This window comes from Arachis hypogaea, chromosome 8, assembly GCF_003086295.3.
Source record: "Arachis hypogaea cultivar Tifrunner chromosome 8, arahy.Tifrunner.gnm2.J5K5, whole genome shotgun sequence".
NCBI lineage: Eukaryota > Viridiplantae > Streptophyta > Magnoliopsida > Fabales > Fabaceae > Arachis > Arachis hypogaea.
The window spans coordinates 25,683,279-25,823,195 of NC_092043.1; the positions used below are offsets into that span (position 1 = coordinate 25,683,279).

General features: G+C 37.0%; 17 protein-coding genes across 23 annotated transcripts; 8 read left to right on the forward strand and 9 right to left on the reverse strand.

Annotated features, from left to right (window-relative positions):
• Window positions 1-10,119: 10,119 nt before the first annotated feature.
• Window positions 10,120-12,598, forward strand: LOC112706561 (alcohol dehydrogenase 1). The gene is made up of 10 exons (XM_025757931.3): window positions 10,120-10,379; window positions 10,458-10,594; window positions 10,661-10,710; window positions 10,819-11,144; window positions 11,303-11,385; window positions 11,479-11,554; window positions 11,657-11,718; window positions 11,813-11,908; window positions 11,986-12,147; window positions 12,256-12,598. The coding sequence occupies exons 1-10, from the start codon at window positions 10,340-10,342 to the stop codon at window positions 12,370-12,372; spliced, it is 1,149 nt and encodes a 382-aa protein (XP_025613716.1). The 5' UTR covers window positions 10,120-10,339; the 3' UTR covers window positions 12,373-12,598.
• A 1,915-nt stretch (window positions 12,599-14,513) lies between these two features.
• Window positions 14,514-16,380, forward strand: LOC112706565 (uncharacterized). Its single transcript, XM_025757935.3, has one exon. It carries the CDS (start codon window positions 15,119-15,121, stop codon window positions 16,139-16,141), a length of 1,023 nt encoding a protein of 340 aa, XP_025613720.1. The 5' UTR covers window positions 14,514-15,118; the 3' UTR covers window positions 16,142-16,380.
• A 1,003-nt stretch (window positions 16,381-17,383) lies between these two features.
• Window positions 17,384-20,771, reverse strand: LOC112706566 (PHD finger protein ALFIN-LIKE 3). The gene is made up of 5 exons (XM_025757936.3): window positions 20,495-20,771; window positions 20,300-20,332; window positions 19,067-19,295; window positions 18,614-18,749; window positions 17,384-18,048 (listed from the first exon to the last, which is right to left on the reverse strand). Exons 1-5 carry the CDS (start codon window positions 20,577-20,579, stop codon window positions 17,782-17,784), a joined length of 750 nt encoding a protein of 249 aa, XP_025613721.1. The 5' UTR covers window positions 20,580-20,771; the 3' UTR covers window positions 17,384-17,781.
• A 533-nt stretch (window positions 20,772-21,304) lies between these two features.
• On the reverse strand, window positions 21,305-24,122 carry LOC112706567 (nuclear transcription factor Y subunit A-8). Its single transcript, XM_025757938.3, has 6 exons — window positions 23,704-24,122; window positions 23,073-23,372; window positions 22,831-22,982; window positions 22,677-22,751; window positions 22,076-22,228; window positions 21,305-21,821 (listed from the first exon to the last, which is right to left on the reverse strand). The coding sequence occupies exons 2-6, from the start codon at window positions 23,317-23,319 to the stop codon at window positions 21,609-21,611; spliced, it is 840 nt and encodes a 279-aa protein (XP_025613723.1). The 5' UTR covers window positions 23,320-23,372; window positions 23,704-24,122; the 3' UTR covers window positions 21,305-21,608.
• A 1,927-nt stretch (window positions 24,123-26,049) lies between these two features.
• Window positions 26,050-32,879, reverse strand: LOC112706568 (polyadenylate-binding protein-interacting protein 3). Its single transcript, XM_025757942.3, has 15 exons — window positions 32,458-32,879; window positions 31,179-31,336; window positions 30,898-31,059; window positions 30,460-30,596; window positions 30,064-30,254; window positions 29,353-29,530; window positions 28,996-29,229; window positions 28,420-28,547; window positions 28,226-28,292; window positions 28,078-28,111; window positions 27,368-27,681; window positions 27,104-27,250; window positions 26,625-26,720; window positions 26,480-26,539; window positions 26,050-26,369 (listed from the first exon to the last, which is right to left on the reverse strand). Exons 2-15 carry the CDS (start codon window positions 31,312-31,314, stop codon window positions 26,340-26,342), a joined length of 1,914 nt encoding a protein of 637 aa, XP_025613727.1. The 5' UTR covers window positions 31,315-31,336; window positions 32,458-32,879; the 3' UTR covers window positions 26,050-26,339.
• Window positions 32,880-39,980: 7,101 nt separating this feature from the next.
• LOC112706569 (endochitinase PR4) lies at window positions 39,981-41,369 on the forward strand. Its single transcript, XM_025757943.3, has 2 exons — window positions 39,981-40,586; window positions 40,809-41,369. Exons 1-2 carry the CDS (start codon window positions 40,160-40,162, stop codon window positions 41,210-41,212), a joined length of 831 nt encoding a protein of 276 aa, XP_025613728.1. The 5' UTR covers window positions 39,981-40,159; the 3' UTR covers window positions 41,213-41,369.
• A 3,117-nt stretch (window positions 41,370-44,486) lies between these two features.
• Window positions 44,487-45,085, reverse strand: LOC112706572 (uncharacterized). The gene has a single exon (XM_025757949.3). It carries the CDS (start codon window positions 45,083-45,085, stop codon window positions 44,582-44,584), a length of 504 nt encoding a protein of 167 aa, XP_025613734.1. The 3' UTR covers window positions 44,487-44,581.
• LOC112706571 (pentatricopeptide repeat-containing protein At1g62350) lies at window positions 44,558-46,416 on the forward strand. The gene is made up of 3 exons (XM_025757948.3): window positions 44,558-45,596; window positions 45,688-46,080; window positions 46,164-46,416. The coding sequence occupies exons 1-3, from the start codon at window positions 45,243-45,245 to the stop codon at window positions 46,191-46,193; spliced, it is 777 nt and encodes a 258-aa protein (XP_025613733.1). The 5' UTR covers window positions 44,558-45,242; the 3' UTR covers window positions 46,194-46,416.
• On the reverse strand, window positions 46,417-50,600 carry LOC112706570 (uncharacterized). Of its 2 annotated transcripts, none has more exons than XM_025757944.3 (10): window positions 50,087-50,600; window positions 49,569-49,722; window positions 49,279-49,462; window positions 49,046-49,116; window positions 48,560-48,697; window positions 48,339-48,430; window positions 47,595-47,866; window positions 47,344-47,429; window positions 47,043-47,144; window positions 46,417-46,828 (listed from the first exon to the last, which is right to left on the reverse strand). In XM_025757944.3, the coding sequence occupies exons 1-10, from the start codon at window positions 50,182-50,184 to the stop codon at window positions 46,667-46,669; spliced, it is 1,359 nt and encodes a 452-aa protein (XP_025613729.1). In that variant the 5' UTR covers window positions 50,185-50,600; the 3' UTR covers window positions 46,417-46,666. The 2 variants fall into 2 exon arrangements, with proteins under 2 accessions (XP_025613729.1, XP_025613730.1); XM_025757945.3 differs by having other exon boundaries at window positions 47,344-47,451; window positions 50,087-50,594.
• A 1,765-nt stretch (window positions 50,601-52,365) lies between these two features.
• On the reverse strand, window positions 52,366-55,260 carry LOC112706573 (peroxisomal membrane protein 13). Its single transcript, XM_025757950.3, has 5 exons — window positions 54,856-55,260; window positions 54,126-54,359; window positions 53,690-54,018; window positions 53,338-53,430; window positions 52,366-52,867 (listed from the first exon to the last, which is right to left on the reverse strand). The coding sequence occupies exons 1-5, from the start codon at window positions 54,881-54,883 to the stop codon at window positions 52,652-52,654; spliced, it is 900 nt and encodes a 299-aa protein (XP_025613735.1). The 5' UTR covers window positions 54,884-55,260; the 3' UTR covers window positions 52,366-52,651.
• Window positions 55,261-55,781: 521 nt separating this feature from the next.
• On the reverse strand, window positions 55,782-61,939 carry LOC112706574 (protein NLP8). Of its 5 annotated transcripts, none has more exons than XM_025757952.3 (7): window positions 61,359-61,939; window positions 61,174-61,240; window positions 59,423-60,464; window positions 58,906-58,950; window positions 57,976-58,722; window positions 57,343-57,463; window positions 55,782-56,968 (listed from the first exon to the last, which is right to left on the reverse strand). In XM_025757952.3, the coding sequence occupies exons 3-7, from the start codon at window positions 60,365-60,367 to the stop codon at window positions 56,214-56,216; spliced, it is 2,613 nt and encodes an 870-aa protein (XP_025613737.1). In that variant the 5' UTR covers window positions 60,368-60,464; window positions 61,174-61,240; window positions 61,359-61,939; the 3' UTR covers window positions 55,782-56,213. The 5 variants fall into 5 exon arrangements, with proteins under 5 accessions (XP_025613737.1, XP_025613736.1, XP_025613738.1 ...); XM_025757951.3 differs by having other exon boundaries at window positions 61,127-61,240; window positions 61,359-61,732; XM_025757953.3 differs by having other exon boundaries at window positions 61,166-61,240; window positions 61,359-61,726.
• A 21,292-nt stretch (window positions 61,940-83,231) lies between these two features.
• On the reverse strand, window positions 83,232-84,956 carry LOC112705138 (uncharacterized). Its single transcript, XM_025755995.1, has one exon. The coding sequence runs from the start codon at window positions 84,954-84,956 to the stop codon at window positions 83,232-83,234; it is 1,725 nt and encodes a 574-aa protein (XP_025611780.1).
• Window positions 84,957-97,232: 12,276 nt separating this feature from the next.
• On the forward strand, window positions 97,233-102,790 carry LOC112706575 (rab GTPase-activating protein 22). Of its 2 annotated transcripts, none has more exons than XM_025757960.3 (11): window positions 97,233-97,996; window positions 98,328-98,426; window positions 98,556-98,659; window positions 98,810-99,597; window positions 99,725-99,847; window positions 99,958-100,046; window positions 100,132-100,332; window positions 100,606-101,043; window positions 101,236-101,319; window positions 101,674-101,925; window positions 102,389-102,790. In XM_025757960.3, exons 1-10 carry the CDS (start codon window positions 97,823-97,825, stop codon window positions 101,713-101,715), a joined length of 2,142 nt encoding a protein of 713 aa, XP_025613745.1. In that variant the 5' UTR covers window positions 97,233-97,822; the 3' UTR covers window positions 101,716-101,925; window positions 102,389-102,790. The 2 variants fall into 2 exon arrangements, with proteins under 2 accessions (XP_025613745.1, XP_025613746.1); XM_025757961.3 differs by having other exon boundaries at window positions 97,306-97,996; window positions 102,393-102,790.
• A 24-nt stretch (window positions 102,791-102,814) lies between these two features.
• Window positions 102,815-104,335, reverse strand: LOC112706576 (probable peroxidase 26). Its single transcript, XM_025757962.3, has 4 exons — window positions 103,972-104,335; window positions 103,710-103,892; window positions 103,450-103,609; window positions 102,815-103,355 (listed from the first exon to the last, which is right to left on the reverse strand). Exons 1-4 carry the CDS (start codon window positions 104,206-104,208, stop codon window positions 102,922-102,924), a joined length of 1,014 nt encoding a protein of 337 aa, XP_025613747.1. The 5' UTR covers window positions 104,209-104,335; the 3' UTR covers window positions 102,815-102,921.
• Window positions 104,336-109,967: 5,632 nt separating this feature from the next.
• Window positions 109,968-113,835, forward strand: LOC112706577 (uncharacterized). Its single transcript, XM_025757963.3, has 7 exons — window positions 109,968-110,660; window positions 110,988-111,087; window positions 111,658-111,723; window positions 112,450-112,564; window positions 112,735-112,817; window positions 113,113-113,174; window positions 113,286-113,835. Exons 1-7 carry the CDS (start codon window positions 110,485-110,487, stop codon window positions 113,395-113,397), a joined length of 714 nt encoding a protein of 237 aa, XP_025613748.1. The 5' UTR covers window positions 109,968-110,484; the 3' UTR covers window positions 113,398-113,835.
• Window positions 113,836-119,986: 6,151 nt separating this feature from the next.
• LOC112706579 (uncharacterized) lies at window positions 119,987-123,257 on the forward strand. The gene is made up of 10 exons (XM_025757964.3): window positions 119,987-120,278; window positions 120,472-120,596; window positions 120,744-120,856; window positions 120,938-121,140; window positions 121,243-121,527; window positions 121,604-121,662; window positions 121,830-121,866; window positions 121,957-122,028; window positions 122,110-122,260; window positions 122,357-123,257. The coding sequence occupies exons 2-10, from the start codon at window positions 120,488-120,490 to the stop codon at window positions 122,897-122,899; spliced, it is 1,572 nt and encodes a 523-aa protein (XP_025613749.1). The 5' UTR covers window positions 119,987-120,278; window positions 120,472-120,487; the 3' UTR covers window positions 122,900-123,257.
• Window positions 123,258-129,620: 6,363 nt separating this feature from the next.
• LOC112706580 (uncharacterized) lies at window positions 129,621-133,129 on the forward strand. The gene is made up of 11 exons (XM_025757965.2): window positions 129,621-129,951; window positions 130,044-130,243; window positions 130,354-130,414; window positions 130,588-130,636; window positions 130,921-130,975; window positions 131,054-131,141; window positions 131,363-131,481; window positions 131,825-131,950; window positions 132,098-132,191; window positions 132,372-132,526; window positions 132,796-133,129. Exons 1-11 carry the CDS (start codon window positions 129,807-129,809, stop codon window positions 132,853-132,855), a joined length of 1,152 nt encoding a protein of 383 aa, XP_025613750.1. The 5' UTR covers window positions 129,621-129,806; the 3' UTR covers window positions 132,856-133,129.
• The last annotated feature ends 6,788 nt before the right edge of the window (window positions 133,130-139,917 follow it).

Genomic DNA, 139,917 nt, shown 5'->3' on the forward strand with positions numbered 1-139,917 from the left:
TCTCAAGTGGGCTATTTTTAAATCTTTTTCATTTTAAATTCTTTTGCAAAGGGTTGAGAATGCATAAAAGCATCATTTTTATGAGCAAAAAAAAGTACCCAACCAAATCTAGAGTAATCATCCACCACTACTAAACCATAGTGTTTACCTCCTAAACTTTGAGTTCTTGTTGGACCAAAAAGATCAATATGTAACATCTCTAATGGCCTTTTGGTTGAAATTCCATCTTTTAGTTTAAAAGAGGATTTAACTTGTTTGCCTAATTGGCAAGCATCACAAGTAAGATCCTTATCAAATTTGATTTTGAAAATTCCTTTAACCAAATTTTTCTTTACTAACTTAGAAATTTGGTACATGCTAGCATGACCCAACTTTCTATGCCATAGCCATTTTTCAGATTCAAGAGAAGTAAAACATGCATGTTACATTTTGTTCTTTCAAGTCCTCAAGAGTTAATCCATACACATTGTTGCATCTTTTAGCTTCAAACAAAATATCCCCAGTTTTTTCACAAACAACTAAACACACAAATTTTCTAAAAATAACTTCAAATCCTAAATCACACAATTGGCTTACACTAAGTAAATTATGTTTCAAACCATTTACAAGAAGAACATTATTTATACAAGATGAAAAACTTTTACCAACTTTACTAACAGCCACTATCTTTCCTTTACCATCATCACCGAAAGTGACAAGTCCTCCATCATACTCATCAAGCTTTATGAAGAAGGTTGTCTTTCCGGTCATGTGCCTAGAGCATCTGTTGTCCATGTACCACATATTTTCCTTCCTCTTGGATGCTGGGCATACCTACAAAATGAGCTCAAGTGACCTTAGGTATCCAAATCTTCTTGGATCCTTTCACGTTAAACCATCTCCTATGTCCCAAACCGTTGTAATAAAAAACAACTTTGTAAACTTTATCACCAATCATTCTTTCACAAAAAAAAAATATTGAATGGAAAAATGACTGTTTCGGTTGCATAGCCTACAAAACCTTGGAGTTGCTGTTTTGTTAAAATAGGTGGGATCTTGAAACCTTGTGTCTTTAGAAGATGAAGCTCTATTTTCAAAAGAAGGTTTCTCATCAGATTTGTAAAACCCCGAACCAGCTTTGTCAAAGAGTGGTTTTTGACTAGCCAATATTTAATTTAAATTTTCAGAACTTTGAGTAAACTTGGCTAAATTATTTTCAAGATTTTTAATCTTTTTCAGTAACTCTTCATTCTCCTTAAAACAATTTACATATGCAACAACAGAATGGTCACTTTCACAACTTCTAAGTTGGACTTTTAACTGCTTATTTTCCTCAACAAGATCACAAGCAGTTTCGGCCTCCCTTAACTTTTCTTTAAGAAAACCATTTTCAACTTTAAGAATGATAATTTGTTGTTCAAGATCTTGATTATCAAGTAGAAAACATCTTATTTTTTCAGAAATATGATCTATCATAAGATGAAGGTCTTCAGTGTCAGGGTTGTGAAAGACTACCTGATCTATGTGATCTGCCATGAGATAAGGTTGTGACTTTGTTTTGGATTCTTCATCACTGTCTGAGTCATTTTCCAAGTCCTCCCATGATGCCATCAATCCCTTCTTCTTTCCTCCTTTTGGCTTCTCATCCTTCTTCAACTTGGGACAATCAGATTTGAAATGCCCGATTTTCTTGCAGTTGTAACAAGTTACTTTGCTTCGGCCTTTCTTCATTTTCCTTGAGCTGTTGCCTTTGCCTTTCCCTTTGAACTTCACAATTTTCCTGAATTTTTTGGCAAATAACACAAACTCATTTTCAGAGGAATTATCACTGGATTCATCATCCAGGGAATTAGTTACAGAAGAAAAAGCAATTCCTTTCTGTTTTGAATTTTTTTTCAAAAAAATATTTTCAAAAGCAAGAAGGTTTCCTCTCAAATCATCACATGTCATGGAATCTAGACTACTGCTCTCAGAAATAATTAAAGCTTTTGTTTTCCACTCTTTTGTGAGACATCTCAACACTCTCCTCACAAGCACAGAATCAGGATACATTATTCCCAGAGCATCTAAGCCAACAATGATGATATTGAATCTTTCAAACAGTTTATCAATGGACTCTCATTCCTTCATTGCAAACATTTCATACTCTCTGTTTAACATATATGTCCGAGTCTTCTTTACAATGGTGGTTCCTTCATGAGTGATTTGCAGTTTGTCCCAGATTTTCTTTGCCGTTGTGCATCGTGATACCTGTCGGTATTCTTCGAAGCTGATAGCACAGTTAAGTAGATTTACATCCTTGGCATTTAGCTCCACCTTCTTTCTATCTTCCTCGGTCCAGCTTGCTTATGATTTAAGAGTGACTACTCCTTCAACACTTGTGTTAGTTGGAAATTGAGGACCCTCTAGGATGATCTTTCAGAGTCTGTAGTCTACTGCTTGCACAAAGATCTTCATTCTCTCCTTCCAATAGGTATACTTTTTCCCATTAAAAAGAGGCGGTCTGTTGCTTGACTGTCCTTCTGTAAGGTTATAGGACACCAGATTTGAGCCATTGCTTTCTGCCATGTGGATCTTTTCTCCAAGTTGCAAAGCTTGATCTCAAAGATACCAATTGATGGTTTTCAGTGGCTAAGAGAAGGGAGGTTGAATCTTAGCCCCTTTTTGCTTAGTTACACTTGCTGGTCTTTGAGGAGACTTTTTTATTTTTGTCTCGTCCCTAGCCACGAGACTTTTATTTTTGTCTCGTCACTTGGCACGAGATATTTTTCGGTTTTAGCTCCTGTGCAGTAGAAACAGAAATTGAGTAGAAGAGAGAGAATATTACACCCAGATATATCCTGGTTCAGCTGCTAAGTGCAGTGCAGCCTACATCCAGTCTCCATCACAACAATGATGAAATTTCACTATAATATTCTTGATTACAGACTATAAAGTGCTAACCCAACTTACAAGGGGATTCCCACAGAATCATGAAACACAACACAGATGTACAAAGGAACTCTAAGGACATCTATGGCTTTTTCTTTTAATTTTGCACTCTCTGTCTTTTTCCGCTCTATGGCTTTTTCATACAAACCTCACTGTTTGTCTTTTTTTTCATGAGACTCAAGACATGACAAAATTAAACAGAAAAATACAAAATAGAATACATTGAAGGAGAAAAAAATCTGTAAGCTTAGGTAGCTCTGAGAATCCTGTGCCTTGCACTCTCACTGCTTACTTCTAACTCCTTGAATCAAATTGTGGCTGTTCACCCTTACTTATAGGGAGAAGCCTCCAAGGTTAAAACCAAACAAACCAAGCTTAACTTCTTTTCCTTCACACATAACCGGTTCGGCCAGAGAGAGAGAAGAGGTAACCCATGCAAAACCCAACATGCAAATACCTCTAGTTCTTCCTTGGTCATTAGTCTTCATCAATCCGAGTGCTCCATCCTTGGCTTGCTCCCCAAGATGAATTTCTGGCCCTTGATGCTTCATGATGATGATGGCTTCATCTGCTCCAATCTCTGCCTCTTCCATCACGTAGCCACCCTAGCTACTTCTTATGGTGGTTGAGCAGAATCAGAGACAAGCCATCCCTCCAAAGATCTTCACCTTGCTGGCCGAAATCTTCTTCAACCATTTTTGGTATGGAGAAGCTAAGATCTCATCACAAAATCTTACCATAAGTGATAAGAATCTCAGCCACTATATTTTTTATATTTTCTTGCCATCATATGAGATAGTCTTTTGGCGTGCATCTCCTTCTCTTTTTCTTCGGTGTGTAGCCATAGCCTCCATGCTTTCTCTGTGTTGATATGACCGAAGGAGAAGAAGAAAAAATGAGAGAGAAGAAAGAAAAGCACTTAAGTGATCTTGATAAATTAAAAAAGTGATTTGCTTTTACTTCCCTTTGCCTTAGGTAGCGTGCCTCATTAAGGCAAACCATCAAATTAATGACAATCTTTCTCATAGTTCCAATGCATTTATTAACTTCACTTTAATGAAATTTGAATTCCATTACTTGGTGAAGCTTAAGATCCGTAGGAAGCAATGAAGCAAAACAATTTGCTTTCTTTCTCAATAAGATTCGGACCAAGTATTGAATCACTTAGCAAAGATTATAATTGGGCTTGTAACCACAAGCATTAAGTCTAGCCCAACACAAGAATAACAATTCAGCCACATTTCATTGATTATTTTTTGAACCAATGCTAATAAAAAATTCACACTTGGACTTACAACATTTATATTTTATTTTCAGTCCAATAGCAAATCTGCACACACAAAATTATTAATTAAGCAAGTATGAATTAAGATCAAATTAATAATTTTATAATTAATTGTTTTTAATAAATTTGTTCATCATCAAATTAAATTTTTTCCAAACTCATCAAATTATTATTAAGATTTTTGATAGACATTTTTTCTGCTTTTGTCTATTTTATTAGGAATCATTCATTAAATATGTGATATATACGAAGAATGAAACTCCATCCATCAAAGTTGTTGAAACTTAATGTTGATTTAGAACATAATTTTGACTCATTCCATGTCAGTATAAGTGAGAAAGGTCGTGTGCAACATACTTTCTTTTTTCTCCAAATCTTTATAAGTCAATGATGTTTCTGTCACTGTGGGGATTACAATGTAATATTTTATTTTTAGAGAAAAAAATTGAATTATCAAAAATGTTTGATGGTTGAAATGAACAATTTATCACAGAAGTATTTGAAAAGAAATACTCATTAGCTAGATTTTCTATGCGATGTTACGAAAGGACATCAATTCTATCAGATTTTGTTATAGTTTTGAGTTTATTTTCTGTGTGCATCATTATTAAGTATATAAGTATTGTTAATAATTGACTTATTTCTGCTTATACCAAGGTAGATGTGAGCATTACAAAATTTGAGGTTGGATGTTTCAAAGAGACTGGTGAAACAAAAAAGTTTTTAATTAAATCAGAAATAAGTCTTTTTTTTGTCTCTTTCATCTTGCACTTTTAGCTTCAATTTTTTTTTAAAATGATTTTGGTGGCAAATGAAAACATTAAACCCAGAAGAGAATCTTTGCCTAATGGTTTTCTTGGATATTGCAGTTATTAAAGGCAAGTAAATTGAAAGTAGGTTTTAGTTATAACTTTTAAAAATCTAATGAGGAATTTCTATAAATTATTAGGATGAAAAGTATGTCTTAGATGGAAACACTCATATACAAATAAAAATGGTTCATAGATAAATTGCAAGCACAAAGATTCATCAAACAAAAATAACTTATTTAACGGCTTATATGTTATGTAAGGTACTTCCCACTTTATATATATGTCTTACTAATTCTTATGCTTTTTTTTGTCTTATATATTTTTATTAAAGTTCTAATTTGTTTGAATTTATAACAGTAATCGTATAACAATATTTATTTAAACACATTTACATAATAATCTTTTATATTTAAGTAGAACTCATTAATATAGACAAAAATATCATTATTTTGGTCTTTATAGAATGTAATAGTGTTATATCTTGTATAATAAATTTTTAATACAATAATTTTTTAAATTAAAAATAATAATTATTAATATTAATAGACAGCTACCAACAAAATTTTATAGTAGAACAATATTTAATCCGGACGTAATTTGGGTTTTACACTATAATTTTTTTGAATACTAAGTAAATTAATTCTTTCAATAAATATATATTAATCTCTTTATAAACGAATTATACATAAATATAATAAAATAAATTAATTATATGATTTATGCGTAACACGAATTATACATTAGGGGTTTAATAACATAAATAAATGTCACTTAATTAGTATTTTATTGTTTGTGTGATTAGAATATAAATTATTTTTATTAAAGTTTTATTTTTTTTAGATTGTATAATAGTATCATATTTAAACACAAACATAATAATTTTTATATTTAAGTAGAATCTATTAATATAGACTAAAGAAATAATAAGATTATTTTACTCTCTATAAATATAGAATAAAAGAGTCTTATACATTATACTATAAATTTTTATACAATGAATTTGGAAAACTCTAAATTAATATTTGTGATAACTAAACATTATTAATATAATTACAAAATTAATTTTAGATTAAATATTGATTAAATTAAATTTTGCAATGCAGGTGTTTACTATTAGGCCGATAAATAAAAATTGTTGCAGGCCCAAATCAAAATATATATATTCAGCCTTGTTGAATGTTTCCTATATTATGTGGCTGAAGCAATTTGTGATAAATTGGGCCAGAACTCAAACATTACCATAAGCCCAATTGTTTTGGCTGAATCAAAATATTGTTGGGCCAGATTAAATGTTGTTGCTACCAAGCCCAATTTTAATTTTGATGAATGTTTCTCATGCTTGATCCGAAACCAAGCAAAGACGAAAGCAAAAATTGCTTCCAACGGATCCAAAGCATTTTACCATGTGATGAATTTCAAATTCATTCAATTATCATTTATTGCATGGAAACAATGAGAAAGAAAAAAGGACATCTGATTTGATTGCAGCATCTAATGCTACACACTATTCAACAAGTGGAGAATAATTTCAATTAATTTCATTCTCTTTCCTAATTCAATGATATTCAAATTTCTTTCTTCTCTCTCATCACTTTCCTTCTCTTCTTCGGTCCTTACACAGCAAACCGTGGAAGCTACTTTGAACTACCGAAAAGAAGGAAAGGCAAAGACCATCAAGCTGATGGCAAGAAAACATAAAAAACATAAAGTATGTTGTGACTAAGATTCTTATCACTTGTGAAAATATTTTGTGATGAGATCTTGGCTTCTTCATACCAAAAATGGTAGAAGAAGATTTCGGCCAGCAAGGTGAAGATCCTTGGAGGCATGGCTTGTCTTTGATTCTGCTCAACCACCACAGAAGGTAGCTAGGGTGGCTACGTGATGGAAGAGGCAGAGATTGGAGCAGATGAAGCCGTCATCATCATGAAGTATCAAGGACCAGAATTTCATCTTGGAGAGCAAGCCAAGGATGGAGCGCTTGGATTGATGAAGAGTGATGACCAAGGAAGAACTAGAGGTATTTGCATGTTGGGTTTTGCATGAGTTACCTCTTCTCTCTCTTTGGCCGAACCGGTTATGTGTGAAGGAAAAGAAGTTAAGCTTGGTTTTTGTTTCAACTGTGAAGGCTTCTCCTCTCTATAAAAGGGGTGAACAATGACGGTTTGATTCAAAGAGTTAGAAGTAAGAAGTGAGAGTGCAAGGCACAGAAGTCTCATAGCTACCTAAGCTTATAGATTTTTTTTCTCCTTCAATATTTTCTGTTTTGTAATTTTCTGTTTAATTTTGTCATGTCTTGAGTCTCATGAAAAAAGGCAAACTGTGAGATTTGTATGAAAAAACCATAGAGTAGAAAAAGGCAGAGAGTACAAAATTAAAAGAAAAAGCCATAGATGTCCTTAGAGTTTCTTTGTTCATCTATGTTATGTTTTATGATTCTGTGAGAATCCCCTTGTAAGTTGGGTTAGCACTTTACAGTTTGTAATCAGGATGATTATAGTGAAATTCCATCATTATTGTGATGAAGACTGGATGTAGGCTGCACTGCACTTAGCAGCTGAACCAGGATATATTTGGGTGTAATTTTCTCTCTCTTCTACTCCATTTCTGTTTCTACTGCACAGGAGCTAAAAACAAAAATATCTCATGTCAAGTGACGAGACAAAAATAAAAATCTCGTGGTTTGGGACGAGACAAAAATCAAAAGTCTCCTCAAAGAAAAGGAAACTAAAATTCAACCCCCTTTTTCTTAACCACTGGAAACCATTATTTATATACAAAAAATTTTTAAATTAAAAATAATAGCTATTAGTATTAATAAATATATATTAATAAATTTTATAATGGAATAATATTTGGTCCGGGGCGTAGCGAGAGTTTTACCCTAGTATATATATAAATGCAATGCAAAGCTTCATTGTTATTGTAAACTATCATTAGTTGAAGTTCTTTTTATCAATTCTTTCATAAACAATGAAGCTGGGAATTAGTGCTCCCTTTGGTTTTTTCAACCTTATAAGATAAAGATTTTTCTAAGTTCTTGTTAGGAATCATACCTAGGGTTCTTCTTGCGCCTAGGCGCTGTATTCATCCACTGTTGCCGATCACTTGGCCACTGTGCCTATGGATTGGCGTGGTCGATGCATCTTATGGTTCGATTGGCTTCGTGAACGTCACACGTCAGGATGACTCAGGCCAACCCAGCTCCAACGCTAACGCCAACGCCAACGCGGCTGCGGCCGCGGCAAGGCCGGGTAGACTTGGATTCGTGCGTTCCAACTCCGTAATAATATGGAGACCGTGATATCTCCACTATTTTTTATGTAGTTGGATTTTTTGGTGTGCATTCTTTTCTTAAGTCTTTGCCGTCTTTCTTCTTTTTTTTAGACTTTTTTTTTTCTTGGGTGTGCTTTCATTCAGGTTTCAGTTGGCCATGATGTTTGCAGCAGGTTAGAATGACAAAAAGAATTGCTTTAGTTTTTTTACGAAAGTTACAAGAACAATCAAACAGAAAAACGAATAATAAAACCTCAAGGGACTAAAAAGGTGCGGGACAGTTCCGTTGAATATTTTTTTTTTCAAACTCACTTTTAGGACATTAAAATTTTTACATGCCGAAAATGATCTTATCACCATTTTTATCATAATATTCATCACTATGTTTGTATTTTTTAAGATCGAACGAAGATTTTGTTGTACGAGAATTTTATTTGATAAAATTTTTCGAAAAATTAAATACCTCATTTTATATTTAATAAATCAAAAAGATAATATACTTGTATTTACAATTTTTAAAAATTAAGGTGTTTTTGAATTCTTCTACTTGTATTTAATTTCTTTAGTATTTTTGGCTTCTAAAATAAAAGAAGTTCATACATAGTGTGTAATGTGTATAGAATTTGTGAAGATTAGGATGAAAAATAAAAAATATATAAAGACTCCAACAAATGAAAGGATGTGCAGAAAAATAAATAAAATTTAGTGTTAATAATTAATAAGAATAATTTTAGATATTTATTATATAAAATTATATTAATTTTTTTTAATTTTAATGAGTACAAATCTAACTTTAAAATATCAAAGCGACCACATTTTGCAATTGAAAATTTATTGATGATTTCTAGTCATTTTTTTCTTACAAGTGATGTTAATTAATTTATTTTATGCTCCCCTTGTAATATATTTGGTTCGTGTAATGTTATTGGTCTACTAGAATAGAGTAATGTTTTATTTTTATTAGTCTTGTTAAATGATAATAGTGCTTTATGAAACTTATTATTAAATAACATATAATAAGTATTTAGGCATATTTACATAAAAAATCATAATTTTCTTAGTTTTTAATCTTTTAATTTTTGTACGAGTGTATGGAATAATTTTTTTAATATTTATATTATATGAAATTCTAAAATTTAAAAAAAAATTAATTATTCTTTATTATAGATATGTCCCATATTTTTTATTTTTAAAAGATATTTTATCAAATATAATTGTAGTAAAAGTAATTTTTATTTTGTTTTTACCAAATATCTGAAGCGCAGGTGCCGTAACTTTTAAAAGACAGCTTTCAACAACTACTTTAAAAAAAATTTTTTATCAAACCAAATTTAAGTTCTATGGGTTTTTCTCTTTTAAAGGTTTTTCGATGATAAATATTCTGATATTTAATTGTTTAATTTTTTCCATTATATTTATTACTTTAAATATTTTTAGAATTATCTATTTAATTGTATAAATTATAAAAAAATTATTTTAATTGCCTATTTAATTGCACAAATATTGATAATTCAAACCTTGTTTTCTTTGTGTCCTCTATCTCTATCCTGTGCAAGAATTATAATTATAGATCATATAATTAAACAGATATGGTTTTATTTATCAAAGCTAGCTCGTTGTTTGAAAATGCATGAGATAGACAACTCTTCAATCTTAATCATAACATAAGATATCATATCATGCATTACTCTTACTAAGACAAGTGTCCCTTATTTGAAAATGCATGCTGGAAGAATTCAAGAGATACACGGCACAGGATTTGATAGCTCTGGTTGTCCACTCCTATCACTGTCACACTGTTGATACTATTTGCAGTTAAGTTTTGGAGGAACTAATATGATTAATCAGTAAATACACTAAATAATGTTATCTATCACGAGTCAATACAAGACAAAAGCAGAAGCCAACAAAACACACTCTGATCTTAAGCTTGTTGCTATTATTAGAGTTGATGTTGATAGCAGGAAGCACAGGAAGAAGATTGATGACCATAAAACACTAAAGCTAGTACTAAAGAAACACCAATCCATCATCATTCATCACAAAGAAGGAAGCCATGTCTAGCACTACAGCTGGTCAAGTCATCAAGTGCAGAGGTACTACTACTTAGCCATGTTATGTTTCCTTCTCTTTTTTTCTTCAATGCATTGATGAAATGATTATTGCATTCATAGCTGCGGTTGCATGGGAAGAAGGGAAGCCACTGGCCGTAGAAGAAGTAGAGGTAGCACCACCAGAGGCTGGTGAAGTTCGCTTGAAGATCCTCTACACTAGTCTTTGTCATTCTGATCTCTACTTCTGGAAGAGCAAGGTATGCTTTACTCTCTTCTTCACTTCATCATTAATATTCAAGATAACTTGTTTTATTCTTATTCAGGGGGGTAGGAATTTGTTGTTTCCTCGCATACTCGGTCATGAAGCTGCAGGGTTAGTCACTTAGCCTATTATTATCTTTCTTTCTTTCTTTCTTTCTTTGCAGAATCATATGTTCTTGCTTGTTTGATTGAATGAGGTTGTTTAATTTTGAATAATCAGGATTGTGGAGAGCATAGGGGAGGGTGTGACAAATCTGAAGCCAGGAGATCATGTGCTACCTGTGTTCACCGGAGAGTGTGGCGAATGCCGAAGCTGCAAGTCTGAAGAGAGCAACCTCTGTGAAGTCCTCAGGCTCAACACTGATACTGGTGTCATGCTAAGTGATGGAAAATCAAGATTCTCCAAAGATGGAAAACCCATTTACCACTTCCTTGGAACTTCCACATTCAGTGAATACACTGTCTCACATGCTAAGTGTGTTATAAAGATCAACCCTGCTGCCCCACTTGACAAAGTTTGTGTTCTCAGTTGTGGAATCTGCACAGGTACTACTAACCACAATTACTACTTAATTAGTAACCAACTTTGATCCTTGCACAAAGTCTTATCCCACTGGCTAGGATCGGCTATGTAAATATATAGAGTTAGTAAACAACCTAGATAATTGTACCTTTTTTAATGTTAGATTTGTTGATGTCTGTAGGACTTGGTGCAACCTTAAATGTGGCAAAACCAAAGCCCGGTTCTACTGTTGCTGTCTTTGGATTGGGAGCAGTTGGTCTTGCTGTATGTTTCTTTACTAATCCATTATACTTAGCATTGTATTTGAGTGATTTGATAGCTTTTTTCTTTTCCTTGTTGATTGATGTTCATGTTTAGGCTGCTGAAGGGGCAAGGCTTGCTAGTGCATCAAGAATCATTGGAGTTGATATACTTTCCAGCAGACAGGAACAGGGTAGGTTCCATAATTGCTCACAATTTTTAACATTCATTGTAACATATGCAGTTAAATTAAATTCCTCATTGAACTTTTGCCTTGTTAAAAATTTCTTGGCAGCCAAAAGTTTTGGAATCACTGACTTTGTGAACCCAAAAGATCATGACAAACCTGTGCAACAGGTTAGTTTTGCTCGAAAATATATCCACCGACAGTATATGAAAATTAAATTCTTCTGGTATTTTAAATAGACTATGAATTTTGATTGGTGAATAGGTAATTGTTGAAATGACCGATGGAGGAGTTGATCGCGCTCTAGAATGCACTGGACACGTAGAAGCCGCGATTGCAGCATTTGAATCTGTTCATGATGTATGTAATTGTTGATGGTAACTTATTAAGCAAGTAATAAGTAAGTAATGTTGCAACTTAATTGTTTCTTGATTCAGGGTTGGGGTGTTGCTGTGCTTGTTGGGCTGCCAAGCAGTGAAGATGAATTCAAAACAAAATCCATCAACTTATTGTATGAGAGGACTGTTAAGGGTACCTTCTATGGAAACTACAAACCACTCTCTGATATTCCCTCTGTTGTGGAGAAGTACATGAACAAAGTAAGGCTAACCTTACATCTAAAATATTCATATCTATGAACTTTAAATGTTTTATAAAGTCCACTTTTTCTAATATGTATTGCAAATTTGACACTGGTGATGCTACAGGAGCTAGAATTGGAGAAATTCATCACTCACTCAATCCCATTCTCTGAGATCAATAAATCATTTGATTTAATGCTGAAAGGAGAGTCAATTAGGTGCCTCATCTGCATGGAAGGCTGAAACAAATTATATAATTAAGTGATTCTGAGAGTGAGAGGGGTCCCTTAATATATTTAACCAGCAATAAAATTGTTAAAAAATAAGCAGTTGTGGCTTTTGTATCATATTTAAGCAGCATTATTTATGACCATGAGTGTTGACTGTTGAGCATATCTATTGTCCATGTCTTTGGTAGATTTTTTGCTCATTAGATTAATTATAAAACTATTCTCCTTTTATTAGTTTATTATTAATTGTTTATTTGGGGATATTCCTTTTTTTTTTGGGTCAAGTTGACAGTAATACAGTATCCAAACATACATTAAAATATAGTTCAATTTGGTTTCCAAATTCATGCACCTTTATATTTTATCTAACCAATCAATAAAACAGAAACAACTGATCCTAACTAATTACTACTGTACTGATATCTTAATAGTATAAGAAAATTTAGAGCGAGATGCCAAATGCTGAGAGCAGATGCAGTCCCCACTCCCCACATATTAAAAATGTTTGAATCACATGCACACACCCATGCTTTAATGCCTTTATCTTTTCTTTTCTATTCTCTATGGACCTAATAGATTGTCTTTTTCTTCATGGGGATCAAGCAACTGTTATTTGCCTTTTCATTTTACATGGACACTTCCATATAACTTTGCTTAATTTTTTCACACCAATAAGATTGCTTTTTTACTTTTGGAGTTTCATTTGAAATACATAAATCAATTGCTTGTGACATAAAATAAGGATATTTACTAGTTTGGTGATTTGTTGTTATCATGTGCATGTGGATTAGTATTTAGTATAATTCCAAATGCCTATATAAGTTCACAATTTTGCGTAAACAATCTGAATGAAGTATGAACATTAAACTAATTAATTAAGATAGCATGCAATGCAACCCCAAAAATATATATATAACTAACATGATTTAATTTTGATATGCAATACAATAGTCCAGTTACATCTTATTTTTTTTATGATTATTTATACGACCAACATAAAAAAAAAATTGTTTTATTGATTTAATGTTATATAATTAAATATAGATGTAATTTTCTTTTTTATACCTAAACATTAAATTCTTAAAAGTTTACAAGGAAATCTAACAAAAAGAAAGCAATTTGGTATATTATCATTCAAATTTTGTGCTGCACTTTTCCCTGGTCCACCAATTATATTTATATTCTTTCCAGAATCTTATCCTTTCCCTTATTTTAATATCATTTTACTCCGTTTCTATTAACATTTCATTTTGAGTTTTTGACAGTCACAATCTTTTTTATGAGTGGTGGAGTAATTACTAATTAGTAAGAGAGTAGGAGAGAGACTGAGAGAGTGTGATTTGATGGATAAGGATAAACACGTCACTGGCTTGTTCCTTCCGACAACTCTAACACATAAAAATCCATAACTGACACCTGTCTCTTCACCTAAATCCCCTTCTTTACCTATGGCCTTGTTTGGATCTTATATACTTACCATCACCACATTGAAATTTGTAATTTTCTTTTAAAAACTTTAATACTATTTGATAAAAAAAAAAAACAGTCAACCACATAATATATAGTACTAAAAATCTAAAATATTGTCACCAGTTACCATTTACCACATGATAAAAATAATTAATGCCAATATAAGTAACAACACATATTAATTAAACATTTTTATTATGTTTATTCAAGCATATTTAAGTCTAAATTAATATAGTATTATAAGCTTCACAAAAAAGGTAAAAAAATGTTAATGCATAAAAGAAATTATATTTTTAAAAGAAATAAAGCCTCACAGCTCACAAGTTACAAGCTATACATTTTGATTCCCTACAAAATCTATTATTGGGTGAAAGCGAAAACAAAAAATGTAAAAGACCTTGAATAGTTGGGTTAAAATTGTACTAATCTCATTTAAAAATTATATTTATATATTAAAATTAATTATTATATATATAATTATATGTATAATTTAATTTATTTTTAATATATATTTTATATTAATAACTAATTTTAATATCTAGCCTTGTTGAATCTCATTTCATTTTAATCCTGTTTTAAACATCTAACTAATCTATGAAGACTCCATTTTTTGCATAAATTAAAATCAAAATCCATTTCTATCTAATAAAAGAAAACTAAAAGGAAAGTAAAAACCTCAAATCTGAAATCCCTGCTATTCCGGTTACCCATCCATCACTTTCTCTCTTTACACACACGCTCTCTCTCTCTCTATAACTTACCATCATCCCTTTGCTTTTCTCTCTCGAAATGTTCTGAAGTTTTTCTCTCTCTCCTTTCCATTCCGGCAAGGTTCGAAATTTCCGGCGCCGGTGGCCAGGATGAAGACGTTGATGTTGATGGTATGACTCTCTCTGTTAATATACAAATACAAATGCTAGATCTACTCATCCTACCTCACGTTCGATCCAAGACCTGGTTCCACAAGAGGAAAAAACCTACCTTTTCCCCCTAATTCATCCCTCTTAGATTCTCAATTCCACTTTCTATTATTGTAATATATGTGATTCTTTAATTGTACTTGCAAATTGTACAGTTCCTATATTGGATAATTGTTTCTTCGTTTTTTTGAGAAAAATTTCCACTTTCCTTTTCTCTTTTAAGTTTGTACAGTTAGGGTTCTAGCCTTCTAGGTCGTAGTAGATGGTCTGGATCCGGAAAAAATCTTATTGAAAAAATCGGGTTTTGGTTTAGGGTTTTTTCTGGGTTTGTGGCGAATTGAATTGGGTCGGTTTAAGAAAGTGGCGAAGATGAACTTGGGTGCTGCCAAGGAAGAATCGACACCAGAGGTTCATGTCCCAGCCGATATTGATTGGCAGAAGCTCGATAAATCCAAGTTCTTCTTCCTCGGCGCAGCACTTTTCTCTGGGGTTTCAGCAGCACTGTACCCCGTTGTGGTATTGAAAACGAGGCAGCAAGTTGCTCAGTCCCAAGTTCCTTGCATCAAGACTGCATTTTCAGTGATTAGCCATGAGGGTTTTCGAGCATTGTATAGAGGGTTTGGTACCTCTTTGATGGGAACAATCCCTGCTAGAGCCATGTACATGGCTGCTTTAGAGATCACTAAGAGTAATGTAGGCACTGCCACTGTTAGGTTTGGGATAGCTGAGCCGACTGCAGCCACGATCGCCAATGCGGTGGCCGGACTGAGTGCAGCCATGGCAGCTCAGCTTGTGTGGACCCCAGTCGACGTAGTGAGCCAGAGGCTAATGGTTCAAGGTGGTTCCAATGCAAGACAATATGCCAATGGGATTGATGCATTCAGGAAGATTCTCAGAACAGATGGTCCTAGAGGGTTGTACAGAGGTTTTGGGATATCAATTTTGACATATGCACCTTCAAATGCTGTTTGGTGGGCTTCATATTCTGTTGCACAGAGAATGGTTTGGGGTGGTGTTGGATACTACTTGTGCAGCAATAAGAAGGATGATGGTGAGACAACAAACGAACTGAGGCCGGATTCGAAGACAGTAATGGCAGTTCAGGGAGTCAGTGCAGCAATGGCTGGTGGCATGTCCGCATTAATCACCATGCCATTGGATACAATTAAGACAAGGCTGCAGGTCTTGGATGGTGATGAGAATGGCAATGGGCGTAGAGTACCAACGGTTGTTCAGACAGTGAGGAATTTAGTTAAGGAAGGTGGTTGGATGGCATGTTACAGAGGTTTGGGACCAAGATGGGCTTCAATGTCTTTGTCTGCAACAACAATGATCACTACTTATGAGTTCCTTAAACGACTTTCTACAAAGAATCAGGATGTTTTGACATGATGACCATGGAGATAGGATTATAACAACAACAACAAAAAGAAGAGAAAAGAAAACAAAGAAAAAGGAGGAAGAAGTTTTATCCTCTCTTAATTTCTTTTGTCTAAACTATGCCACTTTTTTTCTTTCAACCCTTTTCTTCACTTATGCAGCATGGCTGCTTGATCAATCCAAGCATTTTAGTTGTAGGGCATCTTATATATATATATATTGAAAATAAAAAATTTTCTTCCAAGTTCTAACACAACTGCATTTTGATGTAATGTACATGCATCTGAAAATTTCACTCTGTTTGTTATAACTTCTGGGTTCCAATTGAATCTTGCCTACCATACAAACCTAGGGGTTCCAAAGCAGAATTATGAGTTTGGCGATAGCAGCATCTGATTAGTGATAGGAATCTTTTGTATTTTTCTAATGATTTTATCATTTTCAATGGATAGAAGAATGCAAGGTACTGGGAAGTGGGAACAACTATAAGGCATTTATTAATGGGTTTGGTTTGTAGTGGATAACTTTAATTAATGGTGGGGGCTACCAACATGTTGGGTGGGGGGTCCCGAGAGTAGTGTAAAACAAGTTACTCTACTAGTTATGTAGTATGGATGATGGATCTTATTGTTCGCATATGGAATCTTCAACAGATTAAAATGTAAATATTTTACAACTAGTTCTCATTTAAAAAGAAAAAAAAAAGAAATTGAGCCTGGGTATCATCGTTATTTCCGTCAGCATGCGTGTTTACTTGACATTTCTAGGATTAATTTAAGACCCATATTAAAATTGAACATCTAGAATGAATTAATGCTCCAAGTCTCCAATTGTTCTCATTATGTTTTGTTTTTATCGTCTTCCTTTTTTATAGGATAAATTACAACCTGCGGTGATGGAATTTCATTTTTTTTAGAGAAATAGTAGGGTAAGGTAAACTGAGACCAACAATTTAGGAATATTGTGTTTCTTTTTCCTTTTTTACCCCCCTTTTTCTTAGAGGTCCTATATTATCGTTCAAGTTCCAACATGCTACAGTTTAGGATTAGTGCACTAGACGCCGACACCATCCAAATCATTGACAAAACGTGCTACGTGCAGATATAAAGTGCTTACCGGATTCGTTTGTTTACGACTTTACTAAAGCATAAACTTGAGTCTAGGTCTAATTATCTCCAATGAATCTAGGTTGACACAATGGAAAGCCTTAGACTCGTAAACGATGGCTCCTCAGACATTCAAAAGAGACTCAAATTTAAGATGGTAGGATATCACCCCATTCATTTAGGGAAGTACCTTGTCAAAAGGCGCAGTCTTAACATAAGATCTAGCTGGTCAGAACATTATGGTTCGGTTCCAATGGCAATCGTATTGGAAAAAGACTCGGTCTTCCCTGGTCAACAATGCTTCAACTACAGGGAAATAAACCCAGGGTATCAAATGACTTGCAGGAACCGACACACCATAAATCCTACAGTAGTCTACAAAATAAGCCTACATGTGTCAAAAAAAAAAAAGAAGGGGGAGAAAGGGGGGGGGGGGAGACTATCCAATAACTGTAGATAGTTAAAAATAAAATAAAAAAAATAAAAACATGAACCAGATCAGTTATGACTCCAACAAAGCTTCTCCATTCAATGCTGTGAAATTGCTCAGCGAGCTCTCTTGTTACCACTGCATGATGGACACTTGTATTGCTTCATATGTTCTGCCCTAGCAGGGGTAATCTTCACGCATTTACCATGGAACCACTTCTCGCAGATGTCGCAGCAAATCCAGAACTCATCGGTACCGGTACTCTCGCCGCATGCCCCACAAAAGGCTTCTCCATGTTCTTCATCATCTTGCTCTTCTGCTCCTTCATCCTCATCCTTTGGTTGGAATGCCTTTGACTGTCTACCCTGCGACTCAGAAGCCCGCTGCTCCAACAGACAATAATTAGATAGCAACATAAAAGTAAAGCAGAAGTAGAGAACCACAAGCATGATAGCCCCAGGAATGCATTCACCCACAACTTCAATCAGGCAGTTCGAAAACAGAAACAAGATACTACTACTCTACTAGCATCCAATATTCACATTGCACAAGCAAAAACCAGAAACACAGAAATTTAAGAAGCAACAACATTTTTTTGGAGTTTGTTTTAGACCACTCCAAAGGCATACATACGGGCGCACACGCACTTACATATTAACACTATAGTGCCAGTAGTTGGTAAAGATAAAACAGAATAATTAAATCCTAACTTTTGATTATACTATTCAATATGTTACTATCTATCTTGTATAGATTTAAGAATCTGTACTATATTACAGTTTTTAATCCTTCACCTTTTGGTAATTAATTTTGGAAAGGATTTCTATCAGCAAATAACCTAAGCCTGGAAAGCATCCGACGTTTTCGGAGCAATTCCAAGGGACAAGTAGGTATGAACAGATATGGTTATTCAACATATCTTGGTGTGAGGAGAAAAGTATTATTTACCGCTTTGGAGCTGGACTTAGATTTGCTGCCGCTGTTGTTTGAGACTGAGGACTTCTCTTTAGCTTGTTTTTTTGCTGAACCGGTAACAACTTCAAATATTGTCGGTAGTTCATTGATCAGATTAAATAGTCGTTTCCTGCATTACAAATGGTCAAATCATGAGTAATATATCCATTAGAGAACAAACTAAACCTTACCAATGTTCATAACACACTCAGATTATTTAAGCGTCACCAAAAGAACATTGATTATGGATTCAACTTAGAAATTAGTTTTTCCTTCTTTGCACTCTCAAAAGATTGTCTAGTACTCAGGAGATAATAAAATGCTAAGCTGGTTCTTCTACTTTTTCCAAGAAAAAGGTGCTAAATATGTTATCAAATCACATACATCTTTACCCCCTTAGAAGGTGCTAGTTATCTCAGGATAAGAATTATGCAGTGTAAGGCATACCTGTCAGCTCTATCAAACCCAAATCTGGCTCCAAAATAGAAGGCAAGAGCAACCAGCCATGTATCGCTATGGACAGCAACTAAAGATAACCAGTCCTTTTCTTGCATGCCATCCCTAGCAAAGTTAATGCCCAGCACAGGCTCAGGAAGTTCTGGTGGAACTTCTTCAACAGGCAAATTTACTTCCCATTGCCCACTAGGTAATCCATATAAGCATAAATTCTCCTTCTCTGAAAGTAAAAACAAATGATACACAAAACTTATAATTCAAGGCACGAAATAGCCACAGTGGAAAACAATTTAAGATAAAAACAATTTTTAGTTCTACCAATACATATTTTTTAATTGCCACCAAAATTCCACTTAGCTCCGAATAGAATTTACTGCCAAAAAGGGTTTTGACAAGTTCCAAGGATTCCAAGTATACTCAGGTCAGCATCTAGGGTAGCAATACAATTATTTCCTATGCGAGAATGACACCAAGGATGATGATGCAAATGTGTTCCCCTGAAGGTTAGTCCATAAATATATAACAGATTAACCAATCACTGAAGTTACTGCTTCCCACTCTGTGCAAACACCAAGCGATGTGGCCTGTACTATTCTCCCAATCCGTATTGAATTACAAAGTTTACAAATAGGCTTAAATTCGCTAGCAAGTATGTTGAGAAATACTTGCAGGAATGTGTTCTAACAGCACATCCGAAACCACTTTCTTTTTTTTTATTTTTTATTTTTACACATCGTTTCTAGTTAGTAATGGAAAAGGAGCTTTTGTGGTTGTTCCAGGAACATGCATCAGATGTGCTCCAAGAAATCACAGAAGGCAACAAGTGCAGGAACAGAATTTATGGCTACATTGACAGACAAGAATAAGGAATGCAGTTCAGAATTACCCAATCAATATCCGGAGCTAGCAGTCTTATGATAGAGAACAGTTACAAACTGACAATTGAAAACACATCAAAATAAAAGAACCCTTATTCTTCCCAAAAAAAAGAGAGAGAGAGAAAGAAGCAATATTAAGGTATGATAAGAAGCTGGCCGAAATTGAAAACCCTGAATGCAAAAGCCATAAAGCATTTGAAAGGCATAACGCAGTAACACGGAAAAAAAATTAGAGAACTAGCAGAAAAAGAGGATTCCCAAATTTGAGTGCGAATGAAGAGGAATTGAAATTGCAAAGAGAAAGTAAAAGTGGTTTGGAGAGTAAGTAATTAAGTAAGTAACTAACCAGGATCGCATTGGTTGTAGAAATCCTGAACATCTGCAAACGCAAAGAGGAAAAAAGAATTGAAGCGCGAATCACGAGTTACAGATCGAAGAAAGCATGAAATGTAAGAGAGGGAAAATGGAAATCGAAGAAGAAGAACTAGAAAATTGTGAATTGGAAGAAAGGAATGAAGGAAGAAGGGTTAGAATTAGATACCGGTTGTGAGGGCTTTGATGATGGCAGCTCTTCGACCCTTGAAATCCTCGTAAATCTCTTCCACCGTTCGTCCTCCTCCTTCCATTGCTCTCTTCTCTTGTCTTCTCTTCTTTTCTCGTCTATTCAGTTATCAGAAGAAGTAAACGAAAAAGAAGGGTTTGGAGTTATGAGTTAATTACATGAGGGAACAAAACGGTGGCGTTTTGAGGCGTGTTATTACTTATTAGTTATTATGTTATTGCATGAATCAAATCACACTCTCTCTTCGAGACAAGACAAGACAAGAGAACACAACAGATACAGAATATCATTCACTAACTCGCACTCTTTCAACCACGTGGATCTTAATCTTTTTTAATCTTATCTTATTAGTACTAATTTAGTAATTTACCGTGTAGCCTTAGGAGAGTATTATTAGTACTTATTAGTAGTAAGTTTAACTCCTAATTTCTTTTCATTATTTTTGAATATAGATTATAAAAATGTGTGGGACCCGCCAGTCTCCCCTGGCACTCCCGTCAGCGCTTTTCTTGTGTTTAATATTTAATTTATCATAATTTGTGCAAAGTGTAAACACATTTTATTAGCCTTGGATTTAAGGGTAGTATCTCTAAAAGAGTTGTGTTATGTATAAGTATACATGATAAAGTGAAGATAATAGGGGAGATACGCGTGTTATTTCAAACAATTTAGTTGGAGAAAGTAATCACTATAGATTAAACATTAAACATTAAACATGTGTAAATCAAGCCAACTCACATTGTATCATTTTTTCTTTTTCTAAAGCATGAGCATAAAAAAAAACATCACTTGTCACAAATCAGTTTTATTCATAATAGTCTTCAACTCTTTCCCCAAACAAGTTTATCTTGGGAATGGACAACTCCATAATATATACACTGATAAAAATAAAAACTTCCGTGCAGTTATTTTTATATTAAGTTGATATTTAATAAGTTTGATTACATCATCATTTAATAATTTTCCACTATACGTTGAGTCATAATAAAATCTGCACATCATTGCCTTGCAAAAGACAGAAACTGTATATAGATAGATAGATATGAGCCAAGGATGACTTCCCAAATGGAATACATGGTGCCCTGCAAGGGGATCACATAAGAACAGACAGACGGCGGTGACTGGCGGCGCCACCGGTATCTGCCGTATAGTCCTGGATATCCCTTCCAATGTAAGCCTGGTAGGAAGAAGTGGTGGTGGTAGAAGTAACCTTTGATTGGACGAGGTTTTTAGTGTTGAGAAAGCGTCCACCAGCACCTCTAGCTCTCTTGAGTGCATGTAGATGGCGAGACTCGTGAAGATAAGGCTGTAGAACAATACTAATTGTTAGAGTATAATTAGAATCAATTAGATCAATTAGCATTATTTAATATATCTGAATATTTATTAGCACTATAAATATTCTTTTATATTGTATAATTCCAGATAACTTAAACCCACATCTTTTTTCTACTGCTCTCTCTTCCTTTTCTAACATGATGTAATTGATCCTAATTATACTGTCACACTAGTTAGCGTAGATTATGAGTTATGAGAGATTGAGTTAGAAAATGCACTTACTTTGCGATCTCTGATGAGTTTGTTATGTGCTTCGAGTTTAGCTCGGTACTGTCTACGTCTCAGTATAGCATGATACTGCTTTGAATTCACATATATAGGTTCTTCTCTTAGATCAAGTGGCAGAGGAATCCGAACTGCTGCACTTCCAATTACCTGCATATTAATGAATAATCATGACTTATGTTTGATGCTATAGGAAATTCTAACAAGAATGATCATGCTCTCATATAATTATCTCATTTTCAGTACATGTTAGATTATGCTGTTTATTGCAGATTTAATTATTTTACTATGTTAGGTTTGATTATTTTGGTAACAAATTATTTACTTGAAAAAGTGTATAAATATACACAAATACATAATAGTTGATTTGGTAGATGATTTATAGCGTGCACGTAGCATCTTTTAGTTCCATAAATTAAGATAAGCAATTGGAAAATAAGATCAAACAAGATGCAAAGGAAAACTAAGAAACATTTTCAAAGAGAAACAAAATACAACAGAGAAACTTGTTGAACAATTAGCATGCAACTTTAAAAAGTTCTTGGTAGAAAACAAGAATTTACTAATAAGAACAAATGGAGTCTACTAAATGAATTACCTTAGAGTGTTGGTCATATGCAGCAGCTAGTATGCCACCATAGCATGGATATGCACAATGAAATGCAATTGGAGCCTGAAACACACATTCCAACTAAAATGATCTCCTCATTCATGTCTTTCATCCCAAAAATCACAACCATATAACTACTTACAGTTGATTGGCCGCGATCGAGTTCCGAAGGAGGGAAGGAAAAATCAAGAATCCCCATTGAAGAACTGATTTGATTTCCAGCACTCTTCTCCATATTTCTGCTAAGTGATGATGAACAAGCTGAAGAATTGCTATGCTGGATAGAAATTTGACCTGGTTTCAAGTATACTAATTAAGCCATCAAATCCAAGGCTAATAACAAATTTTGAAACAAGAACTATATTATATAGAATTCCCAAGTACCAGATTGATTGGTGGAAAGAGTTGAAGATGAATCCTGCTCTTGAAATTGGAGATTTAGTGGCCTACTCTTGTGACATTGTTGTGGCAGAACAACACCCATGTTTAAGTTCAATTTATCAGACATGGATGATTGTTGGACAACATCAGATTCAGGAGAATTACCCCATGATGATGAGCATCCAAGAACATAGGCTGGTGTTGCATGAACAGAACATAGAGCAGATTCTTTTTCACACATGCACTTCATTGTTTTCCACTATGCCTCCCAACTTCAACTCTTTTCACTCCTTAACCGGAAAGCTTCTCATAAAGAGTTCATTCCAAGAACATACACAGAAACCAACAAAAAAGAAATCATTGCTAAGAATAACTGTGAGTGAGTGAGAGAGTGAAGAATCAGCCATCAGCAAATAGTAAGATACACATAGCAAGAAAAACTCCATCTAAGACAGTCAATAGCAAGTATGTTGTTTTATGCAATTTGCTGCTTTTTATGATTAAATTATAAGATTAGTTGCATCGTTTCAAGCCCCAAATGCTACCCTTTTGTTGACTCACAACTATATAAAAAATTAAAACAAAAAGAGGAAGAGAAGAATGTGAACTGAAATAGAGAAAAATAAGAAGAAACCTTGGAAATTTAGGGAATTTGAAGAGGAAGTAGCAGTGGGAATTGGTGTAAAACCAGAAGCTGTTGTGTGTGTCTTTGTGGGGTTTGAACTTTGAAGGTTGTAAGCTTAGAAGAAGCACTTGTTCTCACTCTCATTCACATAATCACAATCACACACTTAAACTCTTTCCAGTGTTGTCTGTCTTTGTATTTGTTCACTTAGCTTTGGTGCTAAGACACTCTTTCTTTCTTAAGTCTTGACCCTTCAATTCAAGGGACACTCATCATCACTGCTAAACAAAACAATAATGTTTTTAGATTATGTTTAATAGTTATAATCCTACACAAATACATACATTAACACTACCAACTATAGTCACCCCCACCACCACCACTTCTCACTTATTATTTTTATTATTATGATATATGTTACCAAGAAATAAGATAATAAAACAAGTAATCTATGATCTATAAGTTATTATTTTACACCTGATCTTGTTTGGTATATCTATCTGATAAGAATAACTAAGAAAATCGTTTTTCAGTGGAGCCATTACATTTTTGTCGTTTTCCTGTAATAAATAAAATGGTTAAAAAATGCATTATGACAAGTGAATACATATAAAACTAGTTAATACTAGAGAAATTAATAATTATATGCCTCTTATACAATTCAGTTTTTATTTCTTTATCCTCTGATCCTGCTTGTTCTTTTCTGTCCATAAATAAATAATCATGATGCTTTGTCATTCAATAATAACTATAAATAATTAAATATGAAAATATTGAGTTTCTTTCTATCCCAAAAAGTCAAAAGATAAAGAAAATGCTCCTTGACATGTGGATGGTTTCAAACGATGAAAATAGGAGTTACATTAAATATGAGACAGTTTAGTTAATTAAAATCTGTCTTCGCTGGATGATGACGTGTGTAATATATCAAAGTACTATGATGAATAATTATATATATATATATATATATATATATATAGCCAGCAAAACCATACCAAACTTTGATATTGGTTTTAGTATGTGGCTTCATATTCACACCGCTTCAAATATGAGAGAGAAAGGAGAAACGTGGCTCCACTTAGTTAACGAGAAATGAAGAAGGAGCTTAGAAAGATTACTTGATATGACAACTCAGTGCGATTTTGTACGCTTTAGTAATGTTGGACAAACACACCTCACCAAACACTAATACAAAAATATTAAGGGTACAAATTTGGTTTATTTATCTAAAGGATTGCAAGTTTGGCATCTTTCCGGAACGATGGCAAACAGATAAATTTAAAAATCAAAGAATGACGGTCCATATAAGAGAAAGCATCAAATCATCGGGTAGGCAATGATATTGATGTAAAATAATAATACATCAGTTTTGGGTGGTTATGAAGTATAGTGTATATAACTATAGTATATATGGTATCATGACAATTCTAGGATGTTAAGAAAAATTATTTTGGACAAGTTTTAATTCGTATTTCTCAAATTTATTTTATAGAATGTGATTGTCATTTTCATTTTAGCATCACATCATATGAGCAAACCATTTTAGTTTTGTTTATCTCGGACATCATACACCTACGATGTCACAGACAGCTGTGAGCGAAAACCAACAGTTCTAATTGTGTTGGATTAATATTAATTAAGAAAAAGACATTTACTCCACCGCACTATATTTTGTGATTTTAAAGAGTGGCATACTCATTGTGTTTAACTTTTTCTTTATTACGCTAGCATTAGCTTATGAAGTTAGAAAAGCTGAAAAGAACTCAACAAAAAAAGGGAGAGCAGAATTACATTCCATACGTGCGTGCTAAAAGGAGAATGCGTACTTTGTACTAGCCTAATATGAACTTACCCTGCGTGTTTCTAACTTTTGAAACCAAGTGTAACACTCGGCAAGTTTTGCTTACACTATCACAATTTATTTAACTAATACAACATGCTTGAAATGTTTTGCGCTATCAAATTAGATATCTTGAACTTATCTGGTGTTTTATTATTGTGATAATTAATCTTTTTAAAATCATTTTTGAGGAGGCAATACAAGACAAGAATTGCTACTTTGGGTCTAATCGGTATGATAATGACGTAATATAACAATAGTAAAGCTTAATTATCCTGATTAAGATTGGAAAATATACTTTTTTTAAGGATATAATACGGGCAGCACACATCACAATTTTCTTTTAACGATAACTTGGTGTACCTTAGAGTACTTTTGGGCAGACTGCTCATTGTTTATATGTTTAAAGTTTAAACCAAAAGTCATATGATGAAATCAACGAAAGCATGTACTAAACTTATATGGCAGTAAAGCCATGGATGATGAACGCGTAGAAATTAAAAGTAGATGTTGCATAGTAATAAGAGAATTTTAAAAAAATAAAATAAAAAGAACATGGGATCAATATAAGTTAAGTTATTAGTATTACACAACCAAAACCTGAGAAATCCCGAAAGATGTATGGATTAATACATGGACATAAAAACATATCTCAGAATGATCCTGCTTGCCTATAAAAGCCAGTATATGATGTTCCTATATCAGCTGTGGATATCGCCAATTAAAAACTTTTCGAATCATCCACTAAGTTTATTCTTTTCAGGCAAGGAATGTACTTGCCAAGAATGCACAAACAGCCAAGTCGTCAATAATCCCGTCCCTTGTATGGCATTTCCTGTAAAATAACCAAGTGAACGGTTGAGTTTCCAGGAAACCTGAAGCACAAGAAGATGAAGAAATTTGACGGAAAGGGGAAAAGAAATTGAGAGAAACAAGAGTCCTTACAGGAGGTAGGTAACTCGGCATGTATAAAACCTGCCTAGGATGACCAATAAGCTGACCATACTGCAATTAAACATTAAGGAATTATCATAAAGCACCAATATCCACTAACAGTCACCGGTAAAGTTTACTATAATGGATATCCTACCTGTGGGCCATTTGGATGAAAATATGGTTGAGATGGCATTTGCGCTACCTGCGGATTATATATCATGTGTTGTGGCCCAGTAAAAGTAGGTCCAACCTGTGAACAATATGCAATATAATCAAGTTTCGAAACAGACTCGAGGCAGAAGGGATTAAAAAGTAGACCCTAATAATCCTGCATAGTCTCCTTTACAAACTATTTAACAATGCTCTAGAAAGAAAATGTCCTAAATTTTAAAGGTAAAGAGCCCCTATTTGATAAAACCTACCAAATTTCTGCAACACTATGCTCTAAGAGTTAGCAAACTATGTACTAACTAGCATAATAAATTCCTAGCACCCTCTCAAGTATGGATCTATGGCCCTATTAAATTAAAAATTAATACAAGAACAAGGGTAAAAAATTAAAATCGAAAAAAAGAGTATCATACATAGCTTCCTCAATGAATAGGAAGGAATTTCTGAAAAGGGAATACTCACTCCAATACTCATGGGCATGCCTGGCATATTTGGTACAGTAGATACATTGGGTGGAAAATAAAAGGAACCGTCGGACACGGGGGTAGGAGGCCGAACAGGTGTTTGAGAGGGAACAAAACTCTTTGCATTAGGATTGAGCTTGAATTCCTTATAAAATAAAAAGGAAAACAGAAAAAAAGAGCCTCAGAGACATTAGTCAGTAATACAAAAGACCAGAATCAGCAAAATAAGGCTTATTTCAAATTCAATCTTGAACTTGCACACCTTGGCATTGGGATTAAGAGTTGATTTTTCAGAAGACAATGAACCAACAGATGAACTTGGAGACAAACCAAGACCAGAGGATGCTGCCACACCTCCCACAGAATCTGAAGCAGATGATGTCCCACGTGGACTTACAAACTTTGTTTCCCCATTAATTTTTCCAGCAAGTGAACGCTGAGTCAAATCCCCAGGTGAGCCAGTCTTTTCGTGAGTCTTTGATGGAACATGAGATGAAGCGGCATAAGGGGTGACATTAGAAGATAATACCCCTTTATCAGAGCCATCTTTCTTCGAGTGGAGTGATGCATGTAAATCTGCATCAGAAATTGCTAAAGATTTGAGGAACACGTGTAAGAAGCAGCCACCAAAATTAGTTTCAAGCATACTTAGGAGCGGCATTCATGAATACTATTAAGTACTGACAAAAACCTTCTGCTCTTCTCTCATGCGGGATAAAATGGAGGAAGATTTGAAAAAGGATCTTAACAGTGTCTAAGGTCCTCTAAATATCCTTTTTCTTTTCATCAGGATTATTAAACACAGATTTGCAACGATAAGGAAAAAAAGGACACTTGGGAGAGTGCAGTCAGGCAGAAACAAAATAATCAATTATATGATAATATTGAGTTTCATCTTTAATCATGTTGGCCACAACACTATAGAACTGCCCAATTTACATGATACAAGAGGATAAAAAAGGATTCACAAACCTTCAGATTTTGACAGTTGAACATCCTCAGATTGCTGCATCAATTAAAGAAAAAATAAAAGAAAAGTATTGGGAGTGGTAAAACCTACAGATATCACGTGAAATATTACTTTAAACAAAAGTTTAAGAATGCTAAGACTTGAACTTACTTTCTGATTTTCTTCCTTGTTATTACCACTGGATCTATGTAGATCACTGGCCAAATGATCCTGAATCCTGTAAGATGGAGGATATGAAAATTATAGTAAAGCTTTCATGTATAGAAATGGCATCATTAGGAAAGCAATACAAACGATTACAGTGGAAACAACTAATCATAACATGAACAAAAGGAAACAAAAACCTGTTTTCCTCGTCTGAAGATGAGTAGATTTTAGTAGGGAGTTCCGATGCCAATTGCTTGGCATGATCACAAGAACCAGAGCGGCTTAAATCCACACCAGTGCTTGATTGAGATGACTGTGGAAGATCCTACAAACAAATAATTACTATTTAAGAGGAGAAAAAGTATGGCAAATTGAGAGAATAACACCCAATGTTTTTCACAAGGGAAATCTTTAACTGTAAGTCTCATGTTAATGATCTATCTCACCAAATTAGTTTATCTCCCTCGTAATTATGGGTTTACGAGAGGAGAAAAATATTTATATAATGATCCACACTGATATAGATATGCAGCATCCGTAATCCAGTAACATCAATTAACACGAATTTAAAACGTAGTAGAACATGAAATGACAAAACCAGTGTCTTTAAGTAATCAAATATTTACCAAATCAAGTAGATATAAAGAAATTTTTTACTAAAAAACATGTATGTGAAGACACATTAAGTCACAAGTAAGGATATGGTCATCCAATGTGAAAAATGATTGAGATCATCACACTTTCAGAAATCAAATCATGGATTGAGGAGATACCAAAGAGGACGAATTTGCTAGTGCTCCATCATTCCCTTTTCCACCAGTTATTTCACCAGGTCCCTTACCTACTGAGCCAAGTATACCACCAAAGGTTTCAGAATTGAGTGAATCAGACAGTATGTCCTCATTTTCATCATATCCGCTATCATCAACACCTTTACCCCTAGCGACTGAAGAGAATCTAGTTTCTTCATCAATATCAAAGTTTTCATGAAAGTGAAGTCCTCTTTCCTGTTGACAAAATCCGTCAGGATTGAGGATTTAAATAGACTAAACAGGTTTTGGGATACATATATTAAACAGTATATAAAAACTCAAATAGGACAAAGAACCTACAGTTGAAACAACACTAACCTCCGCAAGATGCAGATCTTGGGTTTCCTCACCCTCAATTTCTCTTGCTATTCTTAAGGCTTGTTTTTCCAGTTCTCTTGTCCGAGGCCCTTTTTCAAGCTTTGTGGTATATAGTTCCTCATTGAATGTGCTTTTTACACCAAACAAGGCCTCATTTGTTTCAAACTGATCCCATCCCCTTGAAAAGTATAGAAAAAGAAAATAACCAATTTAAAACCAAAATGGACAGCCTATGAAGAAATCGAAATAAACAAAGAAAGGGGAAAGAAAACCTGTAGCTAAAATAACAAGAATTATAGCAACAGCTGCATATGAATATACCATAAAAATCCTTTTTTCCCTTTTGCTATATCAATAATATATCCATATCCAAATTATGAGCCAATGACCATTCAATCATTCCTGACAAACCATTTCTTAGTTTCCACTAATGGTGACAATATATTTGAAACTTGCATGCAAACAAATAAAAAACCTATGAGTCCTCAGACAGAACTTTATTAAAAACTGCTCCCAAACATATAATTGAGAGTGTTGTAACAAGTTGAATGGTTGCAGAATAAATCAGACATCTTGATTGATTAATTGATTGTGTGTGTGCACCCGCGCACAAGAGAGAGAGAGAGAGAGAGAGAGAGAGAGAGAGAGAGAGAGAGAGAGAGAGAGAGAGAAGATTACACAATCACAAAATTGTATTAAGTGGAAAAATACCTATTCCAAGGACCATCAAAGGTATTTTCCAGTTCTGGGCATTGTGGAACATCTTCATCAGGTACCCAGGGTTTCAATTCTCTCCCTAACTCAACATGTCGAGAATGAGATATTAACGAATCTACCATGATTTCCTGATGCATATCATGATGCAATTCACTAGGTAGGCCATCCCTAGTAACGGCAACTCCCTGCCATGATTGACATGCCAAATATATCATCAGCAAACAATTTAGCATTGTATTAAAAGTGATATCACCTAATCCTTGAGAAACCTCTCAACCACCATTGATGACTACACAACATTCTAATAAAACTAATATGATCGTAGATTTTGACACTAAGTAACTGACACAATTTTCCAAGTGAATTGTAAATACTTGAAAAGTTGCAAACCTTTGCTATAACTTGTACAAGTTCTTTGGCAGGTATAATTAAGATCTTAGAAGGAGCCTTGCTGACAGGTTCTGCACTAGACTTCTGCCCTCTTAAAGAACCATCCTTAATTAAGCGAGCCATTTTCAAAACAATTCCTAGATGAACAGTAATGATGATGTAAGCAGGAAAGAAAGTCAAATTACCCATGATCTACCTCACTAATAATGAAAAACACGAAGCAAGTATATATAAGAATTTTTTTATTATGGGGTGCAGGCGAAGTTATTATTATTAGATAAATATCCAGAAGATTAAAAAGCAATAACTAACAAATTAGACAAATAGCATAACTATCCAAACTAACAGGCTCAAAAACTGTGCCAGATATACATTCAATTCCACAAAAAATAAAATGAGGAATATTACCAATTCTGTTAAGAATATAATAGAACCTACCAAAATCATTGTCAGCGTTTGTTGCATGAAATATTCCAGAGTACATTGACCCATTTTTCACCTGAACTTCCACCTGGTGCCCAATAAGACATGTTGTTACATATACTAGACGATCATGTGAAGGACTCTCATAGCCACCACCTTTACAGCCAGTCACAGCACCTGTAACAGACACCAAATATCAGGAAGGGCAAAACTGCAACATAGAAAAATTATTGTTTTGGGGCCGGTGATCTTCTATGAAGCACCTAGTAGCTACATGATTCAGCTCAAAAGTTCACCTGTACTTGCTAATCTGGCGGAATTTAATTTTCCAGATGGGATTTTGTTCTCTGACTTTGTTGCCCCTTCTCTTTCAGATTTTCGACGCCCATATCCATTAGAAGATTTAGGCTGCCCAGCTTGTTGCAAATTCATCCTCACTTACAGCCTCTCCCCTCTAATTACTTAGAAAATCAGTTTACTGTACAAACAAAAAACATGACGACAACAACAAATAACAACAATAACAATAACAAAGCCTTCTCCTACTAGATGGGGTCAGTTACCTGGATCAAACGAGCTATTGTGCCCTATCATCTTATATACACATGCGAAGAATGAAACATATATATACACACACAACAAAATATCCCAAAATATTTTACTTATTACATAACAGGAAGTTAGGATCGATCTTTCATAGGGACCTCAGTAGTTGCATTTCCAAGCTGATCTTAGTCTTTTTGAAAACAATAATAAAAATGATAACAGACAAGTGTCTTATTGAAAATCGAAGGATTTTTCTTAACAGGTAGCCATATGACAGCGAACAATTCGAGGCTAACATAGAATAATGTAGGGTGTAACATCCAGGTTCCTAACTTTTAGTCAGAGGAGCTCGAAACCCTAAGTAGTCTAAGTCTCTGAATTTGAGAGATTAAATGAGACGAGGCATTAGGAAAAATTCACATGTCTAACCCCACCACCTTCCCATTCAAACCACAGCCCAACATTACTAATATTGCCTGCCCTCTCCCTTGTTCCCATTCACAAGGTGGCATGCTTCTTTCATGTTCAAATCTTTTTGAAAATGGTATGGTGTATTAAATAATTAAAAGACATGTAGATTGGGGAAGTTACTTTGTCTGTTCCAGGTCCCCAACCCAGTCATATTAGGTATCCAAGCTACATTGCCACCATATATGCAGTTTTTATTGCTCGCAATCTCATAACATTTATTAAAACTTACATTACTCCATATCATACCAAACATAGGGAGCCTACTTGAATAGAGGAACTAGGACTTGGAAGTGCATATTGCTGTGCCATCAACAAGTTTTAATCTTACTCTACAGCTCCATAAACAGCAAAAACTCGTTTTTATTGAAGTCCTCCTTAGGATTATATGCGTACTTCTACAGTTTAAGCCCTAATCTACCTAACAGTTTCAATAGGATCAAAACTTACACAAAAACGTGAGTAAATAAATAAATAAATAAGTAAATAGTCGGATACAGAATTGGATAGAGCAGAATAGAGAAAACATCGCGAAAGCGAGCTGAGAGAGGAACAGCGAACCTGTGGTGAGGTAGATGAGAGAGAATCCAATTCCAGCAAGGGTTGAGCAGATGAGCTGGAGTCGGTTAGGGATTTCACGGCGGTGCAGTGGGCGGAGAGGGGAGGTGCGGCAACGGGGAAGTTGGGAGTAGTGAGAGAGAGTGAGTAAATATCGGTGTGATCGAGAGAGAGAGAGAGAGAGAGATGAATTTGATTTGATTTGAAGGAACGAGAAAAAGAAACGAAGCAGAGAGAGATGAATGAAACAAGCTGAGCTACCCCTAAAAAAATTTAAAACATAATAACAATAATAATAATAATAATAATGATAAGATATTAACTATTAAGTGTTAAGTATTAAGCATTAAATTAACTATTAAAAAGAATCAATTTGCGGTACTCGGGTCTACCGTGGCCCGTGCGTTTGTTATTAATTGAAAATTAAAATCACTGCTGAGGGGTAACATCTATTAATTAAATGATAATAACGTATGAAAATAAATCAATTAGATTGCCAGTTATTACATACGTGATGTGACTTTTAAAATAATTAATATGTAAATTAATTAAGAGCAAAAGCAGAAAATAGCAAAATATTTTTTTGGCATGGGAAATAATTAGTTAGTTTAATACACTTTCTTAGTCTTTTCGAGGTGCCAACTATTATGTTCATTTTAGGGTAAAAAACCTAATTAAGCCACAATAAGAATGGTGTAACGTAATTACGCCAAACTGAAAATTGTTTCAGCAATAAGCCAGAGTCAATTTTTATGTAATTCGAACCAGGACGGTTCGAACTAGATATTAGAATAAATCGAACCAAAGTGGTTCGAATTAGGGAGGTGCAGATTTCAACGTAATTCGAACCAAGGTGGTTCGAACTTCAATCCAACGTAATTCGAACTAGGCTAGTTCGAACTACGGCCAAGTTTGCGTTGCATATAATTCGAACCAAGCTGGTTCGAATTACCCTTGGAGAGATCCTTCATAAATCGAACCAAGGTGGTTCGAATTACCATTGATTCGGCTATATAAGGAGTTCGAATCACCCTCATTCGAACTATTATTCCTCCCCCCTACCCCACAAAATCTCAGAGAAAACGACCGAGATTCTCTCCGAATAATAGCTTAACGGAATACTCTGCTCATGGGGGACGATCCGGCACGATTATATCGCTTGGACGGAGTCGCTCATATAGCCGGGGTCATCAACGAGGAGGTTAGTACGGAAATAATTTTTATTCTAGCGGTATTTGTGGCTTAGTGGTTTTGCATGTGGGTTAGATGGTGTTTTATGTTAGTGGTTTATGTTAGTGGTTTATGTAGGTGGTTTATGTTAGTGGTTTATGTTAGTGGTTTATGTTAGTGGTTTAAGTTAGTGGATTATGCTAGTGGTTTACGTTAGTGGTTTCTGTTGGTGGTTTATGTAGGTGGTTTATGTTAGTGGTTTATGTTAGTGGTTTAAGTTAGCGGTTTAAGTTAGTGGTTTATGCTAGTGGTTTACGTTAGTGGTTTATGTTGGTGGTTTGTTTTAGCGGTTTTTGCGAGTGGTTTATGCAAACGGTTTATGTTAGTGGTTTAGGGTAGGTGATTTCCGTAAACCGGTTTAGTTAAGCTGTTTCTTGTTAGTGGATCTCGTTAGGCTGGTTTATTTTTGCGGTTTATTTGTGCGGTCTATGGATTTGTTTTCCATTTGCTTATCTTTCATGTAATGTTATGCGGTCTTATTTAGCAGAACGGTATGTTGATGATTTATCGTGCTGCTTATGGTTGTGGTTGGTTTTTAAGCCGGTTCTAACTGTGCGGTTCATTTTGTGAGCAGCCCCAGCGATGCATTAGGAGCATGCGACTTGATGACAGATACGTTCCGTACTTGCAGATGGCAGGTCTATACCATCTTGCAAGGCTGAACGACCGATGGTTCCGGCTAGACGAGGCCCTTGTCAGTGCATTCGTAGAGCGATGGCGTCCCGAGACGCACACGTTCCATATGCCGTTCGGAGAGTGCACCATCACACTCCAGGACGTGGCATACCAGCTGGGTTTGCCAGTGGACGGCCGTTACGTGAGCGGGTGCTTGTCCGAGTTCCATATATACATCGAGGGTGGCCGTCCAGCCTGGGTCTGGTTCCAGGAGTTGCTCGGAGTTATACCTCCTCCCAGCCAGGTTCAGAAGTACGCAGTGAACTGCAGCTGGTTTCAGGAGACTTTCGGGGAGTGCCCTGAGGATGCAGATGATGAGACTGTGCGCCGTTATGCCCGTGCGTACATCATGATGTTGTTGGGCACGCAGCTGTTTGCGGACAAGTCAGGGAACCGGATTCACATCAGATGGCTTCCGTACGTAGCGAGGCTGGAGGAGCTGGGTACCTACAGCTGGGGTTCTGCCGCACTGGCTTGGTTGTACCGGTGCATGTGCCGAGTGGCGAACAGACATGTCGTCAAGTTAGCGGGCCCGCTTCAGCTACTCCAGTCTTGGATCTTTTGGCGCTTTCCTCGGTTTAGGCCTGCAGGATATGAGGAGTTGAGCTGGCCATTGGCATCGAGGTACTTTACTATGCCTTCTCTATTTCAATTTGACATACATAACTGCGTAGTCATTAATATTCTATTGCATAGTTTGAACACATATTTCTGTTGATGTAACAAATGTGTATGGTGCAGATGGTCAGGTTACAACCCTTCCGGGAGCGAGAAGGGTCCTAGAGTGCAAATGTGGAGGCTCAGGATAGACCGGTTACAGGACGGGGAGGTGAGTATGCTAGTTAACAAGTGTCCTTTAGAATCTAGCATTTCTAGTTGTGTGCTACAGTTGCCCTGACAAGGGTGAGTTCCTTTTGCAGTTTCTATGGATGCCGTACAGTACTCCGGACGTACTTCAGGTAGTGCATCCAGAGGTTTTGGAGCCTCGGCATATGGCGTTGTGGCGCTCTGTGACGGTGCTGATCTACTTTGCTGTGATAGAGTGGCATCAGATAGATCGTGTTCTTTCGCAGTTTGGTGGGGTTCAGCCCCCTCCGCATCCCGCCCTGAACATTGACTTTTTGATGTCCAAGGACGGTAGAGGCGGCGATCGATGGTTCCCGTCTACTTTGCAGAAGTGGCATCTCCTTTGGGAATCTCGTCAGGACTGTGTGCTGAGGTTCGACGTTGTCGGCGACCCCGGACCTTCGCATGCGTTCCTTGACTGGTGGCGTCAGCATGGAAAGAGGTTCTTGTCTCCGGAGATGCAGTTGGGGGATCCTAGAGCAATTCCTATTCCATTAGAGGCCTCACAGCGGGGTCCGAGGCGAGTTCCTGACATGGATCGTCCTGAGGACGTGCCGGACAGGCGTAGGGTTGAGAGGAGGATGGGTGTGGGGACACGGCGGAGCCAGCGTGAGTGGAGGTGGCCTGACCATGCTGTGCACGATGATTACGACGCCGGTCCCGCTAGAGGCGGTGGACGAGGCCAGCGAGGTAGGGCGAGGGGTCGTGCTGACCATGGGGACGACACCGACGATCAGCATGGGCACGTTGGTGGGGGTGGTTCAGGGGCTGCTGCATCTGCTGGTACTAGCACACACGATCAGGGTCATGCAGGTGAGTGGTATGGTACAGGGATGGGTGACGGGGCTGACACAGGTGACGCTGTACTTGGATCAGGCCCTCTTGGAGATTACTTCGTTGGTGTGCCAGCCGATGACCAGCCTGAGCAGGGGGGGACACCTTGGCGCATCTCGGGATCACAGTGGTCAGATTTTATTGGGTCAGACACGCTTGTTGGGGACTTTGGGAGTCCACGCTTCCTTGAGGAGATCACCGCCATCATGCAGGGGGACGCGACTCCACGCAGTGGTGGTCAGACCTCAGGCACACAGGCCCCGTTAGATGTTGATCTGAATGAGCCTCCATCCTCATCCGCTGGTCACCAGTTCTGTCTCGGAGGTACTCCTCCATCCGCCTTCACCGCTGCATCAGAGTCTGTCGCAGGGATTTCGGCGGCACCACTGCATGTTGCGCCACCAGCACAGCCTGCCCCACCGGATGACGGGAATGACATCGAGGATGAGGAGCCGTTTATCCGCCGAGGTCAGAGGGCACGGGTAGCCCGTCGCTGTGGTACTGGGTCGCATCTGTTTAGATGATTCACGTTTCATGTATTTTTTTCTTTAAAGTTCAACCATGTATGATACTGGTTTGTACTTTTTTTGTTATGTTATAGTCTGTTCACCTATGTTTTTTTTTTATTTCTGTTGTGGGACATTCATTTTGTATGATCAATGAATCTTGAAACAGTTCAGTGTTTATTTTTTCTTATTAAATTGTGCATCTACGGAAAGTGTAGCATTATTCATAATTAAAGAAGCCATACTCATTACTACTGGCAACAATCAAAGTAAAACTCATGCGCACTAACGTAAACAATACTGACACTAACAATACTCGTTACTACTCGCAACCATCTTACTCCCTCTAATGAGACTAACTCACGTTTGGAACCATATATATACAGCTCAGTCTCACACTAATTCGAACCGGTCTGGTTCGAACTAAGATTTGTGTAATTCGAACCAGCCCGGTTCGAATTACACGGAAACCGTCTCTCTCTATAATTCGAACCAGCTTGGTTCGAATTACGTTCATTATTAATTCGAACCAAGCTGGTTCGATTTATTACCAACCAACAAAACCTAATTCGAACTCACCTAGTTCGATTTACTAACAAATAGAGTTCGAACCAACCTGGTTCGAATTATATAAAAATACGACCTGGCTTATTGCTGAAACGATTTTTGCTTTGGCGTATTTACGTTATTTTTTGAGTCATTTAGCTTAATATGGTTTTTTACCCTTCATTTTATTTGATCAACTTGAATAGTGCATGAACGTTATTTGCGTAATTTCAAGTCTTAGAAAATTATGACTAAATAGTAAATAGAACTTCATTAACTTTTAGTAACTTATTATATTTTCTATAGTGATTCTTGACTCTTTTTTTTTTTTTTCCATTTCAGCCAGTACAGCAAAATTGGGCCAATCTATTGAGGGAAGATTTGGTTGATCCATTAGATTTGGTTTTCAAATCTCCATTGGATAACGTTTTTTTCACTAGTTCTGAACAAACATCTAAAAAAGAAATAAAAGAAAAGGCCAATCCAAGACAATTGTTGAATTTGCTCTCAGCCAGACCCACTCTTAACGCATTTGTTAGGGGAAAAAAGTAAAAAGCCTAGAAGGCTGTTGAACAAAAAAGGTAAAAAAGGCTGAAGGCGGAAGCCCTGAACTAAGGCGACGCTTCGGAGAAAGGAAGGAGTACTTTTTACCCAAAAAAAAAAGGAGTACAATATTAGTTAAATTTTAAATTATAAATTCTAAATTCTAAATCATAAATTATATGAATCCTAAATTATAAACTCTAAATATGAGTCGTTGATATAAAATATAATAAACAAAGAATTAATATTTGTTTAATTAATAAAAAACGCAATACTCCTTACTTAATAAGAAACGTTTAAGATAGAACATTTATTCATCTCTCAGTTATTAAAAATTGATTTTGCTATATACAAAAGAAATTGATTTAGCTAAAAAATTATTAAAGGTTAAATTCATTGGCTAAGGTGTGTTTGCATTTTTTTTTTCACAAAATTTAAAAAATATAAATACTAAAAATAAAAAATAAAATGCAAACTTGACGCATCTCTCTCTCTCTCTCTTTTTTTTCAATGCATTCAATGTATAGAGAATTCAAAATAAGTATGAGTGTATGACTATTTACATTTTCCATTTAAATGTTCCACTCATGATATTCTTAAAGAGTGCTCCTTTAAGACACTTTTATCAAAACTCATTAAAAATATAGTAAAACATATATAAGAGTGAAAATGAAATCTCAAATGAATGAGATAAGGAAAAATGAATTAAATCCATAAGTTTAGAGTAAACTAATGATTATGAATTAAGTGTTCAATTTAAAAAATCAACATAAATATATATATTTGGTAAACTCTGACTCTGTCATATAGAATATGCCCTCCCCTATATATGTTTATTCAAAACTTAGTTTGCGGAGTCTTCACTCTTCATCAACATTAGGATTTAAAACCACATCTCCCATTATATCCGTACTTAATTTATTAAGTTAAAAATTAAATATTGGTCTTCCAATAGGACTGGAGTAACTAAGTCTTCCTACTAATCACTTGGTTTGAAATGGTCACAACAAGACTTGGCTATATTATTCTTCGTTACTTTTATAACACTAATTCATTTGTCACATATATAATAAACTCAAATTTTATTTAAAGCATATACAAACCAATCAAATCTAACTTAAATTAGTCGAGTAGTCCGTTCATTCATCTGTTTAAACAAGTGTTAGGAGTTTAAATTTTACACATGTAATAACTTATTGTCCAATTACAAGTTCTTAAATAAAAATTTAAATCTACAAGGCTGCGTTTATTTACATAGACATGACATTGAAATAAGGAATAGAGACATAAAATCATGTTTGACAGAAGAGATATGAACAGAGATAATATATCCACAGATATTGAATTAATGTATTTTCTGTCTATCCTGACAAAAATGACACGAAGATACTAACAAGGAACACAATTTATTTTTTATTTTTTTCATTATTCTTATTATTTTTTATAATTATATTTTTTATTATTATATTTTTTGTCTTATTTTTTTAATGAAAAAAATAAAAATAAATTAAATTTTTATAATTTATTTTAGTTTATCACAAAATAGAATATAAGAACACAAAATTTTATTATCTAATCTTATCTTATCTATTTTTATAAACAAATGCAATCTAATAAATTAATTTTTAGTCTGTCGAATAGAAAAATAGCGTGAAAAATTAAAATAAAAAGCAGTCATATACAAACACAGGTTATGGATTGTTTTTGTTAGGCACCACACACGTCCCCGTAAGTCACGGTAATAGGGAGCAAAAAAAAATCCAAAAATGACAGCATTCATAACCTATACGACACGAAACAACTCAAATTATTTTATTTTATATGTAACTATTCAGTGTTTCATTTTTCAAAAATATTTGATACAAAAAATAGCCAATATTAAATGAGAGTTGTCTAAATCGAAAGATGTAGATTCGAAAACAGATTATGATCCCGTTTCAGAAAATAATAGACACGTGAAAATTTCCATCCAGCACAACATTCCCCCGAATAATTAGAGTCTAGTTGGTTTAGTTAGTCCCCATCGTTTAATACTTACTTAATACCGAAAATAATTAAGAAGATAATCAATTAAAAAATACTTAATTTGGTAAAATTTTTAAGAGATGTTTATACTTTTTAAAAATATAATTACTATTATTTTTTATTAAAAAATATTTTTATTAGTTTGATTTATTAAAAAATCTATTTCTCAAAAATTAATTTTAATAAATTATTTTAAAAAGGTAAAAACTTTACCGAATAATTGCCAAGTCAAGGTTGAAAAATGAAAGCAAAAATGTACGACCCTACCTGGCGGCTTTCTTAGAATAATAATGGCGAATATTATCATCCAATTTTGATAATGAAACTAAACGTCAATGATAATAACCTCACTGATATGCATAGAAAGCTAAACAGATATTTCTTCTTGAACGCGTTACCCCACACTATACGTATATGGTATCACTATAAATACATATCTCTTACCCTTCCACCTTTGCTCATAACAAAAACTGCTTTTTTTCTATCTAATAGCTTAAATAATGAAAATGGAAAACAAGTTACCAATGATACTTGTGGCCATGGCACTTGTCATGATTGCGAGTGTTAGTGCTCAAAATTGTGGATGTGCATCGGACTTGTGTTGTAGCAAGTACGGATACTGTGGCACCGGCGACGATTATTGCGGCGACGGATGTCAACAGGGTCCTTGCTATAGCTCACCAAGCACTCCGAGCACTCCTAGCTCCGGCAGCGGTAGTGTTAACGTCGCCGACGTAGTCACACAAGATTTCTTCAATTCTATAATCAGCCAAGCTGCTGCTAATTGTGAAGGCAAAAATTTTTACACTCGCGACGCTTTTCTTAGCGCTCTCAATTCCTACAGTACTTTTGGTCAGCTGAGCTCAACCGACGACTCTAAGCGCGAAATTGCAGCTGCCTTTGCTCATTTTACACACGAAACTGGCTGTGAGTATATATGAATTTAATTTTGATACATTATAAATATTAAGGTAAAAACTTCGGTGCAGTCGACTTAAAACGTTAGATAATTTGATTGATTTAACTAATTTTTTATCAAACGACTCTCAACTATCAACTTCACGTGAAGTCGACTGCAACTTGAGTTTCACCGAATATTAAACGTTTTATACTGTCAGAACATTTAATGACGGTAACCTATACATGTAGACTTTTGTTATATTAATGAGCAAAATGGTGCATCACACAACTATTGTGACTCAAGCTACACACAATATCCATGCAACCCTAACAAGCAATACTTTGGTCGTGGACCTCTCCAACTAACATGGAACTACAACTACGGAGCGGCCGGAAACGCGAACAATTTCGACGGATTGAATGCGCCGGAGACGGTGGGGAATGATGCCGTGGTGTCATTCAAGGCGGCGTTGTGGTTTTGGATGAACAATGTAAGGCCAGTTGAGAGCCAGGGGTTTGGTGCAACCATTAGGGCCATTAATAGTGGTGAATGCAATGGTGGTAACACTTCGGAGATGAACGATCGTGTGAACCTATACAAACAATACTGTCAAGATTTTGGTGTTGCTCCTGGTGATAATCTTACTTGCTAAGTTAATAATGATGATGTAGTTGGAAGAAATATTAATAATGATGTTATAATTAATAATAACAATGGATTACCCTCTTCACTAGTAATAATCCTCGATTATTGTATCTTTTATATACGAATGAAAATAAAGTGAATACCAGGATTATTTTATGGCTTAATTTGATTTTGGTACCGTGTTATTCCTTTATCATTTTGTTACAGTGATAAACGACATAGTTAACCAATTATATCTTAAATGACATAATTTTTTTATATTTATTTAAAATTATTTAAAATTATTTAATTTAATAATTAATAATACATAAATAATATTTTAAATTTTAAAATATGATAAAAAAAACTCAAAATATATTTGAGTAGAAGGTTTTTTTTTCCAATCGAATTAAATTAGATTGAAAAATTTATTGTGAAAATAATATTTCAATTGAAAAGTTCAAATCGCAAATAAAATTAAGATAGAATTTAAAGTTATTTATTTTCACTTAGTGTATAATTGTATATATAAATAGTGAGTCCTGAAATAATTCTCTCCCAATGAGATACAGAAGATTACACAAATAGAAAGTCTAATAGTAGTAAAGACTAAAGACAGCTCATCAATAACTATGCATCTCATCCATTTATTAATTCACCCGGTAATAACTCTCATTAATGAAGAGCATAATAAGTCAACAATGGCAACATAAACTTGTACCAACAATGGTAGTATTTGAATGCTGTCCATGTCTTAAAAGAGATAAAATTAATTAAATTTGTCTTCGAAAAATAATTAATTTAGTCGTCTTAGTCTTTTTGTTATTTCTTGTATTAAGGTGGCTAATGCTCGCTGACATGACCTGTTAGCTGCCAGTGTGACATTTACTTAGTATACCCTTTTGTTACTGATAAAATAAATTTATTAAATCAATTTAAATCAGTTCTTAAGTCCATAAACCTTAATTCCAAATTCAAAGAGAAAAACAAAGAAAACTTTCTCCTTAAAAACGGTAATAACTTGGTTAAATTTTTGAGGCTTCTGATTTGTGATCCAAACATCAGCACTAGCTCCCTTCAACAGAAAAGCCAACTCCATCAGTAATAAAGGACCACTTGAACAACAACACAGACAAAAAATAACATTTTTTTTCTTTCTTGAATTCAGCTGACAAAAAGAAAAAAATGAAAGAGACGAAAAACATACCTGAAAGGGAGAGCTCATGAAAAACGATGAAATGACCTCATGAAATCAAGGGGAGAGGGAGCGTTTCCGAATTGGAAAGAGGAGCGAATCTGATTATCTTAGTCCACGAAGTGGTTGTTGTCGGTGGTGATAGTAGTGGTGCAGAAAATGAAGCTATTGAGTCTGATGAAAATAACATGGCAGTGGAAAGAGACAAGATTGCCACTAACATCAGCGGCCATCTCTTCTTCGGCATTTCCATCCATGTCTACGTATGCTTTGTCATTGCTTCGCTTCCTACTTTCCAAATTTATGAATTCTTACCTACTAATTCCACATTGTCATTGTGATTCTGGTTTCGAGGTTCATGCACCGTTGGATTTTTGGATTTCAAGGTCTCATTGTTAACTTGGCTATTAACTGCCTTTGTTTTACCGATCAAACATACTAATTAATCCATAATTCTTAAATTCTACCACAAATACTAATAAATCTACCTTTGATGCGCAGGCGATGACGGCGTTGAAGACATAGGTAGTGACGTGGGCGGTAGCATGAACAACCTGGGAACATGAAATTTTCTATGAAGGTGAATTTCGATTTTTTTGGATTTGGGATTAGAGTTCATGGACTTAGGGACTGATTTGAATTGATTTAATAAACTTATCTTATCAGTAATAAGATGGTACACTAAGCGAGTGTTATGCTGGCAGTTAACAGGCCATGTCAGCGAGCGTTAACCACCTCAGTGCAGGAGATAACGAAAGGGCTAACGCGACCAAATTGATTATCTTTCGAGAATAAATTTAATTAATTTTATCTTTTAAGGACGAAAATGGATATCGAGATATTTCTTAGGAATGGTTTTGACTATTAACTTATAATTTATTAGTGTTATATGCGACAAAGTGTTTAAAGAGGCCTGCTACACATACAAGTCTTTTTGTCTTACAAATCTTACAAGTTGGTACAAGCCCAACAAAAAACACGCATTACACTCCCACATTCAAGAGTAAATAAACGCACGTTATTCAACCACTTCCTGTTTCCAAAGCGCGCTACTCACCATGCATTATAAACGACTCTTCTTCTTCTTCCTCCATGAAAACGAGTTTCTTGCCAAATTTGAAGATAATGGAACTTCAGAAATACACCCAAACAATTACAGAAATACACTCAAACGATTACAAAAATACACCCAAACGGTTACAGGAATTCACCCAAACGATTATAGAAATACACTCAAAGGATTACAGAAATACACCCAAAGGATTACAAAAATTAAACCCAAAGGATTTAAGAAATACACCCAAAATTCGTTGAAATACACCTTATGCATAATTCAGAACTCTTTCTCTTTCTCCTCCTCATCTTCTGCTGCTTCTTCTTCTTCAAAAACGATTTCAGAATTTGATGTCAAAAAACAATGAAAATCGAGAATAACGAAGAAAAAAAACAGAGAGAAAAGTATGTAAATGAAGAAGGAGAAAGAGAAGGCAAGAAACAAAAGAGAAGAAGAAGAAGAGAAAAAAGAATGCGCAACAAGAAGAAGAAGAAGGTGCAGTGAAAACGTGCAGTAATGGTTGAAGAAGGAGAAAGAGAAGGCAAAAAACGAAAGAAAAGAAGAAGAGGAAGAGGAAGAAGAACGTGCGCAAGAAGAAGAAGAAGATGCACTTGTAAAGACTTGTATAAAAAAATGCTTGTATGTGGAGAATTTCTCGTATTTAAAAAGCCAGTTTAGTATAGTCTTTAAAAGACAAAATATGATGACCAAATGTCTATGAACACTTGAAAACTATATTTCATTGATTTTGAGCTGTACATAGCTAAATTGCATTGCAGGCCAAGTAGCATACAAAGTATGAAGTTTTTTGTTTTTAAACTTTTTATTATTATTATTATTTTAAAAGTAAAAATAAAACAAAAAGATTTGCAAGTATATATCAGGCAGCTGAACAATTTAAATGTTTTAATAGATATAGTTCGAAAATTTTAAGACATAAAACACTATAAAAATAAAGTTTTTACCCCCCAATTGATCAATTCTTAACTGCTTAAATTCACCATTCTATTGAATAATCATTTTTGCCATAATATAAAAAATAAAAAGTGAAAAGACACTAAGCGCACATTTATATTTTTATTGTTTAGCTCAATAATATTCACATACAATAGAAACTATTCCATATAATATATACAATTATGATTTTATTATGCAGATAAAGCAAGGAAAATAGAGACTGCAACACCAAGCGAGTAGGCCCCAACAGCAGTCCCAACCACTTGTCCTCCGGCGTGAGTGACGGCTCCGACTCCGGCGATACCAGCTACGCCGACGGGAACCCGCAGCAGAAGCGCTTTTCCGGCACCGGACAGCACAGCATCAGTGTACAGCTCCAGAGCCCAATCCTTGAACATCACAGGTCCAAGAATTTCATTGCCGGACTTCGACGACGATCGGTTTGTGACGCGGCGCAGCGCGGAGTCAACCTGGGAACGATCTGGTGGCGCGTCGACCCACCTCTGGATGAGCGCGTGAGTGGACAGCTGGCCGTGGAGATGCTCGGCGGCGCTGTTGAGTTGGTAAGGCAACACTCCCGGGAACGCGTGCTGAGTCAGATCGAGGCAGTGCGAGAACGTTGAGTCGCAGGCCGAGTCAAACTCGGGCGAGTTCGATAACGAACTCTTCACTCGCTTCGAAGCCGATAACCCCATTCCCTAAAAAAATCTCAACTCGATTCACTCTCGCGTACTTGTTCTTTTGTTATTGGGCCTATGATCGAAAACGGGCCTATATGTAAAGCCCAATACGGCCCATTTTTATTTTATCATCTTCGTTTTGTGTAGGTGTGAACCCTTTCAGTGTTTGAATATGATAATAACAGCCAGACCTTCGTTAGTTCAGTGGAGTTTCGAGGGTTCTGCGATTCACCGTTTCAAGCCTATAACTTTACCGTGTTTATCGAAGATTAGCGTAAGGATAAAGAGTAATGAGAGGAGGATTAAGATTAATTGCGGGCTTCGTGCTAGCTACAAGAAGAAGCCACCTTCTAAGGTCATATCAAAAGAAGCGATTCAAGTGATTCAAGCACTTAAGCTAGCAAAATCTTCACCGCAGAAAATAGATCAAATTCTAAAAGAAAGGTTCACTAGGCTTCTAAAGGACGATGTTTTAGATGTGTTATCTGAGTTGCAGCGACAAAACTACTTGGATTTATCCCTCAAGGTAACTAATACTAATGTACTAGTACTATACTCTTTTGTGTTATGTTAGGTTGTGTTTGGATGATGTTTCTGAGATAAATACTATTGTGTAGGTTTTTGAGTTAATTCGTGAGGAGGAAGGGTATGGTACGATGTTATCATTGTACTCTGATATGATAATGTTTTTGGGGAGGAGGAAGATGATTGAGGAGGCTGAGGGGATATTCTGTGGAGTGATGGAGAGAGGGTTGAGACCGGATACGAGGATGCATACGGAGATGATTGGAGCGTATATACAGGTGGGGATGATGGAGAAGGCCATGGAGATATACGGTTCCATGAAGGAATCGGGGTGCAAGCCAGATAGGTTGACATTCATGATACTAATTAGGAACCTTGAGAAGGTTGGAGATAAAGAGATGGTGGAGGCTTTGAAAGAAGAGTGTTTTCAGTTTGTGGACTATCCTGATAAGTTCATTCAAGAAGTGGAGCACAAACAGAAACATGTAAGATCAATATTCAATCTTCAATCGTACATATTTTGTTGTATAGAATTGTGTTTGTATTAATTTTGCATTTATGTCTTTAGGCAAAAAAGAGATCACTCCATATCGCATAAGCATGAAATTTTCCAGATTTGGATAGAAGGCTTGGCGGCTGCTTCTTGTTGGAGTGTGTTGTGCAACAATGCAGCATTGTTGAAATGCTGGTTTCAATTTGTTCAATTTGCATCAAATCCTGAGAATCAACTAACTTATAGTTTCTATGTATTGTACTGCTGTCTCTTCTAATCAATAAGTGACAATTAATATACTAAACTATGAAATCGGTGACTTGAATAATTTTTCTGCTACGGAAATGAATACTAATTGCCATTAGTTGCCGAATATTAGTAGAATGTATGTATGTAAAAAAAATTAGTACAACAAAAATAGTCTCTCTCTGCCTCCTATTTATTTTTTCTCTCCTTTACAAGATACAGGTAAAAATTGGTTATAAACATAGTTCATCAATAAGATCAAACCACACACAAAAAAGGACAAAAAGACTCTTGGAGAAAAAACTAGATACAGAAAAATCACAATTGCTTGATCAAGTGGCTAAATGGCTCGGAGAGTTGTTGAACATGCTGTGCCACATAAATGCACGGGAAAGCACCATCTCGAGCTCCTGGTGAGACCAGTTCTGAGTTGGAAGGTGTTGAAGGAACATTACCAACTCCTGGAAATCAAGCTTCTTTAGCTTGTCTGACCACTGAGAAAACCATAACAGAGAATATTATCTTAACCATATTAAACTATGAAAAATGTGGAAAAAGGATGCATATTATACTTTAAGTTATCCACTTAAGTGTACCAAGCTAATAAACATGCACGAAGAAATTAATTGATGGACATAAATTATTATGCTGGGTCCGCATTTAGTTAGAATTGATTTTATAAGAAAAGGCCAAAGCATGGCATCTCACCGTTAGAAGAAAACTGGCAAATATATACACAAGAAAATCTGGTAAGGCATCTCCTTCGGCTAGATACGTGTCCCAGAGGCGTGTGACAAGATGGAAGGGTATCTGGTTACATAAATCAGATATCAGATTAGGCAAAATCGTTAAATCATGCAAAATTTGTGTAGTTTATTAATTTTAGTTTTTCACCATCAGACTTCGAAGTGCTTGGGAATTGATATTAAATCACTTTAAGATTCATTTATGAAGCTTTTCATAATCAATAAGCACTTATAAAGACAAAATACTAGTTCTTGGAGTAAACCTCGCGGATTAGAAGGCAGTTGAACCAGCGGAAAGCAAACTGAAGAAATTCTAGTCCCTGAAGCTCCATGTGGTTTGAAACAGGCTCTGGCACGGTTCAAAAGTTTCACTAGGACGTATGAGATTGTATTACTATTTTAGAGGCATGGTGAAATAATACAGATCCAAACCACGTGCGATGATGAGGCATTAAGTTTGTGTAATTATACACAGATATTATGGAAAAATTAATGAGCCCGAAGAAAAACTTACCATCAATCCTCCTGACCAATTCCTTCAACTTAAAAACAAGCCTCTGAATTCCTGGTTGAGCAAACGTGTAATGGTCTTGCATACCATCCAGTAATTTTGACAAGCACCAATAGCAATCAGCCTCTATATTAGAAATTTTCTCTGCAGATAGATCAGACATTGACCAATTATCGATACCCCCTTGCAAGTGTTCTGATAGGAAAACGACTAGAAATGGTGTAACAAGATCATTTATCCCCTGAACATATCCACTGGCAGGATGTCGAATAGCCCTGGCAGAAGAACAATAAGTCATATAAGTAAATGACTATAATAATAATACACAAAAATTAGCATTAAAAAATTAGTCAAAACAAAGTATGATCCGGAGTATCAACCAGGGATAAAGTTTGATATACTTAAAATCGGAAAAGTAAGAGCCTAAAACAAAAAGATCTATTCTGGTTGTAGGTTCTTTTTCCTATATACTTTTCCTAAGTAAGCTATTGCTCTGAACTGATAATCAGAAGTAAAGGTACTCTGGAACAGAGTAATTATTCCCAACACCTTCTGAAGTATACATATAGGCTTCTTCACATGTTAATTCCCACTAGAATGGAATCTGATAACAGTGTTAATCAAGATTATAATTCTGCGTAATAAATGGAACGTATATATGAAGGGTAGCTATATGTATTTCTTCTTTTAACAGAAAAAAGTACGAAAATATCTGTGCCACAAAACAGAGTACTGAAGATATCTAACCATGTGTAAAGAATACGCTCGAGTGACTTCTGGACTTGCTGTTGCTGGAAGAATGGAACATTAGGTACGGTCCTAGGACAATCTACCGCAATCTACAAATACACGAAGCAAAGTGTTAGAAAGAAGAAACCTTTTTATTTTTTTCAACCGGTCAAAAAGAAGAAACTTATTTTTACCAATAATCAAGTTGGAAATATGTTATAAGTTATAACAGACAATACCTGGCGGAGCATGTTGATCTCATCATCTGAGCGAACTGTCTCAGGAATATCATAATACTGCGAAACACAATCAAGATACTCTAGGCGCTTCCTCCTCAAAACCCCATCCCTTCTATCTGAATTAGGTGGTGCATATCCCTGTTGTCAGTAATCTTTAAATTTCCAAGAAGAAAAGAAACTATGCATATTGTTACAGACTTACAGGAGGTCAAATAATGTTGATCTATTAACTTAACAATTTAATATATAGGATAAATAATCCACAAGTTTCTTTTCTAAATGCTTCAGTGCGGTCTTGTTTTAAATAATTTTGATCTTAGTACTAATTTCAGCTATGGATAAAGAATCCCCGTTCATATCCTAGCACATTCTGAACTAAACAGCAAACTTTTATTGATATCATGCATCTTATGGTTGATATGGCTAATGGCTATCATGAAAGCATGAGCTTGAGCACAAGAAAGAGCTTAAGGTTGTAAAGCCTACCAAGAGAAGTCTCCATACTGTAGGACGCATGTAATCTGGAACACCACTCCAAGCTAACTCACGCAACTTATCTACAATATAGATTTAAAGTAAGCAGCGACGTCATGTGTAAGTATGTAAGCAGCTTACAATTACAGATGATTCTTCCATAACTGGATTTGGCCATATACAGGAGTAAAAAAGACAACAGAAATAAATGACATGAAAGAAAATAAATATATAAATTAAGATACCTAATATAACCATTGTCCCGGAAAGCACCTTATTGAATTTCATCACTCTTGCAGAATCCGTAGCTCTAGTACTCACGGAAGATTTCTGCACTTCTTCAGACGGGTTCTCTATGCGTAAAGTTGATAATTTTAACACATTCTCATTAGGAGAAGCAATTGGTTTACTTGTACTACGAACTTCCTCCTATATTTCGAGTAGAACTTTCACAGGTTAAGTGCTACTCATCCATGATCCATGAAGTGAAATTGATAGAGGCAATATAACTATGAAATATGGACGCAAAAATGACCTCTAGTGTCTCAGGTGTGTGATCACTTGTGCCGGTATCACTTAATGGTGAGCTCCTTTCATAAGAAGGCGGCGAGGATGAATTTGGGGTATCTGGCAGGTCTACCCTCTGGCTTAGTAATATCTTACCAGGAATGCTACGACCCTTGAGTAACCTTGACAAAGAAACAACACAAACTTCCATCAATATATTCGTATCTAAGCTACATCCTATAAGTTTCCCCTGTAGGTGAAAACAGATATATAAATTTTCTAAGGAAAACGTAAAAGGAGCTAAACTATCAATAAATCAACACACTATATACGAGGAAATGAAGAACACAAGATCCTAATTCTGTAAATCCGTGATATCTAAGTGCATTTACGAATACGAAATTCGATAATAGAACAGAATTAAACGAATTTCAGAGGTGAGAACAAAAATTAAGCACAGATCACGTAGAGTTTGATCGATGAGAAATCGTGATCTGAATCCCGAGAAGAAGAAGCGAAATTATGGAGATCGAGAGAGAATAATACCCTTGAACATTTCTGAGAGTCTGGTTGAATCGGGAATCTACGGAGGCAGCAGAGTCTTCGTTTTGCTGCTTATTGTCGTCGTCGTTGCTGTTCTTCATGCTTGAGATCTCTCTCTCTCTATGCTTCTACAGTTTGTGTGAGAGCCTATCTCTACTCACCACTCATCAGTCATGAGCGCCACCTTCACTTCTCTTTTTTTTTTCTAATAATAATAATAATAATAATAATAATAATGTTTGATTCTTTTCCCCATTACAATTCCTGTGAATTGTGATCCTCTATTACTCTTTGTTATTAGTTTTTTTTTTGTTATATTTTATTTATATTTTTAGCACGCAGAAATTAGAACAACAATCAATAGAGATGTTGCTGCGTGTGCCAAAGGAAACAAAATAATGAAAAGAGAAACACATTAAGAAAGAAGAGTGCTCAACTTGTATCTCAAAACAAGCAAGTAAAATAGTCAACAAAAAAAAAAAAAAAACAAGCAAGTAAAATGTTTTAAACTTCTCTCATAATTGGGCAAGCCATCTACCTATGGCAATGTTAGGACCATAGGCAATGTTAGGACCAACAATTTTTGTGATTAATAGTTATCAAATAATCATTAATGATAATTTAATGGTATAAGATTGGCGTGAAATTTTATCCAATAGCTCACCTTTCTCTACTAGTTACATGCTGGTTAAAATTCAATAAAATTGCTATCCTAGACTTTTCCTTTATTTATTTGTCGAATCCTCAAAATAATACGATACATCATTGAATGGATTGTATTTATGTATTACGTCTGCTTTACTTGATATTAAAATTTTAATAGAATGACAACCATTAAAAAATAGAATTATTTTGGTGAAGAGTCACTAAATTTGTAGAAAACATCATTTTTGTTGCAACTGTGTTAGGAAGACGATGAAAAATTTTAGCAAAATGTATCACGAGTTTTGAATTTGGACTAATACAAAAAAAATTTAAACAGTTATTCCTAAAGAAATTTATCCAAACATATTCTCTTTTTTAAATTATCTAATATCCAATCTTTTCAATTATTTCACCTCTTCAGCGTTAAAAGCTCTTTCACCGGCCATCAAACAACTATCCACATACTGGCTATCTAGTGAAATGACCATCTATTATTTATTAATTGTATATACTTTAACTGAATCGAACATAATAATCATCCAATTAAAAATTAAAATAACTATCTACATATTTAATGAATATTCAGCACATTTACGGAATTAAAAAAATCGACGGTGATGGGTGAAGACAGGAAAACGATTCAACGATGGAAGAACAAGACGCGCAAGTCATTCCTTTAATGTGCATCTGACGTACCTAAACATTTCTCTCGTTGGTCTCTGTCTACAGTGGCTTCAAAACCAGCATCTTCAATGGCCTCTCGAATGGTCTCCTCGTTAACAAAAGTGGGGTAGTAGAGGACATGAGCATAGTTGTTAAGAACATCTACTATGCAAAAGGTGGCCGGAACTCAAGCCTCCATCGTTGCATACGCAAGCTAACGCCAGAAAATTGTAAGCCATGGCGGCATGCGAACAATAACTACGTAACAACAGCAACAGGGCAAGAGACGGAAGAGGAGGAGAAGTCGAATCGTTGGGAGTAAAGGCAATGTCGATGAGGTACAGCACAGCAGCGGCAGCAACAACGGCGCCACGGGAGGACAGGCAGAATGCAAAGAGGCTGGACGATTGACGCAAACTGCGCGAGGGAGGACAGGCAGAATGCAAAGAGGCTGGACGATTGACGCAAACTGCGCGATGGTGCTGCTCGAGCTGTCGCGGTGCGCACGGCGGCGTCAAGTGGAGCTATGGACGACGGCGGTTGTTGTCGGTGGCGGCGCGGCACCGGTAAAACAAGACAGGAGAGACAGGACGAGAAGAAAGTCACCTCGCATGGAGAAGAAGAAGACCGTTTTTGCGGTGTACGTAACTGTTGTAAATCTTTATTTAATTTAAATTTCATTAGCTTCCCATCCTTTCTCTGTTTGTTGTGATATTTTCCATTATAAAAATGACAATCTTCGCACTTCTTTTAAAATTCTTCTTCGAAGTTCGAAAGGTACAATACGCCATAAAATTACAGGTTTATAAGTGAGCAATATACTCTCGTGTGGTCGTGTTAAAGATACTTTTGGACTAGTACTTTACATGCATCTCTTGTATATATCATAGCAGAATGCATTTTCTCCAAAATTAAGAACTAACATTTCTTGATATCCTAATAGTGGAAATAAAATCTCGAACCTAAAAAAGATGGAAACAAAATCCAACTCGTGATCCATAGAACTATGAAATATTAAGCAAAGTATACATCTTGAATACAGAACAATACATTATTATTATAAGATCCCATTTCCACTTTCCAGTAAACTCTAAGATCCAATATAGCAAAGGAAACAGCAAACCGAACTTACAATCCGGAATTCTATACATGACTTTCTGTAGCTTCTGAGTATGTTCATTTGAAATGCTACTGTCATGTTTCTTGTTTTGACTGTATTTGGAGGTACTATTCATGCAAAACAAAATATATTATTCCTCATCATTGGCTGCCGTCGTTACCCCATACATTGTCCCAAGCACCACTTGGAGCCGCCTTTGGTCCCTCAATGTAGTTCATGTTTTGGGGGTGTGGTCCAGGCAGTGGCTGTCCATTTGGACCTTGTGGGTCAACCTTCTTGGGTTTAGTTCTAATCCCAAGCAAGCGCAGCACAAATCTAGCTAGCTCTCCATACAATAAACCAGAACGATCAAAAAGCTGCATGACACCAGGTAAATATTTAAGATTTAAATACTCTCGTCACACTTGATAAAATGCAAGTGAATATGTAGCAGGTTCCCAGATTTGACAATGTGCAATGTTCAAAAGACCAGTAAGACAGTAGTATCCGAGTCTAAACCACACCAAAGGCCAGTTTTGCTTTTAATTAAATTGTTTGGTCACTTATAATAGATTGTTTAATGAAAGGCAGGTAGGAAACAGCTTTCAAATTTCCACGCTGAAAGTGATATATGCAGAGGAAGAAGGGGTTTTTGTTTTGGAAAAAAGAAGGGGGAGGGGGGGGGGTTCTAAAGGGGACAATTTTAAAATGCACCTTTTAGAATTTAGACGAGTTTCGAAACAAAAACCAGAAAGAAAAAGAACAATAATGGCCAAGATTGTCTTACTGGCTGCTGTTACAAATAGACAGAACAGAACAGTATAATAAGATAATCATGAACAAAAACCTGTAGGAGTGCAGTCATGAACAGATGGAAAGCCTGTGTATTCTGGTCAATGAGTATTGATATCCGACCAAAAAAGTTAACCACTCCTTGCATCTGTCATTAGAAGGAAATCAGTTCAGCATATGCAATGTTAAGTCTTCAACAACAAAGAATGTGTTCATGGCAAATGAAACCAAAGGGGATGGAGGTGAGAGAGACAAGTAATTTTTTCTTTTAATTGCACAATATAGAATTTATTCAGGAAAGGAAAGTGAGTTTAAACCAGAACCAACAACCCATCAGAAATTTGGAATAAGTTTGCACTCAAAGAGAATGAGGGAAAGCTTAATATGCAATATAACAAATGGCTCACCACACGTAGAACAGAAATCCAAAATCCTGGAGGGGATGGCGGGGCTCCATAGGGGTTATTAGGATCTTGATCTCCATAAGGACCACCACCCATGCCATAACCACCCATCCCACCCATGCCATAACCACCCATCCCACTGCTATACATCCCACCTCCATACATCCCAGATGACCCGTAAAGGCCACCACCATATCCTCCCCTATACATACTGTTACCATACATTCCACCACCATACATTCCCCCACCTAGCCCACCATAAGAAGAACCGTAAGAAGATCCATACAGTCCTGAGCCATATCCAGAACCATAATTCATTGTAGAACCATAACCTGAAGATACCGCAAAAATAAAAAGATCAATCTAATGTAATCAGGAAAACTAGGAAAATGTTGAAAGAACTCAATGGGCTACAAGATGACATGATAACCAAAGTCACCTCCGTAGCTGCTGTTTCCATAACTCTGCTGTTGCTGCCATGGCCTTGAAGGAAGGGGCCTCCCAACAGCATTCTGGTTGGCAGTTGCATTCTGGTTGGAAACGATTTCACCGGGTTTTGCAGTCCCAGAAGCTTCCACTACATTACTGGTGTTGCCTGCGGATGGAGGCTTAAAGGGTGACGGGCCAGCCGAGGAACCGGCTTGCTCCCAAGGCTTTGGCGGAGGACCACTCCCTGCAACACAAATTCAAGCACACAACAAAAACCCTCAGAAATTATTGATGGCTATAATTTTTAAAGATTGAACGATCATCTCAGCTGTTCAAACATCAAATCAGGCTAAGAACCTATTACCTATACATGATTCCTATAAAAATATAAAGCAGAAAACCACTTAGGGAAGGCTCAGATTATCATAGTGATACTCAACCGGAAAAAAAAATCCACGACATGTAATTCATGAATAGTGCCGAATCAGACATATATCCACACAGGCACGAAGGGGAAAACGGAAGGGGGAAGGATGCCTACGTTTCTAGGGTTCGGCGAAGGGAGAAGAGGGGAACAACAACGCTGGAAATTGATTGATTGATAAAATCAATTGAATTTAATCGGAAAGGAAGAGCATACCCTAACCTAGAAAATAAAGAGCGAGCGCGAACACAAACATGTATAAGAATCTGGCAATCTAAAGCATGGTGAAGGAAGAGTAAGGTAGGTAGGTAGATACCTGATGGTTGAGGCTTAGATTGGTCCATGATTGTAATTGCAGAGAAAAGAAGAGCAGCGAATGTTGAAATCAGAAGCACCGAACGACAATTCTATTCTCTCTGTGATGTGTGTTGAGTGGGGGGTGAGTCTCATGATATCAGCTCATCGATCGTTCTGTTTGGGGCTCAGAGAAGAAGAAGAAGAAGAAGAAGAAGAATTATTGGTATTTGGTTGCATATTCATTCATCCGCATAACTATAAGCATCGTCATCTCCAAATTGTTTCTGTCCCTATGTGGCCCCCACGCACCTTGGGTTGTGTGTAATGCACTCGCCACTCACCTCAGCCCAATCCACCTTTTAGGAGATCAGATTACTCTCTCTTTAAATTTTTATTTTTTTTTATTGACGAAAAAATAAAATACAGATAATGAAATTGACTGTAAAAGATTAAATATAATCTAATATGTTTAAAAGATTAAGGAACTCTTATCTTAACAACAATATGATAATAATTTAGGATCGAGATCTTTTAAAATAAAAGATTCAGTAAAATAATAAAATAATTCATTATTAAATTAAGATAGTAAGATATATATTTTATGATAGTTAGATTATAATAATGATCAAGCTTTTATTTATCATTTTATTAATTTTTTATTCTAGAGAATTTAAATTTAATAATTTATACTTTTAATTGATTAATTCTCAAATATATAGAATTTTTTACTTTATGATAAAATATTACAATGTAACCAATAAAATAATATTTTAGTTGAGATTTGAGAAAAAATTCATCGTCCTCAACTGTTTTTTCCTCCTAATAAAACGATGTCCTCTTTCAATAAAAATAGAGTGGAATTTTAAATTACTCAAATATATTTTTTACTTCAAAGGCAATATTTCCGGTGTAAATTTCTGAAACAAAACATGCTAACACGTGATAGATAGATTTTCGACCGTGTTAATTTCTTCACGGTGTTGACCGCTGACTCCGCCAAACACTTTTTTCCACGAAACTTCACCAAAATACATTCACTATCGTTTACTGGTTAGAGAAGGATTAACAAAATGGAAATTCAACCATCAAACACACACGACAATCGTTATTTTCTTATCGTAATTACACATTATTATCTCATGGCAAATAATCTATAATCTATACTATTAACTGATATACTGAACTTGAAAGCTATTTGCCTATGTCCTAATTAGCGACTAATGTGAATGAATTTCTATGTTGCTTCTAACTTATAACTTTAACGTGCCATTGCAATGCTTGAGCTTCCATCTGAGTTCAGCAAGACTCTGAAAACGAAGGACTTGAGTAAATTGTTGCATTGAAGTATCCCTATCCAACATAACCTCGTATGTTATGCTATGAGTCACATCCTAGGTAGCAACTACTGCAGCTGGAGCTGCTTAAATTGCATGGTATGTCGCGAACAACAAACCTGACACAACTTTTCCCAACTTCATCCAATATTTCCATACACTCCTGCAAATCTGAGTCATCTAACAACCTCACCAACTCTTGTTCATTATCTAGATATTTGAGTTGAAACGACCCATTTTGTAATTTGAACCTTGTTGCAACTTCTTCATATAGCTTCAAACAACCCCAGGATGGATCAAACTTGAAACGAACAGTGTCTTCGCCATAGGTAGCTTTGGCTTGAAGTTTCAACCCAGTTTTATCGGCAAAGGTTGATTTGCCTTTCAAGTTCTGCCTCTGGTTTGAACCAGAATCATTAGATGAGTTTGTAAAGCCTGAAGAAGAAGGGTGGTTATGTTCAACAGCTCCATCATCATCCCTATTAACCAAGATACTTGAATGTTTCGATTTGTCTTCTCTTGAACCACCCTTGTTCAGAACCCATTTTTCTTTTGCAGTAACATTCTCAGGGTGCAAAAGAGTATCGTGTGCATCAATTTCTTGGATGATTGATTCTCCTTCTCTTGATACAAGTGCCCCTATACAGGGATCAAATTTCAACCCTCCTTCCAGTCCTTCGACAGTGTCAAGCACGGTCTGTATTTTCTTTAACGATCGGTTCACTTTCTTGATCTTGCGGGATGGCCATCTCGAAATCCCTTGTTTCCTGCATATCCTTTTCAGAGTTGTCGGGCAAACTGCTCAAGGAAGAAATGTTTTTTGGTTAAGAACAAATAAGAATTACATTTCAGAAAGCATTTTCTTCTTGGACAAAGAAATGCATTATTTGTTTGAGATAGACCAGCCGTAAAAATGGTAAAAAATTAAATTGTCATTAACAAGCTTGTTAATGAACTATACATCACTTCAATTTGGTCATTGAGTAATCAGCACTAATCAAACAATTTTATTATAGAAAATTCGACTGGATTAATTTCATTATTATTTCTCTGGTAATAGTGAGTACTGGTAGCAAATCAACAAGCATGAAATTCACAATGGCTTTGACAACCTAAACGTATACAGTTCAACAAATATACAGAAATTAGCACAAATAATGTTGGAATCTAACCACCAATGCTCCTAGCAGCATCCTTCAGAGTACCGGAGAAGTGTTGCTGAAGAACACTCAAACTAACTTTCTTCTCAGCTGGTCTCTTTGTCTCAACCATCCTTCTTGATCCATTTCTTTCCTGCAAGACAAATTCCAACATTTGTTAAAGGACAATAACTTACAAAGCTGTTCCATAAATTATACATCAAAAATTTTTGCTCCAATGTTCTGTACCATGATTAAAAATCACTTGATTCAATTCTAGCAAATGCTTGCTCGAAATTTCACCATTATTATAATAATGAATTTTTAATTGCCTACTATGAAGGTGTGGACATACTAGATCATAACTTCAGCAGGAATAAATAAATAACCATCAAAGCATTGCATTCGTTGGTCTTGAAAAACAGATTAGAGGTAAGAAAGTTCTTCTTTTCATAATGATTAATAATATGAAAAGCTCGACTATGAAGATGTATTAGTTGGAATATATAGATAGTCTTACGAACTTTGAAAATGCTGATCACATGCCTCAGGTAGTCAATCATTTTTGGACTGAAGTTTTTCAGACTTACTGGTTACAAAGGAATTGCTATAACAAATATCAAGCTAGTGAAAATGCATTAGGATCAAATGACATAATTTACATACCTGGTTATGAGAAGACTCAATTCCATTGTTTCCTTGGTTAGATGCCTTGATGGACATCTTACGGACTGAATCATGGTTACTGTTTGTTAATGGTATTTGGGAGTTTCTCCTGGACATAGGAAAAATTCTAGGGACATTTTTGTTTTTAAATCCTACATGTGAGCCTTTCATTCTTGATAATTCCTCATCTGAAACTGTTCTTAAATTCCTACAAACTTTCTGCATGGTACCTGAGAGGTTGTCTAAGAGAAGTTGCTGTTCTGAGCTCCCTTTCATGTTTACAGGCAAAAAGAATTCCAGTATGTAATCATCATCATTAGTATAAGTACTCCTCAGCCTAATTGCAACTGCAGCATTCAGATTGTACTTGCGCGCATGATGAACAAGTGGATATTCACTAATATTATAGGCCTTCACATCAGGACAAAAGAAAGGATGATTTGATTGATGAGCTCTCCCAGCTATACCTTTCCCTTCCTGAAGATGGTGTTCAATGCAAGCATGAACAAATCCTTCCATTGCTTTATCAGTTACATAGCATGCTGATTCTTCAACGCATAGTATGTTCTTTTCACGAGGACTCGAATGACCCTCTTTAATGTGTATCTTTGTATCTTTACCTTCTGCGTCTTCAGCGACACAACAAGGAATCCATGTCAGTGCTATTGGCAATCTATGCGCATGACAAACGGATCGTAAGACATCAACTATGGCTGTCAAAGCAGCACGTTTGCTGTTTGAAAGACACTGAAGAAAAATAAATAATATTGTAAGAAATTATGAAACAAGATAAAAAGACATACCCCCCACCCCCCAAAAAAAAACAAACAAAAAAGAAAATGCATTTTCATGTTAGTTTAGGTATTCATGCTCCTATGTTTCATTTGCATATTATAGAAAAAAACTAATGAAAAAAATTCAAGTAAATACCTGAGGAAGAAGTCGAGGAGGCATATTAGCCGTTAGATCTACATTCTGCAGAAGTCATGATAATGCATTTATCATTACTTAATTCAATTGTAATATAATGTGCAAATTTATAACACAATTTTTTAGAGAGAGAGAGAGAGAGAGAGAGAGAGAGAGAGAGAGAGAGAGAGAGAATATGTATTTTTCAAATTTTTGAATGATTCCTAAAATGTGATCACGTGAAACACAGTCAAAAAACATCATCCATTGACATTCCTCTGCCTCCATAGAGTTCCTTTGCACTTTGAGAACAACATAGAATATTGAAAGTTCTGTATGATAACATCAGGTCCCTATTGGTGAATTGTGAAAACAATAAGTCTTAAATAGTGTAACACTTTACAGCCAAACAAACTCTCAAACATAACTGCTCAAAATTCAGACATGAATAAAACCTTTGTTAGACTCAACATAAGTAGCAAGACAGGTAAAGTGAAGCACTGAAGTTGAGCAGTAAATAGCAAAGGAAAAAACCTACCTGTAGTGCATGACAAACAATATCCATTTCCTTCTCAAAATCAGGCTTTTCATTTGTAGTGACAAGTTCCAGTACAGCACAACATGGCAGTTCAGAGTGCAGATCAGATATGGGTAAACCAATTGATCCACGAACCTCATGATTAATCGCATCATCCATCCTCAAGTACTCATTCTTATTGTAATAACCAATGTTGGAAGTCCACTCAGGAGTTTTGGACATAAACACACGACCAGGAAGTCCTGGGAGAGAACCCGGTTTTCCTTCAGTAGAAAATGTGTATGTTCTTGACACTTCACGATATCCGGCAAGAATTTGGTCTAGTAAATAAGGCTGTTCACTTGTGGTCAAGAAGAACTGATCACCATCCTTTATAGGAACCCAAACCTGTGCCAATATTCCACCACCAGCTGATTCCTTAAAGACGGACAAGGCTTTCAACATTCTCTCATCAAGTGACAAACTAGCTGGCTTGGACATGATATAACTGCCAATGGCATCAAGGTGTTGAGAAGAGCCATTAATTTTTTGCATAGAACTTAAACTATGTGTATCATCTGTGCCATCAAAAAAACCAAGTAAGGTGTCCATTTGTTGAAACGCAATTTTCTCCCCATAACCAGGGGAGCCTTGTTTAGTGTTGAAATATCCATTCATTTCTGTCCTGAAGAATTGGCTACTATTGTTTTCCTCTAGAGTGAACCCAGGGGTAGACGGATATGATGATGGAAGGCCATTATTGAAAACCTGATCAGTTATCGATGGGCTATTGTACAAGCCGGCATAAGGATCAAAATTCATGAGCCCGGAGAAGCTACAAGCCATATCATCTGAAATTGAATTGCTCATATCACCATCTAATGATGTTGATCCCTCCAATTGAACTCTACAAGATCCCCAATACGAGGCTCCACTTCTCTTGGGAGAATAAGGGTATGGTTCCATACTGACGTTGGATATCAAAATTGAAATTTGGCCAACGTTAAGAGTCCCAAATTTGCACAAAAAACATTGCTCCACTATTCAACAGCACTCTTGAAACCTGAAAGTTAGCATACACAATTCAGCATCAGCAAACAATTGACGCTTAAGCATAATCCAAGAAATAAATTTTCTTGAATAGGTAATTATCATAAGGGCATGATAAAAATCAAAGTTAAGCACGAAAAAATGGAGGAAACCAAAGTAATCTCAACTCCCCAGACCCAAGCAATCAGGCGAAAACGAATGCCTACAAAAAACTCTGGTGATGTTAAACTTGACCCTCTCAAGAAGAAACTTCAATCAAAGTTTTTCCTGGAAGCAAATTAGAACGCTTGTTTGAAGATATAAAATTTGATAACTACACTGCCTTTTATAGCGGGTCTGAAGTCCTCTATACATTAAATATTAGTCATCTTTCTAGCTCATTCTAAACCACCTTCAACATAAAAATAAATAATAAAAACAATAATAATATATCATTAAAGTCCTCTCTTCTGAATCTAGAGACTAGAAAGTACCAGGATAATAACAGCCTAAAACCTGCATGTTTCCAAATTAAGCATCAAGGCTGTGCATAAAATATCCCCAAAGAGAGATTCAATAAACATATAAACTAAAAGAAGAAAAGATACTCCAAACATTTTACTTAAACCATAAGCCAATTCCAAAAAAAGCTGAAACATAATCACAGAAAATAAGGGAACAAGGGTTCCCAAGAACCTGAAAGGATGGGGATTTGAGCTCAGAAGTAAACTTAACCACGTAACTGAATGGCACAGCGGTGGAATTGGGAAGCTTGACATCAATGACCAGCAAATAGTGGGGTCCCAAATCCTAATTGCAGGGAACAGTTCACAAAAACAAATACGCATATAAAATGAATAAAAAATAAAAAAGAAACAACAAAATCAGAGAAACCATAAATTGTAATTGAGGGGGTCCAATTACATACCAAGAGAAGTGGCTTTGATTGGAATAGTCAATGAAATAGTATGGCCAAGAAATCGCCGACCTCAAAATCCTCGAAAATGACGTCATGTTTTTGTCCATAAAAGTCAGCAGAGGACATGGTTTAGCTCTCAAGTGAAGTTGAACTTTTATCAAACAGTTGGCAGGGTGAATAAAAAAGGTAGGTAATAACTGGTAAGTGTTTCGGTTGCTTCTATAAAAGGAAAGACTAAACAGTTAAAACTTAAAACTTAAAGTTCTCTTACGATGGAAACTATCACACAATTTTTTTTAACTATAAATAGCACGACGGTGTTTTCAACTACGTACGGTGTTCTTTCTAAGCCACCTATATCATTATGAAATGAAATCACTTTCATTCGGCATTTGCCATTTTCATTTATAAATATTAAAAGGCTTTGGGAATGAAAGTACCAGGGTGCCCATACTCTCCTAGAATTTTCCAATACTATAACGATACATGTGACATGTTCCATAAATGATCAGAAAGAATCAATAGAAAACTCAATTTTCATCAATTAAATAAAAAAAATATCTATTCTCGGGTATAAATAAGTTGTTGGTGAATCTTATGTTTAAAGAAGATATATGTATATATAGTAATAATTTAAATTTGTAATGGGTGACGCAAAAGAAATATTGATTGAGACGTGAACACGTAGAGAAAGAGAACCTTTGAACCAGAGGCAAGTTGGACTTGGAATCTTGGATTAGATTCCGTTTTATATTAACATTTTTAGAATTTTCGAGTTTTTAATTTGGTAAGGTGGAGTTAAATTTATATAAAATTGATAATTAAAAATCGTTAAATAAAATTTTAGTCAAATAAATTAAATTATTTAACTATTCTCAATCATTAATTTGTTTGAAGTCGACTGTAACTCAATTTTCAGAAACTAATTTCTAATTTCTATACCAACGACCCTAAACAACGTTGGCAATAAGAGGTGATCGTTATGACTTGATGGCTTTACTTCATTAAGAGTTAAATGGATCACACGGCCTAAATATAATATATAAGTCCATGAGGACATACTATCAGGCCCATAATTTCGAAGAACTTTACTTGTGGGCCCTACTAAAAGGCTTATGGGCCCAATAATCCAGACCCAAAAAAATTAATTAAGACCCAAAAGTATTTATTCATTCATCTTATGATTTATGCGTTAAATGACACTATAATATTTTTCAAAAATGCTATAACCACAAAAAAAATTAGTAATGAATAAGTCACTATATATTTTATATAAATATATATTTAATTATTTTTAATATATATTTTATATTTTAGTATGTATATTTATATAAGTGGTTGATTTGGTAATTGGATTTTAATTAATGTATATATAATATAATTGAATATTTTTAACAATTTTTGGCAGAATAACATGATTTATGAATAAATAGTGATGTTTATTATCCTGTAGTGATTTATATAATTTGGTTAAAAGAAATGCCAAATATTTGTAATCAATTTAAACTTAGCAAAGTGAAGTATGAAGGCTCTGAAATAGTGACAAGATAGAGTCATATTCATATATAAGAGCAACTGTTAATTATGGAACCCTATGCGTGACAGTGGCAACAGGAACAGGAAGCAAGAAAATAAAACACAGATTGGTCAAAACAACTGTACAAAATAGAGTACATTTTCTAGTTCAACAAACAAATAAACAGGGTCTTCGAAATAATTATTTACCTAACCTAACTTGTAGTCTTGTACAATGTACATATATAAATATATAAAAAAATGATAGGACAAGGGATCACAAATACACTTCCTGTATTTGGTTCTAAGAAAAATACATGACACTTAAAATAAGATACAAAAACAGAAACACAAAAAGTAGTATTATTGTATTTTGTTTAGTGATAAATTAAAATAATTATTTTAATTTATTTTTTATTTAAAAAATTTGAAAAAAATATAATAATAATAATAATAATAATAATAATAATAATAAGTTATATTTTTTATTAATATTTCTATATTTTTTTATCACATGAATACAAAATATATTAATTTAATATTTTTATGTCTCATCTATCAAACATAATTTTATATTTTTGTGTTTATATCTTAATGTCTCATATGTGTAAATAAATGCAAGCTTATATGCAGACAGACTATGTGACACAGCTAGCTAGCGAGTCAAAGGTCCTAAATGGCACAAGGTTGGTTCTCACGTAAAGGTTGAAGGACACTACTATAAATTCTATGCAGAAATTAAAAGGGATGATGTTGTGGTCAATCTGAATTGATGATGCAAATGGTGGTGTCTTTGAAACTGTTCGATCTTCCACCACGATTTGCGGAAACAATTGGAGTAAAAAGTACACATAATAAATATTGAACGGAGTAGTATCCTATGGAATTTCTTTAACAGAATTCCTTGCAGTTCCTAGCTTTTATTTTACTACTATGTGTTAAAGAAAATCACCATCATAATTGGTTAGGACTTATGTCAGGTTACGCGTTAAAATGAGTTAAATTTATTGGGTCAGTTTGTTTACTCATTTAAATGGGTAGATTTTACCTTTAAAATTAAGTTTGAGTAAATTTCAGGTTAAACGGGTTAAACTCGATTAACTCGAAAAAAAATGACCGGTTAAAGGTTTAGTTGCAGGCTAAATCGGATTGTCCTTTTATTTTTTTTTACATTTTTTTAAAAAAAGTAACACTTTTAGTCAATATTTTTTCGATCTGACCCGAAAATCCGATTCATAAACTAAAAAATATTATTTTTTAATAGGTTTTGCCTTAAAAGTGATATTTTTTGTCAAAATATTTTTCAAAAAATAAAATAAAATTATAAACGAGCTAGCCCGTTTAACCCATCGGACTGACTATAAACGGTCCAGACTAGTAAATTCTAGCCCGCGAATAAAACAGGCTTAAACGGGCCAGCCTATTTAACCCACGAGTTTAACGGGTTGGGCCTAAATGGGTTGGACTAGCCCATTTGACAGCCCTACTTTACGTAATTATGAGTGAAAAAGGAATTATATATGTATGTATTAGGATGTTTAAATTTAAATCGATTTAAATTAAATTGTTCATTTAATTTAATTCAAATAAAAAATCGATTAAAATTGTATTAATTTAGATTTAATTGGATTATTTTTTGTTACAAACCACTGGATCAGATCGGATTTCGTATCTATTTTTTATAATCGATCCAATCAAATCCAAACCACACAATATGTTATAATATTATTATTTTATTATTATATTTATAATATGTTCAATTTGTTATATGTTTGTATTATTATTATTTAATAAATATTTTATGTTCAAAATGTGATTTATTTATTTATTTTAAGTAACCTATAATTTTATTTATCAATGAGTTATAACTTAAATGACATAGTCTTTCTATACTCAAGTAAGAAGTCGTGGTTTTCATTCTCTTTATTTTTAGTAAAAAAAAATTATAATTTTATTTATATTATTATATTATCTTGATTTTTTAAAATAAAATATTATTAAAATTTGTTATGTCATTATTAATTATTTAAAATTTAATATTAAAATTTATTAATATATATTTAATTTTTTTAATTTATAAAATTATAAATCCAATTCAATCTAAAACACTTGAAATTAAATCAGATCAAAATTTCAAAAAATATATCTAATTTAAATTGTACTGCAAATAAAATTCATATTCGAAACTTTAGAAAAAAATAAAATAAAAGTTCACTTCCATTATGCTAATGAAACGATAGCATTTAACATACAACTTTTAAGTTTTAACTAAACTTGTATGACACAACCAACGAACCGAAATGAAAATAGTTGCGCTGTTTAATTTTAATCATATAGTCTGACTAGGTGATTAATAATTTATCTTTTGAAATTTGTTTTAAAAACAAAGTGAATTTAAATTATCATAACATCTAAAATTGAATAAAAAATATTTAAAATTTTAAAAATATCTAAAATCAAATAATAATGAACATTTAAAATTATTTTAAAAATTCCTAATAAAATAAAACATCCAAAACATAACAAAAAATATTTAAAATTTAACAAAAATAAGATATTCATAAAATATTTCTAATTCAAATTATCATAAAAAAATTTAAAACTTAATGAAAAATTATTCAAAATAAAAAATATAAAACCAAACAATAACAAACATCTAAAATTATTATAAAATTATTTTAAAAATTTTAAAATTTTTGAATAAAAAATATCTAAAACGTAACAAAAAAAATATCCAACCTAACAAAAACAAGATATTTAAAATTTTTTCTAATTTCAAAACCTAACAAAATGAGACTTCTAACAAAATATTTAAAAAAATGAAACTAAAAAAACACATCTAAAATTATTAAAAAATCCTCTAAAACCTAAAAAAAAAAGAAGCATTCAAAACAAAAAAAAATTAGGTGAATCATATTATCTAAATTAGTAGTTATCCACAATATTAGTTTTTTTGTATTTTTTTTAATCATATTATTGATTTTTTTTTTTTGTATAGTAGTTATCCACAATATCTTCTAGTCTAATAAGATAAGTCAATAATTAATTTTGTTCGGTAGTCGGGTTTCGGACAGGTCGGGTGATTATGCGAGGGAATGAGAATGTCTCAACCACGGTCGTGCTGGAGTCAGGTTTGCCGAGTAGCCGAGTACGCGTTGCAGAAGGAGAATAAGGGGGGGTGCCACCTACAAAGACACTCCGACGCTCTAGTCAGCAATGTGCAGGCGGGAAAATGGTTAGAGTATGACGTACCTGGGGGGAAGGGCAGGTCCTTCCCTATTTATACTATATCAGAGGTGGGCCCTACAAGGACAGGCCCACCTTCCTCGAAGCTTCCTTACAGCTGCAGTGGAGAGCTGTCAGGGACGCGTGTCCGGGTCGAGTGGTGAGCTGCACGTGATCGACCGCTCGGGTCGGGTATTCCGTGGGTCGGGTCGATCCGTACGTGGCATGGGCCAGGCCGCTACAGTGCCCCCACGCGCCGTTAACCGACCGTATGGGTCGTTGGAGGCGAGTTCTCTGTTGTTGCGAGGTCGATCGTTCGTATGAGGGACGCGCCGCTCGCATGCGTGCCCGTTTGCAATTCGGGGCGTTCTTTTGTCGCCTCGTTTTTCGCGAGAGGCATTAAATGCTCATTAAGGGTCGAAAAAACCCACGTGTGCAAAGACTGTTCTGCCCCCATGCCTTTCGCGCTTCCACTGAAGCGGTTTTAAACAGTTTTGCGTTTTATTCTTCTTCTGCTTGCCTTCCTGATCATATTGCTTGCTCCTTCGTCCTACACTCACATCATTTAGAAGTTCTTTTTTATTGCTCCAGTGTGCTTCATCCTTACTTGAATTTTCTCAATTCATCCAGGTAATTACTTCTTTCTTTTCATTTTAACGGTTGTTTGCATGTCTTGCTATGATCATTTTTCCTGTGCTTGCTCTTTTCTTGCTGTTCATAAGCGCATTTTCATGGATGCATTTTCTTTTTCTTTTTGTTGACTGCGGTGTGTCATGGGGGGTTTATGTTTTTGTTCTGGTCTTGGTTTGTTTGGTCCCCCTTGTGGTCACGGCACGTGGGGTTTCTTTGGGTTTTTCCCGGATTCCGACCTCACGGACTAACCGCGCGGTGCCCCACTGTAGGTATGCCTCGTGTCGTTAGCCGAGCTTCTAGCTCCGCCGCGGGTTATGACCCGTATGCGTGGGTGGTTTCCGACCTCAGGAACTCGCCCAATCAGATGGGTGAGGAGGAGCTCACGGAATTTCGCCAGGCCGAATATCTCTGTGGGGGTACCGACGAGGAGGCGAACTATGATGTTTATGTCGCCGCTCCTCACGAGCGGCTTTATGAGATTAATTTCAACGCCCCCGGGTTGCTGGTGCACGAATTTGTGATTCGCACAACTAACCAGCAAGTGCACTGGGTCGTCCAAGTAATACCTTACGTGAGTAAGGGTCGATCCCACGGAGATTATTGGTTTGAAGCAATCTATGTTTATTTTATTAATCCTAGTCAGGATGCCAATAAGATTAATTGGATTTAATGGTAAGAAGTCAAAGTATTTAAAATTATTAGAAAAATAAAAGAGAATCAAATCGTTACTTGTTGTGCAGTAATGAGAAATATGTTGGAGTTTTGGAGATGCTTTGTCTTCTGACTTCAACTCTTCCTTGAAATCCTTCTCCACACGCAAAGTCCCTTCCATGGCAAGCTCTATGTAGGGTGTCACCGTTGTCAATGGCTACTTCCCATCCTCTCAGTGAAAACGTTCCTATGCTCTGTCACAGCACGGCTAATCATCTGTCGGTTCTCAATCAGGTTGGAATAGAATCCATTGATTCTTTTGCGTCTGTCACTAACGCCCAGCCTTCAGGAGTTTGAAGCTCGTCACAGCCATTCAATCCCAGAATCCTACTCGGAATACCACAGACAAGGTTTAGACTTTCCGGATCCTCATGAATGCCGCCATCAATCCGGCTTATACCACGAAGATTCTGATTAAGGAATCTAAGAGATATTCATTCAATCTGATGTAGAACGGAGGTGGTTGTCAGGCACACGTTCATGGATTGAGGAAGGTGATGAGTGTCACGGATCATCACCTTCTCCAAAATTAAGCGCGAATAAACATCTTAGATAAGAACAAGCGTGTTTGAATGAAAAACAAAGGAATTGTATTAAATCATCGAGACGCCGCAGAGCTCCTCACCCCCAACAATGGAGTTTAGAGACTCATGCCGTCAAAAAGTATGTAATTCAGATCTGAAAATGTCATGAGGTACAAGAATAGTCTCTAAAAGTTGTTTAAATAGTAAACTAGTAACCTAGGTTTACAGAAAATGAGTAAACTAAGATAATTGGTGCAGAAATCCACTTCTGGGGCCCACTTGGTGTGTACTGGGGCTGGGACTAGAGCCATCCACGAGTTGAGGCCTTTCTTGGAGTTGAACTCCGAGTTATAACGTGTTTTGGGCGTTCAACTTCGGATCATGACGTTTTTCTGGCGTTTAACTCCAGACAGCAGCATGTACTTGGCGTTCAACGCCAAGTTACGTCATCTATCTTCGCGCAAAGTATGGACTATTATATATTTCTGGAAAGCCCTGGATGTCTACTTTCCAACGCCGTTGAGAGCGCGCCAATTGGACTCCTGTAGCTCCAGAAAATCCATTTCGAGTGCAGGGAGGTCAGGATCCAACAGCATCAGCAGTCCTTTTTCAGCCTAACTCAGATTTTTTTGCTCAGCTCCCTCAATTTCAGACAGAAAATACCTGAAATCACAGAAAAACACACAAACTCATAGTAAAGTCCAGAAATATGATTTTTGCCTAAAAACTAATATTATTCTACTAAAAACTAATTAAAACATGCTAAAATCTACATGAAATTACCCCCAAAAAGCGTATAAAATATCCGCTCATCACAACACCAAACTTAAACTGTTGCTTGTCCTCAAGCAACTAGATAAATAAAATAGGTTTTAACAGAAATTAAGAAGTAATAATATTTTAGAGTTTTAAATGAAGCTCAGATTCTCATTAGATGAGCGGGGCTTGTAGCTTTTTATTTCTGAACAGTTTTGGCATCTCCCTCTATCCTTTGAATTTCAGAATAATTGGCATCCATAGGAACTCAGAATTCAGATAGTTTTATTGATTCTCCTAGTGTAGTATGTTGATTCTTGAACACAGTTATTTTATGAGTCTTGGCCGTGGCCCTAAGCACTTTGTTTTCCAGTATTACCACTGGATACATAAATGCCACAGACACATGACTAGGTGAACCTTTTCAGATTGTGACTTAGCTTTGCTAAAGTCCCCAGTCAGAGGTGTCCAGAGCTCTTGAGCACACTCTTTTTGCCTTGGATCACGACTTTAACCACTCAGTCTCAAGTTTGTAACTTGGACCTGCATGCCACAAGCACATGGTTAGGGACAGCTTGGTTTAGCCGCTTAGGCCTGGAACTATTTCCTTGGGCCCTCCTATCCACTGATGCTCAAAGCCTTGGATTCTTTTTACCCCTGCCTTTTGGTTTTAAGGGCTATTGGCTTTTTCTGCTTGCTTTTTCTTTTTCTTTCTATTTTTTTTTCGCACAAGCTTTTGCTTTTTCACTGCTTTTTCTTGCTTCAAGAATCACTTTCATGATTTTTCAGATCATCAATAACATTTCTCTTGTTCATCATTCTTTCAGGAGCCAACAATTTTAACATTCATAAAATTCAATATCAAAAATATGCACTGTTCAAGCATTCATTCAGAAGACAAAAAGTATTGCCACCACATATAATTAATAAGAATTTTTCTTATTAAGAACTCGAAAAAATATTGCCTCTTTATTCTAAAAATCTACTATTTTATTCATGTTTAATGATGATGAGAAAAATAAATTATAACTTAATTGGAATTAAAATCAAAGTAGAGATACTAATTACTACTACTAATATATAACTTCTAAGGTAAATTTCTAATAAGAACAGTGATCACAGAGTTAAGGCAAAGATTAGAACTCAACGACCTGTGTTTTGGGAAGTGGATGTTCCTCTAGTCTGTGGGGTGCCTTCAAGAATTAATTTCTGACGCTTCAGCTCCCTTAAGTTCACATCCTTGCTCTTCCTGTTCCCTTAGGTGCCATGATCTTAATGAGTTTTAGCTCAGTGATCATGGCAAATCACACCAAACTTAGAGGTTTGCTTGTCCTCAAGCAAAAGAAAGGAAAGGAGAGGAATAGAAGGAGAGGCTATTTCGAAATTCAAAAGATATGATGAGTTTGAAAAAGATTTGTGTTTATGGATTAAGATATATTTGATATTTTTGAAAAAGGGATTTTAGAAATTAGGATTTTTAGAAAACTAATTTGAAATGAGGGATGACAAATTGAAACATGTTTATGTAAGAAATCATGAATTGAAACATAAAAATTTAGAAAAATTAAGATTAAAAACGAATTTTTACCTCCTCCCACCATCCTGGCGTTAAACGCCCAAACGATGCATGTTTTGGGCGTTTAACGCCCAAATGTTGCTTCTCCTGGGCGTTCAACGCCCAGCTGATGCTTCTTTCTGGCGTTGAACGCCAGGAGGTCCTTTGTCACTGGGCGTTTTTCTGAACGCCCAGGATGCTAACAATCTGGCGTTGAACGCCCAGAAGGTGCTTCTTTCTGGCGTTCAACGCCCAGAAGATGCTTCTTTCTAGCGTTCAACGCCCAGATGGCTACCCTTACTGGCGTTGAACGCCCAGTAGGTGTTTCTTTTGGGCGTTCAACGCCCAAAACGTTTCTTACTGGCTTTTTGATGCCAGTAAGCTTTCCAAATTTCCCTTTAACCCTGTGACTTCAATCAATTGTTACTTCACCTTTTGAAGATATTTTGGCATCTACCTGTAAAACTTGATCAATTAGAAAAAAGGACAAATAAAATTAAATTTTGTGATTTGGCTGGGTTGCCTCCCAGCAAGCGCTTCTTTAATGTCATTAGCTGGACTATTACTGAGCTTTAATTAAGTCTCAGTTTTGAGCATTCTTGCTCAAAATTACCTTCAAGATAATGCTTAACTCTTTGTCCATTAACAATGAACTTTTTGTTAGATTCATTATCCTGAAGCTCTACGTATCCATATGGTGATACACTTGTAATTACATAAGGGCCTCTCCACCGGGATTTTAATTTCCCAGGGAATAATTTGAGCCTAGAATTAAATAGCAGAACTTTCTGCCCTGGCTCAAAGACTCTGGATGACAATTTCTTATCATGCCATCTTTTTGCTTTCTCCTTGTAAATTTTTGCATTCTCGAAAGCATTGAGTCTGAATTCCTCTAGCTCATTTAACTGGAGCAATCGTTTTTCTCCAGCTAACTTGGCATCAAGGTTTAGGAATCTGGTTGCCCAGTAGGCCTTGTGTTCCAGTTCCACTGGCAAGTGACATGCCTTTCCATACACAAGCTGGTATGGAGAGGTTCCTATAGGGGTCTTGAATGCTGTTCTGTATGCCCACAAAGCATCATCCAAGCTTCTTGCCCAATCCCTTCTACGGTTAATTACAGTCCGTTCCAAGATTCTTTTGAGTTCTCTATTTGAGACTTCAGCTTGCCCATTATTTTGTGGGTGATATGGAGTAGCTATCCTGTGGCTAACTCCATAACGTACTAGAGCAGAGTAAAGCTGTTTATTGCAGAAATGAGTGCCCCCATCATTGATTAATACTCTAGGGATACCAAATCTGCTGAAGATGTGTTTCTGGAGGAATTTTAACACTGTTTTAGTGTCGTTAGTGGGTGTTGCAATAGCCTCCACCCATTTGGATACATAATCCACTGCCACCAGAATATAAGTGTTTGAGTATGATGGTGGGAAAGGTCCCATGAAGTCAATGCCCCATACATCAAACAACTCAATCTCCAATATCCCTTGTTGAGGCATGGCATAACTGTGAGGTAGGTTGCTTGATCTTTGGCAACTGTCACAATTAAGCACAAACGCTCGGGAATCTTTATAGAGAGTAGGCCAGTAGAAGCCACTTTGGAGGACTCTTGCGGCTGTTCGCTCACTTCCAAAATGTCCTCCATACTGTGATCCATGGCAGTGCCATAAAATCTTTTGCGCTTCTTCCTTAGGCACACATCTACGGATTACTCCGTCTGCACATCTCTTGAAGAGATATGGTTCATCCCAAAGATAGTACTTTGCATCTGTGATTAATTTCTTTGTTTGCATCCTACTGTACTCTTTGGGTATGAATCTCACTGCCTTGTAGTTTGCAATGTCTGCAAACCACGGCACTTCCTGGATGGCAAAAAGTTGCTCATCTGGAAAGGTTTCAGAGATCTCAGTGAGAGGGAGGGACGCCCCTTTTACTGGTTCTATTCGGGACAGGTGGTCTGCTACTTGATTCTCTGTCCCTTTTCTGTCTCTTATTTCTATATCAAACTCTTGCAGAAGCAACACCCATCTTATAAGTCTGGGCTTTGAATCCTGCTTTGTGAGTAGATATTTAAGAGCTGCATGATCAGTATACACAATCACTTTTGATCCTACTAAATAGGATCTGAATTTGTCAATGGCATAAACCACTGCAAGTAGCTCTTTTTCTGTGGTTGTGTAATTCTTCTGTGCGTCATTTAAAACACGGCTAGCATAGTAAATGACGTGCAGAAGCTTGTCATGCCTTTGTCCCAACACTGCACCAATGGCATGGTCGCTAGCATCACACATCAATTCAAATGGTAATGTCCAGTCTGGTGCAGAGATGATTGGTGCTGTGACCAATTTAGCTTTCAGAGTCTCAAATGCCTGCAGACACTCTTTATCAAATATAAATGGCGTGTCAGCAGCTAGCAGGTTGCTCAGAGGTTTGGCGATTTTTGAAAAATCCTTTATAAACCTCCTATAAAATCCTGCATGCCCCAGAAAGCTTCTGATTGCCTTAACATTGGCAGGTGGTGGTAATTTTTCAATTACTTCTACCTTAGCTTGATCCACCTCTATTCCCTTGTTCGAAATTTTGTGCCCAAGGACAATTCCTTCAGTCACCATAAAGTGACATTTTTCCCAGTTTAAAACCAGGTTAGTCTCTTGGCATCTTTTCAGAACAAGTGCTAAATGGTTAAGGCAGGAGCTGAATGAGTCTCCAAATATTGAAAAGTCATCCATGAAGACTTCCAGGAATTTTTCCACCATATTAGAGAAAATTGAGAGCATGCACCTCTGAAAGGTTGCAGGTGCATTGCACAGGCCAAATGGCATCCTTCTGTATGCAAATACTCCAGATGGACATGTGAATGCCGTTTTCTCTTGATCCTGGGGATCTACTGCAATTTGATTATAACCTGAATATCCATCCAGGAAGCAGTAGTATTCATGACCTGCTAGTCTTTCTAGCATTTGGTCTATGAATGGTAAAGGAAAATGATCCTTTCTGGTGGCTGTATTGAGCCTTCTATAATCAATACACATACGCCACCCTGTAACTGTTCTTGTAGGAACCAGTTCATTTTTTTCATTATGAACCACTGTCATGCCTCCCTTCTTAGGAACGACTTGGACAGGGCTTACCCAGGGGCTGTCAGAAATAGGATAAATAATCCCAGCCTCTAGTAATTTAGTGACCTCCTTCTGCACAACTTCCTTCATGGCTGGGTTCAGCCGCCTTTGTGGTTGAACCACTGGCTTGGCGTCACCTTCCAATAGGATCTTGTGCATGCATCTGGCTGGGCTAATGCCCTTAAGATCACTGATGGACCACCCAAGAGCTGTCTTGTGTGTCCTTAGCACTTGAATTAGTGCTTCCTCTTCCTGTGGCTCTAAGGTAGAGCTTATAATTACAGGAAATGTATCACCTTCTCCCAGAAATGCATATTTCAGGGATGGTGGTAATGGTTTAAGTTCGGGTTTTGGAGGTTTCTCCTCTTCTTGAGGGATTTTCAGAGGTTCTATTATCTTCTCTGATTCCTCCAAATCAGGCTGAACATCTTTAAAGATGTCCTCTAGCTCTGATTCGAGACTCTCAGCCATATTGACCTCTCTTACCAGAGAGTCAATAATATCAACACTCATGCAGTCATTTGGGGTGTCTGGATGTTGCATGGCTTTGACAACATTCAACTTAAACTCCTCCTCATTGACTCTCAAGGTTACTTCCCATTTTTGGACATCAATGAGGGTTCAGTTGCTAGGAAAGGTCTTCCTAGAATAAGAGTTGCACTCTTGTGCTCCTCCATTTCCAGCACCACAAAATCAGTAGGAAAGGCAAATGGCCCTACCTTGACAATCATGTCTTCAATCACGCCTGATGGGTATTTAATGGAGCCATCAGCAAGTTGAAGACATATCCTGGTTGGTTTGATTTCTTCAGCCAAACCAAGCTTTCTGATAGTAGATGCAGGTATTAGGTTGATACTTGCCCCAAGATCACATAAAGCTTGCTTGGTACAAGTACCCTCTAATGTGCATGGTATCATAAAGCTCCCAGGATCTTTAAACTTCTCAGGTAAGCTTTTCAGAATGACTGCACTGCATTCTTCAGAGAGGTAAACTTTTTCAGTTTCCCTCCAATCCTTCTTATGACTTAAGATCTCTTTCATGAACTTAGCATAAGAGGGTATTTGCTCAAGTGCTTCTGCAAACGGAATCTTTATTTCAAGAGTCCTGAGATAGTCTGCAAAGCGGGCAAATTGCTTATCCTGTTCCGCTTGGCGGAGTTTTTGAGGATAAGGCATTTTGGCTTTGTATTCCTCAACCTTAGTTGCTACAGGTTTATTACCTACAGAAGTGGGTTGGGAAGCCTTTTTAGAAGGGTTGTCATCAGCACTTGTATGTGACTGATCCCCTACTGGCATTTGAATGCCAGGGGTGGAAGCTGGAGTGGCGTTAGACGCCATCTCCCCATTTGTTACTGGCGTCTGAACGCCAGAACTATGTTCCCTTTGGGCGTTCAACGCCGGATTCATGCTTGTTTCTGGCGTTGAACGCCAGGAATGAGCATGGTTTGGGCGTTCAGCGCCAGCATTATTCCTCTCTGGGCTCTGATTGTCCTCAGAGGGATTTTGAGTAGACATCTGTTCGTTTCTTAGCTTCCTGCTGCTTTGAAGTGAGGTATTTAATGTTTTCCCACTTCTTAATTGAACTGCTTGGCATTCTTCTGCTATTTGTTTTGACAGTTGCCTTTCTGTTTGCTTTAATTGTACTTCCATATTCCTGTTAGCCATTCTTGTTTCCTGTAGTATTTCCTTGAATTCGGCTAGCTGCTGAGTTAGAAAGTCTAATTGCTGATTAAATTCATTAGCCTGATCCACCGGACTGAGTTCTACAATTACTGTTTTAGCTTCTTCTTTCATGGAAGATTTACTGCTTAGGTACAGATGTTGATTTCTGGCAACTGTATCAATAAGCTCTTGAGCTTCTTCAATTGTTTTTCTCATATGTATAGATCCACCAGCTGAGTGGTCTAGAGAAATCTGAGCATTTTCTGTAAGCCCATAGTAGAAGATGTCTAATTGCACCCACTCTGAAAACATTTCAGAGGGGCATTTTCTTAGCATCTCTCTGTATCTCTCCCAAGCATCATAAAGGGATTTATTATCTCCTTGTTTGAAGCCTTGGATGCTTAGCCTTAGCTGTGTCATCCGTTTTGGAGGGAAATAGTGATTCAGGAATTTTTCTGACAGCTGTTTCCATGTTTTTATGCTGTTCTTAGGCTGGTTATTTAACCACCTCTTAGCTTGATCTTTTACAGCAAATGGAAACAGTAATAATCTGTAGACATCCTAATCCACTTCTTTATCATGTACTGTGTCAGCAATTTGTAAAAATTGTGCCAGAAACTCTGTAGGTTCTTCATGTGGAAGACCAGAATACTGGCAGTTTTGCTGCACCATGGTAATGAGCTGAGGATTCAGCTCAAAGCTACTAACTCCAATGGAGGGTATACAGATACTACTCCCATATGAAGTAGTAGTGGGGTTAGCATATGACCCCAGAGTCCTCTTGGACTGTTCGTTCCTACTTGCTTCCATGATGGAATACAAGAGATAATTTATATGTTGATTTTATTTATTTTATAAAAGTGGAATAAAAAAAATGAAATATATAAAAAGAATTTTAAAAATATTTTGTGAAAATTTTTCGAAAAATTTTGAAATTGAAATCTGAAATTTATATAAAAAATTTCGAAAATGTAGTTTTAAAATTAGTTAGAAAAGATATTTTTTTTTTGAATTTTATGATGAAAGAGAAAAACACACAAAAGGCACAAGACTTAAAATTTTTAAGATCAAAGCACAAGAAAGACTCAAGAACAAAAGAAAGAACACCAAACTTAAAATTTTTAGAAAACTTTAATAAAATTTTCGAAAATTATAAAAAGATTAACAAGAGAACACCAAACTTAAAGTTTGGCATAAGATTAAATTCAAGAAAAATTATTTTTGAAAAAGGTTCCAAAGGGGATAACCAATTATCAAGAACAACTTTAAGATCAAGGAAGAACCAAGAACACTAACACGAGAATTGTAGAGAAAATATAAAATATGCAATTAACACCAAACTTAGAATAAGACACTAAACTCACGAAGAATTAACAATTAATTATGAAAAATAATATTTTTGAAAAGAAATTTTTTGAAAAGAAACTATCCTATCAAAATTTGATGACTCTATAACAACAAAAATAAATTATTCCTAATCTAAGAAATAAAATAAGCCTTCAATTGTTCAAACTCAACAATCCCCGGCAACGGCGCCAAAAACTTGGTGCACGAATTTGTGATTTGCACAACTAACCAGCAAGTGCACTGGGTCGTCCAAGTAATACCTTACGTGAGTAAGGGTCGATCCCACAGAGATTATTGGTTTGAAGTAATCTATGTTTATTTTATTAATCCTAGTCAGGATGCCAATAAGATTAATTGGATTTAATGGTAAGAAGTCAAAGTATTTAAAATTATTAGAAAAATAAAAGAGAATCAAATCGTTACTTGTTGTGCAGTAATGAGAAATATGTTGGAGTTTTGGAGATGCTTTGTCTTCTGACTTCAACTCTTCCTTGAAATCCTTCTCCACACGCAAAGTCCCTTCCATGGCAAGCTCTATGTAAGGTGTCACCGTTGTCAATGGCTACTTCCCATCCTCTCAGTGAAATCGTTCCTATGCTCTGTCACAGCACGGCTAATCATCTGTCGGTTCTCAATCAGGTTGGAATAGAATCCATTGATTCTTTTGCGTCTGTCACTAACGCCCAGCCTTCAGGAGTTTGAAGCTCGTCACAGCCATTCAATCCCAGAATCCTACTCGGAATACCACAGACAAGGTTTAGACTTTTCGGATCCTCATGAATGCCGCCATCAATCCGGCTTATACCACGAAGATTCTGATTAAGGAATCTAAGAGATATTCATTCAATCTGATGTAGAACGGAGGTGGTTGTCAGGCACACGTTCATGGATTGAGGAAGGTGATGAGTGTCACGGATCATCACCTTCTCCAAAATTAAGCGCGAATAAACATCTTAGATAAGAACAAGCGTGTTTGAATGAAAAACAAAGGAATTGTATTAAATCATCGAGACGCCGCAGAGCTCCTCACCCCCAACAATGGAGTTTAGAGACTCATGCCGTCAAAAAGTATGTAATTCAGATCTGAAAATGTCATGAGGTACAAGAATAGTCTCTAAAAGTTGTTTAAATAGTAAACTAGTAACCTAGGTTTACAGAAAATGAGTAAACTAAGATAATTGGTGCAGAAATCCACTTCTGGGGCCCACTTGGTGTGTACTGGGGCTGGGACTAGAGCCATCCACGAGTTGAGGCATTTCTTGGAGTTGAACTCCGAGTTATAACGTGTTTTGGGCGTTCAACTTCGGATCATGACGTTTTTCTGGCGTTTAACTCCAGACAGCAGCATGTACTTGGCGTTCAACGCCAAGTTACGTCGTCTATCTTCGCGCAAAGTATGGACTATTATATATTTCTGGAAAGCCCTGGATGTCTACTTTCCAACGCCGTTGAGAGCGCGCCAATTGGACTCCTGTAGCTCCAGAAAATCCATTTCGAGTGCAGGGAGGTCAGGATCCAACAGCATCAGCAGTCCTTTTTCAGCCTAACTCAGATTTTTTTGCTCAGCTCCCTCAATTTCAGACAGAAAATACCTGAAATCACAGAAAAACACACAAACTCATAGTAAAGTCCAGAAATATGATTTTTGCCTAAAAACTAATATTATTCTACTAAAAACTAATTAAAACATGCTAAAATCTACATGAAATTACCCCCAAAAAGCGTATAAAATATCCGCTCATCAGTTGCCGATTGGATCTGGTTTTACAAGGCCATGTTCACTCAGGTCGGGGTCCGCATCCCCTTTTCCCCTTTTCAAATGAGCCTCCTAAACCGAATTTCCGTGGCCCCGTCTCAATTGCATCCGAACAGCTGGGCATCCATCCACTGCTTCGAGATGGTTTGCGAGTACTTAGAGCTACCCATCTCTGTCGACGTCTTCCTCTTTTTCTTTAATCTCACTAACCCTTCAAAGGAGGGGAAACACAAGAAAGGGTTCATGTCCTTCCGGTCTGCCCAGGGCCGGAGAATCTTTGGCTTGTTCGAGGACTCCTACCATGGGTTCAAGGACAAGTATTTTAAGGTTCGTCCGGTTAAGGGTCGTCACCCTTTTTGGTTATCTTTGGAAAAGGAGCACCTCATCCCGACGTATTGGAGTTTCGGGGCGGGGTCTAATCCTTTTATCAAAGTGACTTATAAAGGGATGTCGACCGTGGATCGGCGGATAGCCGACATTTTGTGGGCGGTTCTTGGGAGGAATAATGTGAATCCCCATCTCCTCATGGGTAACCGGGAGGCCACCCGAGATTATATCCGTGAGTTTCTCTTGTCATGTAGTCGCTTGTTTAAATTTTCCATTGCTGCTTCCATTAACTTGTTCATTTTTTCAATTTGTTCTGTAGTGGGGCTTTCTGCCGAAGTGACCGGCATGGATAACTTGTACCAAACCTTTCTTCAGGATGACGAGGGTGAGGAGACTGGAGGACAGCAGGCGACGGTTCCTCCAGAAGTGCCTCCTCCTGAAGTCGATGCGTCTGCTAAAGCTGCCACTCCGACTTCCGCAACCCCGATTCCTCCCGAGGTTCCTATTCCCGGGCACTCGCCCTCTTCTCGCCGGGAGGAGGAGGAAGAGTTGTCCGTCATCCCCACCCCCAAGAGACAGAGGTCGCAGTCTAGTTCCGAGGGGGTTTTGACTGTCATGGAAAGGAACTTTGATGCTGGGACATTCATAGATGCCCAGCTGCTTCCGGGCACGGAGGATCATTTCCATGGCACCGACCTCTCGGGGCAGGCTCGGTGGATGTACCGTACCCTTCTTCGTGGCGCGGCCATAGCCCGAAAGGCTGAGTTCGAGCTTTCCGGTATGGTCTCGCTTCGTCGGAAGCTTGAGTCTGCGGTCGATGCTAATAACAAGTACAAAACCCAAGTAAAAACACTTCAGGATCAGTTGGTTGAAGCGGGGAACAAGCTTGACGCCGCCCAGAAAAAGACTGCTTTAGCCGAGGAGAAACTGAAAACCGCCGATGCCTCCGTGTCCCGTTTGACGGAGCAGGAGCTGACCTTGAAGAGCCAGCTGAGCGCTGCGCAAGGTCGGGTGTCCGCTCTGGAGAAAGAGCGGGACGAGGCAGAGGCGGCTGCCAAGGCTGCTCGGGAGGAGGCCGAGTTATTCAAACGGAAGCACAAGGAAGTCAAGGAGCAGGGCAAAAATGCGATTTTCATGACTGAAGATGCTCTCAAGGCTCAGGTGAAGATCGTTTCTCCGGACTTCGACATGTCGGCAATCGGAGTTTTCAAGACCATTAAGGATGGTAAAGTTGTTGATATGCCGAAGAAGTAATGTTTGTACTATTTGAACTTCTTTTGTTGAACCTTTGTATTGCGACTTTGGTGCCCGTTAATGGGTTTATGGGACCGTTTGTCCGTATGTTTAACTTCTTGTTTTACTCGTTGTTGATTTATTTTGCGTTTCTGTTTACTCGCGTTGGCCGTTTATGGCATGCGTTCTTATGGTCGTTTATCGTGTTTTCTGGTCTGGGGGGCTCCCGGGGTGATCAGTCCCGAGGCCGCATGTCCTTAGTTTTCATAGTGGTCGCTCAAAAAGTTAGAAACAATAAGATAACATAGGCAAATATAGCATGTGGTAATTGGGCAGGTTCAGTCATTGTAACAAAGACATTGAAGTGCTATTACAAAATAAATGGTTTAGGAATAAAACCTCCTCAAGTTATCCGCATTCCATGTCCTCGGGACTTCCTTGCCGTTGAGTCTTTCTAGTTTGTAAGCTCCTTTCCCGATTACCTCTTTGATCCGGTATGGTCCTTCCCAGTTCGCCGCTAGTTTGCCTTCTCTCGTGGTAGACGGGCCGATGTCATTACGCCTCAGGACGAGGTCGTTTTCTTCGAACTTTCTTTTGAGCGCTTTGGCATTGTAGCGTAAGGCCATTCTTTATTTTAGCGCCGCTTCAACCAGATGGTTTATTTCCCTAGTTTCTTCTATCAGGTCTTTCTCAACAGCTTCCTCTACTCCCTTCAGGATTAACCGTGGACTCGACTCTCCGATCTCTATGGGTATCACTGCGTCTGACCCGTAGGTTAGTCGAAAGGGTGTCTCTTTAGTGGAGGATTGCTCGGTTGTTCGGTAGGACCAGAGGACCGAGGCTAGCTCGTCGGCCCAAGCACCTTTCTTGCTATCCAGCCGCTTCTTGAGCCCTTGCAGGATGATCTTATTTGCAGACTCGACCTGCCCGTTTGTCTGTGGGTGTTCTATCGACGAGAATCTCTGCTTTATGCCCAGGCCGGCGAGGAATTCTGTGAACTTTTTGTCGGTGAATTGTGTCCCATTGTCCGAGATGACGACTTCCGGGATACCAAATCGTGTTATGACTTGTCTCCACATGAATTTCCTGCAATTGGACGAGGATATGCTGGCCAGCGGTGCGGCCTCTATCCATTTTGTGTAGTAGTCGATAGCGACTATAAGGTACTTGACTTGCCCCGGGCCGACGCGAAAAGGTCCTAAGAGATCGACTCCCCACTGCGAGAATGGTCGAGAGGACGTTAGCAAGCTGAGCTCAGAGGCGGGTGCACGGTGGAAGTTCGCGTTTTCTTGGCACTTGACACACTTCTTAACGAATTCCTTGGAGTCGGCCATCATCGATGGCCAGTAATATCCAGCTCGGATTAACTTCCTCGCTAGGGCTTTGCCTCCTATATGGTGGCCGCAACATCCTTCATGGACTTCCCTGAGGACGTAATCCGTCTGGTCGGGGTGCAAACACTTCAGTAGGGGATGATTGAATCCCTTTCTGAAAAGTTGGCCCTGGATGATGGCGTATCTGGCGGCTTCCCTCCTTAACTTTTTGGCGTCTTTTTCGTTGTCGGGGAGCTTGCTGTTTTCTAGGAAGTCGGTAATGGGATCTAGCCAAGAGGGGTTTAGCTTCGATAGGTGTAGTGTGATTGCCGCTCTCTCAACTTTCCTTGGATTAGAGACCGGTTACCCTCTCCCGGTTTGGTGCTAGCTAGCTTTGACAAGAGATCTGCCCGTGTGTTCCTTTCTCTCGGGACGTGCTGGATCGTGACTTCTTCAAACTTTCGGCTCAAGTCCTTGACTTTTTCCAAGTATTTCTGTAGCAGTGAGTCCCTAGCCTGATAGCTACCGTTTACTTGGGAGGTGACGATTTGCGAATCGCTGCATATCTCCAATCTTGTTGCCCCGACTTCTGCTGCTAGGGTTAAACCTCCTATAAGGGCTTCGTACTCTGCTTGGTTGTTTGAAATGGGAAATTCGAACTTAATTGACTGTTCGTATACGACTCCAGCCGGGCTTTCCAGGATAATCCCGGCACCCCCGAACGTCTGGTTGGAGGCTCCGTCTACATGGAGCTTCCACCGCGTGTTCGTGTCTTCGACCGGATCCTCCGCTACTTCCACTAGAAAATCTGCCATCACTTGTGCTTTGATGGCTTGCCGGGGTTCGTATCGTATGTCGTATTGAGAAAGTTCAATCGCCCAAGTCATCATTCTTCCCGCCAAGTCGGGTTTTTGGAGCACTTGCCGGATCCCCTGGTCCGTTCTCACGACAATCTGGTGACTTTGGAAGTAATGCTTTAACCTCCGCGAAGAGGTCAGGAGTGCCAGAGCTAATTTCTCCAATTTGTTATATCTCAGCTCTGCTCCTTGTAGGGCCCTGCTGACAAAATAGACTGGTTGTTGTACCCTTCCTTCTTCTCGTACCAAAACTGCGGCCAGGGCTTCTCCTGTTATGGCGAGGTACAGGTATAACGGCTCCCCCTCTTTTGGCTTCCCGAGGACAGGTGGTGTCGCCAGGATTTCTTTAAAGTGCCGAATGGCTTCCTCGCATGCGGGCGTCCATTCGAACGCCATTCCTCTCTTCATGAGATTAAAGAACGGTAAGGCCTTTGTTGCCGATGCTCCGAGGAAGCGTGATAACGAGGCCAGCCGACCTGCCAACCTTTGGACGTCCTTGATACTGCCTGGGCTCTTCATTTGGAGTATCGCCTGGCACTTCTCCGGGTTGGCTTCTACCCCTCTTTGGGTTATCATGAATCCGAGGAACTTTCCAGCTTCCATAGCGAAAGCGCACTTGAGGGGGTTCAGCCTCATACCGTGCTGCCGGAGGGACGCGAATAAACTCGCCAGGTCGTTCAACAGGTCGTCAGGTCGTGTTGTTTTTGCAAGGATGTCATCCACATAGACTTCAACTGTCTTCCCTATGAGGTCGTGGAATATCCTATTCATCAGCCTTTGGTATGTTGCCCCCGCATTTTTTAGGCCGAACGGCATCACCTTATAGCAGAAAGTTCCTCCTGGCGTTATGAACGCCGTCTTGTCTTCGTCTGGACGGTGCATCGGTATCTGGTTGTAACCGGAGTAGGCGTCCATGAAACTTAGATACCGGTATCCTGCCGCGGCGTCGACGACTGTGTCTATGTTAGGGAGGGGGAAACAATCCTTGGGACATGCTTTATTGAGGTCAGAATAATCTACGCACATTCTCCACTTGCCGTTGTGCTTTTTTACCAAAACTACATTCGAGAGCCAGGTCGAATAGTCCACTTCCCGTATAAAGCCTGCTTCTAGGAGGCTGGCCGTCTGCCTGGCCACCTCCTCTGCTCTTTCTGCCGACATCTTCCTCCTCCGTTGGGCCACTGGACGTGCTTCCGCCTTGACGGCTAAATGATGCGAGATGATTTTTGGGTCTATGCCCGGCATGTCGGCCGGCGTCCAGGCAAACAAGTCCCTATTGGCTCTTACCATTTCAACCAAAGGCTCCTTCAACTCGTGAGGGAGGTTCTTGTTAACGAACGTGAATCTTTCCTCTTAGTCGCCGATTCTGAACTTCTCTAGATCCCCTTCTGGCTCCGGTCTGGGTTTGTCGTCTATTATGGCATCTAGGTCGGCTAGGAACACACCGGACGCCTCCTTGGACTTCTTTCTTAGGGAGAGGCTGGCGTTGTCACAAGCGACCGCCGTCTCAAGGTCTCCCTTTATGGACCCTATGGATCCGTCATCGGTAACGAATTTCATGACTAGCAGCTTTGTGTTGATTATAGCCTTGAAATCATTGATCGTCTTTCTTCCCAGAATGATATTATAGGCGGTGGAGTCTCGGAGGATCACGAACTCGGCCATCGCCGATCTCCTGCCCTGGGATTGTCCTACTGATATTGGCAGGGATATTATTCCGTCTGGTTTGATGAAGTGGTCGCCCAAACCAATGACCCCGTGTTGGTGAGTCGTCAGATCTGCGTCCTTTAGTCCCAGTGCGTCGAACACGTTGCGGAACATGATGTTCGAGTCTGCTCCCGTGTCAACAAGGATGCGTTTGACGAGACCGGTTCCCACTCGGGCCGTTATGACCACGGGTGGATTTTCCGGGGCATCGTCGAACCATTGGTCTTCTGGGCCGAAAGAAATGAAAGGAGGCTTCTTAGAGTTTCGCGTCGACGAGGAGGATATCGACAATATCTTTGCATCCTTCTTATGTGCGGATCTGGATCTTGGTGCGGCGTTTTTGGCCGTCACTACGTTTATCACAGTGAGGCCGTGTTCTCCGCCTTCTGGCTCTTGTCGCCGCTTTGTCGAACGGGTTTTGCCTTCTTCGTCTTGGTCGCGGTAGCGCCTCCTTGGCTCCCTGATTAGGTGGGAGAACGCTGCTAGTTTACCTTCCCTTATCGCTTGCTCCAGTGCATCTTTTAGGTCAAAACAATCCTGCGTTAGGTGGCCGTAGCCTTTGTGGTAATCACAATAAAGGTTTTTGTTCCCTCCAGTGCGGTCCTTAAGTGGTCGGGGCTTCGGTAGGATTCCTTTCTCGGCTATTTGTTGGTAAACTTCCACGATGGGAAGAGTGAGTGGAGTGTAGTTGGTGAATTTTCCGACTCGGGGGAATGTCCTCGGTGCCTTGTTTGTCGCCTCTTCCCTGGTTTGTCCCTTTGGCCTTTCCCCGTTGCCCTGTTGTTGGGTTTGATTGTAGCTGGGCTGCCGTTTGTTGGCGGCCACAACTCGGCTGACTTCCTCGTCGTTTATGTACTCTTTGGCTACCGTCTGGATCTCATGCATTGTCCAAACCGGTTTCGTGGTAAGATGTTTTCGGAAGTTCTCGTTGAGGAGGCCGTTTGTCAAGCAAAGACTGGCCACCGAATCGGTTAGGCCATCGATTTCCAAGCATTCATCGTTGAACCGATCTAGGTATCTCCTGGTCGGTTCTCCTTGTCTCTGGGTTACCCCTAGCAGGTTGATAGGATGCTTTGCCTTCGCTATCCGTGTTGTAAATTGGGCCAGGAATGCGCGGCTGATGTCCGAGAAACTGTAGATGGATCCCTGCGGGAGGCCGTTAAACCACCTGATCGCGGGCCCCGCTAGGGTTACCGGGAAGGCACGGCATCTCACCTCGTCCCCCACTCCCTCCAGATTCATCCTGGCCTCAAAGGCCGTGAGGTGTTCTAGGGGGTCTTGAGTTCCGTCATACCTCATGTCCGTTGGTTTGTCGAAGTGTTTCGGCAACCGGACTTCGAGGATAGATCGGTGGAATGGGGTGGCGCCCATTATCACAGGTTGTCGTGTTCTCTCGGATCTCCCTTCCCCGTCTTCGTGATCTCTCGCCGCTCGGCGGGTTAGCCTGCCCCGAGAGTAGATGATCGTGTCATTTCGTCTTCTCGGGATAGGAAACTCCTCGCGCGTGCTTTCCGCTTCCGTTCAGGATGCGGACGCGCGCCGCGGGCGGCTTCGGTAAGAGTCTTCCTCTTCGCTTTCGGGGGATGGGGTGTAGCTGGGGTCGGTGGTTCGTCCGTCCCGCTCCTGGTCGGCCAACTGTCGCTCTAGGTTCTGGACCCTGTGGCGTAGCTCCTGCATTATTATAGCGCTGTCGCCGCCCGTTCCCCCGAAGGGTCGTGTCCTCGTGTGCTGTTCTGTGTGTTGTCGGGGGGACCTCCGCCGCCCCCTTAGCGAGGCGACGGAGGCTGCCCCCTCCGCTCCGGCTGCTCGGGCTTGGTCTCCGGGACCCAGCGCGACTTCCATCTAGGCGGTCCCCACAGACGGCGCCAATGTTCGGTAGTCTGGTTTCGGACAGGTCGGGTGATTATGCGAGAGAATGAGAACGCCTCAACCACGGTCGTGCTGGAGTCGGGTTTGCCGAGTAGCCGAGTACGCGTTGCAGAAGGAGAATAAGGGGGGGGTGCCACCTGCAAAGACACTCCGACGCTCTAGTCAGCAATGTGCAGGCGGGAAAATGGTTAGAGTATGACGTACCTGGGGGGAAGGGCAGGTCCTTCCCTATTTATACTATGTCAGAGGTGGGCCCTACAAGGACATGCCCACCTTTCTCGAAGCTTCCTTACAGCTGCAGTGGAGAGCTGTCAGGGACGCGTGTCCGGGTCGAGTGGTGAGCTGCACGTGATCGACCGCTCGGGTCGGGTATTCCGTGGGTCGGGTCGATCCGTACGTGGCCTGGGCCAGGCCGCTACAAATTTATTGTGAATTAAGTCAATAATTAATTTATTGTGAATTTAAGTTTATTACATAGACAAGACAAAATTTAAATCTTAATATTTATTTAAACAAAGGAGTGAAATAATAATTCGACAAAATCTAAATTAGTTATTATTGATTATTATTGGATTATTGGTCGCATCGACATTGACTAAGTCTTGACTCTGTATATGGTTTATGTATGCCATGGAGAAATTCTTTCGAGCAAATATTGTATAATTAATATTTGAAAAAAATAAAAAAAATTTAAAAAGTAAAAATATTTTAAATTTAAACTTAACGAAAGTTTAATTTTAGTAAATTTTATATTGAATTTGTTTAATAATTTGTTATAATATTAACTAAAATAGATGGTTATAATGTTGATTTTCTATAATTATTTGATGCGAAATTTATGAGCATGAGAAATTTATATTAAAATTAGTTATTAATATATTTATGTATAAATATATATGCAGTTTAATCTATTTTTAATGTATATTTATATTTTAATATTTTTTATACTAATAATTAATATTAATATCGAAAAAGCTCTGCATACAAGCCATTAGGGCTTGTATGCTTTACAAGTTTATTAAACAATAAAATTAAAATACGCGCTGCTCCACGTACGTTGATTACACGCGCTATATAACATCCCGCGTATATCTAACTACCAAATTTAAAATATTTGTTTCCTTCTTCGTTTTCGTTATTTTGAGATTTGGTTGTTGTTCTTCTCGCGCGTCTTCCCTCATTCTTCTCCATCGATCTTTTCCTCTCCTTTTCTCACTCACTGGTATGTTCTTCGTTTACGTTACCTTTTTCTCTCTCTGCAACTCGAGCTTCGTTTTCTATTTTGATTTGTTGTTTTCTGAAATCAAAGTTTGAACTCGTTTTGAAGATAATGGATCATTCAACCTCAGATTGTCAGCTGAATCCAGGCGAAGTGGATTATGAATTTGAATCTAACGAAGTTCCTGAGGTTTGATTTACATAGGATTAGTATGAATTTTCTTTCAGTAATTTGTATAGCATTGTGTAGTTTAAAAATTGCTGAACATTGACTGTGAAAGTAACACGTTAACATGAATCTGTCGATTCAATGTATTAGTTGTGATTAATTACCTGGAATTTATAGCAGACGCTCGGTGTAGATCAATTCTTCTTTGGGTATATTTTAGCTAGAAGTGTGGGTGTATCTACACTTTACTGGTTTTTTGTTATTTTTAATTGAGTTGTTGTTGTTCAGGTGTATTATATCAGACATGATTGGGTGTGTTTTTAGTTTTTGACATGGTGTATTCTGCAGCCTGTGTTTTTACAGTTTATGGCTTTAAAGGTCATTCTGTAGTTGAGTTGTTGCGGTTCGGGTGTATCATATTAGACATGATTGGGTGTATTTGAATCATATCTATGGGTGTATTCACAGTTCTGACACGGTGTATTGTGCAGCCTCTCTCGATTGTTGATGACGAGCTTGTTCCGAAGGTCGGAATGACCTTTACCACCCTTGAAGATGCCGGAAAATTTTACAGGAACTACGCCAAGGCTGCAGGTTTCTCTACAAGAGTTTGGTGCACAAATAGGAAGGGAAACGAGATTAAGAATCAACTGATTACATGTAGCAGAGAGGGAAAATGGAAATCTAAAATATCTCCAACCGAGAAGACCAATCCGACAGCCGGTTTAAACTGTCCTGCAAGAATTTATATACACACATTGAAGGATGTCGGTGCTTGGATCATTTCAAAGGTTGTGCTGGATCATTCACACCCCTGCTGTCCAAGCAAAGCAGAGATGCTCAAACAGCACAGGGAACTAAGCATGTCCATTCGTCGTACGATAGAGAATAACGATAAGGCCGGTATCAGACCAAGCAAAACCTAGCAATCATTTGTTGCGGCTGCCGGGGGTCACCGCGAGTTAAATTTTATCGAAAAGGACGTGAGGAATTACATTACCAGGGAAGTGCGGAATGTTTCCGAACAAGAAGATGCAAAGGAATTCGGAAAATATTTCTTAAGAATGAAAGAGAAGAATCCGAATTTCTTTTTTGAGCTCGAACTCGAGGATGATCAATCGATTAAGCTGGCTTTTTGGGCCGATGCAAGAAGCAGAGCCGCCTTTGATTTATGATGCTAAATTAATTTATTTTTACGAATCCGCGGCAGAGGTGTATATTGGCTGTTTCATTGGGTGTATTCGAAGCATTTGTTGGGGTGTACCTAATGATTTTGCATTCTGGACCATGGTAATTTGTTTCAGGTATAATTTGGTCTGTGGTTCTTTTGTCGGGGTGAATCACCACGGTCAGTCAACACTTCTCGGATGCTCTTTGATGAAGAACGAAGAAATTGAATCATTCAAATGGTTATTTCAATGCTGGCTTCGTTGCATGGGAGGAAACGCTCCGAAAGGGTTTCTCACCGATCAGTGCGCATCAATGAAAAGGGCTTTAGAGGCCTGTATGCCAACAACAGTTCACCGCTGGTGTATTTGGCACATCATGAAGAAGATTCCAAGCAAATTAAACGGGTACAAGGGACATGCCGATATCGAACAAGAAATGAGCCATGTTGTTTGGAACTCTCATAGCAAAGACTCATTCGATAGGAATTGGAACGATTTTCTGCTGAATTTTGGTCTTACAGACAACAAGTGGCTTTCAGGTAATGTGTTTTTAAAATCTGCAGCAGAGGTGTAAATTGTATGTTCTCTCGGGTGTATTTTACAGTCTGTGTTTGGGTGTATTATGCAGATCTGTACGAAGACCGTCACATATGGGTTCCTATCTATCTGGACCACCACTTCTGGGCAGGGATGAGAAGCACACAACGGAGCGAGAGCATGCATTCATTTTTTAACAAGTACATCACCCGGAACAGCTCGCTTATTCAGTTCGTCAAACAATACGATAATTGCCTCGGAAGCAGGGAGCAAGCAGAGAGAGAATCAGATGCTGCAGATTTTCATACGGTCATACCGTGTGCAACCAAATCCTCCATTGAAGCTCAGTTTCAAGATGCATACACTCACGCAAAGTTTAGGGAAGTCCAAGCGTAATTCAGAGGAAAGGCGAATTGCATCACCAGATTAAAGAATTCCGCTCTAGGCTATTCAGTATACGAAGTCGGAGAACAAGTTTCCAGTTCAATATTCAACAAGTTCGCGGTTACCTACGACTCAGTTGCAGCCGAGGTAAAATGCCAATGCTTATTATTCGAGTCGAGAGGGATACTGTGCCGTCACGCACTAAGCGTGTTAAGCTTTGAACAAGTAAGCCAAGTGTCCCCTAGATATATACTGGAACGATGGAGCAAGAAGGTAAAGAGGCGACACACACACATCAAGAGCAGCCACGATGAGCCACTAACGGAGCCAAGAAGCAAGAGGTTCGACCAATTGGTTTTTCGTTCGCAAAATATTTGTGAATTTGCCTCCGAATCGGAGGAGCTGACTGCAATTCTGCACCGTGCGTACGATAACGCCATGGCCGAGATGGAAGCATTAAAAGCCAAAAGGAAGGGGACATCTTCTTTATCCCACGAAGACGCCAACTTGGAATCCGTTAACGAGCTTCAAAGCCCGCTAAGGATTCGAACAAGAGGACGTCCAAAAAACAGGCTAGGTTCAAAGCTGGAGAAATAGATTGCAAATGCCACAAAGAAGAAGAAGACGAAAGTTTTAAGCGAGGTAAAAGTAATGTTCTTTAAATTTGTGGCGATTGAGTTTTTTTTCTCGTTAATAGTTTACCTAATGTGTGAGTGTTATATTCAGATAAACCTGTTTGATGCTGCATCAGCGGCGCATTCAAATTCCAGCCAATATCAAGGACACATTATAAATTATCAGTTCAGGGTACCAGCAGCAGGGGGATAACTCTTTGGGTGTATAGTTTTATAGAATATGGGTGTAAAAGCACTGTTATTTTTGGGTGTATTTTTGTTAATTCACAATTTACATATAGACACATATATAGATACATATAGAACAAAAGCTGTAAAAATTCGCAGGTTATGGGCGTATATTTCATTTGATGTTTTTCTTCATATTTTAGTACTTGTAATTCATACATTTTGAATACAGCACAGACAGTTGGGTGTATATTTTATGCAATCTTGGGTGTATTATTAGACTTGCGTTGGGTGTAACAGTTTACAATTTGCGTTTATATATGCCTTGATTTTTTGCTTCATATTTTAGCACCTGTAATATAGCTTTTGAATACATCACAGACAGTTTACCAGCACAGATAGTTTAACTATGGGAAAAAATATGCATGGAATAGAAGTTGTTGATAAATGGCAAATATTTACATCATTTGTTCAACTTACAAACTACCCAGCAGTTGGATTACCCAGTTTCTATATCAGCAGAATTAATCTGACAAAACGGACTCAATAATACAGAGGATGGCTTCGACAGCCTTATAGCACTACTCTCTCTAATTGCCCAATCTCTCTGTTTATTCATCTCATTGAATAGTATCCGGGAAGCATACTCCACTCTATAGTGGTCCACCTCTTCCTACAATTAAAAAGTATATTCTATTTAAACAGCAATATTAATTCAGCAAAGTAATACAGAGTTATATAGTTCTAAAGAGAGTTACCTGTGGCCAATTATCCCATTCGTACTTCCCCTTTTTGATGTTTTCCGGCTCAATTAACTCAAGCCACTTCATAACGTAGATAGCGCAGTCATAGCTGAAAATGAAGAAAATAAATTACAAATCTCATTTAGGAAATTTTAGTGTTCAGAGTCACAAATTTATACCTTGTTTTTTGGCCTGATATTTTAACATATGATGCTTTAATTTTCTTCTCGTTCTCCCCTTTTGCCAGAGGTTCCCCGCCAGCATATGTTATCAATCTTGAAAATACATATCCCTTAAATACCAAAACAAATCAGTAATACACCCGAATGAATGGACAAGATACACCCAACTGAATGGACAATATACACCCAACAAAACTAACGAAATAGACCTATCTATTAAAGTAAAGAAGACAGAGGCCACTTACAGTGAATTTATTAATGTCTTTTCTCTCATCGCTTGGAGCTTTTTTGTGTAGCGGGTCAAGTATTTGACATTTCCGCTTTGTTGTATTTATCAGCCATAACCACCAATGCCCCGAGTGGGAAACAGGAGCAAAAATCTGAAGGATTGCCACATTTCAACAGTGTGTTATTTTATTTGGTATATAAGTAAATAAGCGAACTAACAAATTTAGCAAACAAAAACTTACATATGGATGCGAACTTAATTTTTTTCTATCTATGAAGTGAATGAAACTTGGGTAGGCTTCCACCCTGAATTCCTTTTTCGTTTTTGGGGATATGAATTCCCCCTTTGGGTGATCCGAAAGTGCCATGCTCTGCAAGAATTGCGAAACAAGAAATGAAATACTGAAAATACACAACTTACACCCAATCGAACCTAAAAAATACACCCAAATCAGTACAGAAAATACACCCAAAGTTCGTAGAAGTAACACTTACCACAATATCGGGGGGGGGGGGGGGAGACAATATATTTGTTCCTGGAACCTCTTTTCATTTTTCTGGTTTAGGATGAGGCAGATGGCAGATACAATCTAGAAATATATGCCGAAATTAATTTTAAATTAATAAACATTGCAGTTGACTTTGGTGTAAAAACATTAATGTTAGTCTAAAATTACCTGAGATTCTATATCACTTTTTGCCTGGAGGGATGCAAGGTGCATTCTCATCGAAATGTATTCTCCTTGGCCAATCAGAGTGCACATCTCCTCATACTCGTTAGTATCGCCATTTGCGTCTTCCTTCAATCTCGTCCCCCAGATGTAGCACTTTTGTTTCATATCATCTGGAATTTGATTTATTCCCCCAGGAGTTTCAAACTTTGCAGAACTTTCTCCCCCAGTCTCCCTCTGAATTTGTTGACTTTCGTCTTTTTCCTTTGCCGCACTGCTTGCTAATTTTTGGACCAAACTGTCTAATTGTTCTAGCATACTTGCAGTTTCTGGAGATTTTTCCCTTTCTGTCTCCTGCGTTGATGCCCCCTCCTGGCTTGAATCAGTCAATCCAAGGCTGAATGATGGCATCCCTGGATCTGTTTTAGGAACATAGGTTGCTGTCCGTGCCATCATCAACAGGGCAGCAGCATCTTCTGCGGCTGGATGACTGTGTCATAATGTTTAAGAATAAGAGTAAGAATAAGAATATACGGATGATAAGCAAAGATTGATTTTAGTCTGATGAACTTACATTTTAGTTGGAGCTGGGGGAAGCATGGGTGTGGTTTCTTGAAGTTGTTTGGGGGATTCAGGAGTGCTGCACAGTTACACAAAATTAATCATGGCGTAAAAAAAAATTGATCAGGAACAATATACACCCAAACTGTTAGCAAATATACACCCAAACTCTAAACAAATATACACCCGATACTATTTCTTACGTTTCTGTAGTCCCTTCAATCCGTAGCATAGGGGTTGGTTCGAAATCTGTGTCAGTGGTTGTTTGGGATGCCAGCACAAAAATCTGGATCGGGACTCTAAACAAGAAGAAAAATGAAAGGTTAACAATGTATTTGAAAATAATAAGGTTATAAGGTTGAAATATTCTTGGAAAACTCACATTGCAAACGCTTCCGACGGTGTTTGTTCCCTAACAACCATCATATTCGAATCAGTCGGAATCAACCTAAAATACACCCAAAGAAGGTCAAAAAATACACCCGAACAATTCAAAAAGAAGACGGGCTTTGTTTTTTGAGAACTTACATACTTGCAGTTTTTGCTTTTTTTTGCTGCCTTTTTTTTCTTGAATAAAATAATAAAGGGTTTTTTTCTAAAAAAATATATACAGAATTAGAAGTAGAAGGTAATAGAAGAACAAAAATAATGGTTATTTGAAAGAGAAATTACATGCTCTGTGACGGCTGGTTTACACTACTCTGTTCTGTGTGTTCTTGAGAGGAATGATCATCACTTCCCAAGTTCACAGCCGGTAGTCTAAACAGATTTCATGTTATTCAGACAAAATAAGATACAGGTATAAAATACACCCAAATGAATGCACGAGATACAACCAACCGAATGGACAATATACACCTAACAAAACAAACGACATACACCCAACTTGATCCACAAAATACACCCAAATGGTTCACAAAATACATCCAAATCTCAAATAATAACAAGATTTTATTAAATAATAAAGCTTCTTACGTTTCAGAGGACACATAGCGACCTTCTGTCGATCGTAGTTCAGCTTGGTTCTCCCTGCGAAACAAGATACAATTATTAGCAAACAAAACATAGCAAAATCTCAAATACACAGCCCAGCAAGACATACCCCTCTGCAGCAGATTTATCAACGTTTTCCCTTAGCAATTCATCGAGTTCGTCACTTGATATTTCATATCTCTCACTACATTCATAAAATAAGATGTTAACAAAAATAATTACGATGATAGACCGTAATATAGCTTAAGAGGTACTGTACCCGTCAAAGTATTGATCTTCTTCAGGAGGTGAATCCTCCACAACAACCTTTTTCTTTTTTTGTTGTGTTCTGGGTGGAAAAAAAAGAGTATAATCAGAAATAAAAAATTAATTTTATCACAGAATATTATCCAAAGAAGTGCTTACTTTTTTGGTGTTGTTTTTGTTTTTTTCTTTTTCTTCTCCTTCTCTGCAGGTGATGATTCTTCGCTCCTATAAGTCAATAATAGACACTTCAGTTAATACACGAAATCTTTATAATGAAAGCAAAAGAAAGGAGTAATAATTTCAGGACATTACTCATCACTTGGTTCAAATTCAGATTCTGAATCAGAATCCGACTCCTCTTGCCTCTGCTTTCTTTTTCTGGAGTCCATTCTGGAAGGCAAACAATTGTCATTTAGAATATACTAAAAATACACCCAAATGAATTCACGAGATACACCCAACTGAATATACAATATACACCCAACGCAGCAAACGAAACACACCCTGCTTAATAAGCTACATACACCCAACGTGAACAAACAAAATACACCCAACCCGAAAAAGAAATTACACCCAAGTATGGTACTTACTTTTTCCCCTTTTTGCTGGGGTGTTTTCTTCCTGAATCCTCTGAGTCTTCTTGAGCCTCAGACTCAGAGGTAGAAGTGTCACTGTCAGTAGTTTCTGTCTCCGAAGACGATGTTGGGCTCGCCTTCCTTTTTTTGTTTTTTTATTTCTTTTATTTCTTTTATTTCTTTTTTTTTTCATTTTTTCTCTTGTCTCTGCCATTTTCACAATCCCCTGAAACATGAGATATTTTAGTTAGCAGCATTCGGGTAAATAAAATACACCCAACTTATTATGTTTACTTACCAAAATTTTTTCTCTTTCTGCAGTCATTCTTTCCACCAACTGCTCCTTAGTCCAGTTGGCAATCCAGGGCTTTGGTGGTCTTTCAGTCCTGTTCTTGCCTTTGTTTTTTGAAAGATGAAAGTAGATTATCATCAGGGCGAAGAGGCAGCCATTAATTGCCTTCTTCTTCTTCTCCTGGTAGTTTGTGATGCCCTTGACCATGAAGGTCAAAACATGCCCCCCAGTTTCTCTCCGATATGCCGTCCATCTTAAAAATTGGGGCCAGGTGCACGGGCGATATTTTGTTTATCGTCGTTGGCAAAAGGAACGCCATCTGTATGTAGAGGATGAATATCCTCTTGAACATCAGGCATTCCTCTTCGTTGCCAACGCCGATTTCCATCATTTCATCGGTAAGACTTTTGAGGGTCTTACCCTGGAATCTTATATAAATTATTTTGTCATCATCAGAAAGTTTTTTATACTCAACTTTCTCAGGAAATAGATCTCCTACAAAAAGGAAGACAACAAAGTATCCAAGTCGGTTCAAATACACCCAATCATCAACTTAATATACACCCAAGCAACAACTTAATATACACCTATAATTTTGAGCTAATTACCTGTTGCATTGATGCCAAGCGCATCACCTATTTTTTTTGGTGTTATTTGGAAAGAACCATATCCTGTCTTCAGTCTGTTCTCCCCAAGTTTGAAGTTGTTTGCCAGCTCCCTTAAGAGTTGGTGATCCACCCTTAGTGGTGGGATGTGCATCAACCCACCGAATCCGAGATCCCTCATAATCGCCTTCTTCTCCTCAGTCATGTTTCTGAACTTATCACTCAGGAGATGTGTGGCACACTTAAGGTCTTTTGTTTGGTTTCTTGCTGCCATTTTCTCTGAAACAAAAAATACACCCAAAGATATCAGTAAGATACACCCATATATATGAGTCAGATATACACATCAATAACAATAAGATATACCCATTGATAACAGTAAGATACACCCGTATATATGAGTCAGATACACCCAAAGATATCAGCAAGATACAGTGACGGATCTAGAAAATTTTGGTAGTGGGGACAAAATTTATATAACATCATAATTATTTTTATAATAAAAATAATATATGTATATAAAAAATTAAATATTAAATTATTTATTAATTATTATATATCTGTGTATAAATATATGTATTGTTTAACTTATTTTTAATGTGTATTTTATATTTTAATATATATTTTATACAAATAATTATTTTTTATGTACATATAACATAATTATTGTTATGATTATATTTTATTATTGTAAAATATGATTAGCCTTCAAAATATCTAATATATAAATTACAATACTAAAATAGTAATTTAAATAATAATATATAATTTAAATTTCTATTATTTTAGGTTTTATATTTTAAAAAATTAAATAATTTTTCTGTTAACTACCATCAAAATTTCTCTCTTTTTATATATATTACTAAATAATTATTAAAAAATTCACTTCCTAACACAATTAGAAGTCGACTCTTATTTATATTTATAGTTAAAAAAGTTCTTTCAATTAATACAGTTGCTATGCAAAAATTAAAGCTAATTTGAAAAGAAGATAAATAATATTTTTTTGAGTTGATATTTAAAAAAGAACACTAATTTCGTTTAAATTTGAGAATTGATCATTCTAAATTCTAACGAATTTCTAATATAAAATTTTTAAATTGACGATTAAGTACTAAAAGTTGAGTAAAAATTTATTGTGGAGTCAAATTTAATAACCTAATGGGGCAAATAAATATTATTATCATATACTACTCAAAAAGATTCCATATTGTAGTGGGGGAACTTGCCCCCACAACAATGTATGTAGAATCGTCCCTGGCAAGATACACCCATACATATTATTCAGATGCATGCATATAGATATTAGTCAGATATCACTCAACCATGCTTCAATATCAAGCCACATTACAAGGTTAAGCAGTATACACCCCCCAATGTACGGAATAAACCCCCAATAATCAACAACAATAGCAGGAGAAGTTAGAACAACAACGTAGAACGACGTAGAACTTAGACGAACGACGTAGAACTTAGAACAGTGTAACAAAGAAGCAAGAATAATAGTAAACCCTAGAAGAACGACGTAGAAGAAAAGTAAAATATACAGGAATCTTAATGAACTTACGTTGAGTATTGTTGCTTTGTTTTCTCTTCAGATTCTTCACGGAGAGTTTGATGGTGTTTTGATGGAGGTTTCGAACAACGATTTGTATATTTTAAATTTTGATTTTCGCTCGAAAATGGGAGGGTTTCCTTGTTTTCGTGCTTTGAGAAGTGGAAGAAGTGGAAGAAGTGGAAGAGTCTGCCATACGTAACCGTTTGAGTGTTGAGCGCGTGATTTTGACGCGCCATGTTATCTCTCTTCATGCGCGTGAGTTCTATTTGGATTGGGCCAACTTATAAACTTGTAAACTTGTATGTATAGCAAGCCCGTATTAATATATACGTAATATAATCAAACTAACAATTAATTCATTATACTTTCTCTGTATATTATTATTACAAATTAATTTTCATGCTAAGTTTTATAAATAAGAGATAATTAATGGTGTATTATCATGTAACTAATTTTCAAATTTGTTAATTAAAAATGATTTAAATATATAAATATAATTAAATAATAATATAAAATCTTTTATACAATTAATATATCAAAATTAAATTTTTATTATTATCATTAAATTGTGTGCAGTGTTGATTCAAAATCGAAAACAACAGATTAGATTTAGTTGACCAAAACATAAATACTTGCTATATTAAATAATTTTTTATTATTATCTTCACTTGGCACAAGATATTTTTAATATTATGATTAGGATATCTTTGGGAAAAGATTTGTGGCCTTGATTACGGACTATATATGTATCTAAGCAGAATCACGTTAACAATAAAATATGAATTAGTAAAAAACTATAGGACAGATGAAATTAATTAAGCATGGCAAAATGGTTAATGATAATATTGACCTTCTAGAAGAAACTCTTATTTCGCTTTCGTTGCAGTAACATTCAATCAAAGCAATTTTTCATTATCAAGATAATTAAAAATAAAAAGAAAAAATAATAAGAAATTAAGAAACGGTCTTTCTCATTGTTATTTTGAGAGCGAATAATGGCGACGGAGCCACCGTGGAGCTCCACCGCTACCTCAACCCGAAAAACCCTTTCCCTCCTTTTTTCTTTTATTTCTCTCTCTCATTCACTCTCTCTCTCAATAGCATAGATCGCAACGCATCCTTCTCTTCCCATTTCGATTCTAATTTCTAATTTGCAATTTTTGAAACAGGTTCCTCAATTTTTTGAATTTCTCGTGTTTTCGCCATTTTTCCCCTCCCTGTTCCATCTAATTGTCGAGAACCGAGAAATCGGCAACTATATCTCGCGTTCTCTCTGTGCAAAGCACGAATTATTCTGCGTTCGCTTTCACCATTTGTCTTGACATCATAAAAAAGGAAGAAGACAAAAAAAAAAAAAAAACGAAACGTGCATGAAGTTTTTGTCTTTTTAAATTTTTATTTTATTTTTATCTTAGTTAGTAGTTGAGCGCGGTGATGGTGGTGGAGCTTGGGGAGGAGGGTAAGAGGGAAGAGAGGGAGAAGAGTGTGATGTGTGGAGAAGAGAGGCAATGGAGTTGCGGCGGAAGAGCTGGCAGTGTGAATTTGAGGAAAGTGAGTTCCATCGTTCGGGACATTGGGGATCCATGCCTATCTCACTCCCCTGTAAAGGTTTGTTCTTTCAATTTATGCTGTTTATGTTGATTTCCATTGTTATAATTGTTGAAGAATCCTGCATGTTTTTCAATTCAACTGTGAACTGTTGTGTTGTGGATTCAGTGAAATGCATATTGAGATTTTAGAACCACTTTAGATTATCTCTCTATATGATCGCACTCTTAGCCACTTTCAGCATTATTATTATGTAAACTAAACATGTATTAGTGGAGATTCCTCTTGGTTTCTCATTTGAACTGCTCAGCATTCAGGAGATATTGTTGTTTACTGTAGAAAAAAGGAAGTCTTGTTCTTGTTATAAGGTCTATTGTTTGATACGAAGCAGGCACACAGAGTTCTTAAGCCAGACAAATGGCAAGCTATGTTTGATAGTGAAGGGAAACTGTTTGGATTCCAGAAGGCACTAAAGCTGATTGTGCTTGGGGTATGTCGTTACCTATTCATGGCTCGCTCCCCTTGCCCTCTTTTTCTTCTTTTTCTTGTATTTCAACATCATAATGATATACTGATCTTTGTAATGTGTTTCATTTTCTTAATCCCTTATTTACATTAGGGTGTAGATCCATCTATACGACCTGAAGTCTGGGAGTTTTTACTTGGTTGTTATGCACTGAGCAGCACTACCGAGTATCGGAGAAGTTTGAGAGCAGCTAGGAGGTTAGGGTCCATCCACTCTCCTCATTTTTTTCATCAGTTGCTGGATGTTAAATTGATCTTGTTTCATTCAGTGTTGCATCTTTCTGAGTTTTTGAATATATAATTATTAATATTATTACTATGGACATTTCTGATGGTCTTTCCTTACAGGGAACATTATAGGGACTTGATTAAACAATGCCAAGCGATGCATTCAAGTGTTGGAACTGGTTCTTTGGCATATGTTGTCGGATCCAAAGTTATGGATATGAGGACTTCTTCTAGAGATGATCGGCAACCACAAGCTAAAATAGGAAGATTGACTTCTAACAATAATAATATTGAAGTAGGAAAACATAGTGATGGGAGCATTACTTGTACAGAGGCAGCAAATGCAAGCCAACAGGAGAGCTCCAATAATTGTGTTGAACTAGTTGGTTTGAGAACAAGCACAGATACTGCAACATATAATTCTTCTGTTCAACAGAACTGCAGTTCCCCAAATTTTGGAAGAGAATCGGATGCATCACATTATGAGATTGACAGTTGTTTTGATTTCCCTCCGTTACCTGTCACTAATCTGTTTGAAAAGAGTGGTAAAGATGAATGGTCACACATTGAGCATGGAGACAAATTTTCTGCACAACATAAATTAAGTTTTGAAGGTGGCAGAATGCATAGTTTTCAAATAAGCAACAATGAAGACTTAGTTATTGAATCAAATGGTCAACAACCACTTTCTACCTTGCATGCTGTGGACTCTGAAATTGAGATTGCTTCACTTGAAGATGATGAACCAGAATTTCTGTCCTCCAATCCAGTTTATGAATCGGGGATGATTAATCAACTAAAAATATCAGATGTACCACAGCCAGCAATTATAAACACCTCAATTGCTCAGGGATGGTCTGCCAATGAAGACAAGGTATCGGAGTGGCTTTGGACCTTGCACAGGATAGGTATCTATCTTTTATGTTGTGGCTCCCCTGTCTTCCCTTTAGTTTGAGATGACATTGGTTTTCTTCTTGATGACATCATATATTAAAACTGCTCTTCTTTCTAGTTAATGAGATTGTTCCTTTCCAGTTGTTGATGTTGTGAGGACAGATAGCCACCTTGAATTTTATGAGGACAGGAGAAATTTAGCTAGGATGTCTGATATTCTTGCTGTTTATGCCTGGGTTGATCCTGCAACAGGGTATTGTCAAGGTTGTGTTTTTTTCCTGGGAATTTTTTCATGATTATGAATCTATTCTCTCTAAGTTACGTTGACCTTGGAAACCAAAACTTACATTCTTTTCACTGACACCGGATTTCAGGTATGAGTGATTTGCTGTCGCCTTTTGTCGTTATCTTTGAGGATAATGCAGATGCATTTTGGTGTTTTGAGATGCTTTTAAGGAGAATGGTATTATCAAATTTAGCTTAGATTCAACAAAGTTACCATCGTTTTATTTTCAGTGGCTAACTTGCTTCCTTTCACATAAATCCAGAGAGAAAATTTTCAAATGGAAGGGCCAACTAGGGTGATGAAGCAGTTACGTGCAATATGGCATATCCTTGAAATGACAGACAAGGAAATGTTTGCGCACCTGGCAAAAATTGGTGCTGAAAGCCTTCATTTTGCGTTCCGTATGTTGCTAGTTCTTTTCCGGAGGGAGTTGTCCTTTACAGAGTCTCTTTCAATGTGGGAGGTTGGTGCTTTATGCTTCCAGTTCTCTCCACCTGAGAATCCCATTATTTGTTTTCAAGTTCTTACAAATCAATTAAAATGTAAGCCTTAAAGTTTAATCTTTGAGTAACACTTGTCTTCTTTGTCCACCTCTGCGTGGGGAGATACGGTTGGTGATGTTGGAAATAAGTGAAATATGATCCTAGTTTTAGATTATTTGCTATAATAAATCCTTTTGATACATTATTGGTATAGTTTGTCAAAACATAGTCTCAGTGCTCTGGCATAATGACAGATGATGTGGGCAGCTGACTTTGAGGAATCCTTGGCATATGATTTAAAAGAGAAATGTCTGAAAGCATTGGATGTACATCTACCCAGAGACTCAATTCACGATATGAGAGAAGAAAGTGCAGATCCTGGTGATGGTAGCGTGAAGAGTGGTTCTCAATCTAAGCACAATCAAAATCATAGCAAAAATGCCAGCCTGCAGTCCAATCATGTGAATACTGATCACTCTGTATCTGATGTCAAATTAAAGTCACTATCATCTTATGCCTTTTGTGGTTTGGCGAGGTCTATTTGGCCAAGTCGTCATGGAGTTCAAATGGGCACAATTTCCTCAAAAAGGAGAGGAAATGATGAGTTGTCTATATTCTGCGTTGCAGCAATTCTTGTTTTAAACCGCCAGAAGATCATTCGAGAAACCCACTCCTTTGATGATATGATAAAGGCAGGTCCACTGATGTTTTTTTTTCCCAGTTGTCTTGCTATTATGAACATCATATTAGTATTTTAGTGGAATAACTAAAATGCTGTTGCATTATTTTTGCTTTCTATGTTAATAATGTCTATGTTTGGTTACCTTATTCTGTTTGCTTCGTGTGAATTATGTTGTCTTTCTAATTTTATGTTCCATTTACAGATATTCAATGACAACATGTTGAAGATCAATGTAAAAAGATGCATAACCACAGCAATTAAGCTCCGAAAGAAATATTTAAACAAGGTGAGAGTCCTAATATTTGCAAACTTTCCATTATTTTTTGGTTTGGTGAATGTTTGATATGCTTTTTTTTTTTTAAAAAAAGTATTTTTATTGATCAAACAATTTGTTTTAGTACAGCAGCAATGTGTTTTTCATCTTTATTTCATTCTAATGAAGCAGATGGATAACAGAATGCTTAAAAGATCTAATTCTTGTTTCCTTATGATGTTTTATATGGAAGGAAACTTAAATTCAAATAATCTTTCTTCTGTTATAGTTCTGTGCAGTGGGTTTTGAGTGATGCTTTCACCAAATACACAACTCTATGAGTTTATCATTCCTTGATGCTGATATTAAAGTCTCATCCTTTGGCAGGTTATCAGGAAAAGGAAGTATGTTCCAGAGAAAGAGGACTAGGGTAATATCATTTCAAAAATACATCCTTGCAGCGAAAGCACTGAATCGCAGAGCATCATTTTAATGACTCTGCTTTTTCAAATCGGAGTATAATGTTTTTGTTAGGCATTACTTATCCACTTTGGATGGGAAACGTTTTAGTGTAAAGTGCTTTTGCTTTTGGAGGCTGATCCAGCTGTTGTACCTTTATAATCTACTCTTTTTTACAAGGTAATTTCACTTTGTTCTGCCTTATATTTTGTTTGCATAAGGGATTCTAGGAATTTAGTTTATCTACTCCAATAAGGAATTTGTACAGTTTTCTATCGTATCGGAAAAACACTGATTTTTAGAATTGACAGTTAACATATCAGTAAACAAATATCAAAGACGATTCCTAACTCATCAGTAATGCTGATGAGATTTTGAAACCAATTTAATGTTTTTGGAGGGCAGAATCTGCAAGCTTTGCAATTTATTAGAGATTTTGTTTACAAATATTAAATAGATTCGAAACAGCATATCCTCCCACCTCATTTTCTCTTTAATTAAAAAAAATCCCTGAATAACCCCCTTTTTCTTTAGTGAGAAGTATGTTATGTGAGGAATATGATTGTTTTCCTGTTAGGAATATCATATTAAATATTTCTTTACGTTGCTTATGTTATATTCTTTCTCTTTCCTCTTCATGTAGCCAGTGTGAAGATTGAAGGAGGGGATTTTTCATCACTCTGGTTGCACCCGGGTCTGATCAATTTGCAGTGTTGAATACTTGCATATGTTATGCGAACAAATTTTCTTTCTTTAACCTTTTGGTTGAGCTCTTAAATTTGAAAAAAAAAAAATCATACATGTTTCTGTTATTGCCATAGATATAGGGGGTGTAACAAGTTTAGAAAAGGCACACAAGCATACCATAGATGTAGAGAGAGAGAGAGAGAGAGAGAGAGAGAGAGAGAGAGAGAGAGAGAGAGAGAGGAAAGGGGGGAGGGGTTTTGTAAGGATGAGATCATTGTTGTTGATGATAACAACTGGAATGGTTATATTGGCAGAAGAAATTATTATACGTGCTACAGAGAGCTTTTTTTTCTCTCAAGTGACTTCTCTTGAACTGTTGGAATTCATTTACTTATTCATGTTTTATTCTTTACCTTGAGAACACAACAATTATGTTTAAATTTAGAACTGGGCAAGCCTTGATCAACAGCACAAGATATCACTTTGCACTCATTTGCTTTTGGCCTTGTTTGTATATCGGCAATTTTGGCGTATCTCTCCTTGGTTTCCTGTTAAAACATCGATGTTCCCCATCTTGTACATTGATTCGGCAAAAGCTCTCCGAAAATCTTCAAATCCAGCAGCAAATTCCTCAGTGATCTGTACAGTGTCATTACCATACAGTAATTGTTGATCAATTTCCAGGACAGCTTCATGCCTTAAGATCCTCTTGTAGTATGATTCTGAGAAGCTGTAATGGGGTCCAGATTCTGGGTCTAGATACACCGATGGGTCATGTTCTCCCTTCTTTCTAGGTGGACATAGATTTCTCAAGGTGTTAAGAAGAGTATCATTCATGCTTGGGTCTGGCTTTCCACTACCATTGTAGTTGTACAGCCTATCAACAACATATCTACAATGTGTTTTTCCCATTGAGTGTGCACCTGTGTTGATAACAAAACAACACACACATTCATAATAAGAACACAGTTATCAGGATGTTATTTTTGTTGTGTATCTATTGTGCGCTTGTCTTACCTAGGAGTGTGGTCATGTCTAGTACATCCAAGCCCTTTGATTGGAAGTATGATAGAGCTTGTTGCCATGTGATGGATGGTGATGGTAGGTCTACTGATGCAGCATCTGATTTCATGCCATCCCTTCTTCCTGTGAAAACTGGATAACCTGGTGCACCTGCCTGTTCACATCAACCCTCAAGTTGATTACTTTTATGCCCCCCCTATTGTGTTAGTTTTTCATCCATTCCAATATACAAAGTGGGTGTTGAAAAGAGTTACCAGTTTCAGAGCATCCCTAGCAGCAAGTTGGAGTATATCAGCACAAGAGACAACTCCGGGGCATCGCGAATCCAGCACTGTTTTGATCTTGTCAATCAATGTGAAACCTCCAAGCCCCTGGTTCTGTAGCGCCTTCTTCTCCGGATTGGCTCCTTCGTCAAGCAATATCGACGCATCACAACCCTAGTCAACAACAATGTGACTTGATAAGTTTAGGACAACAAAGATGATTCGGATAAAGAGAGAAGGAAATAGGACATACGTGGACGAAACAATCTGAATAAACCAAGCGAGCAAGCTTCGGAGCAATGCTTTTATCTTTCTTCCAAAACAACTCAACTTCGTGGCGGACGTACACCTCGGCATAACGACACGAGTTCCTGTAGTGATGCCACTGCAACCTGGGCTTTGGAGGTGCACCAGCTGCATCTGCTATGAGAAACAAACTCAACAATGCAAGTGCTACTAAGGGCAAAGCCATGCACTTCATTTTCCTCATTTTGTGTTATGCAACTAAGAGTAACTTTAATAGCTTGTTATGTGTCTAGTACTTCCAACAACGTTTACCTTATATAGTAAACATACATTGTCCTGTTGGCATAACCGACAACTTCCAAAGAATGGAAGACAGAAGAGAGTTTAGAAAAATAAAACGAGATTCCAATTGGATTATTTATTAGTTCACCTTGTGCTCTCTAATCTATCAACTCCAAATCTTATTGTTTAACTTGGTTGGACTTGGTTCATAAAAAGACTTGGATGCGTAACATCACTCTCGAAGTTGTAGAATATTATTCCAAGGATTACGGGCAGCGTGTGGCTGAGGAGTGAGGCATGGAGCTGTTCACATGCACCAAGGTGCATTTGTGAGTTATTATGCTTCATTCACAAGTCATGATAGTTTGTATTAAGCAACGTGCTCTCATGTGATCTCTACTTGGGATTTTGGGTTCCCTTTTTCAAATTTCAATTCCCTCCCTAACTACGAGAAACGCTCAACTTTTTTTGTGATCCAATAATTTCTGCACATCGATAATGTGTATATAAAGAACATAAATTACAAGTTTCTACCAAAACCACTCTAACGTGTAGTCGTGCATTATTTTATTATATATACATATACCATGATGATGTGATTATTGACTAATACCATATGGCACGTACGCAATTAATTATTTGGTTAATTATGGGCATGGTTACAGTTTACATCATGCAACTACAACTACATTCGTATAGTCGTGCATTAATTGTAACTGGATTTGTTAGTTGTTACTGATCAACGACCTTCGTAAATGAAATAAGTCAATAAGCAAAATTTTATATATTATTATTATTATGCACATTAGAAGAAAAAATAAAAAAGAACAAGTTTGAAGTAATAGTCTATAGATTATGTTTATATTTGTAGTCATTACTTATTTTACGCACTTTAGAGTTTAGAGTAAAGATGCATATATGTTTTGCTTTGTGGGAACTTAGTTTCAAAGGTTTTGACTGTTGAATAAGTAGGGGTATGCTTCGAGATGGATCATAGTGGGGATTTCAATTAATGGCTAAAATCCAAAAATAAGAAAAAAAAAGTTAAATTTAAAAAACTAGCCAGGTCGTCGAACATAATTAACTCGACAATGGGAAAATTAAATGAAATTAATTTAGTTGTATGCAATATGTTATTATGTTGGTTGATATATAAACTATATAACAATTTTTTATTGAATAAACTACTATTTTTATCTACGAAAATTGAATATGCTGACATATCTATCTATATAAAAGAAAAATTACTACTTTTACCTATAAATTATGGGTTTTACACAACAAAATTATTTAAATACTAAAAAATCACCTAAAACTCTTAAATTATCCTTATTTTCACCACCACTTTTTTTAATCTCAAATCTCACCACCACTCTCATCCCCAACTACTATTCTCACTGCCGTCATCCAAAATCCGCAAGCTTCCTGGACCGATTAGCACAAAATGACGCTGCGGCGGAGAGGTGCATCTTCATTGCCGCCGCTGCCATCTCCGGAGGCAAGCCTTTGTGATTTTGGAACTCCAAATGTTCTATAAGTGTACCATAGTATGAATTTTTGTGCTGCATCATAGAAATTAGTAATTCAATCAGAAATGCAAATTAAAGTAAATAGATAAAAAAATGTGAAATTGGATCAGTAGAGCGAGATAGAGGAAGCTTAAGTGAGTGAAGAACAGCATAGCATTGTTGGTGGTGTCTAATTCTTTCTTCTCTATTCCCGAATACAAAACTCTAGCTTTCACCATTGCCTTTAGTTTCTTATCCCAGAATTCTTCACTCTGCAACCACCAACCCAAAATTTTCGCAGAATTTTATTTTGATTCCAACAATATCCTAGTCTTGAACAACATCAACAAACACCATAGACATGGAAGGATTATCGCTAATCTACACTCTCTTAAGCATCGTCGAGGAGGATGACTAAGACAACCGCACAGGCTACATCAAAGGCGAATACTGTCTCGGTATTTATTTCATCCATTTCCTATTTTCGTTCTTTAAATTCAATTCGGTGAAACTTATTCAATCACTTTTTGGATGGTTTTGGTCCGCTTTCGAACTCGAAATTCCCAACATAGATTGGACCAAGTTAAGGCATGCTATAAAAGAGCCAGTCATGGGCGTCACTGGAGGAGTTTCACACGTCGGGGTAATCGGATTTCCGACAAAAAATATAGAGAGATATAGAACGAGGGAAGACTAGAAGCGTCAGGTTAGTGTCATTGTTTCTGGAACGTTCGTTGGAGGCACTGGAGGTGTTTTGAGTGATGGTGGTAGTTGAGGTTTAGGGTGATGGTGAGGAAGAGTTTGGGTGGTAGTAGGATTTGGGATTGAAAAAGTGGTGGCGTGGAATAAGATGAGAAATTAGAGATGTGTTATATTAGAGGGTAATTTGGAAATTTCAAATAATTTATTTGAATTCGGATAATTTTATTAGCAAAAGTTTATGTTTCATGGATAGTGATTTTCTTCTTCTATGAGTAGATATGTTAGTGTTTTCAACTTTTGTGAGTAGAAATAGTAGTTTACTCATTTTTTATTAGTTGATATAATATATAACATCTTTATTTTATTTGTGCATATATATATATATATAAGAACAATATTACATGACCAGTAAATATTATTATTTTTGACCAGTACTTAGTCAGTAATAATTTATATTCATATTTACAATATTTTGTATATAAGAAATATATAATTTGCACCTATATTTATTAAAATTTTGCACACATTAATTAATACAATTTACACTTATATTTTTTAAAATTTACACACATGAATTATTAAAATTACAATTTAATATTTATACGGGCTAAATAATAACAAAAAAATATTAAAAATGACTGTGTCTAAGAATTTCTCTATATATAAAAACTGAAATAATAGAAGAAAAAAAACATAAAAAACAAGCAAAGAGTACAGACCCAGAAATTAGAAAACGAGTTTAAAATAAAGGCATTTTAAGCAGCAAAAGCAAAGCTAATTAAAGGGGCTTTTTCTAAATGTGTTGTAATTTGTACACATAACAGTCTTATGTTTAAGAAGAGTAGTAATCAAGCAAGGTGCCAAGGTAGTACAAGTTGCCTAGTTGGACTTGGGGTGTGTGTTTATAATTATATATATAGATATATTTTTAGTCCCATTTTGAAATTTAATTTTTTTTTTAATTTTTGACTTATAAAAAAAATAGTATTAATATTTGATATAATTTTTAAAATTAAATTATAATTTTTAAAAAAAATTATTTAAATAATTATAGAAAAATTAAAAAAATGACTTTTGTTATAATAAAAAACATTTTATCATATCACATTTCTTTTAAAATAATTACTTTTAAAACTAAAAAATTTAATATAAAATAATTTATTTATAAACTACTTTTAATATAAGTATTTATTATTTAAATTAATTTTTTAAATATAACTTAATTAAATTGTTTACTTAAACTAGACTTTAAAATATTAGTTAAAGCTTTTGGCCTAGCACGAGTATAAATTTTTAAATTTGATTATGAATTTAAATAAGTGTAAAAGAGATTTATCTTAATATTAAACTACGTAATACTATATTATTAAAAGAGCAATAATAGATTATTATCAAAATTTATGGTCTTTTATTATTAATTAATCATTAATATTTAAAAATATAGAATAAAATATATTATTATATTATTAAATTAAAAAATTAGATTGATAATTAAAAATAATACATTTTAATTATCTTTTAATGTTTTTATTAAAAATAATTACTTTTTATAATTATAATATAAATAATTATCAAAAACATATATCATTTAATAATTATATAAAATATTTTATATTTTCAGTATATTAAAAATTTAAAATGAATCTCTAAATATCGTAACTACTATCTTTTAGAACATTAAACATTTGATATATATTATCCAAGAATGGAAATTAATCTATGTAAAACATCCACATATATTCGCTGGCCTCGATTGTGTTGAGTTTGAAAATCTGTGCTTAATTTAAGCCCAAGTTAGTTGGTTCATAATAACAAAGCTGTAGTATGAAATCACTTCTTGAAGCATTGTGCTGGCAAGGGCTAAAGGATTCATTTTGATTATTATATAATTATTAAAAAAAACTGTAATAATCATTTTGGTTTTTAGATTTTATACCAATATGGACATGGTACCTATAACCTGGATGATTAGTATTGGACCAATAATTATAGTTATACCATGCAATTTAAACGATTTTGGATTGGTTTGAGTCGTCGAATTAGTTTGAGTAAAATCAGATTGAAATTATTATTTTTTTAATTAAGAATGAGAATATATTAATATTATAAGTATGAGGAATATATATATATATATATATATATGAAGTTAGTCCCACATTAAAGAAAATAAAGAAAAATGAAGAGTTTATAAGATGAGAGATCCATTAATTTGATATTTTAAAATTTTGAGTTAGATATGGTATCATTTTATGTTCTCTCGCTTATTGATTTTGTTTATTAAATTTCATAAAATCAAACTCGATGAGCTAGTAATTCGGTGCAATATATTATTATTCTTTTTATAAATATTAATTATAATATAATAATACACATTCAACTCAACCATGCAACATGATAAGATTTTTGAACTTCTCTTCGTAGTGGTAAAGGACTAAAGGTGGCAATTTCCAAACATAATTTTACTCTGATTAACTTTTTTTTTTCATATCTTTATTGCTCTATTTTTGTTGTGCTAAACTATCTTCACTCAAGAAAAACACAACCAGTCAATTTAATAGTGATGAAATTAATATCTAAATTGTCAATTGAAAATAGATTGATTGACATTGTTTAGGTGGTTAGAAATCTTGCTCTTTTGGAATTTTGGTTACAACCTTTAATTGTGACATTAAATTAAAAAAATTTATTGTACAAATAAATAGTCACATTTTTTTATGTTCAAATAATATATATTGCTAAAAAGTTTTGTTAGATAATTTAATAGAATGGCTAATTACTAATACAAAAACCTTTAAGTTAAGAAATAAAATAATTTTAAAATTTTAATGCATTTTTAAGGCTAAAAAATTTTGATATGGAAGCAAAATGAGTTATATACCTTAATATAGTAATTTTTGATGTTTTTTAAAATTATGGGAGTACACAAATATACACAAATCGGAGGATCCGATTTGTGTTAAAAAATTGAAAAAACTCAGAGTACACAACTTGGACCATGCGAGTTTTTTGGTGATGAAATTTTGCTTCACAAATCGTATGGTCGGATTTGTAGCGGATAGAATTTGAAATCTGAAACGTGTAATTCGGACCCTCCATTTTTCTTGTTCTGGGTAATTTTTTTTTTTTACATTTTGAGGGACACAACTCGCAAGGTCGAAGTTCTGCTTTATTTGATCTTACAACGAGGTGAAGCACCCCTCCTCCCTATACGCGAGTCCAATACTTCCTTTGCTTCTATATTCAAATTAAATTTCCTATTTTTAACAAGTTTATTTATTTAAAAAAATATTTATAACTTAAAATATAATTTAATTTTGATATATTGAACAAATAATATAAAATATTTTATATAATCATACAATTATATTTGTTCTTTTGAATGTAATTAATATAAAAAAATAATTATTTTAATAACATAATATTCTGTAATTAAATATGAGTATAAAATTATTTATATTTATCAGTATCAAAATTAAATTCCTTAAAGTAACCTTAACATATTACTATTAGCAAGATAGTTGTAAAAAAGAAAGAAAAATAAGGAAGAAAGAAAAATAAGACAAAGAAAGAAAGAGGGGACAAAATGGTAAATTGGAGGGTGCCATGAAAGCAGTGTCATTGATTTTCATCCTGCAGAGTAGACCCATTGGGGCAAAGCAAAATTGGAATTCCAGAAAATCCCTATTTCTTAAAAAGGCAAAATTTTCCTCATTTTTCCCTTTTCAATTTTCCACACTGCAATTCCACCTCCTTCAAACTTCAAACTTCAAACCTCCAAATCAAAACCCTCTCTTTCTCTCTCTCTCTCTCTCTCTCTCTCTCTCTCTCTCTCTCTGTTATTTTATCCTTTCATCGTCTCTATCACTATCAACACCTCTCTCTGAATTCATTTTTCGGTGGGTGGCGGCGGCTGGCGGCAATTGGCGGGAACAAGCCGTTAATTTTGGATAACGCTTTGAATCGGATTCGGGTAAAAACGTTGCTTTCTTTAATTGAGCAAGTTGAGGGGGTTTATCGGTTTGTCATCGATGGCGAACCCTTCTGGGAACCACCAAGAACAGACTCATGTTTCTTCTTCGCTCAACGGCAACAACAACCCTGAGGCTTCGGCTTCTGCTTCAGCTCTCGCCATGAAGCACAACCCTGGAATCTCTCTCGATTGGACCCCCGAAGAACAGTCCATTCTTGAAGATGGACTCAGCAAGTGAGTACAGTTTCTGTTATATAGTTCTATTGGGGTTTTGTGTAATTTGGGATATGTGACTTGTTGTGCTTAAATAATGATGTTTTATACTTTTATTTTTTTGTTAATAATGATATTTAATTGAGCTGTTAATTATTCAAGCTTGAATTGCATTGTATACTTAGATTGCACATCAAAATCAATTTGTGAACTTGTGGTAGTGTTTAGTAACTGGCTCTTGAATAGCAAATGGTGTTTGTTTAATTCCGGGGAAAGAGAAGAGAAGAGAAAACAAAAGAAAAAGGAATAGTTTTTGAATTGATAAGAATTTTAATGTGTTACTTGTAGGTACGCCTCGGAAACAAATATAGTGCGGTATGCAAAGATAGCCCTTCAACTACAAAGTAAGACCGTCCGAGATGTTGCGCTGCGAGTTAGGTGGATGAATGTAAGATTCATTTGTGCTATGGAATGCTGTACAATTTTATTTCCTCTGGGTTGATCATGTTTCTATCATTACATATGAATGCATGACCATTGAGCCATTTGGATCACATGTCATATGAGGAAGCTGATTCTGATTATCCTTGTTGTTTATTAGAATATCGGTGCTAGGTGTACAAGTGAATTTAACCAAGTTCCAGCCAAGCGGAGGCCCCAAAAACAAGTGCCAATTCGTTTTCTCCAAAAACAAGTGCCAATTCGTTTTTTGTTTTTCTTCTTCGTCTCTTGGTTAGAAACTTGGCTTAGTTTTACTTGTACACGCAGCTTTTCTGTTATTCGAATTAGAAAATTGTCATTGAAGCGTTCGAGGCTTTATGGTTTTACTTATGGTTGCATGATTTTTTTGTTTGATGGAGATATTTTGTGCTTATGTATAATAGAATCATCAACTATGGATTTGGTTCCTTCATTAAAATTGTGCTAGGAACTTTTATTCCTTTTGCAACCCATCCTTAATAAACTTGGTTACTTCATACTCTTATTGGTAACACATGTTTGGTGTGCTTTCTTGCAGAAGAAAGAAAATAGCAAAAGAAGGAAGGATGATCACAATTTGACGAGGAAAAGTAAAGATAAGAAGGTACTACTAACATTTATTTAATATTTCAATATTCTTGCAATTGTTATATTAGTTTTATTGTGGTATGTATATTCTGCCCTGCCCTTGCATTTAAAGGCGCTATTTAGTGGCTACCTGTTCGTTTCCGCATTGGTGTATGCTTGTGCCATGTGGATTGAGGGCTCACCTATTTTTATGTTCTCTTGTTGATTGCTTAGTTGACTTTAAACCCCTTTTTCCTTAGCCTAAGTGGAAAAAAATAATAATCTTCAACCCTTGTACCAAGGTTCTTCATCTTCATCAAGTTTTTAACTTTGACCTGATTATCTTAATTTTTATTTTTTAGTCCTGGTGAAATAATTGATTGGTTTTTAAAACTTTGGTGTCATGTAAGCTTATATGTTTACTGACAAGCACAAATTTTCCAGAATGCTAAGGTGAACACCAATAAATTTCACTTCATGATATTATTGAGCAATAGTTATTCAACCAAAACTTTGGTGACATTTATTCATAGTACATCTTTAGAAAACTGTTGTTCTTCTTGAATAAAAATGCTGGTTAATTTTTACTTTCCTAAACACTATTCCCTAATTTCCAACACTTGGTGTAAAAAAAACAAAGCAGAAATTTAACAAATATGAAATCATTTGTAGAATACTGGACAACTGTAGTTTCTTTCTTTATGTCCCTTTTCATTCTCAATGGGAATTTAGATGCTTAGCAAAAATCTATCTTTATTTCCAGGAAAGAGTTTCAGATGCTGGCGCAAAGTCATCTCACTTTCCTGCTCGTTCCAATGTTCCCCCGTATGCTCCTCCTATGATTACAATGGACAATGATGATGGTATCCCTTGTACAGGTCAGGCTCCGTAACTTCTGAGTGGTCTCATTGCTTAGGATGGTGTGGTTTGTGATTACAGGCTTCTGTCCAACATAAGCATTTGTTTCACCTTTGAAGCATCTCATGTACTCTATGTAGTATTTGAATGTTCAAGCAGCTTTATCTTATTTGAATTGGTCTTTTGGCAGCAATCGGAGGTCCCACTGGCGAGCTATTGGAACAAAATGCACAGGCATTGAATCAGATCTCTGCTAATCTTTCTTCTTTTATGGTGGGTTAATAACAGTTTTGACCGATTTTAATTTACGAAAAACACCACATGAACAAAAACAGGATTTGCATATTTTCTCTTCCATGTTTTTGTTGTTTTCCGTATACTGTGCTAATTTACTCAACAATCTAGTATCATGAATCTTTTCAGAGTTTGTAAATCAGCGGAAATGACTATAGTTGGGATATCTTGTTATTACGAAACTAGGGTTCTCATCTATCGGTGTCCTTTCCATTCTTAGGCCATTCTTTGCAGCTGATGTCGATTTTTTTTTTCTTTTCGATTTTGTTTTCAGATACAAGATAACATCAATCTTTTCTGCCAAACCAGAGACAACATCCTTAAAATCATGAATGAGTAAGTCATACTGTTTAATGTATCTTGAAATTATATTATTTAATATTTTCTTTAATTTTAATTTGACTCAAGCAAAAATACTTGCTTTCTTCTTCTCTATTTCCATGGCAGGTTGAACGATTCGCCGGAAGTGATGAAGCAAATGCCGCCTCTTCCTGTGAAGGTGAACGACGATCTAGCGAATTCCATACTTCCAAGAACTACTCTCCCAACACAATCATGATGCTACTTTGTCATCCCTTTTTTCCATATTTCTGCCTTCAGTGGAACTCAATTCATATTCTGCCTCAGAGCGGGATAATAACTGCCAATCATTGAATCAAGTTGACTCGAGATTTACCAGTTGGAGGAAAAAAGAGAAAAGAAAAAGGAGAGATATAATGAAATAATTGTTGATAATTAAGTTGTACTAGTCTTCATTTTTTTTGGTTAATTCTGTTTTGCAAATGTTGGTTGTTTTTCTCTTGTTCTTATTGGCTCTAACCTTAGTTGGAACTATAGGAATTATTAGTGTTCTTGTTATTAATTGAGTTCAATTAAATTTAGTAGATGATTGATCAATAAGTAGTGCTATAATTCCATTTATCGTCCATGTTATTTTGTTTGCAGATCTTAATGTTGTTCATATTGTTTTAAATTATAGATGTATTTACCTTATTTATTTCCCATGTCTCCTTCAAGTGTAATTGGATTGCATTAAGGTGCTGTTTATGCATTCTCCTCTCCCCCTGCAAATCCCATATTTCCAATTTTCATTTGAACTGTAAAACTCAGATAATAAAGATATAATAATATTAAGAGAGGGGCCAAATATAAGAATTAGGTTTTAGGCTACTTGGCCAAGAAGTTATGGTATTATGTCATTAAGACATTAACTATTTCTGTAAAACAATTAATAATAATAATGATAAAATAATTTTTAGTTATAGTGAACTATATAATTGTTTTTATACGCTGGGTAACGTTAAATTTCATTGTTTTCCCAAGTGAAATATGATTTGTTCCATTATTTTTCTCTGTCTTGACAAAGAAGTTTGCCACAAATATTAAGTTGATGGTTGATATTACCCCACTAAGCATTTTCATGATGATTATTACTAGTTAATTGTGATTGGAATTTAGAGTTCATTTCAAGAGTACGTGTAGTACACACCATATTTGTGGTGCTATTAAAAAAGTTTTAATTCTAAGTTCTAAATAGTTGACTTTTTCAACGGCTCTTCTAACTTCAAATATGATGGAACCTTCCTTGTAATGCTTTTGATGGAGTCTATTTTGCATTTACTTTCGGCTTATGAAAGATGAAGTTTAATTGGAAGCAATGGCGTTGTCTCACGTAGCAACATGCAATGGATAATTTATGGCTTTCGGCAAAGTTATCATTTAATAAAGATCAAAACGCCACTTAAAGTAAGATATTCCAATTACTATATAATTCTTGGTGTTCAAGAATAGAACAATATATAAATTGATAAAGCACACGGTTGGAATCACTTTTATTATCTTCTTGAAAAATAGCCTTCCTTGCATGGTCAAAATTTGTGTGCTAGGTTATAGAAGTGCAATTTTATAATAAGTCTTTTATCCATTTCAAAATAATATATTTTTTTGTAAAAAAAAAGTTACAATTGATCTTGATAGTTGATAAAAAAGAAAAAAAACTATATGAGTGAACAAAATCACTTTTTAATGATATTTTTTTTGACTGAAATAAACTAAATAAAATAAAACAAAACAAACAAAACAAGGAATTGCTTAAATAGAGGGACAGTCACGTTTAAGACTACTTTTAAACTCCTCCCAAGGTGAAAGAAGCTTCACATGCGAAAGTTGTAACTTCATCGCCATCTTGCCCATAGTATCTGCCATCGTGTTTGCATCTCTCATAATCAAACGAAAGTCAACACGTCAATTTCAATGCATGATATCTCTTATTTTGAGCACCAATAGATCAATAAATCCAAAACCATCTTGAGTAACAAGATTAAATGCTTTCACACAATCCATCTCACAAATAACATCTCGTTGACCCGCATCCTAAGCTAATAGATATCCTCTCCAAATAGCAAATAATTCTCCTTGAAGAATACTATTACTCTTAATCATTCCCAAACACCCCATTTGCCAACTCCCATTACAATCTCTAATAACACAAGCAAAACCAACACTATCACCCGAATCAAAATAACTAGCATCATAATTAATCTTAAAAGTACCAATGGATGGGGATTCCAAAAACCATTTAAAGTAGAGGGAAGGGACATACGTTGTAAGTCAAAAATATTCCTAAGCTAATTTTCTGAAATTAATGCAAGACAAATCACTTTTTCTGGAGGCCAAGTTTCATGAGGATTAAAGATGTCATTATTCCTTACTCGCCATATCCACCAAAGTCCCGAAAAAAACTTGAACGGATGCTCTCTGCTATGATACAAGAATCAGTTTTTTAAATCCAAAGGATGACAAGAAATATCCAACTTATGCCAACCAAGCTGAGTTTTTGGACAATCCCGAATACAATGTAAAACTGATTCCTGGCTAGAAAGACATCTTGGACACCTATCCGATGACGATATCCCTCTTTTAAAGCGAAAACTTGTAGTAAGAAATTTAATGATATTTATTTAATCCGATGATACTGACATCATTATATTATCTTACAACAAATAATATTTTAGCGTTAAAAATATTGAAATAAAATGTTATGATATCAGTATGTATACTTTTATCTTCTCATAATATTTTAAAAAAATATTTTTAAAATTATACGAAAATTAGATTATCCTAATAAATTTAATTTGTATCTTTTTTATTGTGTATCTATCTTAATTAATATGATTTGTAAATAAAATATTTACATCTCATGCATTATTGAATTAATTAGTCAAATATCCATTAAGAAATAAAATCTACAAATAATATCATTATATTATAGGGATAAGTATTGTTTTGGTCCCTCACGTTGAGGGTCGGAATCGAACCCGTCCCTGATGTATCTTTTAATTTAAAATCATCCTTAACGTGTTTTTTTGTATTAAAATCGTCCTTTGTAAAAAAAAATTTAATTTTATTCCTAAAATACCCCTACTTTAATAAAAAAGGAAAATAACACGTTTTGGGGGGGGGGGAGGAAACGCGTTTTTTGAGGGGGGGGGGGAAGGAAATGCGAAGGGGGGAGGGGAGGGGAGGGAAAGGGGGAAGGGGCAGGGGGGAGAGGGGATAGCGCCGGCGAAGTTTGGAGTTGTCGTCGCCGTCGTTGTCGCCGGAAGAAAGAAGAAAGGAGAGGGGCTACGACGGGGTGAAGAGAAGAGGGGAAAGAGAGAGGGAGCACCGATGGATGGAAGGACCGTTCATGCATGCTTCTGCCGCCGTGGAGTGCGTCACCGGGAAGAAGAGCACTATGCGAGGAGGGCGCGCACGAAGGAGACAGAGAGGGATCCGAGGCTGAGCTGGTCCGCGCATGCTTCGTCGCCGGTCCACGGGTGATGGGTGGTCGAGGAGAGAGAGGGATCCGAGGGTGGAGTGCGTCGCCGGTCCTCGGACGCTCCGTCGCCGCCGCTGGGGATGGGTGGCCAAGCGCCGGTGGTTTTGCATCTGTTTTTTCTGTTTCTTCTTTTGCTTCTTCTTCTACTGCATCTGTTTCTGCAGTTTCGGCTTCTGCATCAGCATCTTCTTCTTCTGCATCTGTTTCTGCTTGAGTTTCTGTTTCTAATTCTATGACTGTCTCTGCTTCTGTATTTGTAACATCTGTTTCTGCTTGAGTTTCTGTTTCTAATTCTATGACTGTCTCTGCTTCTGTATTTGTAACTGGCTCTGCTTCTGATTTTCATTTGTTGTTTTTTGATTTGGTTATTGAATTTGTTGAATTTGGGTTGATTTGTTGAATTTTTTATTTCTAAATTTGTTGAATTGATTTTTGGATTTGTTGAATTTGTGAAATACACTGTGGTTCTTGCAGGGGAATTGGTTACCTTCTGCACTATGAGACTTTTGTTTTTGTGTGGGTTTTGATGGGTTTTGATTTGAATGGAATTTTGGTGTGTTAACTGGGTTTGCTTTCAGTGTACTGCAAGTGTAACTGTTAGGTGTTTGTGGAATTAGGGATTTCAAGTGGAATTAGGTGTTTGCGTAACTGGGTTTGCTTTCGAAGATGATTGAAGATCATGATGCTCGCGGTAGTGAAAGGAGAAGAGAAAGGTTGAAGAAAAGGTGTTGGTGGTAGTGGAGGGCATTTTTGTCCAGAAAAAATTAAAAGGACGATTTTATTACGAAAAAAGACGTTAAGGATGATTTTAAATCAAAAGATACATCAGGGACGGGTTTGATTCCGACCCTCAACGTGAGGGACCAAAACAATACTTTATATTACAACCGGTAACATTTCAACGTAAAAAATTACTTATGTAACATGTTTTGGTTTCGGTATACATACCTCTTTTCTCTCAGAATATTTTAAAAAGCAACTATGCTACGTGTATACTAAAATCAATCACTAATATAAAATATATGTTAAAATACAAAATACACATTGAAAATAAATTAAACAACACATATATTTAGATATTTTAGTGGTTGATTTTGATATAAAAATAATTTTTTTTGTTTAAAAAATTATATTCTTTGGAATTATATGAAAATTGATATTTAATAATTAAAATTATATTAATTATAAATCATTGTTTGAATTAATTAGTCAAATATCTATTAAAAGATAAAATTTACAAATAATATCATTTTAGAATAATAAAATATGAGTAATAATTAAAAAATTTAATTTATTTTTCTAATTATCTTTCTAATACTTAAATAAATAAGAATTTAAATATATTTAATATTTTTTAAACATTAGAAAGATAAAAAATATAAATTTTTATCTATTTAAAAAACAAAAAAGATAATTAAAAAGATAAGTTAAAACATCTAATAATTTTTATATAAATTAATAAAAAATAAAAAATACTAATAAAAACATGAATTAAATAGACATTTAATATAGTTCCAAATCCGATTCGTACGTACTAATCAAATTGGCAATCACTGTTGGTCCAAGTTGACAAAATACTCATGCCACGTCAGCATAGGTGTTTGATCCATGACCATATGTACTATTAATTAGACCCAAAAATGAGTAATTGTTCATTGAACCTTATTAAAGGATGACTAATTTAATAATTTGTATATCATTTTGGGATTTATTTGTCTGCCTTTTTTAGTTTCTACTTTATAGAACCTGGCTGCTGCAACTTGCTTGATATATGAATATATGAATATGATAGATATATTACTATATTAGATAGATACCCTTCCATTTTTGCGGCAGAAAATGGCTGCTATTTGCAATTCATGGAATGAACTAATAATTCGATTTCCACGTGCATAAATAACCCATGCCATATAATATAGTATTAATATTACCATATAACAGATTGATTTAATTATTATAATTTTATCAAATTTTTAATTAGGTTCTTATATTTTTTTAATTAAATTTTTATATTATATCATATTTTATAATTAAATTTTTACCGTAACAAAAACGTTAGAATTAATAGAATATTCTATTAAATTATACAGAATATTCAGTCAAGTATTAAGTATATTTGTTCTGTTTAATAGAATATTCTGTTAATTTTAATATTTTTGTCACGATAAGAACTTAATTACAATATTTGATATGGTATATGGACTCAATTGAAAAAAAAATATAAAAATCTAATTAAAAATTCAAAAAAACTATAAAGACCAATAGAATAATTAAACCTCATCGATTTCACACCTATTACTAGATTATATGCTTATTACCACAAAAAAAGGGGTAAAAAATCATTATATATTTGTGCAATTCTATTTAGGTAATGCATAGAAATTAACTTACATATATAATATGAATTCAACTAGAAAATCAACTATTTTTCAACTAATATCAATCAACTTTTTTTAAATTATTCTTTTACTCTAAATTCTAATTCCTAAATATTAAATTTAAATAATAAATTCTAAATTCTAAATCCTAACCCTAAATTCTAAAGTTTAAAAAAAATGAGGATTTTAAAAAAATATCTACCCACATATTAATTCCACTAGCTAGTTTGTTTCCTTGACCAGAAAGTCAAGCCCTTTGTCATCATTTGACTTTAAGAGGGGAAAAAATGAAGAAAATTTATGGTTTTGTTTGTGAATTATACCAGATGCACCACCTTCAAAAAAGTAGGACCTTATACACATAGGATTTTTTAAATTAAATGACATTTTTTTGACTTCTTTGTAGTTGTTATGTATCAGATCAGAAGTGGTTTAGGTTGAAAATTTGGACACTGAGAAATGAGAACATAACCCTCTGACTAGAGTGTTTGACACGGTTTTGTATGTTATTTTATTATCACTAATATTATTTCATTGACACTTTGTTTTTGGAGTCTTATTTTTTCAGTAAAGTTACTATACAAGTTTTGAAACCTTACCTATCACTTTAGGTAGAAATTTTTTTCTTCTTCTTAATCACCAATTAAAGTTTAAAGCAGTAAAATTCAATTTTGCTGACAAGGGGTTGACTATAAATTTAAAAAGTTGTGCCAAAACTATGCAAAATCTAATCTTGATTAATATTTAATTAACCAACTAACCCATCAAGGTCTTTTAGTTGATAAGAAATGACGATTTAGAGCATCAGAAAAATCTTAAAAGTGTTCTAGTTGAGGTTGGATTTGGATTCTTGTACTTTTTATTAAACAATTTGGCACTTGAATAGTAGTCTTGATGAGTTTCCAGGTGTTTTCATATGTTATATATACATATATATATATACACTTTTTAAGCACCCTATTGAGTTTTGAAAGATCAGAGTGTGAAAGGTTTCTATAACACTATTACTTATTAGTTTTGGAGAATATTGAGAAGGGAAAAAAGCTACATGGGTGTTTTCACATCACATGCAAACTCTGCAGATTAAAAAGGGTTTTTGAGTGTCTTATGGTTCATTTAAGCCACAAGCCAAGTATTTTCTCCAAAGAGAAAATTTTAGGCAGAGATTCTTGCAGGTTTTTGGGAACAGTTTAATAATTTTCCAGTAACTTTCGGTTTTCTCTCTCTCAGTTTCTTTCTGAGGTAAGTTACTTTCATGCACTAAACAACAGTCACAAATGTTCTTTCCTTGTAACCAACTTATTCTATGTAAAAAGGAAAGCCTTCAAATGTTTTTTTCTTTTTCCTAAGCCATTACTCCTTCTACCTAATGGTTCTAACATGATTGTATAGACATATCAAATTCTCTAATGGATATGAAAACATTGATTGGCAGATTAATCTTAAAAGAGATGGTTGTAGCCAATGCAATCAAAGGCCTAGTTTCTGTTTTAGTGATTATGGTGTTGATTTTACCACAAATTGCTGCTCAAGTTATTCCACCAGCTGATTCTCCATCAGGTAATATATGGTTTCTTTCAGATTTTCTTCTATACCTTTGTTGAAAGCTGTATTACTTGAAGGACTAATAATAATTAATGTTGCATATTCTCCATGTCTTTCAAAATTGGCTAAAAATGAGGAACATTATGTCTATATTTGTTGCAGATAATGCACCAGAACAGATTTGGCAGCTTGATAATACTGTTAGAGTGGATCCTTTAGATAATTTCAGAAAGTACAAAGGAGGATTTGACATCACCAACAAGCACTATTGGAGTGTATAAATCTTTCTCAACTCTAAGTTTCATAGACCAATGATATATATGAAATATTGTTAACACTTAATTAATGTTTTGTAGTCAGTGATCTTCACAGGAGTTTATGGATATGCAATTGGGATCCTCTTCCTTTTGTGTGGAACATTATATGGAGGTTATTTGTTAGTAACAACCAAGTTCTATGGCAAAAGTGAGAAACCAAAAAGGGTGAAGAATGTGTTTCCTTACAAGAGTTTTGATCTTTCAATTATCACTTTGGCTATATTGCTCACCATATTAGCCATGTAAGTTATTCATTCGTCCTCGGACATCGAGCCAACTCACTCTCCTTGACAAATTCCATGGCTTTCCACAATTCATGTATGCATGGATGTTTGATTTTGTAGAGTTGCAACTGGGCTTGTTCTTGCTGGGAGTGCAAGATTCCATTCTGAAGCAGAAAGTTCAGTTGGAATTATAATAAAGACAGCAAATGAGGCATCAGAAACAATAAACAACACAGCAGGAGCATTAAAAGACATGGAGAGTAACTTGATGGAAGACAATGTCAATAATGCTGTGGTTTCTGTGAGACTTGACTCAACAACTGAGAGGCTTGATGATGCATCTGCAAATATTGAAAAGGAAGCTAGCAAGAATAGGCTCCTTATCAACAAGGGCTTGAAACTTGTGTAAGAATTCATTCCTCTCTGTCTCTTATGAATAATGCAGTACATTGCAATAATAGTGGAATGCTTCTAATTGCAGATTTGTGATTACCATTGTGATTATGAGCTTCAACTTGGTTGCAGTGACAGTTTTGTCAGGTATGTCCCACTTGGTTTATAATAATTAGTCCTCCTATACAAGTTTTTGAATGGTGTGGAATGAATTCATCATTTCAAATCCTAAGAGACTACTTTGTAGCTCCTGCTTCAAGCAATTTTTGTATATGACACATGATTCTCATAAATGTTTGGATTTTTATGTGCAGTTTCCGGAGTACTGAGGTTGCGACGAGCACTTTACTTGTAAGCAAGCTGAACTGCATTTGCTTGGAAGCTTAATGCTATTTATCTGTCAAAAATCTAAATTTTGTGTTACCCTTTTGTTCTTCACAGGTTAATCACACTTTGCTGGTTGATGACAGTGATATGCTGGATATTCTTTGGGATCTATTTCTTCTTAGAAAAGTAAACTCCAATTCCAATCTGCATTACTCATTCTCAATAGTTCTCAACCTTAACTAACTAAAAAGTTCCACCATATTGCAGATTTTCTGGTGATGCTTGCACAGCACTTGACAACTTTCAAGAAAATCCATACAATAACAGCTTAAGTTCCATACTTCCTTGTGATGAATTGCTCTCAGCAAAATCAGTCCTGTCTGGTGTTAGTGCTGGAATCTATAACCTTGTAAATAAGGTATAATTTGCATCAATCAAATGTTGATTCAACACTAATAGTAATCCCTATGTAACTATTTTAGTATTGGTGTCACATGTTATGGTAATTGTGCAGGTGAATGAAAACATATCAGGCATGCAGGCAACATCATATCCAAATCTTGTTCATGTTTGCAACCCTTTCTCGGCGCCGCCGGAGTATCTATACCAGCCACAGAACTGCCCTGCCAACACCATAAGAATAGGAGACATTGCAAAGGTACTAAAGCCTTTTACATGCTCTGATGGAACATGTGGCAGTGAAAGTGGAAGCAGTTTCATAATAAGTGGAAGTGAATATGTGAGAGTTGAAGCATTCACAAGTTCAATTCAGGACTTACTAAATGTATATCCAAGCATGGAGAACTTGTTGGAATGCCAGATTGTGAAGGATGCATTCTCTGAAATTCTTGTCAAACACTGCAATCCATTGAAGAGATATGCAAAGATGGTGTGGTCTGGAATGGTTCTTGTTTCTGTGATCATGCTGGTTTTGGTTCTACTGTGGACTCTAAAGGCTCATGTTGAGCCACATTGTGCAACACAACCCAGTAACTTGGAATTAGGCTCCACTAAAGTTGTTAATAACAACTATAACAACAAAGTCGTATTCCACTAGGAAAAGTCGACTACATGAATTAAACGACTACAACTACGGTAAGACAATTTATACTTAGATTAGAAACAGAGAAAAGATATCAGAAAGCAAAATGTGCAAACAACTTCCAAATTGTACATACACTGATACACAGTTTTTTTAGTCCTCAAAGGTGTTTAGAATTTAGTTACCTTGGTGATATGAATTTTAGGTTACACTAAATTGTGACACATTTTTTGTAAAAATTTCATTTAGAATATATGATATAAATAAAAAAGAGGGAACCAACCCCATACTATATATACCTCAACACCATACAGATGTACCAAACTCATCAAATAATACTAGTTCAAGATTATTATAATCTCCTTTGCTTCAAGAAGTTGCAGTTTTTTCTATTAGTCTCAATGAAATTCAAATCAAATACTTTCATTTTTAACAAATTTTTATTATTTTCAAATCTTAGAGGATTACTTCACATATTAGTTCTTTTTAACACACATATGCACGAGTTTACTGTATAATTTATATTTATATTGCACAAATTTACACATAGATTGGCAAAAATAATATACAAATAAATTATTAGGGTACTTATAATTTATATTTTTATTTTTTGCCTATTTTTAATTTTTTTCTAAAGATACAATAAAAATAATAAAAAGAGTAAAATAACAGTTAGGTCTCTAAAAATTTCGAACTTTAACTAATTAGTTCTAAATAACAAAAAGTATCAATTTAGTCTTCGATGATAGTAAACGGTGGACACGTGATATCTTTTTATCAATTTATCGGTGCTTATAGGCTCTGTTTGGTTGATGTATTTGATGAGACATAGACACGGACATTAAAGACATGGATATAAAATATTTGTGTCTATGTATTGTGTTTGGCAAAAATAAGAAACAAGACACATATATTAAAAAGGGACTGAATTACCCTTCATTCAACCACAAGTTTTACCACCATTACAATACACCTATTATCCCAAACAATGCATGCCATCACCATTAAATTTTTATTTCTTCTAATAATTTTTTATTTCTTCTAATACCATCTTAAATTATCATTTAAATATTAAATATATAATTGTTCTTGAAAAAAAATAGAAAATTAAAGTTCAGAATTTATCAAAGATTAATCAAAATTTAAATAAATAAAAAAATTAAATGTACAATTTTTTTTTTTGAAAAAAATAGAAAAGTAAATTTAGTTGTAGAATCTAAAAGAGAAAGAGAAAAAAAAGATTTGGGAAGATAAGAGGTCAAATTTTAAAAACTCAATAAGGGTAAAAGAGTAAAAAATTAGTGTCTCACAAGTTGTGTCTCAGTGTCTCACCAAATTGGAGGTACACAAATTTAGGGTAAAAAACCTAAATAAACCAAGGAGAGTTGGAAATTACCCAAATCAGCCAAATCAAAAATCGACACCTGAATCCACCAGGACGAATTATTATATAATTCGAATCAATTGGATTCGAATTATGCTAACAAGTAATTCGAATTGATATGATTCGAATTACTAGGAAGGCTACAAACTAATGAAGTTCGAAACAACTCGTTTCGAATTATGTCAACCTAATTCGAATTTACTTAATTCGAATTACTAGGAGAAGTGGACAATAGAGAGGTTCGAATCTAGTTGATTCGAATTAGGTGAAAATTGAGTTGCGGAGTAATTCGAATCAACTTGATTCGAATTACAAGGGATTCGGCTATAAAAGGAGTTCGAGCCAAGTTCATTCGAATCACTTTCTCATTCTCCAACCCCACCAAATCCCAGAGAAGAAGACCAACGTTCAGTAAGAGTGCGACCAGAGCGGCTGTTTCTGTCGATGGGGGACGATCCGGGAAGGCTTTATCGTTTGGATGGAGTAGCTCATATCGCCGGTGTGATCAACGACGAGGTTAGTGGTTTATGAAAGCGGTTTATGATAACGGTATTTGTTAATGGTTTTTTATAATGGTTTATGTTACTGTTAGTGGTTTAGGATAGTGGTTTAGGAAAGTAGTGTAGGCTAGTGGTTTTTGTTAATGGTTTTTTATAGCGGTTTATTTAAGTGTTAGGTGTGTATGCAAGTGGTTTAGGCCAGTAGTTTTTTTTAGTGGTATTTGAAATTGTTTTTTGTAAGCGATTTGTGTTAATGGTTTTGGATAGTGGTTTTAGTGATGGTTAGCGGTTTGGGGTCGTGGTTTAGGTTGGTGGTGTAGGACAGTGGTTTTTGTTAATGGTTTTTTTTAGCGGTTTATTTTATTGTTAGCGGTTTAAGCAAGCGGTTTAGGCCAGTGGTTTTTGTTAGCGATTTTTGTACTTGGTTTTTGTTAACGGTTTTGGATAGTGGATTCAGTGATGGTTTAGCGGTTAACGGTAGTGGTTTATGATAAATGTGAAAATGCATATGTTTTTGTTAATGGTATTGGCACGTGGTTTGAGTGAGCGGTTTGTGTATGAAATGTCGGTTGTTTGTTTCATATATCTTTTACCCATCATGATTTATTTTCTGGTTCCTTATAAAATATATCGCTTATGTTAGTGGTTTGTGCATCTTTTCTAATTATGCGGTTTATGTACTGGCTGCATTTCCTTGATGATATCCGGACCATCATGCAGGAGGATGAGGCTGCAGCCGGACGGGTTCAGACGACAGGGACACAGGCACCCCTGGATGTAGATCTGAATGAGCCTGCCACGGTAGCTCCTGCGCATCCTTTTGCCATGGGTGGGACCCCAGCATCGGCCCAGAGTATTGGATCACACTCAGTTGCCGGCCCGTCGTCATCCAGACCCGTGCATGTTGCGCCTATGACCCCGAGACAGCCAGTTCCGGATAACAGCGACGAGTCGATTGAGGATGAGGAGCCACTTATACGTAGGGGTTACCGGACACGGGTGCCACGCCGTTGCGGCACTGGATCGCACCTATTTAGATGATTCATGGATAGTGGTGTATGTCATGTTGTTATATTTATATTGTGTACCTTGTTGGTTGGTTATCATTGTTATGGTATGTACTTTGTTATTATGTTATTTGATATTATGTTATGTACTTTGATGTTTTGTTATGTCATTTAGTTTGATGTATTCTACTTTTATGTTATGATTTATAGTTTGATGTTATGTTATTCGTTATCAGTCATCCCATGATATAATGTTGTTTGTTTTAGATATAAATTTCAATCATTTAAAAGACATTCAACAGAAATATTTGGTACGAATAACAAGTTTCATTACACATAGGAAACAACTTAGTTCCAGACAAGTGCTAATACATTAACGAATAAAAACAATTAGAAGACAAGTGCTAATACATTAACAAACAAACACAGACATAGCAAATCTCCTACTGATTTCCAGTAATCCCGCTGGGGCCTGCGGCTTGTGGACAACTACGCCTGGTGTGACCTGGCTGCCTGCAGAGGCCACATCTCTTTGGCCGGTTCGGATCTGCTTCATCCATGTTCGTGCGAATTCTTGTGGATCTAGGACGACCCTCCCTCGCACGCCTCATACTCGGATCCGGTATAACGGTAGGCCCGGCATAAGGTGGCCAGAAACCCTCTGGAATGGGAGGTGTAAATCCCATCTGATAGACACCGAAAACGGAACTAAGGCGATATACCTCGTGGACGTAAGGCTGCCATGTAAGCCGTGAATAAGCACAGCATGCCAGTGCGTGCGGACAGGGAAAATGAAGTGCTTGGAAGTATCCACAATCACAAGTCTTAGACCCTAATGAGACCCTGTACGTACCAAGAGAGAATGAACCTGTCGGAGTCGTCTCAGCAACGGTGTACTCCGAGTTATCCCTGTCGTAAACAGTCACCGTGAAGTGCCTGGCTGTCCTCAGGTTGGCCTCGATACACTTTACTAGGTATTGACTAAATTGTTGTCCAGTACCCATCTGAGCCTCGGCCTCCCTACCCTTACGGACAAATAGCTCAGCTAGCCTTCCGTATGTGGCCTTCACCAGAGAGCAAACAGGGAGGTTTCTAACCCCCTTCAGGATTGAGTTGACACATTCCGAAATGTTGGTCGTCATGTGCCCGAATCTCCGACCCTCATCACAGTACTGTGTCCACAACGAATACTCGATTCGGTTCGCCCAGTCACACATTGCCGGATTCTCAGAGCGCAGAATGTCAAACCAGTAGTCGAACTCCACCTCGGTCTTGGCATATGCGGCGTTAACAAGAAGCCTCCGGGCATCTTTTCCCTTGAACGTCAAGGCAAAATTCGCTGCAACGTGTCGAATGCAGAACGCCCGGTACGCAGCAGGGGGTAGCCATCCCCCATCCGGAGCCTCGAGGGCTGCCTTGATGCCGTTATGCCTATCTGAAATAACTAACAGACCCGGCTGAGGTGTCACGTGCTCACGGAGGTGGGAAAGAAAGAAAGACCGTGACTCAGCATTCTCACCCTCAACTAGTGCAAATGCCACGGGGAGGATGTTCGAGTTTCCGTCCTGTGCAATGGCGACTAGCAGTGTTCCCCCATACTTCCCATATAGATGGGTGCCATCAATACTCACCAAAGGCTTGCAATGACGGAATGCCTGGATACAAGGGGGGAAAGTCCAGAACAGCCTATGAAAATAAACTTGAGACTCGTCAACCTGTCCCCCAACTCGAACAGGGCAAGTCCTGAGGACGGCTACAGTGCCAGGCATCGTCAGCTGAACTCCTAAAACCCACCTAGGGAGCTCATTGTACGACTCGTCCCAGTCCCCATATATGACGGCAACGGCCTTCTGCTTCGCCATCCATACCCTCCTGTACGTAGGCCTGAACCCAAAGTGTGCGGCCGTGGCATTTTGAAGCACCTTGATGTTCACAGCTGCATCAGCCCTAACCATCGGCATAATGAAGGTGGATATGACATGGTAGTCCAGACTCCTATGGTCGCTGGAGATGGAGCTGGCAAGACATGTATGCGGTCCGTTGTATCGCTTCACTTCCCAGATACCCTTCCGCTGTCGGAGACTCAACCGAATTAGCCATGTGCACCCATTCCCAAACTCAGAACACTTTCCCACATACCTGCGGTAGTCAGACTCAACGACCTTGTACTGGACCCCTCGGCGGATACTGTACGTCTTCACACTCAACAGCGCCTCATCTTTATCCTGAAATTGTTGGCCAACCTGGAACTCGTTCATACCGGCAGACCCCTCGGTATCTCTAGCGCCAAATCCTGAGGGCTGCAGAGCGTTTTCATCCTGCCGCATGGCACCCAGGTCCAACGAGAAAAAATGGGGTGGATACTGCTGTGTGCCAGAACTAGATCCACCTGTAGCCCTTCTCGGAACAGTAGTTCCAACATCATCGCCGCTTTCATCAGCGATCATATCCGGCTCAACGTCATCGTCATCTGGATCATCAAACAAACCATCACTAACACCAGCCGGTGTGGGACAATGTACCTCGGTGGGAATATGTTCCCCATACCGAACCTCGTCTCCAACATTGCCGCTCAGATCAACGGCAAACGAAGGGGACGCAACAGGCTGCATCGGTGGCTCATACACAGGAGCAGAGGATGAAGCAACAGCAGGTCTCGAGCTCGAGCCGGCAACCGCGGCTATAGTATTGGCATTCCGGTTCGAACCACCCGAGCTAGATACCACATCAACCAACTTTGCCAACAGCTCTGGTGTCCTTACCTCGGGAAACTGCCTACGAGAAAGAAACATAACCTGCAAGTCCTCCTCACTACCGATTGTGAAACAATCAAACTTCACGGTGTCATGGAGCACCGCTGTTGGAATGCGGTAGAAAAACTTCTTGACCCTTTTAACTCCTTCAAGACCAAGCTTCTCCAGCACAGAGCTAACAAGAGCATCGTAGGTGGTTGTTGGCGTCACGATAATACATAGGGGATCTTTATCAGTGAACTTCACGCCGGACCGAGTTTTTCTCTTAATCGACCCTCTGTAATGTACCAGAACTAGGAAAATCTCCTCACTAGCCATCTCCCCTCTTTGTTGAGAGCATCATGAGTTCACAGCATATATATACAGCCCTGGCTCGCACTATATATATATAATTCGAATCTATATGTTTCGAATTATGTAGTATCACAAGCTAACCTAGTAATTCGAATTAATTAAATTCGAATTAGTTAAGTGTAATTCGAAACAAGTTGTTTCGAATTACTTAATTATGTGTCCTTCCTAGTAATTCGAATTAAGTCAATTCGAATTACTTTAGTTTGTTGCCTGTGTGTAATTCGAATCATATCAATTCGAATTACATGTAAGTATAATTCGAATCATATTGATTCGAATTATATAATAATTCGTCCTGGTTGATTCATGTATGGATTTTTGATTTGGCTAAATTGAGTAATTTTGAGCTCTCCTTGGCTCATTTGGGTTTTTTACCCACAAATTTAGTGTCTCCGTGTCCATCCGTGTCTTCCCGTATCCTTCAAAAATCTGTGTCTCACCAAATCAAACAACAGACATGTATTACCGTGTACCACTGTGTCTATATCTCAGTAACCAAACGCTACATGTAAATAATAACTTTTGGAATGAAATTTCAATCTATTTTGATAAGATTCGTACAAAATCATGAATGGTTGATAAAAGTTATATAGAAACTTAAAAGATAAATTATTTATTGTTTAAAGTTATATCGTTTTCATATTCACATGGCAACAATAAAACACGCACCACAATAAATAACAAAATTTGGTTTTATTTTACATTATTCATTGACAAAAAGATATATACTATATCCACAGTTTGTTATCGTGAAGAACTTAATTGATATTTTTTTTTCCGAAACTAATTATTCTGAGGTGGAAATCCAGGAGAATCTAATTGTTCATTCACTCTAATAAAAATTATATTTTAGATATTTTGGGGGAAGGTGCAAAAATCGTTAAGATGCGTTGACTTGATTAGGGTTTGAAGTTTGATTGTGAAATGAAAATGGAGTGTGGAAGCGATTGTTTAGAGGAGCTCGTGAAGTTCACTCTCTCCAACTCTCAGAATTACCATATTGCCCTTTCTACTGAATTCTGCTCCACCCTTCTCAAAGATGATCCCACACAACCATCTTCTTCACTCGGTACAACTATTTATATTACTCTCGATTGAAAAAAAAAAGAAGTTTCCATTTTTGTCCTCCTGCTTACACTACATGCTTGTGTTTGTGTGCAGATTTGTTGGAAGGAGTGCCACTGTATCCATTGTACAAGCGTCTAGCATTAGTTCTCTTGAAATGCATGGATTCTCAAACGTTTTTCTGGACAGGATCATGCAATTCATCGGTGACCAATGAAATTGATATTGCTTCCGTGCAGAAGAAGCATTCCGAGTGGCACAAATTGATTTTGGATAAGATATCTGAGATACTGAATGTAAAATGAACTTAAACATTTGATGCCTCTATTTGCTTCTTTCTATTTGTCTTTTGATTGAAGCTAGTTGCAACAGATCTTAAATAGTGTATGAACTTTTGTTTCAACAGATTTTGAAGAGTGTCTCTTTTGAAATCCATGTTCAAGAACCATTTTTCTCACAGCTCAAAGGTAGAAAGTTCTATCACTCTGTAATCACTGCTAAAGCATTTGTTTTTCGCTCAAGCCATGTTGATAGGTAGAAAAATTCTCTATTGCTTAGAATGAATTGCTTTGAAGTAATGCGGTAGAGTCCTATTTCTTTTATGAAGTCTTAGGAATTATGATGTAGTTATTGACTGCAGATGGCCTGAAAACAGTTGAAGGGAGGTGCGCCGGCGGCAAATACAGCAGGTTTCAATGTTTTACAATTTTAAAGATATGTGATATGCCAATGAGGTTGTATGCAGATTTATATTCCAATAAGTCTTAGAAACTTAGGTGTTATGCTTGCTTCCAATGTAACAAAAAAGTTGTCTTACCAGTTACCATGGATGCATAGTATCTTGTTACTTGATTCGTGGATTGTATTTTCTCTTAATAGTTGGCTATTGGATTACTATGAGCTACATGTTGCCCATTTCACTTCTATTCATATTTCCTTTTAATTTTTGGAATATTTGGTTTTCCCTTTCCAGGATTGGACTAGGAAACCTGATTCTGGTAAACAAATCTGTCGTGTTTGAAGTTCAGGTAATGACTAGTTTTGTTATTAGTGGGGGATCTTTCTGTAATGCGGTTGCTCTGCTTCTTAACATAATCAATATGTAGGGAATACGTTGGTATCCTACCTTTGCTGACATGTTGGAGACAGAAAACCTCGGGAAAGTTCTTCCAGGTGTTGACAGTGTCGAAAAAGGTAGTGGAGATATTGTATTAGTATCTATAGCAGGATGACTAATTGATTCAAAATGAAGAATCAAAATGAACTAAGCTAGTTTGAGTTGCTAATTTCTTCCTTCCCTGTAATTATGCATCCAAAAAGTTGTTAAGATGAAAGAAGCCTCAGTTACATTGATGTCTAAGTTATTTCCAGATTTTATACTATAACCCCAGAATAAAGCTTGCATAGTATTGCAGGAGTAGAAATCTACCGGAGGTTTTACACAGAAGAGAAGGAAAAGTCAAATGGTGTTCTTGCAATTGGTGTTTCAAAACATACCCTTCAACCATACATTCCTTTGGCCAATTTATTCTCTGTGAGTTCACTCTCCTGTAAAACCACTGCAACTGATCTGCAATCTTAGAATCATCATCTAAGAACCCTCTACAATTATGTTCCTGTGCATGTTCTGCCTTTTATTTGATAATAATGTACTGCAATGAAAGTGGAGTTAGACCTTAAGAAGTAAGAACTATGTTATTTCCTATTGGAATTAAAATCACATATATATTTTTTGCTTTACCCCATATTCTCCCTCTTAAGTGTCCTGCATTTTCTTTCCTTGAAGTTATCATATGCAGTCATAAATGTTTGCTTTGGTAAATGGCTATTTACTTACATAAGTGCCCTGACCCTTGTGCTGTTTTGGTCTTATATAGGAATTAAGTTATGAAGGTGTTCAAGGCCTTCTAGGGTTGATGCATACAGCAGGGACAATTCCAGGTGCGCTTCCACCATCAAGATCAACTCTATTAGCATCATTTAGTTTGCTATGCAATCCAGATGTAAGAAAGTGACTTTGTTCATACTTTTTTTATTCGAGGTTTCATTAGTCTCTGTTTGATGGTGAGTTTGTTTAGCTAATATGATGCAGTGAAAAATCTGTGTACTTTGAAAACAAATTATACCTTTTGTTGGCTTGACTGCTTAAGGTTGAAGGTAGTTCCTTAACTCTTGGAGCTCGTGCATTGGCCAAACATGCTTGTAGGAGTAGCAGTGGTTATTGGGGGTCCCTGGATGGAGGTGGTAAGGAATTTTTTACCTTTTTCATAAACATTTCAATAGATTTGCTATAATAATTGCTTTAATTTGTTTCTCTGCATGTTATTTTAATATGTTGACGAAAATGCTATTGATTAATAGTGTGTCTAACAAGTTGATTGTATTGGTTTTACTAATTCTTGTATTTGTAACCACTCGTTGCAGATTCTAATAAGAATAGACTTGCAATGGATGTAATTAAGCGCCTAATAGCACATTGTTGTTGGGTGAATATGCATGTTGTCCCGCCGCATGGAACCGTGTTCGAAATAAGGGTTGCTGAAGGATATGGCGCACGATGGATAGAAGATGGAAGCAAGGTATGTGGGTAATCGTTAAACTCTGTTTTTCATTTGCTTCCATCGCACGTCTAAACATAGTATGGTGTCTTTTCTGCATAACTTAAGACTCAAGTTAACTTTCTTCATACTCATCCATCCCTAGCTGCGGATAAGGTTTTAGCCTGGAGAAAAGTTTTTTCTGTTTTCAACTTGCAAGATTTATTTTTCTTTAGCCTTGGTAACAAATAGAATTGTCCATTGAAATAATTTTTCTCAACCTTTCTTTTTTGTGCCTCCAACCTTTTCAGTTTATTGGATTCTTAGAGCCCTACATGGAAGATGGTCACTCAAAAGGATGGAAACACTAGTTCTGCAACAATTAAAGCTTCGAAATCGAAAGTGTTGATGGATAGTTATGGGTATTTGAAAGTACAAATATGGGGCCTTAACTGATGGTAAAGTTTTTTTTAGTGTATATAAATTTGTTACTTATACTCATTCTGTCTTTTAAACCGAGCAGACACATATCTCTTACCATTCAATGGAGTGTGTGGTAACTGGTAACCACATGGGATAATGAGTCTGACTCTATCTAATGATAAAAGAGTGTATGTCAATTCAATATACAAAATATTTCTCATCCTTTTGCTTGTTGACTTCTTCGGTTCTTCCTATTTTGTTTTGTCACTAATTGTTGTCATTTTCTTTTTCTTAAATCTTAGTATGGATTTCCCTATGCAATATATGGATCACTACCTAGCTAGTTCTTTGTTTCTTTCTATAACCCCAAAATAGTATACAACTCATATTATGGTGTACCACGCAAACCTCTTTGGTGTATTTGCAAACACTTGTGTGAGGAAAACAAGTGGAAATGTCCTTTTTTCCCTTAAAATTAAGCATGCAAAGAATGAGATTCTTTGGCTTTATATATAAGTTCTAACATCTTCCTCCTCTCTTTCCTTTTCCCTATAATTTGTCCTTATAATATTTTTAAAGTGAATGAATCTTGATAGAGGGCACAGCCGACAGTGGTATATATCATTTGTTTTCTTTAATATATAACTAAAGGAGGCGATAGTCTCAATGCAGTCCATCACCATATGTTGTAATGCATTTACATTTACAAATAATAATGTTTTCTTGGATTTATATAGTAGTATAATCTAGCTAGCTAGCTATTTTGGTGCAAGCTGTTGTGGTTGAGGATGATGATAGCATGCATGCATGTGTGCCAGCACCACCACAGCTTAGCTTGAACCTTGGCCTGCCACTGCAATGAGTAGTGTTCTATTGGGTTGAACGGTTTGTATTCTGATCTGGAGGCAACTTGGAAGAATACTAAACCTTGTTCTGATTAATTCTCATATTCTTTAAAGATTGCAGAGTTGTTTGCTATATATATATATTCTATTTCAACATGTTGAAATTGTAGATTCCTAGGAGTGAACAAAAAACAGAGATACCAAATATAAAATCTGAGAGAAAACAACAACAAAGTCTTTTTATTTATTAGTACATGATGATGTCAGTTAACTATATACATTTATTAAATCCTGCTATTATTCTAGGAATTCTTGAATGAATACATAGGTACACCACTACCAGTGATCTTGGAAAGAGAATTACTACATAGGAAGCTTAGAATGGTAAGAATTATTTTAATGTGTGTGCTACTAAGATAAAGAGCAGAAAACAACCTCAATTTAATTCTTAAAATTTTTTGATATTTCAATTTTAAATGACTAAATCAATTTTATAAAACTTTAGTAAATTATAGAGTTTTATTAAGATTTAAATTTTGCTACAATTTTATATTTTATTTATTTTACGAAAATTCTCAATTTTCTATACTTGGCAGAGACAGTTAGTGGTGGCAGGTAGTGTCAGCCTGAGAGTGCTACTTGGTGGTTGTTTCTATTCTATTATCATTTACCAATTAATATCTGTGAAACAAGGCATGTGCGTCCAAATTTCTTGTCCCATTTTCTCAGTTTAAGAAACTTCACGTCTCTCAGTATCTGCATTTCTGTGCACATTTCATTTTCTACAACGTTATATTCAACCACCAGTGGATATATCTAAATACAAATAAATGAATAATAGTATAAAACTACAGTATCAAATTACAAAAAAAAAAAAAATAGAATCAACTTGATTTGGTCGAGTGGTCAGTTTACTCATCTATTTAAGCAAATGTTGGGGTTTCGAAGTACAAAAAATATTGACACAACGCGTTTTGGTTTCAGTATGCATATATCTCTCTTCTCTCGGAATATTTTAAAAAACAACTATATTCCGCGTATACTAAAATCAATCACTAATATAAAATACATGTTGGAATACAAAATATGCATTGAAAATAAGTTAAACACCACATGTATTTATACATTTTAGTAGTTGATTTTGATATAAAAATAGCATTTTTGTTCAAGAAATTATATTCTTTGAAATTATATGAATATTGATATTTAATTTTTAAAATTCTATTAATTATAAATCATTGTTTGAATTAATTAGTCAAATATCTATTAAAAAATAAAATCTACAAATAATATCATTTTAGAATTGTTACGGCCTGGCCCAAGGCCCCTACGGGCTGGCCCGACCCAAGTATCACCCGACCCAAACGGTCAGGAGTGGGGCGCCCCGCAGCCGACCCGGACACGCGTCCCTGACAGCTTTGTTATAGCTGTGAGGAGCACGCCTCGGGGAAAGTGGGCCTGTCCTTGTCGGGCCCACCTCTGACACAATATATAAGGGGAAGGTCTTACCCTTCCCCCAAGGTACGTCACACATCACTCTACCCCCTTTTCGCCTGCACATCTACTGACTAGAGCGTCGGAGTGTCTTTGCAGGTGACACCCCCCTTTTTTCACAAGAAGTGGTCAGGACCCCGCCTACACCGGACCGGCAGTCCACGACCAGACGAGACCCCCATCACCAACCAGGATATCAACCCGAACCGTCCGGTACCCAACCTACCGAACATTGGTGCCGTCTATGAGGACCGTCCATGGACTTCGTACTGGTCCAAGATGCAGCAGGCCGCGAGGCCGAGCCCGTAGGGGAGCCCGCCGCGACTGCTTCCCGGCAGCACGCAAGATCCCCTCCAAGACAGACAACACAATATCACGAGAGACGCCCCTTCGAGGGAATTGGCGACAACAGCACCAGAATAATGCAAGAACTACGCCACACGATGCAGGACTTGGAGCGCCGACTAGCAGACCAGGAGCACCGTCAGCAAACCCCAGAATCAAGCCATTCCCATTCACTCTCGAGAAGCCATTCCCGACAAGCGACTAGCCCGCGATCCGATCCCGAGAACGCCAGTGAGGGAGGACGCGAGAGAAGACGCCATGATCCCATCATTTACAGCAGGCGCAGGAGGCGGCGTACCACAGATAGAAGCCGCGAGAATAGAAACCGTGAAGACGCTCGTCGGGAGGAGAACGACGCCAGAACGACGAAAACCGGGGGACCAGTGATAATGGGTGCAACCCCATTCCATCGTTCCATCCTCGAGGTCCGGCTGCCAAAACACTTTGACAAGCCAACGGACATGAGGTACGACAGAACTCAGGACCCACAAGAGCATCTCATGGCTTTCGAAGCCAGAATGAACCTCGAGGGAGTAAGAGACGAGGTGAGATGCTGAGCTTTCCCGGTCACCTTGGCGGGGTCTACAATACGGTGGTTCAATAACCTCCCGCAGGGCTCGGTAACCCGCTTCTCGGACATCAACCATGCCTTCCTGGCCCAGTTTACGACCAGGATCGCAAAAGCTAAGCACCCGATCAACCTGCTCGGGGTGACTCAGAGATCCGGCGAGCCGACCAGGAAATACCTAGATCAGTTCAACGATGAATGCTTGGAGATCGACGGACTGACGGACTCGGTAGCAAGTTTGTGCTTGACGAACGGACTCCTGAACGAGGACTTCAGAAAGCATCTTACTACGAAGCCAGTATGGACAATGCAAGAGATCCAATGTGTGTCTAAGGAGTATATTAATGACGAAGAAGTCAGCCGGGTCGTGGCTGCCAATAAACGGCAACCCCCTACAACCAAACCCGGCACAACGAGAGCGGAGAAAGACAAAAGGAACACACTAGGGACGGCAGTCCGAGTAAGACACCAAGGCCATTTTCCCGAGTCAGGAAGTTCACCAACTACACCCCCCTCACGGCACCGATCATGGAAGTTTACCAACAGATAGCCGAGAAGGGAATACTGTCGAAACCCCGACCTCTGAAGGATCGAACAGGCGGAAACAAAATCCTTTATTGCGAATATCACAAGGGATACGAGCACAAGACCCAAGACTGTTTCGACCTGAAGGATGCGCTAGAGCAAGCAATCAAGGACGGGAAGCTTGCCGAATTCTCCCACCTTATTAGAGAGCCAAGGAGACGGAATCGCGACCACGAGGGCGAGGACAGGTCCTGGGCGACAAGGCGACGCCAAGAACTGGAGGGAGACGACCACGGTCTCACAGTGGTGAACGTAGTAACGGCGAGGAATTCGGCCCCGAGGTCGAGATCGGCACAAAAGAAAGACGCCAAAGTCTTGGCCGTCTCTTCTTCATCTGCGAGAAGTTCCCGGAGGCTCCCATCCATCTCCTTTGGTCCCGAAGACCAATTGTTTGACGAGGCACTGGAAAGTCCCCCCATGGTCATTACGGCCAGAGTCAGAACCGGCCTCGTCAAACGGATCCTTGTGGATATAGGGGCGGACTCGAACATCATGTTCCGCAACGCATTTGATGCCTTGGGATTGCGTGACGCCGACCTAGTGACCCACCAGCACGGTGTGGTAGGGTTGCGCGACCACTTCATCAAGCCGGATGGGATTATCTCCCTCCCGACCTCCGTGGGACAAGGGCAGAGGCGAAGGACAGTAATGGCCGATTTCGTAGTCTTGCAAGATTCCACAGCCTACAACATCATCCTGGGGAGAAAAACCATCAACGACCTTGGAGCAGCGATCAGTACGAAGCTGCTCGTAATGAAGTTTGTTACTGATGACGGATCCGTAGGATCCAACAGAGGAGACTTGGAAACGGCAGTCGCCTGCGACCACGCCAGCCTCTCCTTGAGGAAAAAATCCAAAGAAGCATAAGGGGTTTTCCTTGCCGACCTGGATGCCAGAATAGACGACAAGCCCAGGCCCGAGCCAGAAGGGGACCTGGAAAAATTTAGGGTCAGGGACGCGGAGGAGAAGTTCACATTCATAAACAGAAATCTCCCCCATGAATTGAAGGAACCTTTGATGGAGATGATCAGAGCCAATGCCGACCTGTTTGCTTGGATGCCAGCCGACATGCCGGGGATAGATCCCCAACTCATGTCACACTGTCTGGCCGTCAAGCCGGAAGCCCAACCAGTGGCTGCAAAGGAGGAGGAAGATGTCACAGGAAAGGGCAGAGGAGGTGGCCAGGCAGACGGCCAGCTTCCTCAAAGCAGGGTTCATCCGAGAACTGGACTACTCGACTTGGCTATCGAATGTGGTCTTGGTGAAAAAGCACAATGGGAGATGGAGAATGTGTGTAGACTATTCCGACCTCAACAAGGCGTGCCCCAAGGACTGCTATCCCCTTCCCAACATTGACGCACTCATCGACGCAGCGGCGGGATACCGGTATCTGAGCTTCATGGACGCTTACTCTGGGTATAATCAGATACCGATGCACCAGCCCGACGAGGATAAAACGGCGTTCATAACGCCAGGGGGGATCTATTGCTACAAGGTGATGCCATTTGGCCTGAAAAACGCTGGCGCCACGTACCAGAGGCTGATGAACAAGATATTCAGCGAGCTCATAGGCAAGACAGTGGAAGTCTACGTGGACGACATCCTCGCAAAAATCACACGGCTCGACGATCTCCTAAGCGACCTAGGGGGCGTGTTCGCGTCCCTCCGACAACACGGCATGAGGCTCAACCCGCTCAAATGCGCCTTTTCCATGGAGGCCGGGAAGTTCCTAGGATTCATGATAACCCAAAGAGGGGTAGAAGCCAACCCTGAGAAATGCCAAGCGATTCTCCAGATGAAAAGCCCGGGTTGTATCAAAGACGTCAGCGATTGGCAGGAAGGCTGACTGCGTTTTCCCGTTTCCTCGGCGCATCGGCAGCAAAAGCCCTGCCCTTCTTCAATCTGATGAAAAAGGGGATAGCGTTTGAATGGACTCCTGCATGTGAGGAAGCATTCAACCACTTCAAAGAAATCCTAGCAACACCTCCGGTGCTCGGGAAGCCTAAGGCCGGAGAGTAACTCTACCTCTACCTAGCTGTAACAGAGGAAGCGCTTGCAGCAGTGCTGGTACGAGAAGAAGGGAAGGCTCAGCAACCAATCTACTTCGTAAGCAGGGCGCTACAAGGAGCAGAGCTGAGGTATAGCAAACTGGAGAAACTGGTGCTGGCACTCCTAACCTCCTCCCGAAGGCTGAGGAAGTACTTCCAGGGCCACCGTGTCGTCGTGAGAACGGACCAAGCAATTCGCCAAGTGCTCCAAAAGCCTGATTTGACAGGAAGGATGATGACTTGGGCCATCGAGCTCTCCCAATATGACTTGCAGTATGAGCCCCGACATGCAATCAAGGCGCAGGCGATGGCAGATTTCCTAGTAGAGGTAACAGGTGATCCTCCCGAGGAAACGGGCACACGGTGGAGGCTCCATGTAGACGGGGCCTCCAACCAAACGTCCGGGGGTTCAGGGGTCATCTTAGAGAGCCCGACTGGGGTCATATACGAGCAATCGACCAAGTTCGAATTCCCCGTATCGAACAACCAAGCGGAATACAAAGCCCTCTTGGGTGGACTAACCCTAGCCCGGGAAGTCGGGGCGACAAGGCTGGAAGTGTGCAGCGACTCACAGGTCGTCACCTCACAAGTGAATGGAAGCTATCAAGCCAGAGACCCGCTGCTGAAAAAGTATTTGGAAAAGGTTAGAGAATTGACCAGGCAATTCCAGGAGGTCACGGTCCAACACGTTCCGAGGGAGAGGAACACACGGGCAGACCTCCTATCTAAACTAGCAAGCACGAAGCCGGGAGCGGGCAACCGGTCTCTCATCCAGGGTATGGTGAAGGAGCCAACGGTTGCCCTCCATTTGACAAAATCAAGCCCCTCCTAGTTAGACCCCATCACAAACTTCCTGGAACATGGTAAACTACCTGATTATGAGAAAGCAGCCAAAACGCTGAGGAGGGAGGCAGCCAAATATGCAATCATACATGGACAACTGTTCAGAAAGGGACTCAGCCAACCCCTATTGAAGTGCCTACATCTCGATTAGACGGACTACGTACTTAGAGAAGTCCATGAGGGATGCTGCGGCTACCACATCGGGGGCAAAGCCCTAGCAAGGAAGCTCATCCGAGCTGGGTATTACTGGCCATCAATGATGAAAGACTCCAGGGAATTTGT

Excerpts from the sequence above, each read along its gene's own strand:
- LOC112706561 (XM_025757931.3), top strand. The coding sequence starts at position 10,340 with ATGTCTAGCACTACAGCTGGTCAAGTCATCAAGTGCAGAG. Across the intron at positions 10,595-10,660 it reads TCTACTTCTGGAAGAGCAAG|GGGGGTAGGAATTTGTTGTT; the intron begins GTATGCTTTACT and ends ATTCTTATTCAG. Across the intron at positions 11,719-11,812 it reads ATGACAAACCTGTGCAACAG|GTAATTGTTGAAATGACCGA; the intron begins GTTAGTTTTGCT and ends ATTGGTGAATAG.
- LOC112706565 (XM_025757935.3), top strand. The coding sequence starts at position 15,119 with ATGAACTTGGGTGCTGCCAAGGAAGAATCGACACCAGAGGTTCATGTC.
- LOC112706566 (XM_025757936.3), bottom strand. The coding sequence starts at position 20,579 with ATGGAAGGAGGAGGACGAACGGTGGAAGAGATTTACGAGGATTTCAAG. Across the intron at positions 19,296-20,299 it reads CTACAACCAATGCGATCCTG|AGAAGGAGAATTTATGCTTA; the intron begins GTTAGTTACTTA and ends TTTTACTTTCAG. Across the intron at positions 18,750-19,066 it reads GGGTTTGATAGAGCTGACAG|GAAACGACTATTTAATCTGA; the intron begins GTATGCCTTACA and ends TTTGTAATGCAG.
- LOC112706567 (XM_025757938.3), bottom strand. The coding sequence starts at position 23,319 with ATGAAGTGCATGTGTGAAAAAGAATCTGCTCTATGTTCTGTTCATGCA. Across the intron at positions 22,983-23,072 it reads TCTTTCCACCAATCAATCTG|GTCAAATTTCTATCCAGCAT; the intron begins GTACTTGGGAAT and ends ACTTGAAACCAG. Across the intron at positions 21,822-22,075 it reads AACTCATCAGAGATCGCAAA|CCTTATCTTCACGAGTCTCG; the intron begins GTAAGTGCATTT and ends ATTGTTCTACAG.
- LOC112706568 (XM_025757942.3), bottom strand. The coding sequence starts at position 31,314 with ATGAATTTGCAACAAGCTGGGCAGCCTAAATCTTCTAATGGATATGGG. Across the intron at positions 27,682-28,077 it reads TCAACTGTCAAAATCTGAAG|ATTTACATGCATCACTCCAC; the intron begins GTTTGTGAATCC and ends TTTCTGATGCAG. Across the intron at positions 26,721-27,103 it reads GCATGCCCATGAGTATTGGA|GTTGGACCTACTTTTACTGG; the intron begins GTGAGTATTCCC and ends TATTGTTCACAG.
- LOC112706569 (XM_025757943.3), top strand. The coding sequence starts at position 40,160 with ATGAAAATGGAAAACAAGTTACCAATGATACTTGTGGCCATGGCACTT. Across the intron at positions 40,587-40,808 it reads TTTTACACACGAAACTGGCT|ACTTTTGTTATATTAATGAG; the intron begins GTGAGTATATAT and ends CTATACATGTAG.
- LOC112706572 (XM_025757949.3), bottom strand. The coding sequence starts at position 45,085 with ATGGGGTTATCGGCTTCGAAGCGAGTGAAGAGTTCGTTATCGAACTCG.
- LOC112706571 (XM_025757948.3), top strand. The coding sequence starts at position 45,243 with ATGATAATAACAGCCAGACCTTCGTTAGTTCAGTGGAGTTTCGAGGGT. Across the intron at positions 45,597-45,687 it reads ACTTGGATTTATCCCTCAAG|GTTTTTGAGTTAATTCGTGA; the intron begins GTAACTAATACT and ends ACTATTGTGTAG. Across the intron at positions 46,081-46,163 it reads TGGAGCACAAACAGAAACAT|GCAAAAAAGAGATCACTCCA; the intron begins GTAAGATCAATA and ends TTATGTCTTTAG.
- LOC112706570 (XM_025757944.3), bottom strand. The coding sequence starts at position 50,184 with ATGAAGAACAGCAACGACGACGACAATAAGCAGCAAAACGAAGACTCT. Across the intron at positions 47,867-48,338 it reads GAGCGTATTCTTTACACATG|GGCTATTCGACATCCTGCCA; the intron begins GTTAGATATCTT and ends TTCTTCTGCCAG. Across the intron at positions 47,430-47,594 it reads ATTGGTCAGGAGGATTGATG|AGCCTGTTTCAAACCACATG; the intron begins GTAAGTTTTTCT and ends GAACCGTGCCAG.
- LOC112706573 (XM_025757950.3), bottom strand. The coding sequence starts at position 54,883 with ATGGACCAATCTAAGCCTCAACCATCAG. Across the intron at positions 54,360-54,855 it reads ATCTAAGCCTCAACCATCAG|GGAGTGGTCCTCCGCCAAAG; the intron begins GTATCTACCTAC and ends TTTGTGTTGCAG. Across the intron at positions 54,019-54,125 it reads TGGAAACAGCAGCTACGGAG|GTTATGGTTCTACAATGAAT; the intron begins GTGACTTTGGTT and ends CGGTATCTTCAG.
- LOC112706574 (XM_025757952.3), bottom strand. The coding sequence starts at position 60,367 with ATGGAACCATACCCTTATTCTCCCAAGAGAAGTGGAGCCTCGTATTGG. Across the intron at positions 58,723-58,905 it reads CTCCTCGACTTCTTCCTCAG|TGTCTTTCAAACAGCAAACG; the intron begins GTATTTACTTGA and ends ATTTTTCTTCAG. Across the intron at positions 56,969-57,342 it reads TGCTGCTAGGAGCATTGGTG|TTTGCCCGACAACTCTGAAA; the intron begins GTTAGATTCCAA and ends TTCCTTGAGCAG.
- LOC112705138 (XM_025755995.1), bottom strand. The coding sequence starts at position 84,956 with ATGGGCGCCACCCCATTCCACCGATCTATCCTCGAAGTCCGGTTGCCG.
- LOC112706575 (XM_025757960.3), top strand. The coding sequence starts at position 97,823 with ATGGTGGTGGAGCTTGGGGAGGAGGGTAAGAGGGAAGAGAGGGAGAAG. Across the intron at positions 98,660-98,809 it reads AGTTTGAGAGCAGCTAGGAG|GGAACATTATAGGGACTTGA; the intron begins GTTAGGGTCCAT and ends CTTTCCTTACAG. Across the intron at positions 101,044-101,235 it reads CCTTTGATGATATGATAAAG|ATATTCAATGACAACATGTT; the intron begins GCAGGTCCACTG and ends TTCCATTTACAG.
- LOC112706576 (XM_025757962.3), bottom strand. The coding sequence starts at position 104,208 with ATGAGGAAAATGAAGTGCATGGCTTTGCCCTTAGTAGCACTTGCATTG. Across the intron at positions 103,610-103,709 it reads CTAGGGATGCTCTGAAACTG|GCAGGTGCACCAGGTTATCC; the intron begins GTAACTCTTTTC and ends TGATGTGAACAG. Across the intron at positions 103,356-103,449 it reads AGACATGACCACACTCCTAG|GTGCACACTCAATGGGAAAA; the intron begins GTAAGACAAGCG and ends TTATCAACACAG.
- LOC112706577 (XM_025757963.3), top strand. The coding sequence starts at position 110,485 with ATGGCGAACCCTTCTGGGAACCACCAAGAACAGACTCATGTTTCTTCT. Across the intron at positions 112,565-112,734 it reads TGATGGTATCCCTTGTACAG|CAATCGGAGGTCCCACTGGC; the intron begins GTCAGGCTCCGT and ends GTCTTTTGGCAG. Across the intron at positions 113,175-113,285 it reads ATCCTTAAAATCATGAATGA|GTTGAACGATTCGCCGGAAG; the intron begins GTAAGTCATACT and ends TTTCCATGGCAG.
- LOC112706579 (XM_025757964.3), top strand. The coding sequence starts at position 120,488 with ATGGTTGTAGCCAATGCAATCAAAGGCCTAGTTTCTGTTTTAGTGATT. Across the intron at positions 120,597-120,743 it reads ACCAGCTGATTCTCCATCAG|ATAATGCACCAGAACAGATT; the intron begins GTAATATATGGT and ends TATTTGTTGCAG. Across the intron at positions 121,663-121,829 it reads TGCAGTGACAGTTTTGTCAG|TTTCCGGAGTACTGAGGTTG; the intron begins GTATGTCCCACT and ends TTTTATGTGCAG.
- LOC112706580 (XM_025757965.2), top strand. The coding sequence starts at position 129,807 with ATGAAAATGGAGTGTGGAAGCGATTGTTTAGAGGAGCTCGTGAAGTTC. Across the intron at positions 130,244-130,353 it reads AGATATCTGAGATACTGAAT|ATTTTGAAGAGTGTCTCTTT; the intron begins GTAAAATGAACT and ends TTGTTTCAACAG. Across the intron at positions 130,976-131,053 it reads CTGTCGTGTTTGAAGTTCAG|GGAATACGTTGGTATCCTAC; the intron begins GTAATGACTAGT and ends ATCAATATGTAG.